Below are 138,975 nucleotides of genomic sequence, written 5' to 3' on the forward strand. Positions count from 1 at the left end.
TGCTGATTCGACTGACCCACTGAATTTTCCCTTTGTTCTATCGTTATGCGGAGTGTTGGAACTCAGCCATGATAGCTAGCATCTGCTCATAGAAGCTAGTTTCCCTTGTAACAAGAAGTCGCCACAGCATGTAGCTCTGCAGGTTAGACGTGGCAGATTTTTATGCCAGATTCCCATCCTGATGTAACCCCAAAGGTATTTGTGCTTTCCGCTGGAAATGCACCAACAACCTTTCGCTTGTTAAGCAAATGTGTAAACCACTACATATAACACCTGCTTATATCGTGCTGAATAGCTTTGCTAAATCCACAAAGAGCTGTAGCACTGCTCAGCTGATCACAACCTATATACAAAATGTGCTTCTGCTCAAAATTATTGTGACTTATTTATGTGATTGTTTTCCTCACGGTGCCAAATCCCATTTTAACCCTATACTATTTTTCTGCTTAGGTACGGAGGTAATATTAGGTTATAGGTTTTTTAAATGAATATTATGTTATTACTATATTAATATGACATTAGTTTCGGTCTGCTAGTTTGCAGCTGGTAGCAATGTCCTCCAAAGAGCTGTTTTTTACTTTTACACCTTAAGTGCATTTCAGAGCCAGTACTTTTTCAGTTTTACTTAAGTAAAAGTAGACTATTTTTTTAAATACACGTACTGTGTACTTCCATTTAAGTGGTACATTATTTGGGCACCTCCTTATATTACTTAGAACTATTTGCCAGGTACCTGTTTGTGTAGCTAGGTTAGCTTGCTAGCGTTGAAAGCTAATGCTATTGTGCTGCTCATGAAAGGTATCAGCTAATAGGTTAGCTGATAGCTTAGCACTCCAGCTTCATGTATGTCCATATATGGTTATAAGTCTTTAAAATTAGACTTCACAAAACATCACTATGGCCATCTTTTATATAAAGTATATGGCTGCTTTATCTGGACTTATTCTGTATCTGTAAAATGCACTGTTTCCCCTTGTCTTATCCAAACTTTTCTACTTCCATTTGCTGAAAAGTAAATCTTAACTAACTTACATTTAATGACTACTGCAGCATTCATTTCTTTAAATTCCTGACTTCTTCCTTAAAACTTTGAATTCCCTTTGGCTCAACTGTCACCTATTTTGAGCGCAGAATATTTTTTATCTGCTTCTGTGTCATAAACATGCGGTCAGTCTTGAAACCACATCTCAGTGTGTGTCCTCTGAAGTCTTTTCAAATTTCACTAAACCCTTATTCATAAAAAGCCAAAATAATGAAGTGCATATAACAAGAAGGAATAGCCCAACAATTCACAAACTTGGATAATTTGAAGTTGTGATGTTTTGAAGCAACCAGTGCGACCAACAGTATCTTTGTGTCCTCCTGCATGTCCTTTACCTCTGATCTCATTTATTTTTCCCTGATAAATGATAAAGCAGAAAGCCATATGGTCTGGGTTTGTTATCAAGGGCTATCAGGACCTTACAAACAGTATCTAGAGCCTCATCAAGGTCAGACTTCAGTTCATCCAACAACTCTTCAGGCACACAACTGTATTTCAGATGGGACACTGTCATCTTGGAATCAGCATGGACACACAGTCATAACATTTGGGTTGGAGTCTTCCAACAGACATAATTCAGCACAGCTTTAAAAGCAAAAGCTGATAATATCCAAAATGGCTGTTGTCATCATACTTGAGAGAGTGAGTACCCTGGCTTGGGGCCATCCAGCTCACTGCTCTATATTTGGTCATTTCTCCTGAGTTTCAGTGACTTCACCAATGCAGTTTTAGTCCAGGCACATGTGTTGTTTCAGTCTCATTTTCAGTAAACTCTGTGATCACCTTGCCTTTGCGTTCCACAGGCCTTTCACTGGGAGCACAAAGAGAGAAAGGGGCATTAGTCTACGAGAAAAGCCCAGCTTTGGCTTCTTAAAGAAAGCAGAGGTTTAGCTCTTTCACTTCCACTGCATTGTTATGCTAAGGCCCAGCTTGGGAATAGTGGACTATTAGCATCTGAAGAAGAGCCAACATCTGAGGGAAACATGTCTTTAAGGCCCCAAAGAAAAGAATCCATGCTGTCTCTCCTTCTCATTTTCTCATTCTCCATCTCACTCACTTGCTCCTTGACTCAACTCTCTTTCCTCGCCTTTCGGAGGCCCATTCTCTTTTCTTTCACTTTCTCCTGCTGGCACTTTTGGCGCGAAGAGGGATAAAAACATGTGTGTGTGGGTGGGTAGAGAGGGGGATTAAGAAGTAAAAACTTTCATGAAACAATACAAATGGCTTCTTAGAGATACCACATATCAAATGCTACCTGTCAGCGCTCATGTTACAAGCAAACAAGCATTTAATTGATGATAGTCCGGAATCTATTTGCTAGATAAAAATAAGCTATCATCCTCCAAACTGATGTATCAGTGACAAGCAGCTTTACGTAGAGATTATACCAGAAACCTTTATTTTCTTAGGTAAATAGAAAGATTAAGTAAAATAGAAATGTTCAAATAAATGGGCAAAGTAAACAATAAAGAGATGACAAATGCTACTCGTCAACACTCGTGTATTAAGCAAACAGATATTTGATACCCAGCGGTCATGCTTTCACAGGTTACTATCTGAGAAGCATTTGATAAATTCTCTGTATTTGTACTTTCCATGATGTCACCTTATATTTCCCCTAAAACTATTACATTACAGCATTTCCAGTAAATCAGGAGTTCAGTGTATGATTGAGGGCTGCACAAAAACAATGTTGTGGCATACTGGAGTTGTGGCGTTTTTTTGTACGTAATTGTTAGAGGCAGTATTCTTGACACTAGCTGCGTTTTGGTAATATTAGGTAATGTTAGGAAGGATTAGTCTCCTATGACGACTATTGTTATATAAGTTACAAAGAAATTCACCCTTCTGAACTGCAATGTCACAGTAATTCTGTCTCACACAAAATGCAACACGACAAGTCACCAAGGGCCACCACTGGCCTTAGGCTAATGTTCATGCATACTGGCATGCCACGAATACCTCAACCATGACCTTGGTTCATTTTTACATGACAGATAAAATGCCCCTGAAGTGGCCAGCAAGTTGTGCAATCCCACAATATCTCATAGTGAACAGTCACTGAGGATAGTAAGGTTAACAAGCTATCGTTAACAATAATAGCTCTATCATTAGCATTGTTTGCAATGAGCAAATAGCATTCCTTCTCCATCCCACAGCACCTTTCTTAGCTGTTTTTGTCTTTTCAAATCTGAAAATATTCGGTATCTGTAAGCCATTTTGGGGTTTGAGCCCGTCAAGAATTTTAATAGATGATGGTTTGGAGTGGATGTTGTTTGTGTTCCCACATGCACAGCTTATCCACACTTGAGGCAGTTTTCTGTATATCTGTCAGGTAGTTTGGCCAAACAGAGCAGATTCTCTATTAAAGATGCTCATGCTTTTCTGAAACCACATGCGGGAGTGTTCCCTTTGCAAAGCACTCTAAGGGTCACCGTGTTCTTTGATATAATGCTTTTGATTAGGACGATACTGAGAGGAATTTGGAACTTTCCCGTGTTGGCAGGATGCTGATGTTCCTCAGTTATGTGCCTGCTAAAGAACAGCACTGGATGTGCAGTTTGTGACCGGCTGTGGTGAAATAAATGTAACTGAGAGCAAGAACAGGGCTCTATAATGACACTGACAAATGACTTCCATTTAATTTTTACTTATGTAATGCTTGATACCAGATGAGCTTCAGTGTCAGCACCATGGCCAATTTGGTGCACTCAATCACGGCATCCCTGCTGTGTTTGTACTGTGTAAACAAACTTATTAGCCTTTAGCGCTAAATCTGGCTTCTTAAAAGTTTTTTTTCTTTTTATTAATATGCACTCAAATGTAAAGAAACAAGGATTTCATTTTTAAAATAATATAATTTAAAAAGAAAAACTTAATTAATGGCTAACCAGAGGACTGTTCATCAAATATATTTGAGGCCCTGGGCTCAAGCGCATTACCATGCAGTGACATCAAAGTTCTGACAAAATCAAGCCACGCAGAATCCAAGTCTCACGTGAGCGCAGCCTTAATCTGTGCGGAACAATCATGTTACCTGGATAACTGAACATGGTATTATCGCAAATTCCAAGTGTGAAAGCAGCTTTGCTTTTTCCACTGCTATGAACTCGAGTTTGTTGTAAACAGCAGTCTGAACATTGGCTGTTTTGCTCATGCAGAGCTGGAGCAGGTCAGGGGGGCAGCTGTGGGATGAATCACAGCCCCAGCACACACGTCATCCTGGGTGGGAGTCCACAGACGTTTCCCTGGATCGCAACTGGACATGGATCGAATCCTAGTATAAGTGAGAGCACTAGTGCAAAGATAAACATGTAACGCGAACAAAAAGCAGGAAGTGAAACCTAGAAACGCTGAGTAACTCTGGTGTCACAAGGTGAGAAATCGCTGCTAGCACCTGGCTGTTGACACCTCAAGGCAGCAGAGGTAAGCTGAGTGAATAACAGCAACACTATCACACTGTGAAGCTCACTGTAAGATAAACACATGACTCTGAAAGACGTTTTTATGTCGAACCGTTCTAGCTGACTCAAGCCTGAGTGAAATACGGAGCCATTCGGGGAAGAGAAGAGTGACTAAGACATGCACCTGCCTCTGTGTCAGGACAACACCGCCAGCAAACTGACAGGAGAGAAGGGGGCGAGAAGGCTCCGTGGAAAAAAAAAGAAGAAGAAGGAATTTCCAAGGACATGGAAGATGTTGTGAAATCATATTGAACATGTGGCCCGCACAGCTGCAGAGGGAGTGAATCGCTTCATGTGTAACAGCATGAATCACCAATAGAGTTCCTCAGAAGTCAGATCACACTTTCAGCTCTCTCTCTCTCTCCCTCTGTTTTCCATACCTTGCCTTCTTCATCGCAGGTGCAAGGGGTGAAGTAAGCTGCCTAGATTGTCCACATGTGCTATATAAGATCATCTAAGCTCACACATGTGTACAAACACACACACAAAGAGATATATAAATACCCCCCCCCCCCCCCCCCCCACACACACACACACACATCAGTGATCACAATGAACAATGCCGGAGCCATCCACAGTCTCTTCATCAGCATGAGATCATGTGGCACGTATAACACATTGCTCACACACTTCCTCCTCCCAGCTCTCCTGCCCCCACTACACTATAACACAGGTGGCCATCTGCGGGAGCCGGATCAGCATTCCTGCTCTGTTGTTAAGTGACATCTCCTCTAAAGAAGAGTCCTCATCCTCATCCAGGAAAATCAGATGACTCACGAGGCTATTTAACTCGGATGGATCGCACTGGGGGTTTTCTCGCACTGCTAATTTAAATCGAATTCTTATGGGAGATTGTTTGGGACTCCCACTGCACATTAATGCAGCTCTATCGGTAGTAGTAATGCTCGGATACATGATTAGGAGCATGTTGACCGCTACAGCTCGCTAAAGGCCTGGTTGCGGCAGAGTTTCAGACAAATTATTCATGTAAATGAACTTATCGGGCCATCTTGCCGTTGGAGAGCTGCGCCCGGCTTGCTCCATAAACCTCTCATTTTAATCCACTGTTCAACAGAAATCATAGCTATGAGACAAAAGAAATAATATGAATATATATTTTTGGAAAAAATCTGTTTAAAATAACCCACCAGCCTTAAAGGGGATTTTATGATTTTTACAAAACGTCAAATCTTTTGCCAATCATCAAATAATGAAACTTTATGAAATGTTTTGTGTGTGAGAAGAAAATGAGAAGAAAAGAGGGAAAAATTGTCAACCCAGATTGGCACGTTGTAGATGACAAACAGCCTTAATAGTGATCGCTCAGAGGCAAACTCCCCTGTAAGCTTGAATGATAAGCGGTGGGTGTCTGATTAGGAGCCCCCTCCAAAAAGTGAAGAGGCTGCCGACATCTCTATCAGTCAAAGCGCTGGCTTCTGATGCTAAATTGACAGCTTTAGAATGTGTCTTTAATGCTAATTCAGTGGCTAAATACACCCAGATCTGGGCTAGCTGTAATGCTCCGTGGGGCAGTAGTGTCATCCAGGGTCCCGGAGGACTGCCCAGTGCTGCTCTGTGTGGTCCTGCCCCCCCCTCCCCAGAAGAAAGTAGAGGCTGAGGCCTCTGGGCCTCTCTCTTCTCCTTGTCCTCCCTTGATATCAGAAGTGCTGGAATGGAGGAGTAGTTTTGGGAGTGGAGGGATGTGTGTGTGTATGTGTGTGGGGGACTGGGTCTCCCTAGTTGCCAAGCGAACACCATATGGGCAGCTCACTGGTGTTACTGGGGGCCCGGGGCAGTTCCCAGAATTCACATGATAATGAAGCCCAGGGCCATTCAGAGTGCTGGCCTAAAGCTGGGGCTAAGAGCTTTTGATAGCCCCCAGCAGCCTGCAGGCCTGCCCACCCCAGGCCCAGCCAGCTTTCCTGCCAGGCACAAACCACCTGTTTGATTTTCCCAGGGCCCTGCCACAGCGGATGGAGAGAAGAGAAAGAGGGAGAGCAGGGAAGAGGAGGGGAGGGGCAGCAAAGGAATGTCTCCCTCTTATTTTGCCACTGAGTGTGTACTTCCCATTCACTTCCTCTTTATAATCCTCCGGCCCTCCCCTCTCACGTGCACACGCACACATACATACACGCCGCTGCATAAACACAGGCGTGCACGCGACTATAACCTAGATGCACATATGCACACACCCCTGCTGACCCCCGCACACAGACTCTTTCCTCTTTTGTTAAACTCTCTGAAACAATCCCAGGGAGAAGAATGAGGTTTAAAAGTAGGGCACCTTCTGCTGCATCAAAGATTCTCACAAGCAAATTCCTGGACCAGGGCCCCGGGTGAAAAGCAGGGCGCTTGTCTTAGCTGCGTGGTTTTCAGCGCTACGTGGGAACCAGAGGAGGATCTTCACCGGGCAGCCGGTGGGGACGGGATGACTGGCAGTGGAAGCACCCAACAGAGCCAGGGGTGGATGAGGGGGGGATAAGTGGGTGATGCACACACGGGTACATGAGGGGACACTCGATGAGAGGATGGGAACTGGGAAAGAGGAATGACGCTTATGTCACTTGGGGGTGGGGGTTCGATGTATGTTTAAAGATGGCTGCATTCCTTTATCATGAGAATTGCTGGCCAGTGCGTGGCAATAACACCAGGACAGACATGGCAGATGGCGTTGGCCTCTGTTGCTGAAGCTACAGCACATGCAAAGAGTGACTCTAGCCTTATCAGCCTCAGTCAAAGAGGCTGATTTTTAGGTCAGTTTAATTTGGCTATGGGGCTAACAAATGACATTTGCATATAACATGCTGAATGCATGCTTTCTTCTCTGGCCAACTCCAAAGTCGGAACACTTCCTGTTGAGAAATCATGTGATGCAATCGCAGTAGCAAAACACAGGCATGTACTAGGAGCACAGGTGTGCAGGTGTGACGCTGTGTACTCTGCGGCCACTTCTTGTTCACGGTGTGAAGGCGGGGCAGCGTTCCTACAGTTTAACCTGAAATGCTGGCTTGCTGGGGGCTAAACACCTGCGTTCACAGGGTGCCAGAGAAGGTGGGGGGTAGAGGAGGAGGAGGTGGAGGAGGAAGAGGCACACCCGAGCAGCTTGCATTCACCCTTACCTAACAGGGTCTCTGGTTACTGTAGTCCCCTGGCTGAGCTTTTTCTTTTAACACATTATTCAGGTCATGTGCACAAGGGACATCTGCATAGAAAACACTACAATGACCCCACACTGTGGCTCCACTGTGACAAGAAAACACACACCTACACCTGTTGCACCTGCGCTGCCTTCTGGAGGTTGCATGAAAAGATTCCCACACCCAAAGAAATTGACTTCCTCCCACTAGTGCTCCTTCTATACAGCTTTGATAAATAGAAACAACAAACAGGAGGGGAAACTCGAGCAGGCTCAAATCACATATGAGCCAGGGGAGACTGCTAAGGTGGGACTTTGGTGTCAAGAGCGTCAGGGAGCAAGAAACAAAAACTCCCCGAGGCCCAAATAACTTGATTATAACCGCTCCACAATCAAAACAAAAGTGGCAGGCCCAATCTGTTCACTGTCAATGGCGGCTCTCATTTGTCAAGCCCATCCAAGAGGTTGGTTCTCAGGCGACTCGCACAATGCTCAGTGACAAATAGGAGGGCTCTCCTTTTAGCCCTGCCTGCCACAGGGAAGCCCATCTGAAGTATTAATCTTTTGGTGGAAGAGTGGAGGAGAGAGCTCAGCCTGGCCCAGCCATTGTCCCCAGGTCTGGGCCCTCTGAATGGGGCTTTGTCAGCTCCCCAGCTGCCACTGTCCATGCTCCATCGTTGGGCTTTGGCTCCCATGTCCCCTGGCCGTGCTGACTGGACGCCTCTGTGCAGCTGTGGGGATGTGCACGTTTGTGTGTCTGTGTGTGTGTGTGTGTGTGGGATGAAGAGAGAGGTCAGGTGACGAGCCATTTGTCTCACAACACACAGAGACACACACACAAATATGTGGCTTAACATAAGGCCTTGCTTGTCATTTCAAAGGGATGCATTCAGTTACCATGGAATCTTAAAAACAACAGAATGAGTTCCCATCTTCTCTTGAGTTCAGGAGCAGCTTGTGTTCTCACATGGCAAAAATACATACTTTGCAAACTACAACAAATGCATCACTTTTGATTTCACTCTAAGGGTAAATTATGCATTTGCAGACAATATGCATTTCAACAGGGATGTCCCAGGTAAAATTAGGTAACGCTGGACATGTGAGCGCAGGCAGAAACTCTTATTTATTGTTCTCCATCTCCTGCCTGCAGCAGGGGGCAGCTAGCCAGCAGCAATCAGGCCTGTCCCCCATAGGCATCTTGTGGCAACCAGCTGAGAACAGCTGGCTTCCCCTTCTGCTACTAGCGGACCTGGACTCTGCTGGAAGTCCTGGAAAGGAGAGGGGCTTGTAAGAGCTGACAAAAAGCCAGTATTCACACACAGACAGGTTGTGCTAATGAAGAGGCCTCATTAGGCTGCATTTACAGTGTCTATAGAGGTGCGTTTGCTGTTCAGTCCAAGAAGGCAGAATCTCTTCAGGCTGTGTTTAGAGTTTTACTACAGCCTCAATATAAAGTTTGTGTTAAAACATCCAAAATGGCACCTGTGTGATGTCAAACCGAAAGAAGTAGGGGGAGGGCTGAGGGGAAATACTTGCTAGGCGGACGGAGGGTTGGTGGGTGATGGGGATGACCACTGAACGGAAAAGGGACTCTGGTGTTATTAGATTTGCAACAAGCTGTAACACTGTCTCTCATTGTGTATCCCTCCACCCCGGCCCTCCCCCGAACCCCTAGCCGTAGAGAAGACTCCCAGTCCCCCCACCCGACCTCTGAACACCCACTCCTCCCCACAACACACGCACTCCCAGCTAAAGCTCGCTCTCCAGGCAATTGCCACTGGAGTGGAAAGTATTCCAGAGCACAATGCCTATGCTCTCAATGGGTGCTTTAGCATGCCACCAGTGCGCTGTCACCAGCAGATGGGGAGCTAATTAGAAACCATTAAAGGGCTTTGATAGTGTGTGTGGGAACCAGGCGGAGGGAGATGGCCACAGGGGTGTAAAAGGAGGGGGTGAGCTTTGGGTCCGGTGAACGCACACATACACATGAACACAACTGAGAGAAACAGATATAGAGGGACCAAGCTGTCCCAATGATTCCTCTCAGGCCAAGGACGCTGAGCAGAGGACACCTGGGTGGGGGGAACTTCAAGGATCTCCACAAGGTTCAGCTGCACACCAACTATCAGATGGAGATAGCATTCCTGTAACCTGCCCCTGCCTTTCAGGGAAGGGCGTCCATCCACCCACCCAGTCTGCTCCCTGCACACAGGAAAAACACCCAACAGGCGGTGAGGCTCCAGCCGGTCTGCACTTTTTGATGACACATCTGTGAACTGGGACTCCCACAGGAAGTGAGTCCTAACCACTGGTCCTCAGTCATTACACAGGCTGGGCTTGCCAGGGAGGTGCCAGGCCACGCCGGGGCACACGAGGATGTAAGGAAACACACCCACAGAAGGTGTGACGTACTATGTTTAAAAAACACAACTAAAAATCTCACACAGATCAGCACAAACTTTCTTCATTCTTGTGTTGAATGTGAGGAACTTGAGGTGCCATGGGTCATCAATCAATCATCCGAGGATAGACGTGACATTGTGGTGCGGTACCACAAGTTTTATACCTGACACCACACTTCCCCCCAACCCCGCTTCTCCCTGTCCCATATGAGCCTCTCCACACACCTGCACACAGGTGTGATCATTATCAAGCAAACAGGAAGAGCCTGACTGGGAACTGGAAACTAATCCCACAGCTGCGAGGAGTGGCATGTGCATTTGTGTGTGTATTTGTGTGTGCTTGTATATGTTAGTGAAAATTGTTGAAAACTTAAAAAGTGACACTCGCTTTTCATAATCAAATTCCACCCTGTTTCTTTTCGACAGCGTATTTGGAGAATCATACCAAAGTTAAAATCCTCTGTCCAAGAAAGCATAATTGTGCTTTGGTCACTTTCATGTTTCAGGAAGTAGTACGAGGGCTACTTATTGTCCTTGCAGCAATAATAACAGCAGCAAAAGTGTCAAAGCATTACTGGAATGTCCTATTTCCTCCCAGTGAATTCCTGCACCAACTTTTGTCCCCCACCCACCCATGCGGCTTCCTGCAGTGTGCTTTTATAGATCTGTTTGCCGTAGCGATAAAGAGGGCGTATTAGCTAATATGTTTCCCCTCCACCGAATGGAACAACTTATCTAGGAAAAAAAAGCTACCAGAAAAGTGTTTGTGTGCTGGCATAAATGCTGCAAAGATACACCGTGTCCTTGAAAGAAAAATACCAGCGCTTCTTTTTGCCGTTTGATGACGTGCGATGTTGCAAGAGCACTGACACAAACAGTAGCCTGTCAAAAATAAAAAGTTAAAACACAGAGCCATAATCAGCTCACATATAAAGAGTCCACGGGGAAATGAATTCTGTGTCAGTGATGAAGGAGGGAAGGGGAGCGGGGAGAGAAAGAGAGGGCACTGCCATTCTGTCAGTTAAAATCAGGAGCTGTTTCACTTTTCTTTCCCCTCCTCTGCCTCTTCTCTCTGTCTTCTCTCTCTCGCTCCCCTCGCCTTGATGTGCTGTAAACAGGCTAAAAAGGGCCCAGCTGTGTGGAGTTATTGTTGGTGTCAGTAGGAAGTGCTGATAGCTTTTGCAGCTGAACAAAAGCTGGATGAGGGGAGTGGAGGGGCGCTCCAGACACTGTGGCTCCAGCCTAGATTCTCTCCCACAATCCCTGCACCGCACTCCCATTGTTCTGCCCACCCGGCCTTCCCTCCACCCTGTCAGCTGCGACCTAGGACAGAGGGCAAGAAAAAAAAAAGGGAAAAGAAAAGACAAGAAAGTAAAGAAGAAAAAAGTTTTTACAGGCTACTGCAACAGCTAGAAGAAACAGCCGGTGGTAGTTAAGTTTGTTATACTGGCGTTATCTCTGGTATGGCACAACATCTGTGCAGATATAAGCAGCGGCTATAAATGGCATTTATATTAAAATGTGAAGAGAGCAAGCTATTTATAATTTCTTCCTCCTGCAAAAGGAATGATGCAAAGCTAAGAGTTCAGTCAGTCAGCGCAAATATCAAAATATACATTATTATTTTTATGCATATGCATTAAAACAACAATTACTGCAATTGCAAACATGGGCAGTGAAAGTTGTTGTTAGAAATATATTGCACGGTATTATACAGATACTTGTGCAACTTTACTGCTTACTGTTCACTTTATTCGTGCATTACATTAATGCGTTAGCTAGTTTTAATACCCATGCACAGCACTTTCTCTTAAGTTTTTCTTTTTCTTTTTTTACATATTCTACACATTCCTGCACTGGACTGTAAAACTTTTCACAAAGGGAAACCATTTATATAATGTTTTCATTATGCATCTGTTTCTACTCCTACATATTTCTTGCAGTACTTGCTTTTACTTTCTGTTTCACGGGGATTGTTATGCAAATACCAAGGCAAATTATTTCCACTTTAAAACTTAGTTGAAAAAAAAAACTGGTTTGGATTGTTTCAGAACTTTACCTGACGTGCTCAGTTTTCACACCAGCTAAACTTAAAACTTTATGCCTCATGTATTAAACACTGTATAAAACGTATTATTCCATTAATAAATCAACAGTAAGATATTATGTAACAATATGACGCTTAGAGCGGCCATTCTATTTGCTTAATGGCACAAATTTCCCTTTATCAGCTTTTTTTATTTCAGATTTTCTGCATTATTTGCACGACAATAGCAGACAGGGAAAAGAAATGCGTTTGATGCATGATGCATTCATACCGGTTCTCACTAACACGGTGGTCACCGGAATTCCTGCACATGTAATAAAATGCATGCATTTTTTAAAAATAGTAACGTAGTGAATGTCGGTCGTTTCAAGGAATGCTACAGCTAGTTTGTGTCCTAACTCCTTTGTAGCTCCGGCTGACAGCAGCTGCTCTGCAGGTGCGCGGGGCGGTAATCTCATCCCGCTGCTTTAAGGTGATAAATGAACGACAAAAGCTCCGGAGCCGGTTTGTTCTCAGGGATCCGCGCGCCACGCAGGTGAATGGAGGAGTGCCGGAGTGCGCGCTCTCTTGTTTAACGTCTCCATGGAGACCGCCCGAGCGGCGCCAGGCTGACAGGCGTCAAGGCTCGGATGAATGGGTGACGTCACCGCAGTGGCGCCTGCCAGTCTGCTCGGGCTTGTTTGGACAATCTGGGGGGAAGATTCGGAACAGAGCGATGCGATCTGAGTGCGCGCGCGCACACACACCCAGATACACGCACACAAGGCTGAGCGCACACTGCAGAAACATGTGAAGGAATCCGTGAAGCCGATGCTCACACTGGTCTTCCTTCAACGCTGAGAGCCTGGAAAAAGAGACCGTGCTCGTCCAAAGAAGTGCCGTTTGTGAGTATAAAGAAAGCTTTGAGTGAAGAGAGCGAGGATTTTAGGAGCGTGTTTTTCCCCAAATCGGTCAACACTGTGACATCGAATAGTAATAAGCAAATGATCGAGAAAATTGAATAAACCGCTTAACTGTTCAGACGCTGCATTCCACGCAAATCACGTAAATCTAAAAGAAAAAATGAAACCCTAATACACTTTTAGAAAAGGTTACTCCTTCCCAGAACTCCTTCCCAAATAAGTTCTTTAAACTTTTACTGTACTATTGTCATCCACATCTGCAGTGGCATCAACAATTGTGAAAAGGCACTGTGGTAGCCCAATTATCATTAGCCATTCATTCCATTCATCCCGTCCCACACGCATTCTCACAGCGCATACCCAACCATTCACCACCCTTTGACTGTCCCCAGGCAATCTACACCTGCAGAGTCCCCAAGCCGTGGACAGCTGGATTCCCACATATTACCCATAAAAGACACACATTTGTTTCCATTTGTAACGCCATCCCTCAAACAGATTGTAAATCCCGATAACCAGCCGAGCGCTGTCACTGGCTGAGAGAGAAGTTTTGAACCGCCCCCATCAATACAAACGCAGCTGTCCCATTGGCCGTCCTCCTTCAAACCGGACGATTCGGCTCCGCCCCTGGCGTCTACTTTCTTATAAGGCCGGGGAGGTTTGCCCATGTGGATGTTGCGAACTGTCAACATTGCGTTGCTATCAGTCCTGAAAAAGGAGACCAACCCAATAACTCTTCTTTCTCTTCATTTTTGGAAGCTACACTAATCAAGATGAAGGTTGTCGGATCTACCTGTGCCCTGAAGAGCAAAGGCGAGGACGTGGTGCGCTGCCTGTCCGATCAGAGTCTGACCATCTCCAAGTGCAAGATCCCGCTGCTGGACGAGCAGATGAGCGTATTCCTCCAGGACATGAACAGCTGCTACAGCAAACTGAAGGAGCTCGTGCCCACTCTGCCCACAAACAAGAAGGCTAGCAAAGTGGAGATCTTGCAGCACGTCATTGACTACATCTGGGACCTGCAGGTCGAACTGGACGAGCCGGAGAAGAGCCGCCAGCACACCGTCAGCAGCGTGCCCCGCACGCCGCTTACCACCCTGAACGCGGAGCTCGCCAGCATCTCAGTGGAGGTAAATTTCTCGCCACTCATACTGAATGAATCAGGGAATGGGCAATAGTCCAAACAGAGCTGCATGCATTCAGATAAAAACATGTATATAAGTGTCGGTGCGCGTGCGTAAAGTTTGCAAGCCCGTGCGTAAAAACTCAATTTGCGCATGGATAACAACTCGTGTGCTTTGCTAAAAAAATATATATTTATGTATATATACCTGCGTTGTACTAATCAACCTACTTTCTTCTTCCAGCAGAACGGATGCTCAGATGACAGGATCATGTGTCGTTAAGAGCTCTTGGAGCATCGCCCCATCACATCACATCAACCACAGCGAGGGGATGAACAAGGCTACTTAATGTGACTTCTCGAACCGCATCAAGAATTACAACCGTGAACTGTGTATGGACGTTTCGTACTCCCAGTGTTAGATAACAAGTTGTGTGGACATTCTGCGGCGACGAGCCTCTCTTTTGTCGCTTAACGGTTCTCGATTTATAAGAGGGTCACGGGACGAGAGGAAGATGAACAGAGAGTGTCCAGATATAGACTGGGTTAGCCAGGGGACCAAGAGAAGTTCAGCGCAACCGGCATCGCCCGTTGCTTGCAGAGTTTCTAAAGAAAGCTAACGTTTCTGTTACTGCTCTTTGTATTTTGTGTAAACCATGTAGAGGATTCAACATTTTTTGTAAAAGATTTAAAAAGAAAAAAAAGTTAATTTCTCAGATTCCTGAGCGACAAACTGTATTGTATATTACAATGCCACAATATGTGAAGATATTGTTTTCTTACAATGTACATTATTTGGTGTTTTTATTAAAACAAGATCATTATTTTTGAACAAGATCCCTCTGTGTCACTGTGTCTGTGTGCGGGAGTGAGAAGGTATCTGACTCACGTGCTATACCTGGGGAGGTTTCGTTGCTGGGAGCTGTAACTGTGAAAAATAACACTGCATGGTGATTACGCTATGATGACCTTTAAAGCCTTATTAGGATTCCAATAAATCACACAAGTACACTCATATATTCTTATTTAGGAGAGCGTAAACTATTTGTCACAGAAAAGTGCTACACCTACTTTCAAGTAAAGTTAAAAACCAAAGCTGGTGGTAAACCTACTGGTTCACAGCCAGTTTAATTGGTAATTTGACTCACTAAAAGCCATTAAAGTATCACATTACAAGAGGAAGTCACACGTTAAATCTACACATTTAAATATCCTTACAGATACGGTCTTGACATAAACTTTAAATTAAAACCACGCATTAGTGACACATGTTCTGTCGAAGGTTTTCATTTATTCCCCCAACATCTGTCGAATTCTGTGGCAAAGATAAGCCCATTGATCAGCAAATAAAATCAAATAAAAACAAAAGGCTTTTCTTCACTACATAAAACATCCATTTAAATATGGTGTTTCAATATGTTCTCGTGTAAATCAGCAGTCGAAAAAATAAAAATCTGCCGGCACCGAAGGAGTTAAATGGCTTTGGCGAGGCGATTCGTTATAAGATTTATTCTGTCTCCCTGGTGCAATGTTTTTCCCATTTCCCTGCGGTGCGATGCGCACAGCTGCAGCCCCGGCGTGGCCAGTGTGTGATTGTGTTTGTGTGATAGCTTTGTGCCAAGGGCAGGGGAGGGCGGCGGGGCCCAGACTGAGCGGCGCCTCGGCACACCTGGGGAAGTTCAGGTTAAATAGCTCCACATTCCTCAACACACAGCTGATTGAAACATTAACAAACAGTAATCCACAGGCCAGGCCGCAGATGGGCCGGGAAACACGCCAACACCGAGAGAGAGAGAGAGAGAGAGAGAGAGGGAGAGACAGAGAGTTTGTCGGATAGAGATTCCCACAGTACAGTCGTATGCCATAAGTTTGCTATATATACTTAAAAGAGGAAAGAAAACAAGGGGGAAAAACAACTACACTGTTTTAGTTCTAGGAGAAGCTTCCACGAGTGGACTTATTTAACACTTTTTTCATCATTTATGATATTACTGAGCAGTTAAACTGTTAAACATATGTAACATTATCTCTGGGCCGGGCAGCCTCTATAAGAAGTTTGTACTTTTTTTTTTAATTACAGTTAAATCCAGTCGGGACTGTGTCGAGGATTTTGGCCTCAGTCTTAATAACAATGATCATTTTAATCCCAGAGTCAATAAACATAAATCATCATCAAACCCCTGCCTCCAACTCCCCCACTCTATTGTCCTCTGGCGAGCATGAAAAACATTGCAAGTCTTGATTATCCGCTGTGTACGTGTGTCAAGGATGATAGAGGAAGACAACAGCGCCATCGTGTGGCAATCTTAACACATATCACATTTACACAGTATGGCGTGTTTTTAGAGACGAAGGAGCTTACTGTACTGCGATAAATGAACTTTACTCGATTGTTGCCCTTTTCCATTATACCTTTGCTTTTGACTTACTGCTCAACTGATTCCACACCTGTGATCTTTAATTGAAAACATGTAAACATGACTAATTATAGAATCAAAAACAAAGGATCACCAAGTCTTGCAAGAATCAGTAATAAAATATAAGGATGCAGATCAGAACTACTCACTCTTACTTTGTTTATGAACATATTACAGTGCATTAGCAGAAATGAAACGTTTTGCTCAGTTACTGCAGATAAGGCGAAATTACAGGCCGTTTTCCACTTACACTCCAGTTACTGGTTTCTTTTCAGTAATACTTTAAATATAGCAGTATTTTCCTGTGGCTTAGTGTCTTAATGTTTCAGTTGTGGACAAGATGATAACAATTTAACCAAAGAGTCATCTCCCATCTAAACCTCCCAGGTGTTTTGATTCAAAAACAACTTTTAGACCCAAAGAAAAAGCAGGCATTTCATTTCTACATATATATATATATATATATATATATATAACTAAATAATAAATAATTATGACTAAATAATTTTTTGCCCCACTGTATATATATATATATATATATACAGTGGGGCAAAAAATTATTTAGTCAGCCACCGATTGTGCAAGTTCCCCCACTTAAAATGATGACAGAGGTCAGTAATTTGCACCAGAGGTACACTTCAACTGTGAGAGACAGAATGTGAAAAAAAAATCCATGAATCCACATGGTAGGATTTGTAAAGAATTTATTCGTAAATCAGGGTGGAAAATAAGTATTTGGTCACCTCAAACAAGGAAAATCTCTGGCTCTCACAGACCTGTAACGTCTTCTGTAAGAAGCTTTTCTGTCCCCCACTCGTTACCTGTATGAATGGCACCTGTTTGAACTCATCATCTGTATAAAAGACACCTGTCCACAGCCTCAAACAGTCAGACTCCAAACTCCGCCATGGCCAAGACCAAAGAGCTTTCGAAGGACACCAGGAAAAGTATTGTAGACCTGCACCAGACTGGGAAGAGTGAATCTACAATAGGCAAGCAGCTTGGTGTGAAAAAATCAACTGTGGGAGCAATCATCAGAAAATGGAAGACATACAAGACCACTGATAATCTCCCTCGATCTGGGGCTCCACGCAAGATCTCATCCCGTGGGGTCAAACTGATCATGAGAACGGTGAGCAAAGATCCCAGAACCACACGGGGGGACCTGGTGAATGACCTGCAGAGAGCTGGGACCAAAGTAACAAAGGTCACCATCAGTAACACACTACAACGGCAGGGAATCAAATCCCGCAGTGCCAGACGTGTTCTGCTGCTGAAGCCAGTGCATGTCCAGGCCCGTCTGAAGTTTGCCAGAGAGCACATGGATGATACAGCAGAGGATTGGGAGAATGTCATGTGGTCAGATGAAACCAAAGTAGAACTTTTTGGTATAAACTCAACTCGTCGTGTTTGGAGGAAGAAGAATACTGAGTTGCATCCCAAGAACACCATACCTACTGTGAAGCATGGGGGTGGAAACATCATGCTATGGGGCTGTTTTTCTGCCAAGGGGACAGGACGACTGATCCGTGTTAAGGACAGAATGAATGGGGCCATGTATCGTGAGATTTTGAGCCAAAACCTCCTTCCATCAGTGAGAACTTTGAAGATGAAACGAGGCTGGGTCTTCCAACATGACAATGATCCAAAACACACCGCCCGGGCAACAAAGGAGTGGCTCCGTAAGAAGCATTTGAAAGTCCTGGAGTGGCCTAGCCAGTCCCCAGACCTCAACCCCATAGAAAATCTGTGGCGGGAGTTGAAAGTCCGTGTTGCTCGGCGACAGCCCCAAAACATCACTGCTCTCGAGAAGATCTGCATGGAGGAATGGGCCAAAATACCAGCTACTGTGTGTGCAAACCTGGTAAAGACCTATAGTAAACGTTTGACCTCTGTTATTGCCAACAAAGGTTATGTTACAAAGTATTGAGTTGTATTTTTGTTATTGACCAAATACTTATTTTCCACCCTGATTTACGAATAAATTCTTTACAAATCCTACCATGTGGATTCATGGAATTTTTTTTTTTCACATTCTGTCTCTCACAGTTGAAGTGTACCTCTGGTGCAAATTACTGACCTCTGTCATCATTTTAGGTGGGGCAACTTGCACAATCGGTGGCTGACTAAATACTTTTTTGCCCCTGTGTGTGTGTGTGTGTGTGTGTGTGTGTGTGTGTGTGTGTGTATATATATATATATATATATATATATATATATATATATAGCTAGCATGTGCACACTTTACAAACTCCGTATGCACTTCTGCAGCAGAGCTTTGTTGTTTCTTCTTGTCAGACTGATCAGTGTCAATCATTTGTGTACTTATTTTACTTTCTTTGTTTGGACTTTGATTTCAGATTAGTTTTGACCCCATTAACTCCTTTCTTTGGTCACATTTCTCTTTGTTTTGTCGAGTTACACATGATTGTACTTATTTACACCCTTTGATAAACAAAATTTAATTTAACTTGCTGTAACAAAGGAACTTTGGGATGCATTATTTTAAACAGCAGAATTCAGCGAGCAAAGCAGGGAGTGCGATTTCATATGTAAATATCACTGTTTCCACACTTCCTGTCCGGTCAGAAGTACTTGACAAAGTTGTGATGACCTACTCGACCATCCAGAGATCGATCAGCTCCTTCAACCAAAACCATTCTCTTTTACACCAAAGCATTTCACAGAAACTACAAACTGATACTTTGTTATAAACATTAAGTATTTTTGCTTTATGCAGATTGCACATTAATAACTGAATGTTGATAAATTTGCAAAGAGTCAGTCTATACGAGTCACGAGTTTAACATTTTGCGTTAGAACTATGTTAAACTGCATCGTTCTTTTAAAAAGATTGATTTTCTTTACAGAAGCCCTCTCAGTGTAAAATATTTTGCTGTGCAATGCAATACTTATTCAGGAATCCATTTACTTTCATTGTCTCATTTCTAAAATATGGTATTGTTTTGTAATTGGAAGTTTTCTTTTATCATTATTGTTCTTCTTTATGTCACATAGCTTAAGTATTTAAGAAAGAAAATAAGCCCACAAACTTTATTTCTTTATGCCCTGAAAGTGGAAACCGTTTCCAGGTTGACTAGAGTGTGATACTGAAAATACAAGAAAAGCCTAACAGAACACCAAATCCTTCACGTCTTATTTTCAGTAACTTGACAGCAGAAGCGCCCCTCCTCCTCGCATCCATTTTGTACGATCAAACTAATCATTCTGACAACGCAGCGCACCCGCTGATATTTACTGACGTGTAGAGAACTGCACACAGGCATCACAGCTTATGAACAGTAAATAATTGGAGAGCCAGAGCCAGGAGTGTTTAAATAGAAATTTGTATTTTATATCAATATCAACATCAGAGAAAAAAAAAAAAAAATCTGTAATATACATCCTGTAAAATAACAGCTTATCTTACCTCCAAAGAAAGAAAAACAAACCAAATGATCTCCTGCCTCTTTTTTGCACTTCATTCAAACTTCAAGATATTTTTTTTATTTTTTATTTCTTTTTCTCCTGAAGTAACAAAGTCTGGACATAAGATGAAGTTGTTTCCTGAAAAATAGATGAGATATTGATATGTCTTAAAGTGGATGTTTTTTTTTGTTTTGTTTTTTTTCTACATCACAACAAAACATGCGTGTTTTTTTTTTTTCCAGTCCTCTCCCCACTGCACCTCACTTTCCCACTGTGGAACAATCCATCTCATGTCCATAACCACCCAAAGCTTTTACAGATCCAATGATATGTACCCATTTACCATCAGAATAATATAACACAATGTAAAAAATGTACACCAGAAACCTCAGAAACTATACATGTGGAAAAACATCTTTGGATTGCGCATGTTGAAAAGGTAGATTCAGCAAGCTGATAACAGTCGAAACAGAACATCGTGTGAATAATAATAATAATAATAAAAAATAAAAAAAAGCTGGACTGACAGAGCTGCTGCTGCTCCTGGGAGGGGGGAACACTGCTGATGACGTCAAAGCTCAAACCTTCAACGCATCAGATACTCGTCGCAAGTTAAAAAGTGCCTAAAAAACGTAATACATAACCTTATTGTTTTGTTTCCAAAATTAAAAAGCATTCTGTAAATGAAAACAAAAAAAAACAAAAAAAAAAAAGGAAATCAGATCAGCATTGACCTATGGGACACAAAAATACAACCAGGTCTCATACTTTGTGCAAGAACGGGCCTTTAAAAAGCATGTTTGATAATATATTGTAGAATATTTACAATTCATATTCACAGAGAACATTTGAGACATCTAATACTGCAGTACCATTTGTTTGCTTATAACAGGGATTATGATGCTCAGGTACAGTCTAAAGCATAAAGGCAAGAGTTATTGCTCCAATCTGCATAACATAGTAAACTGTGTGCTTATAGCTTCCAATGACTTTAGAATGAGGCGCATCCAAAGGATAAGGAAGAAAAAAAAACAAAACATTGTTGTGAAGGCATTGAATCTCTAGTAAGGCTGTAATGAAGAAATATTGCATCAATCTCTCACCCCCCGAAACAGAAGCCTTGTGGTAAAGTGCAGCCACAGCCAGTTGTACCGTAGTCCTGTTCTGCAGTCTGGCTGTGACGCTGAATACTGCCTGACAGCTTCAGGTCACACACAAACGCACGTGCAAACACACAGCCGTATCGGATTTCTGTATACATGTGTGCGGATGAAACCTAGCACAAATCATTTGTCCTTTCAGCCCACACCCTCTAGGGCGAGCAGCATGTTGTGCTGAGTTCTTTGTGTCAAAATTTATGCTGGGGGAACTCTACTGTGTGTGTGGTGAATATGTGTGTGCGTCTGCGTCCAGTTCCTCTCCTTGTTCAGCTAAATCTGCCACAGCTGAAAGGTCCAGATTCTGTCATGAGCCACAGGTCCTCAGCAATACTTCTGCAAAAAACACACAAAGCAGACAGACAGTTACAAACGGAAATCCTCCGAGCAGCAGCTGAAACACATGTAAGACCCTAAAATTATCCACCTGGTCAGGTCCCATTGGCATTCGGCCCATCCCCATGGAGTTCATTCCCATTTGACCCTGCATCTGTCCTGGCATTTGAGCCATCTGTCCTGCACCAGCCCCGCTGACCGACCCGGGTCCCCCCATAGAGTTGTTAATCATCATGGGTCCAAACTGGCCCTGATTGCCCTGCTGGGGGAACTGTTGAGGATAGGACCTAGACAAGGAGAAAAATGAAAAGTAAATTACCTCTGTAACTTGATTTTGAGAAGTGCTTAGGAACGTTTCTGTTAAGTAACACTTAAACAACTGATGACTAAAGGAAGCATGATGCAGCATACATGTTACGTGGCATTCCACCCTGCGGCCATCCTTTCAAGTCTCCAGATGGGTACGAGTGCCCTCCCTGTGGATTTCCCTGCATTCCTGGCATCATTGCATTCTGTGGTGGGCCTCCCATTCTTCCTGGCATTATATTTCCTGGTGGGCTGCAACCTGGAGTCATGAAGGCTGGGTCCCCCTGCTGGTTCATCCCTGCAAATAGTGCAACAGTTGTTGAGTGTGAAACTTCAGGAGGATATGACAAAGGATACTGACAGCTGGCTCTATCTCAGCCAACTCACCGTAGTTGCCTCCATAGTTGAAAGCCTGCTGTCCAGGCTGGTTCATGGGGGGGGGGCCCATTGGATTATCCATGCCTGTTGGTGCTGTGACATTAGGAGGAGGGCTGAAGGTACCTGCTGCCCCCTGACCTTGCTGCTGCTGCTGCATCATCATCATCATCCGCTGCCTTCTTAACTGCAACTCTCTGCGCTGAGCTAACACCTGGGCACTCAGGAAACCCGGCTGCAGAGAACAACAATGCTCAGTGTTAAATAGGTAAGTTGGAGCTTTGCTGCCGTGTCGAGTGAACGCACGCTACATTACAGATGAAGTACTGTCTACATACCTGTCCACCCATGCCAGGTTGCATGCCTGTGCGTATGACAGGGTTTCCTCCAGGGGTACTTTCCATCTTTACAGCTTGTCGTGCCTGGTTCATAAACTGCCGGGTGAGATGAGATAAATACACCTTGTTATTCCTTTATACTATTTTTTCACATCCATATTTAACAAACATACAAGAAGACAGATTTCAAAGAAACAAGTTGGAAGCCTGGAAGACTACCTTTAAAAAAGTGTGTCATAGAGAGATTACCTGTTGTCCTTGTAGTCTCTGCTGTAGTTGAAGTCTCAGAGGCTTGTTGGCAGTCATCATGCGAGGTCTTGGCATGTTTGCGCGGGGGTTGCCTATACCCCCCATGCCAGGAAAACCCCCTGGCTGCCCCATCTGATTCATCATGGGACTGAAGGTTCCAGGAGACTGGCCTTGCATTGCATTGCCACCATATCCAGGCTGCATGCCCATCGAGGGGGGGCCTGGGTAGCCTTGGCCATACATGGGTTTTTGGTCCATGCCTAAGGAGGTATCAGGCCCTGGGAATGGCCCCGATGGTGGTGGGCATGGACCCTGGCTTTGATCTTGGCTGTGCTGAAGGCCATCAGGTCCCTGGGCCTGGCGTACAGAGATGTTGGTTTGTTAGTGGACTAAACTTTACTAGAATTCCTGTGCATGTTAAGCCAAAAGTGGTTCTAACAATGGCACTAGTGAAGTTATGACTTAAGTGTGTCTCCTACCTGGCCTACGATTTCAGGGATGCCTAGAGCTCGGTCTATCTCCTGAAGAGTACTGACATCAGCAGCCTTGAGCAGAGAGTCCAACTGGTCTACAAGTTCATCACTTGGCCCTTCACTATTGGGCAGAGGCCCCAACAGTTCTTCCAGGGGGTGTGCAAATGGGTCCCTAAACACCAAACCAAAAAAACCATAACGAACAAGTTTTCAAAATGTCACCTTCAGAGTCTAATAATGTTAGCTGCTGAGTTCAGCTCGACATCTAATACAAGAGAAGATAAATGTGGGATTGGTGCTGAAGGTTCACCTGTTTATGTTATTCTGTGGTCTCTCCATTCCCATGGCAGAGTCAGGCCAGGAGGGCGACTGAGGTGGGGGACCGTGTCCAGAAAAAGGTCTCATGCCTACATTAGCATCACTGTTACCTAGAGACATGATAGAAATGCATGTATGGTTCACAATGCACTTAACAGAAAGCTTTTAAATAGTCATGTTAGTATGTTGCACACAAATTAAGGGCATTTTTTTTTTAGGTTCAGTCTACAACAGAGACATGTGACATACCCATATCCATGAGCTGCTGCTGCAGCATAGATCTGGTGTTTCCCGGTGCACTGATGGAGCGGTTTATTAAGGGTCCTCCCAGTGGACCAGAGCGACCCATGCCAGGGTGTCCTGGTCCAGCTACAGGGCTGCCGCTGGATCTCTGCATCCCCCATTCCCCTGGCCCTGCCATGGGAGGGCGCTGAGGAATACCCATGCCTCTGCCCATGCCTCCTGAATAACAGGAAAATATACAGAGTGTTTCATTACTGGGTGTTGTCAGTCAAGGGAGTAGCTTCTGTGTGCTAAAGGTGGTGGCTGTAACTAAAAATGTTAAAGTAAGTAAAACTCAAAAAAAATTTCTCATGCAGTTTATTCTGTTGAACAGGTATAAAGAGAAAACTTGGAGATATTAGATATTTTACGAAGTAAGTGCTTAAGTTACTTGTAGGATTGCCTCTTGGTGGACACACACTCATGCCTGCAGGATAGCCATTAGGCACAGCTCCTCGGATTGGAGCGTCCATGTTCTCTTGTTTGACCACTGTGGAAGAGGAAATATTTCTTCTTGTAGCCAGACTGCCTCCCATTCCTCCCTCTCCACTCATGGGTTTGGAATCCAAGGACAAGGCTCTTTGATAGGCAACACGCGGACTTGGAAGAATGGGGGCTCTCTCTCCATCTGAAACAAATACAAAACCAGGTTTAAGGTCCCTTCACACTCTTCTGTGTATTACTGCTCAGCACTTGAGTCAAATCACATGATGCACTTGATTATACTGACTGACGTACCATGTAAACTGTCTGGAATATTTCCCTGTTTGTTTCCAGTTTCCTTCCCAGCTCTGGGATCTGAGTCAGGGAAGAAGCCGGGGTTGTTCCTGGGAACACCTAGAATGGTCTCCAGGGTCTGAACCATGAAAAAAAACAAAAAAACAAAACAAAACAAAACAGGAAGGATCAGAAACGATGTCTGAGAAGATGATGTATTTGAGAACATGCATGCAAGAGAGATTTTGAGCCTACCTCATCAGCTGGCTCTAACTTGACCTTGCTTTCTATGCTATGGTGATCAGAGCTGGTGACCCCTGGCCCCTGAGCACCTTTCCCATCCAGATCCTTTGGTTTTATCTCCCCCACTTCTTTAGAGTCATCCTTATTGAGGAGGTAGTGAAGGAGGGCATTGGGCTTCTCCTTCTTAGGGCTCTGCTGCTCCTGCTTTGATTCTGACCCCCTAACCACTCCACTGGTGGCAGGCCCTGGCTCTGGTGCCCCAGAATCCAAGCTGCTTTTTCCTGTGGCCTCAGCTGTGATGCGAGCCACTTCATCAGGAGTATTCCCATTCTGCAGGAGCTTGTGGAGAATCTTGTGTTTTTCCTGCAGTGACTGGTTATTTACATTTCCTGTGCTACCAGAGGAGGAAACAGCAGCATGATTGCCGCTTGTAGAGGATGACACTCCCGTAGAGGAGGGGGGACTGGTGACACCAGCTGTTGCATCTTTACTCTCAGGTGTGGAGCTGGGCCCGGAGCTTGCTGTGTGGAGCTCATCTGTAGGAGAGGTGAGGAGCTGCAAAAGCTTCTGGTGGCACTTTGTGTCGGGAACCCGTCTGTTGGTTTCTCCCACACCCAGACTTGCCTCTCTGCTGGCCTGACTGTCTGGCTTGTCAGGAGGGCCCTCACTGGTGGGGGTGTGTGGGTGCTGCTGAGATTGCTGCTCTCCACCAGTCCCCAGTGAGCTTCCTGGGCTCCTGGAGTCCGAGTAGGCTGGGAGGGAAGTTTTACAGGGTCCCCCTGCTGCTTGATTGGTAGAGTTGATGCTTGGGGAGCTGTCGGGCTTGTGAGGAGGAGGAGAAGTGAGTGGGGAAGGCATTGGATTGCCCACTCCCTCACTAATGGCTTGAAGGGCATTCAATGAGTTGCTGGAGAAGGTGGTAGCTCCTCCTCCACCTCCTGAGTTACCGGCATGAGTGGAGCTCATGGGAGAGTTCATACCTACAAAGGACACAACCAGAGTAAATCTACTGAACACACACCAAATAAAAAAGAAAGTTTTAACTATTTATAACTAAAGTACAGTTAACAAGCCGATTTCTTCTTTCCTGGCCCTATATGAAAAACGAAGTAAACCTAAAAACCGAAGCAAGTGAGGCCTACAGTTCATGGTGTGTTGCTTTTTGCAATCTTTTAGCCTGTTTCACTTTGTTAGGCACATTCTATATAAGCAACTTCTTGACTCAACAGGTCTGGCAGTAATCAGGCCTGGGTGTGGCTGGTGAAACTGAACACAGCTTTCCAAAAAATGTGGTTTATCGCCGTTAATTCATGATTTATGGAGAATATTACTTTTCACATGGGGCTAGGAAGGGTTGGGTCAATTTTACTGAATTTTAATGAATGAAATCATTATTTAAAAACTGCATTTTGTATTTAGTGTTGTTATCCTTGTCTGATTTTTCAATTTTACTTTTAAATAATTAATTTAAAACATGCAAGTGTGAGAAATATACAAAAAACAAAACAACAACAACAAAAATATTTTTTCATACCACTATATTCAATTTTGTTTTAAATTCGGCCGTTTCAGAATAGTTGGCTCATACCTCCGGGAGAGAAGGGGCTACCTCGGACTCTGGGGGAACCCACGACGTTGTGCGGAGGACAATTTATCCCTGGACTGGCTTGGGGAGGGCTTGTCATTCCCATCCCATACCCTGCACCTGCAGGTCCACCTCCAGGTCCATGGAACGGGGCCATCTGCTGATGCTGGTGCTGCTGTTGTTGCTGCTGATGCATACCATGATGGCCCATCTGATTCATGGACCCCATTTGGTTCATTGAGTTCATGGGGGAATTTATTGGATGTATGGAGTTCATCTGATTCATATGACCCATGTTGTTCATCTGATGCATGGAATTGATTTGATGCATAGAATGATGCATGGGACTCATTTGATTCATCGGATTCATCCGGTTGCCCCCAGCGTACGGCGGCACTCCTCTTTGTGGCACGTTGCCCTGCTCAGTCATACCGTAGCCCCTGTTCATGGCCATCCCACCTCCTGGACCCATGTTCATCTGTTGGTTGGGGTTGTTCATACCCATGGTCTGAGGCCTCATGCCACCACCACGGTTCCCCCGATAACCATTATGCTCCCTACAAAAATACAAATGAAAACAGAACAACGATTAAGCTGTAGAAAGGAATGAAACATGATGAAATCATATTGTTCATTAGACAATTTGCACCTTTGCAGCAGGTGTGTGGAGAGGAAAGAGTGTGGTTCATTTGTGCTGGGATTCCTGCAGAGGTCACTTCTTGTTTGAGCTGTGACAGGGGTTCCATCTGAGAGTGAGAACCGGTAAAGAGGTGTCTCCGCATGGCCATTATGGAAAGCTGGAGCAAGAAAAAAGAAGAGAGAAAATAATGTCACTCCTCCAAAATAGCTGACAAAAAAAACTAAACATACTACGAATATTAAAACATCCATAGGTAATAAACCAGCTGCCATACAGTCCCCTCTTCAGCAAGACCTTTAATATTATAAAGTCAGCATAGAGATCATTCACTGTTTACTATAACCAAGGCACCCTGCATGGTCAATAACTATACACCCCAGAAAGTTTAGCTACATAGCTCATGTCTTTTGCTAGAGTAAGATTGTTATTAGTGTTGTTACCCTCTTATTTATGTACAAGGAGCCTTAACCTACAAAACAAAGATTGTAATAAGATGACATGCCTAAGAGCAACCAAACAAAAGATGTTACTGCACACATATATAGTAATGGAGAATCAGAAATGCATACCATCTTGGTAGTGGCGTTTGAAGGACCACGGCTGTCCCTCACTTCGATGGATGAACATCTGCAAGCAGCGTCTAACCAGGTCTTCCCACCCTGGGCGCATGGTCGTGTGAAGAGAGTTCTGCTGTTCAATTTCAATCAGTTTACCTACAACAGAAAATCCCAAGTGAGCTGGTGGTGTTGAGGAGAAAGAAGCTTTCGGTTTAGTCCATGTGTATATAATACAGACATTTCTAAATAACACTGCCTAACTGTTCATATTTGTGACATGGGTGGATTTATTCTGTAGCACCACCTACATAATTTATAATATTCATTAAATTTAAAATAATTGTGTTATGCACAGCTGCTGTGCTTAACAAAACACGGACACTGTATTGTACAGCTAAACAGCCAGTCACAATGAACTCATTGCATTGTCCATGTAAACTCGTTAGACATTTGGATATGGTCAAAACAACTTGCTGAAGTTCAAACCAAGCATCAGAATGGAGAAGAAAGGTCGATTGAGTGACTCTGAATGCAACATGGTTGTGGGTGCTAGATGGCCTGGTCTGAGTAATTTAGAAACTGATGTTTTACTGGGATTTTCCCACACAACTATCTCTAGAGTTTACAGAGAATGGCCTGAAATAGTCTATCCTTTTATGACCACAGCGTACCCCTATTCTGATGGCTGCTTCCAGCATGTGCCATGTCACAAAGTTCAAATCATCCCAAAGTGGTTTCTTGAACATGACAAGAAGGTCACTGTACTCATATGGCCTTCACAGTCCCCAGATCTCAGCCCAACGGAGCATCTTTGGGATGTGGTGAAACAGGAGAGTCACAACATTGATGTGCAGCTGACACATCTGCAGCAACTGTTTGTTGCTATCAAATCCAAGGAAATCCAAATCCATGGATGTTTCTAGCACCGTAAAGCTTGAACTGACCAATTCTTCACGTGCCTTATATTGCCAGAAATCATGAAAGAATAGTGCATGACACACACACACAAAAACTTTTGTAATTCCTGTTTGCTGTAGAGCTTCAATATACTTCTATTTTAAAAAAATGAAACAACACAAAAGCAACAAAAAAACAGAACCCAAACCAAAAAACATTAAATAAGATGTCATCAGATCACAATCACTTTGATGTCAACTAACTGAAGCAGTAGAGTGTGTGTCTGTTTTACGGCTGTGACAGTCTCCTGTTGACTAAATCTGTCCACAGACAGACATATTCAGAGATTGTGGTAATTCCTGCTGCAGTCTGGGTCTCCAAAGCCAAATTTAGCCAAAATTACACTCGCACAGAGACAGACTCACTATGTGAAAAACAATAACAACTATGCTTTATTTTTAGCTACACACAAGCTTTGCGAGTATACCGTGCGTGACTGCAATGCTATTGCACAAACAAGAGCTGCAAAAGTGTCCGAGCGGGCTTTGTGTTACGTCTTGCTCCAGTATGTGTTCCACGATGACACACAGACAAACACAGAGAAACTCACAGTATGAAAAATAATATAAGCCTTGTCGCTGTAGCTGGTTAAAATGCATTTTTCCCCCAAATGTACTTAATTTTTATTATTATTATTTTTTAAATTCTCAGGTGTCTCCATTACATGTCATACAGCAAACACTTACCAGACAGTTCATGACGAGTGCTAAACCTCTCTGTCCGCTCTACTGCAGTGATGCGTCGTGCCACACATATCATACATGACTGCAAATCTGAGGAAAGAGACAGCGCCATGTTAAATCCTCATGTAACTACAGTGGAGGCAGAACGGGACAGTTACTATTTTGTTTATGGATACAGAACTATTTGGAATATTTAAGAGGAAGCCAAATAAGGCAAAAGGTAATGAAAGTACATCTGGTTTTAAACCACAAATTTTAAATATAAAAGTATGGTACGAATGAGTATAAACATAAGGATGTTAAAGATGGTGCAGAAAGCTGCATGTGGTCAGAAGGGAAAAAGAATAACCCACACAAACTTGACATGTCTGGCAGTAGACAGATGGAAAGATACCGATGGTTACACCCTTGTGCAATAAGACACAATAAGAGAGCTGATCAAATAGTTTCACTAACTCATCTACACAATGCAATTTGTAGAGAGTATAGGAGCTGTGGCAATTGTTTGGCTTGAAATAACAACTGTACTCTTCAAATTTCGACTTTTTACCAAAATGATAATTCGAGTATAAGCTCGAAATTTTGACTTTAGTCTAAAAATGGACACTAATTATTATTTATTTTCTTAATGTGGCTCTAACACTAAAAAAAACAAAACAAGCTTATAAACAATGACTTGCCATCTCCCTCCTCCATCATGGCCCGGGGCTGGGTGAGAGCAAAACACTGCATAGTCTCATAGCGTTGGCCTCCCGCTCTTTCTTCTGGCAGTCCATGAGTCTGACTGTGAACATAGCTGACCAGCATGCGACAGTTGAACGTGTGGCTCTTCTGACGAGGTGCCTCTCCACCCCACGATGCTCCATTGGGTGCTGTGATGCAAAAAAAAAAAAAAAAAAAAAAAAAAAAGATGCAGACTCTTTAACCACGTGTGCAAGTGATCCACCATTTATGTGTGTGTTGTTATGTTTTATGCATCTTAAATGTGTTTGCACAAACATAATAAACACTCGTGTCTCACCATTAGACTTGGGGAGATTCTTGTGAAACTCCTCTCGGTCCTCGTCATGGATGATATTGTACACGCTGGTGTTGATCAGCTCCTCCTGCTTGTACTGCAGGTACTGGGTCACATTGTCCGATACAAATACAATGCTGCCCTCCCGGTTAACCACAAAGAGAAAGCCGTCCAAGGCCTAAAAGAGCAAGGGCAGAAGAAAGGAGAGCCAAATGGAGTGAAGGCCCGTCAATGCAAATAGCATTAGTTTTTTTTTTTTAATTATTACTGCTTTGTCCGTCTAAAAAGAAACCAGCTGAGACATTTTTATCAGCTACATGTCAGCAATGTCACCAAAACACAGATCCAACATATGGAGGGGGAGCTAATTGGTGTTACTCTTTTGCCCCCGAGTGATTGTCCCCAAACTGACCTGTAGGAGCAGTGGCCCCAGATGGTCCTTGTCAATGACCCCTTGACCAGTGGAGGAAACATCCGCCTTCTGAACATCGTCATCACTGCAAGAACTCTTTCCTGAAAACAAATGAGGCACACTGCACTGTTGGTAACGATAATAATGTTACAGTTCTGTTGAAAATAACTTCCACTGTGTAAATCAACAAGATTAGTTTGAATTCTTGGGACAACTTGGTGCATGACCTGTATATTTTCCCCAACTTTTACTTTGTTTTTGTACATAATACTGAGGCATAATCTAAAATTACAAAAGACAAAACAACAACAACAACAACAACAACAACAACAACAACAAAACAAACCCCAACTTAAAACATATCAGTCTGTATAATTACCCACAGTATAATAAATATGTTTTCTGGCCACCAGATGGCAGCACAAGTCATGACTGCATGGTTGGCATGCCTTTCTATTTTTAAAATCAGCATGTGTCTGAGGCTTTGTTAGATACCACTCTATATAGCTGGGTCACTTGGAACACAAGCAAGATGTGAAACTGTATGCCACTGGATTTAATGCTATTTCAAACTTTCAGTAGCTGTACAAGAAGAGATGAGACAGCAGTTGCTGACCTAAATGAAAAAGAAAACATAACAAAACAAGGAAACTGACCCTAAAGACGAAGACATGTAAACAAGGGTTGGGGTGGGGAAAGGTGTGTTAAATAAACAACAGTCAGAAAAGAGAAGAAAAACGGAGAGGCCCCTCCATCATTCTTATCCTGTATCTATGGTAACCTGGCTGCACAACGCCAGGACCCACAGTAGCCAGCTGTGACCCTCTGGGTACATTCCAATATGATTGCTCGCTTTCTTCTTTACCCACTTATCCTAACAGATGTAATCGCAACCAGGCTAAAAACATTTGGAGGAAGTTATTCACTTCTGTGTATTTAATTGTGTAAAATCTGCAAAAATGGTTAAAAAAAAAAAAAAAAAAAAAAAAAAAAAAAAAAAGCTTTGAGATAGGAGTGGCTCTCTATAAGGTCTGATTTCTGAGTCTCCAGTAGCATTAGTCTCCCAGAGAGAAACAGGGTTTGGCACTAACAGATACACACTGTCACTTACAGCCTTGAGCCATGACCACCAAGGATTGGTCTCAATTACTGGTGCTCATTTACCCCTAGCGATACAAACAGCCAAACTGGCTGTCAGTCTGAAGTGGCCTGGCCATGAACCAAACACACTACTTTATCACTGGCATCATCTGTCCTGCAGCAGCGTACTTGACAATCCTTACTTTCTCCACGGTTTACTTTCCATACACAAATTCAAAAATAAAATGATCCTTTGTTTTAATCACAAAGATGTAATCTGAACATGGAGGTGGTACCTTGCTCCTTGATTTGTCTGATCTGCCTCACTGTCTCCTTCAGGATGGCACATTTGTCAGGCTTGACGTTGAAGCTGTCAATGTTGGAGAGGTTGGCAGAGATGAGCTCAGCCAGCTCCTCGATGTACTTGCTCTCCTGTTCCCTCCGACGCTTGTCACACCTGCTGAGGCACCAAAGGGATTAGATATGTTGCCATGACAACCTCACCTCCCCATGCCCCATCCGTATGCAGGCCATACGGCCATACAGGGCTCAGATGCTTCAGATATTCAGTTAGCAGCAACATATGCTTGAACCAGGGATGTGGTCAGGAGGAAGACAGCGACATCACACACACTCATGCATCATGCTGGCATTTAAATAAAAACAGCGACGGACAAAGTGGACTGATGCATTAAATATACTCAGCACAAGTTAGAGCACTTACCCTAAGCTTGGAGTGTCACAGGTGGACAGTTTACGCTTACGGTCGGAGCACAGGGGATCCAACGAGTTGTCTCCGACGCCACTCATCTTCAGCACACATCAGCACCTGAAAGCGCAAATCGGTGCATTGCATATATACATAACGTGGTATGATCAGACAGAATGACCTGAGAGTGGTATGTGTTGCAATCTAAAAGACCATTAAAATGTTTTGTGTTTTTTTGCAAAGTCCACTCAGAAGTGAGTGCAGATGAAGAGACTTCTGGGGGAACAGAAGAATTTAGATCAGTATAGATTTATAAGGGCAGACTATCCAGTTATCTGAGCAGCCTTGGTTTCTGCACTGTGTTTGATGGGAGTGAAATCTCATCTGTTCCACTGCAAGGAGCAACTGATGATGATGTAGTGATTTGGAGCCTCAGGGGAGATGGGTCATCCCGCGTTCAGCCAGCCTGCCCGCTAGAATGATACCCTTCTGCTAGCAGCGGCAACACAAGTATACTATACAAACCATTTCCAGTGCACTTGCATGCTCAGGCATGTCGGGGCACAGTGTTTAAGAGTGCTAGAAGCTACTGTCCCAGAAAGGCGCATATTCACCAGCTCGTCTATTTGTTTAACTGCCTGGGGCTGCACAAGCCAAAAAAAGAAAAAAGAAAAATATTGCACACTGTTCAGGCTTGTGGAGCCTTGAAACAATCCAGGCGAGGCTCTGCAACTTTTAGTCATTTGAATACGCTGTATTCTCTTTACTGTGCACGGTTAATGCTAAGCTATATCCGTTCTTTCTTCCAATAGATTTTACGTTCAGTCCCCCCTGTATCATCCTAAGACAACACCTCCCTTGTATTTTTCCCTTTCGGTAGTTGTGCCGAGCAAGGGATCGTGTCCTTGTTTTCTTGCTCTGGCACTAGCCTCTGTCTGACCTCTCAGAGTTCATGAGAGGAAACCCCTGTAGCCAACATCTAAGGTCACTGCTCCTTCCTATTCCCACCCAAAAACTTCTGAGCTGCACTACCAGACTGTTCGACTACAACCCTATCCTGGACTTTGTGTCTGCTTCTGTGCGCACGCACACGCACACACACAAACTCATTCCAAAGAAGAAAAGTGTAAAACGGATGGGAGTCATTATGCAACTCCTGCTCTGCAACTGCAGGCTAGGACATGCAGCCCAGTCACCCACCACCACTATTACTACTAGAAGAGCACCAGGTCTCAGACACACACTTTGTGCAGTAAATCTGCATCGCATGCTTCTTGTCTGTCTACCTTTCAGCACCCCTCTCTAAATCTGCCTGTCGTGCTCCGGCTGTGACTCTTGCTCCCCTCCCTCCTCTCTTTCTTCCTTCCTTTCTGATTTCTGTCCTAAGGCTCACCTCTGCAGCAGCATAGAAAGATGACATCAGCCCTCAGTCAGCCTCACATCCTGACCGGACAAACAGCAGAGCTGTAGGCTGCTGGAAGTCTTTTGGAGGACAGGGTATGAATACCAGGACTGTACTACAGGGAAACCTTACTGAAAACCAGAGTAAACGTAAACACGTTCCAACATGGTAATGCAAAAAAAAGAAAAGAAAGAAGAAGAAAAAAAAAAAAGAAAGGTAATATGATCTTACACAAAACAAGAATGCTCTCATTTGATTTTGACAACTGTAACTCAAATTTACTGTTGTTTTTAAGTTTGTGTGTTTTTGACATTTAAACCAGCTAAACGTTTAACATGACTGAAAACAGACACAAGTTGAGTAGATGGCAGCAGAGCAGTAAAAGAGAAACTTTTAGCAGCAGCCCACCAAAACCACAGATGTCTCTCAACAGGCCTGGCAGTGTGCCACTGACCTGAATCAGCTTCATCTAACAGTGTGAAAGTTGCTCAGGAACAAGATGAGATGTTGCACCTACCATCAGGTACATGGGCACAGTAAATAATAAAAACATTTTATATTTCAAAGTAAAATGGTCCTAATTGTTATTTGATGGAGTGAATGCATTTCTGTGTTTTGTTACTGCATGCTCACCTTAGCCAGTACAAGCCCCAGTCAAAATCCATTCAGGGTCTAGTGTCACTTTAATGTCTCAACATCTCCTGAAAACAGAAAGAGAAAGGTCATGAACTACAGCGCTCTATAAATGTCTGGAAGTCTCAACATGACTAGTACTTTTGTGCACGCTAAAACATGTGCTTTATATATGTTTTTCGTTCATAGAATTTCATGGGAAAGACTCAATTCTAAAAATGCACAGGAAGTCACAGCAGTTTGCATCCTGTTTGCCCCCTCCCCCTCGGCCTGTTCCACTGCGTCATCACTTCCCTTTCCAGGAAACGTGGCCACTTATCCACCATATTTACATATTCTGTTCGTCAGTTCCCTGTCGTCCTGGTTTTTACTCACATTTTGTCTGATTGTTGTCTGGCATCCGAGGGTTTCCAAAACGAATCTAATTGAGCATTAGGAGAAAACACAGCATGGAAATCCTTCTTCTATATCTGACAAAAGGTCAGAAAATTCCAGCTGCATTTACTAAAATGCTTAAAGACCTTTACCATCTATGGCAGCCAGTAAAGTTATCTCAGTCAGTGTGGTGTTTTTTTGGTTTTCTTATTAAGGAAACTCTGCAGAAATGAATCTCGTGATCTTTCTAGTCACCAACTTAATAGTTTTTCCCATAGAGCAATTACAATATCAGATTCAGATATGTTATCTTTTTATTTTCTTTTTTTGCTAATCAAGTATCCTTCTGGTCACAAGGGATCTGTCAGATTCCCAATCCTAATATTTAGAGTGCCTTGTGTTCAGCAAGTGTACAAGCTCCTGCCTAAATCACTGCATCATCCTCTGTCAAAGAAAAGCCTGTGAGATAGTGTTTTTCCCATGCTGAAATCTAAGAATAGCCACACAGAGTAAACACAAATTCTTCCTGTGATAAAGTTTGATATAAAAAAAAAAAAATCTAAGGTCAAAATAAAAATAAATCCATTTTATTAGTTACCATGTTCAACTGCTCATTTATACAAAGTTATACTGAGCCAATCACTTGTAAGTGTGTGCATGCATGGGCAAGAAGACCTGCTGTAGCTCAAACTCAGCATGATGGCAAACAAAGGCGATTTAACAGATTTTGAACGTGGTGTTGTTGCTGCCAGATGGGTTGGTCTGAATATTTCAGAAACTCCTAATATACTGGGATATTTTTTTTCCTTTCACAACCATCTCTAAAGCTTACAGAGAAAATCTGAAACAAACACTATGAGTGAGTGGCAGAGAAAATGCCTTGTTGACACCAGAGGTAAGAGGGGAATAATCAGACAGCTTCAAATGGACAAGGCGGCACGGTAACAAAGGTAACCAATTCTTGTAATCAAGGTAATCAGAAGAGCATCTCCGAACAAACAAAACACTGAACCTGGAAGCAGATGGACTACAGCAGAAGAAGAGCACATCGGGTGACACTCTTAGCAGCTAAGGACAAGAAACTGGTTCAACAGCTCAGGTTGGTAGTAGGGCTGCTCGATTATAGCAAAAATGATAATCACGATTATTTTCACTGAAATTGAGATCGCGATTATTTGACGATATTTATTTAACCCTTTAAGACCTACCATAGAACCAAGTCCGCCAGAGCTTATATTATTTTTTTACATGTTGTAGTGCCATTTGTGGGAGCATTTCAAGTTGCTAAATAACTGTTATAGCCCATATTTTAATAATATGTATGCATTAAGTCCATAGTAACTACATTAATTGCAAAAAAGTGCAATAAACTACAAAAAAATTGAAAATCGCTTTTGTTTTGTTTTTTTTACATACATTTCTACTTGGAGAAATTTAAGAGGTTTATCCCTCAAAACTTTAAATACAAAAAAGTTGCAAAAAATAGTTTACAACAACAGGAAATTTATTTTGAGTGTCTTCATAGTTTTATTTTGGAGATACACCAATTTTTATATACTGCAGGAAAAACAAAAAAAAACAAAAAAACAATCCCATGATGCAAATTTGCAAAGAAAACAGCATGTGCATCAAAATAAACTATTTCCAGCAGTGCAAGCATCCCAGAAACTATTCAGAAAAGTCAAACATGACCAGTAGAGGTTTTTAAGGCCTACAAGTAAAAAAAACTACATTTCCGCAAAAATGACGTCACTTCAGGTTTCCGCCTGGAAATGGCGGACATGTGACAGTTCGCGCTGACGTCTGTTTCACTGTGGGAAGTGTTATGAACAGCTGATCGGATCGGCAAAGCGTGTTTCTGGAATATTATGTTTTTGTTCCTGCAAGGCTTTTTATGCAATTTTTGCAAAGCTTTATGTGGAAGGAAACCGTGACCGAGGACAAGCTGATGGCATAAGATGTAAGTACAACTCCTCTGGTTTCATATGCAAAACAAATTATTGCGCTAGCTTACGCGGTTCAGATTCTACAGGGATTTAAAAATAGTTACACAAAACGGAGCGTGCTGCTCTGACCGGATCTAAAGGGTTAACAATGACTTTAAAAAAATAATATAAAATAGTGTGCAACACCACTGAAGTTTTTTTTACCTCTCTTTTCAACCAACGGCAGTCACTCTCCTCTCCAAATAACTTCTGCTTAGCTTTCCGAGCTTCCCTCGGGTCCTCTTAATCAGCGGTCTCCAACCTTTTTTGCGCCACGGACGGTTTATGCCCGACAATATTTTCACGGACCGGCCTTTAAGGTGTCGCGGATAAATGAGGGAGGGGCTAATAATCGGCTCAGTCATTTTTAATGATCGTTGAAAGCCCAGATCGTAATCGTGATTAAAATTCGATTAATTGAGCAGCCCTAGTTGGTAGTGATGTAATGTAAACGTATTATTGTTTAAAAGCAACAGCCTAAATTAGTATTGTTCCCAACCATGAGGATTGGTCCATAAACACAGACGAGCACCATGTTAAAAAGTGAAAAATTAATTCAGTTAAAAAGTCAAAAGGTTTGTGTAACAGCAAGGTGCACCTAACGAAATGGCAGGTGAGAGTATATTAAAAACACACATAAAACATTAAACATGCTAATAAAAATATATCATTACACAGTTGTCCAACTCATAATCATCACTGCCACACACAGGAAGTGTGTGAACTGTGACTCTGAGTCCAGAGTGTGTGCCTATGAGATACTCCAACACAGGACACTGATTACATTAGTCCCAAAAACAGAGCTGCAACTCATCTAATGCTGCAGCTCAATAATTAAACACAGACAAAGAGATAAAACCAGCCCTCTTTTCTCTGTCTGTCAACTGTCCAAATACAGGTTAATTATTATGAGGAACCTGTTTACACACACAACCAACAGAACAACAATGTAGAGACATAATGAACCCGTTTAGTTTTAACACTACACACTTCATCACACACAAGTCTTTGCTAAGCATTAATCCCTTTGTTTTTGCTCTAGTTCATTGACGGTACAATTGTAGACCTGATCCTTAGGTAGGACGAGTAACAAAAGGTAACAGAAAAAAGTTTATTTAAAAAAAAAAAAAAAAAAAAAAAAAAGCACTGAAAAGTAGGGCTGGGCCATATTATACCATTCACGGTAATGCCGGTATAATGTTAGGCAACGATAGGAAAATGAAATATCGCGATAGAATATGAGTAAAACGCGCATGCGCAGTGCCTTTGTTTTCATACGCACATGGCCGATTGTTGAGTGAAACAGATAAACCAGAATTGGTTTGTAAAAATGGTGCAACTTCAGTGATGTGGAACTGGTTTGGTGTTGGTCCGTCAGATACACGACAAAGCACATTTTTTTGCAGAACATGCAAGCGGCCGTCGTTATTGTCGTATTTGTCGAACTAAGATGCTCTTAAATCTGGGAGTAATCTGGGTCCTAAACTCCATAATCTTCAGGTCAAACGAACACTGCAGCATCACTGAGAGTTAAAAAACTGTCTCAATTCTTTCATCTTTAATAAAACGATCAGCATTGCTGCTTTACCAGGTGTAACTATGAAGTTTAACTTCCAGGCATCCATGAAAACAAAATGTATTACATTTAATGGAGTTAGAAGTTAGCAGGAAGCTAGCGGAAGTTAGCTCGCTAGTTACCTAAGCATGATATTGCATGTTCTGACTGAGATTTCTGAAAAGATTCAAACGTACAGCTCTGCTATCACGTCCAACATAAATGAAGACGGGAAACTAAACAGCAGTGACGTTTGTAGGGTTACTGAAGTTGGGCTAGCTGGTATATAATGATGTGCTACCTGATCGCTAGCGACACAGCTATGTTAGCATAACATAAACAGTGAAGCTGGAGGACGAACACTAACACTTTTCCATTTATAAAAGTTAACGTTAAGGTTCCTGATAGTTAGAGACAAATGAAATCGCATGGCAGGATGCTGTAAACGGACCAAACTTCAGTCAGGAGAACAACTGAGAAAATCCATCCACAATACGAGGTTAGTCATTAATATACTGCAACAACAATAGAGCAGCTGCCAGAGAATTCAACATTAATGAATCAATGGTACAGAAGTGGAGGAAGCAAGAAGAATGAGTTTAATAAAGTTTGATTTATCTGACTGCTTTGTTTCGCTTAATGTGCCTTATAATCCCGTGCACCTTATGGTCCGAAAAATACGTACTGCACACTGCAGTTTAATGTTGCAAAGCACCTCTTTTTAACTTCAGTGGATATTATACATGGTTATGCTCAGGATATGTCAGCCCATTTCTACTGGAAATGCCTTTTGGTTAAACTTTCAGCAAGGAATTTGCATTTGCACTGTTACATTTTTATAAAGCTTTAATGTACATAAAAACCAGCTTCCTGTTTAAGTGAAAATAAATGGAAGGTTGTCTTTTTGCGCTAGTAATGTTGTGGAGTTGTATTTTGTCTCGCATCAATTATATCGTTATCGCAAATTTTCAAATATATATCGTGATAAATATTTTTGGCCATATCGCCCTGCTCTACTGAGAAGTCTTAAGTTAATGCCAAAATTACACCGAAGTGGTACAAAACAGCAAGTTACGCAAGTCTCATACTGGAACCAGTATGTAAGGAAGGCTGCAGATAGCCATTTTCTACCAGGGTGTTTTTGGAGAAGCAACCAGAGAGAGTTGCGAGATGACTGGTGCAAGACTGAATCAACAAGTGGGATGCAAGAGTTTGGGCCCAACAAATTCTACTTTCTAAACTAAAACTAGCAGAATGACTCAACTACTAAACCTAACTATACCATTTCTACTTGAGGAACATCCAACTTTTTCTGTTGAGACTTGCATGTAGATGACTCCACCACAAATAGATTAGGTAAACATGATACAGATGACAGTTGAATGTCCAAATCAATGACAGGTACCAGCTCCATGAGCAGAATTTTGCATCCTCACATCTTCTAAACTACACAGCACCATTGCAAACACTCCCTGTTATGTGCTATAAAACAATTATTCAAACATCCTCTGTGTCATATTTTACCTGGCTAAAACTCTGGTACTGAGGTAAATACACATGATGAGAAGTCAGAATTGCTCCTGACCTTTGTGTGCTGGTCTTACAAACAAGTATCAGTTAAGTAACTTTAGCAACCTCAGTTACTAGAGTTATTGAAAAGTTACACAACTGTGCAGTCTAGCTAATGTTAAGAGGTGAGTTTATCAGGAACTTTATTGTTTTGTTGAAAGTGAATGGATTTTCTCACTTAGTTGTCTTTCATAAATCTGAAAGGGTATTGTGGTCCTAGAATGTTCATGTTTCTCTTCAGATTTAATGTTTAAATGAACTTTCTATGCAAATACTGCTTCACTAGCTGGTGGATATGTACAAGAGAGCCAAGAAAACTTCTATAAGAACATGTTTATCATTTTACAGGCTTAATGCCAATGACATTGTTTAGGTACACTTGGTGAATAACTTTACATTTTCAGGATTCTGCACATCACTTCAGTTACATCCATGATTTTGATTTACTGACATTTGGCTCAAGGCCAGAGCTGCAGCAGCGTCAGTCAGTCAGAACCAGAATAGTGAGAAGGACATTCCTGCTCAGCCTAAAATAAAGCCTGAAATCTGAGCTCCCCTAGACAAAGAGCAGCAGGCCCAACAATAACCACAGACCCACCCTAAACAAAGATGACACATACTGGGGTACACATGCACAAAATTAAAGACCCCTGAAAAAATGGATCTAAGTGTAGCAGGAAGTATTTGTCTTAAAACAAAAAACAAAACACTGTAGTCAGTAAATTTTAAAGCATGATAGATCTGGGCTACAAGAACCGTTTAGCCTCATTACTTCATCTCTCACACACACACACACACACACACACACACACACACACACACACACACACACACACACACACACACAGGTAATAAAGTAACAAAAGGTGTCCACTAGAGTCTGGGGAATCAAGTGCAAAAAGGAAACAAAAGGACACAATGACTTCCTGTTTTTACTTCAAGGAATTTCTCCACCTCCTGCTGGCCATAAAAGCACCTATATACTGGGTTAAGTGCAACTGGACCTTGCACCAACACAAGCTCCCACACAGTTTCATTAATCCTGAAGCCTTATGTTGAATTTTAATATAAACCAAAACAAATTATATTCCAACTCGTAAAATTACACAGAAACAATCTTAGAAGTAGCCTGAATGTTTAAAGATATATTTTTATTTAATAGTCCTTGTGAGTTAGATAGATTGTTGTAAGGAGTGCAGAAGGTAAGCTCTCTGATGAAAACAAAAGTCATGGTTATGTTTCACATGCTCGTCCCCACCCACACGAAGTGCATTGTTGAAACAGCCCTGGGACTATTTATACTGATACTTGCAAGGTGCTCAGTTTCCTGTGGTGTACTCCTAAAAATAAATTACCGAATAAGAAAAATTTTATAAAAGGAAAAAAAATAGAGTTAAGATTGAAAAAGAAGACATTAAAACAGCAAACTAAGAGCTACCTCATCAGGCCAGGACTCTGCAGTCTATTTACACCTACAGGCCAGTGGACACTCTTTCAATGATGAGGATGTACACATCCTGGACAGGGAGGAACGCTGGTTTGAGCGCAGAGTCAAGGAGGCCATTTACGTGAAAAGAGAAAGACCATCTATGAATCGATGAGGGGGCCTAAGGGTACATCTTTCACCATCTTACAGTGCTGTGATTGGAGCCATTCCAACTCTCTGTGAATGGTACTCATGGCCATTGATTAGTGGGTTTTGGTCAGTGGTGGTTGATCAATGGTCATGAGAATTTGCATAATTACGATTAAGGAACTGACCTCCCAGCCCATTGTTCCTTAAGTGGGCTGGTTTCAGTCATTATGCAAATGTACTGTTAATAAGATTGGGGAAACCTGCAGTCAGCTGAGACTGAAGAAGTCACTTGGATGAGTGACGAAACGTTTTTCCCACAAAACGCTACATCCAGATGAACAGAATCAACTTTTGGAGATTTACTTTCCTGGATGATTGAGAATGCATCAAGACGAAGCAAACTAAGTAATTTTTTTTTCCCTTTTTGAACTGTTGCTGCAATCTCCCTCTGTACAGTCAGGAATGTCTATGCCCCTGAGTTGATATATCATAGCAAAGGATGCAGAAAGCAATCCAGTCACTCAGCGGGGTCACTAGTCTGCAGGTGCAGGACACAAGAGGGGTAATATCATTTCTTGACACTTCCTACCAATTGTAAGGACAACAACAGAGTTTGTGCATATAAAATAAACTCTGGCATCCACCAAAGAGGTTTAGACTTCTCACCAAAGACAAATTACCATGACCTTTTGTCCCGTTCTTTTTTTTTTTTTTTTTTTTTTTTTAAAACAACAAAAGAGGTCAATTAAATGAGGCCAATCATAAGATACATTTTGCCTAGAAAATGTTAGGCCACCTTTGTGTGCTGGTCTTGCAAATATGATCAGATATCAATAAGAGGAAAATGTACAGTCTTCTGTTAAGATCACTGCCTGCGTGAACTTTATGTAGACCAATCATGGTTACGTGTGTATTCATAACTAAAAGCCTGTTCTGAGTCAACAAAAACATTGCCAAGAGCAAGGACAAATGGCCTGTGAAGGGGGAGCTACCTTCAGTGTCGTTTGGTGTGTAAATTGATGAGGAATTATCTTCTTAATCACCTCATAGTAACATTTGTAACTGAATAAATCGAAATAATTCACCATCTTATTATGATGGTTTAATTATTCCATATTATAATAAATTACAGTTAAGAGAAACATAAAGTAGTGCATTCTTTTGCTTTGAAAACAGAACTGTAGGCTATGAGGTGCCACAACCCAACTCTAATGAAATGACAACGGAATCAAATAATTCCTAGATATTCATTGTTACCTACAGTATTAGCAGCTTGGTGTACAGCTGACAAAAGTTGCTGTCAAACATATAATTTAACCCTAACTGTAACCCTATGGAGGTACATGTGGGAAGAAAAATGTCAAATACAGTCAGAGCAGACGTCAAATGGATTTTAATCTGCCAAGCACACAGTATAAAGTTCATGTGAAATCCAGTTTAATCAACATGAGAATAGTGCAGGCAACAGACTGATAAATTTGCAGCTGGCAAGTGGCCACCCTGTTTCCTTCTACCTGCACGAACTACCCAAGAGTATAATGGAACCAATGGAACCAGACAGCAAATGCCTTATGGGTTTAAAAGAAACAGAAGGGGGGGGAAAAAACCCAAAACAACCAACTATTAACAGAGCAGTTTTACACTGCAATGGAAGAAAAATAAGACAAGGACAACAGATTACATGTTTGGGCTACACATTCTGAAGTTTCAATGTTAGCATGTCACCATGTTGTTTTTTTGGATCACACGCTACCTTATAGGAATGAAAGGTTGAAGTGCAGATTTATCAGCAAAGACTAACAAGCTTTGTTAACTTGTTGCTTTCATAAACTGTACGGGTTTAACAACTGTTAAAAACTGAAGCAAACATTTCGACAGTCTGCACCAAACAGAAAGGCATAATATTAAACAGCTGGGGAAAAATAAATAAAATCACATCAGGTCTAGCAGACCCCAATATGCTCCAGTTTCCATTATTGAGACACTTGCTTAGCCTTCTTGACCCCTAGCTCAATTATACAGATTGATGAGTTGTTAAAAATAAATAAATAAAAATGAATCCCACACAGAATAGTTATAAAGGAGGGAAATGACCCCAGAACCAAAAGCCTTTTGTTGCATTAGGCTGTAAATATTATTTTTAATGGTGCAAATTTAGGCATTTCAACATGGGAATCTAAATCCCTCTTGGATTCACAGACAGTATAATATATGCCCCTTGATCAGGAAAGAAAGTCAAACCTATGTCTGTGTTGTCTGTGATGCTTTTTACACGACTAAATTTCACTTTGTTTAGTAGCCATCTCTCATGTTGACATTTTAGGAATTTCCCTCTTAATTGTATTTGGAAAATGACATCCAGAAATATTTGTCAGAGTTGAATGCACTTGTGAATTTTCCTTATTAGCCATTTCCCTGCCAACATTTTCATTCCACTATTACACATGATTTCAATGAAACCTGAGCTAATGGGGCTTAACTGGAGCCAAAGGTTTTGATGGCAAAAGAGGAGAGTGTTGCCATGCAATGAGATTTGAGAAAGGGGACGAGAAAGACATATGTGAAGCATATGTGAAGTGAGGATTTATTAAAAAACAAAGCTGTAAATTGCTAAGAGAAAAAGGGGAAAGAAAGGAAAAAAAGAAACGCAGATGAAAACAACGCAAAAAAAAGACTGGTTGGCTGGGGAGTGTCTAGAGGTGTGATTCAACACTGCCAATAATTTAACAAAACACATTTCTGCTTTACTAAATTTAAAAAAAAGAAAAAAAAAAAAAAAAGAAGAAAGAAGCCTTTGTCTTTAAGGTAAAAACAATGTCACAAATGCCAAATTCGATTTTATTGACAAGCGAAGAAATAAAATGTGTGAAAAAGTCAAGTGTCAAACACATTTTGCACATATGACGGATATTGTAAAACCCATTCTAACCATCTGCACTCTTTTCAATAAAGAAATACAAGATGTCCATAGATGAATGTGGTGAGTAAGACTGTAGCTCATAGCAGAGGGAAAACTGTGTTCATAGGATTGCCTATTTCTCTAGAAGAAAAAAAGAAAAAGAAAACATCCCCCACCCTTTTCCAATGCACACAACACACATGAGAGCTTGGACAGGCTGTGTGTGCGCATCTCCCCATTTTTTCCCACACAAACTGCAACGTGGAGAAAAACCAGGGAAAATAAATGAAGGTGAAAACAAAGACATGGCAGATTCCACTGTGTGTGTGCGTCACACTTGCATCTCCTGCAACTATCCATCATCAACAGGAACAAAGAATAGAAAGGAAGAGGATAGGACATACGCCGGCATAGATTCAAGCAACTAACTTGTCACATTGCACAACTGTTAATTCTACGTCCCCAATAACCCCTTCATTTTCAATAGGCTTCATGTGCTGGTGCAAAAACTGAGGTGATAAGCGCAGCATCGTCCAGAGGAGACCACAGACCAAACAGAATGCAGTCAGCTGTGATCACACAAGGCTAATATTATGGAAATGAGTTCATTAATCAATAGCTAAACAGCCTTTTATCTGGGGAGCCAGAACACCAGTGCCTGATCAACCTCGATGCTGCCCAGCCTGATAACACATATCCACTTGCAACTGATGCAATGAGCGGGCAAATCTCCTGTAGAAGTTAAATCAGTGAGACGATATCTTAACCACTGTAATTATTGTTTGTGATATTTGTAAATTTGGCGATGTCAACAGAAAACACTGAGTTTGATTTGGCAGTTTTGATTTTCGCTTTGCTGTTGAGACAGAGGGTCTTTCTGTTTTTAACGTTTCAACTGTGTCTCTCTCTCAGCTTTCGCTTTTTCCTTTCTCCCTCGTTCTTGCTCGTGTCTTTCCCTCCTCCCTATCTGCTCCCTCCCTGCCCCCTCCTCTTTCCTCCTCTTCTCCCCACCGTCACTGTTGGATTGGTGGAGTAAACACAGGAAGAGAGCGGGCTCTGTTCCACTACGCCAGAGCTGAGCCTGGGCGTTCCTGCAGCGCTCCTGCGCCGGGGTCAAAAGTTTACTGTGGTTTTCATTTCACCTTTCCACAGCCAATCAGAGCACCACACTGCAGTCTCTGAACTCTGACCCCTGCAAAGAATTCCAGTCAAAAGACGGTCTGACGCCAGTTTCCCAACTTTGAACCCTCCTCTATCCTAGTATTCCTCTTACTACTTCTTTCTTTTAAATGGTCAGCTTCATGTGGTGACGGAGCCTAGGTATAAGAAAGAAAAAAAAAAAAAAAAAAAAAAAGGATTTTACTAACAGGAGTAACAGCAGAAGGAACTATCAATACGTGCCTTGTTTGATCTCCCAGGGTGATGCTGACCTTGGTTAAGAATACATGAGGATTTTACAGCCCGTCAGTAAAGTTTCTTTTAGTTTGCTTTTCACCCAGTGCAAAAAAAAAAAAAAAAAAAAATTAAAACAGAAGAGATAACAGACTTTATCATCTCAAGCTATATAACATGCCCTGTTTTATAGTTTTTAATTCATTGTGTTATTTCATGCTTTAGACAAAATAACTGATAAGGACAGCAACGACCAATTGTTTAACGGGAGAGACAAAAAGAAACATGGCTCTCTGCTGGGATTCAGCACAACACCTGGGAGTGTGTTTAGGAGTCAAGTCAAAGCTGCTCAGTCCAAGAGGACAGAGACACACAGCCAGCCATAATCCAACTGTGGGTTTGTTTTTGCCTTGGTGACACTGCACTCTGTCCCATCTGCTGAGTGATTAAGCCTGCACTGCTAATCAAGTCTTTCGCTCTTCAAGGGGGCAAGCAAAGGACAACACAGGCTGACTGAGCGGACACACACCACTATGCATATTTACAGTCTGGTTTATGTTTATTTGAAGTATAAAGCAACAAAAGTTGCATTTGCTGTTTCTGCTGGTAGAAAAATGAAATATTGTTGATTTTTCCTCAAGGCAAAAAAAATGCTTATGAAGTATGAGTACAATGCATCATTTCAGGGTTTTTGTTTTGTTTGTTTTACTTGAAGCAAAGTGTGAAAATAAAGCTGTCTCTTAAAGAAGTCTCCTTTTCCCACAAATTACAAGTCCTCTTAAAGCCCAAATAATTCATTCTGTACCAATACTAGGACTGTACCTCATAGTCAATAACTATAATGTTGGGTTTTTAAGACTATTGATATTTGTTTTATTTTTGTTTGTTTTTCTTAGAATATAGTAATGTACGCTACCTCAGCTCCTCCATCTCACTCACAGGTTTGATATCACCACCGTTCAGATCATTCAGATTAACACTTTGCATAGCCCTTTGGTAACTTTTAAAATAAAGAACACAGACATAATATCTACAGACAGTACTGCTTCACGGAGAAAAAAAAAAAAAAAGGTCTTTCTTCTCCTGCTGCAAGCACACCTCTCACTCTCTCCCCTCCTACTCAGTTACGTGAGTGAGAGAGCAACGCAGCTTCACTGAATGACAAAGAAGAGCAGTACAACAAGTGAAAGGAGGAAAAAACGAAGACATGATGCCGCTTCCAATTTCCTCCCTCAGTGTTTATTTTACTTGAACAGTGTGATTGCGTTAGGCCTGAAACACTGAAACAAACCTAGAGATCAGTCAGTGACCTCCTTGCAACCTTCGGCCACTTGGGAAAAACCTGCATTCCCTAAGTATTTGGAGACTGACTGCTGGTTGTTGGTAGGTGAAATCTATCCCAAAGTGGGTGCTGCACCCAAAACCTCCTTGTGATTGCTTTGGTCACTAGCAGATTACTGCAGTTGCCTCTAGTCTGAAAAAAAAAGGTCGACATGTCTGCAAACTAGTCTTGCTAACTAACCACCAAGTGGCAGTGAAACTAGGTGTGACGCAAACCGGAATCAGAAACTTTTAAAACTCTTACTTCAAAGTGAAGGCCTTACTCATTTCTACTGCACATCCTACAGTTATCTGTTGATGTCTTTAGGCCTTGTCTTTAGGGCTGTGTAAATGGGGGCTCAGATTATGTCATTATTAAAATCTAAAACCACTCCCATTTGGATATTAAAAATGAATTTCTTGATTATAGATGAAGCTTGTGCCCTGCCACACTAAGTTTGGTTTTGACCTTCACATTGCCTTAAAACCAAAGTCATTAACTGCTTTAAATAATATTGGAATTCTATTTCAAGGGTGGCCACCATGTCCAGAGGATTTGACTAGGACACATTGGTGGAGCTAATTGAACAGGGACCTTTATTTCCATTTTTAATCATACCATAGTCACACATAACCAATTCTCCCAATATGGCAAGAGCAATATATATCTATCTATATAAAACAGGGCAAATAGAAACATAGTAATTACTTGCAAAAGTAAAGCCACTTCTATATAAAATAAAGAATCAAATTTCAGCTCAACTTTTTCGAAGCGTTGCTTGATATTTAAACCAAGACTTCACTGCACAGCTTGATGTGATGTGGCAACATCAGGAGGCAAGTGTTAGCTCTGCTATTCTAGGGACAGCAGTAAGCTTCAGAGCAACCTTTTGATTAGAGTGTTGCCTTAACGACAAGCCACGTAAACAGGACTGACGTCAGTAGGCAGAAAAGAACAGTAATAGTGAAAAGAACACTTTTCTCTTCCCGTGAGGAGAAGAGGAGGAAAAAGAAGAAAAAAAAAAGAAGGGAAAGAGCACATATAAGAAACAAGTGTAGTAAATTATCTGACACATGCCTTGCCAGTGTTGACATGCTGTAGTAAGTCTGGAGCCTTTAACGATGGCGTGGAAGTAAGTCATTCATGACTTTTCTTTGAACTCAGGGCTATAATAAAATAACATTTATTACAGGCCAATGGAAAAATGAAAAAAAAAAAAGTGTTAAGCTCAGTGCTGTGTGCAAAAAAATGCACACACTCATTGCAATCTGTGCTAATTTACTAAATGAAAGAAGATTTTGAATTTCAGATGAACTACAAAGACAGTACCCGTACAGTCCCTGCTTGCATGGTCAGATATCCTCTTACAACTTGGGACTGCAGTGCCATGCATGCCAACAGCTGGTTCCCAGTTCAGACAGACCTAGAAACTAGGGCTGGGCAATATGAACCAAAAACCATCTCTCGGTGTTTTTAGACTCTGTGGTAATAGAAAATCTCTCTCACACATTGTTTTTTTATTAATACAATCAAAGCAAACTGAATGTTAAATTGGTGTAAGCTGAAAACACATTTTTATTAAAACACACTGAAAAAAGTAAAGTGCAAAAGGAGTGATTGTCAATCTACAGTAAATGTTTAATTTTGATGCTAAAAAAAATGCCAGTTTCACTGGGTAAACTGATTTTACTCAGTTTAGAGATCATTTGGCTTCTTTGAAGTGGGTTTGTCTGAGGTACTTATTCATTGCCAGTGTGTTTTAAGTCAGTGGCCAATGGTATACCACCAAGTAGACAGGGGAATTGACACTGAAGGTGAGCAATGTACAAACAGAAACAAAATGTCTTTTAGCCACCTAAAAAAAATGCTAACCTTAAAATAAAACACATTAAAAAAATAGCAAGGAACTCAATTTAATTAGTCAGGATATTGTGGGGGCACCACAATCAGTTGTTTTGCATTAAAGAACACACGAGTAGCTGTCTACTAGCACCTTAATTAACATGTTACCGTATGCTTTAGAAGCAATTTCCATGTAAAATGACTGTTCTGTTCACTTATGCCAGAGGACAAATGGACAAATACTGTCTCAAGCTGTTTTCACACACAAACAGCTTATACTCACTGACTGTGTTGACTACAGACTTTTGCAACCAAGTGCAACACAGCTAGGCTGGTAGCACGAGTGTGTCTCCTCGGGCATTTCTATGATATTTCAATGAGTAGTACAGGGATGTGCAATTGGAGACTAGCACAAAAAATTTGAAACAATGTTTCACATATAAATCTGGAAAAAAAAAAAAAATCTTAGCAGTCACTCTGTTTCCTGTCTGAACTCCCTGTATTCCCATTTCAGCAGTGATTTGGGACACATATCATTCAGGATATGACTATAGCGATTGAAGCATGCCTCAAGTGTGAGTATAAATTGTTATGGGGCCGTGTTGACACTACAGTTCAGGCGAGCGATGACTAATGTGACCTTATAACCAAGGCTATGAACTCCTGAAAATGTCAGGAGAATTAGGTGGAGACCTTCTCTAAAGCTGCCCTTTATCATATAGACTGCAGTTAAGGTGTGTGTGGAGAAGGCAGGACACCTGCTAGCTGCCACTGTAAGGTGAAAACACAAGAAGGAAGGAAGGGCCCGGTGCTAGGTGGTTAGCAGCAACTGAACTCTAAATAAGAATGAGAGGATTGTCCAATCAAAGATGCCATCATTTTCTCAGAGAAAGAAAATAAATTTAGTCACCTGTTTTCACCAAATACACCTGGGCAGCCCACTTGAGTAAAGTGTTTGTGTGGGGAAACGCTGACATAACTTGTAGACACTCCCCAGGCCTCCTAGAAACCACAACCCACTGCCACAGAAAGTCAACATAAAACTGTTTCATTTTCGATGTGTACACAAAACAATCTTTAAAAAACCAAAAACAACAACAAAAACAACTATAACCCCCCCCCCCCCAAAAAAAAACAACAACCAAAAAAAAAAAAAAAAAAAAAAACAACACTAAACTACTAATATTAAGGCCAGTAAAGACAAGCTTTGTGAAAAGTTAGGCCAGAGAACCTTGAAAACTCTGCAGAGAAAAAAGCCCTTTGTTGTTTTGATAGCAAACCAATTCCACAACACTCAAGCATTTGACCCAAATTGGAGCTATTCCTGAGACTCTCACTAATGACTAGGGCTGCCACAAACGATTATTTTGATAGTCGACTAGTCACCGATTATTTTTGCGATTAGTCGACTAATCAGATCATCATCCATTGGACATACAGCTTATTGCACCAGCAGCATCTGCTCTTATATAACTATCATTAGCTTACAGCTTTAAGTGTTTAAGGTATGTGCTAACTAAAAATAAAGACAAGATGATAGTTTATTAAATTTTAATGAAATCTGCAGATTGTTGTGGTTTAATAAACTCCTTGCTATCTAAAATATAACAGGACACCGGAGTAAATTCTTGAGCATCTCACACTTCTGATAATCAGCTGTCTGCTTGACGTTTATTCAGCTGTGTAAAAACTTTAATCCCAGCCAAACCGATTTACTCAGGAACAAATAAAATACTAAAAAAAGCCAAACAATAACATTTTGAAGTTATCTAAGTGACTTATATATATATTTAACCTGAGTAGCGAAAGACGGCGGTCGGTTTGAAAACGATTTGCCGGGAGTCCGGTGTTCTCACGGCTCTAGTTAGCCTAGCCTAGCCTCCGGCTAGCTATCGAGCTAGTGGGTAACAGACGTCTCTGAAAACGTCGGAGCACTTTTGAAAATATGTGGTGTCTTGATAAACTGAGCAGATATTTGAGGTTTACACAGCTACATTCTCGCCTGAAAATATGTTAAACATTTATTTTGTGACCCAGAAAGAATAATAAGAGTAAAACCAACTAGCTGCCACCATTGTTGGAAACTGAGCTGGGCCGCGCTATGAATTCTGGGACACAGCTTCTTCTTCTTCGGGGTTTAACGGCAGTTGGCATCCTTGTACATGCAGTGCTGCCATCTTCTGTTTCAGTCTGTTATTACACTCTTAAATCCTGCTACTTATTCCTGCGTCTTTCAGGATCTTACAAAGCTTCAAACGACACGTCGACTATTAAATCAGTCGTCGACGATTTTGATAGTCGACGTAATCGTGACTAGTCGACTAATCGTGGCAGCCCTACTAATGACATAAACATAACACATATTTACAAAGAATAGATTTCTCAAAAAAAAGTTACATTAGAGCCTTTATGGGTCTAATGGTCACTATGTGTAGAAGTTGTACCACTTTTAAAAATGATTTTGTCTTTAATAAAAGGGGGGAGGGGTACTGATGGGAAAAGAAAAGTGAGGACTGAATTAAGACTGTTGCATGGATAGTTCATTTAAAGTTCATTCAGAAATGACACTCTCCTATTCTCTTCTCTTCTGCAGCCTCTCTTTCTAATTCTTCTTATGCTGAATAAAAAGACAGAGAGAGCATCTGGTAGCAGTTATCTCACAAACCAAACTTTTTTTCACCCGTGCTGCTTCTCCCCAGAGCAGTTTTATAAAAGGGGGCCCTAAACAAAACACAAACAACGTCTTGCTAACTTTTTACAATAGTAACAAAACTAGAGCAGGGTCCTACCCTCCCACTGGCTTGTTCAGGTGAACTCTTTTTACGAGCATTCTTGAGCTCGGGGAGCGAAAGTTAAAGGGGGAGTTGAAGTTAAAGAGGAAGGGCAAGGAGGGGAGGGGGACAAAGCTCTTGGCACACCCTTCCCTAATAAACTCTATCCTCCATCCAATCAATGAGGACTAGAGCGAGAGCTGTTCCAAATCCACGCTGGTTATAAACTAGAATTGGGTGCAATGATTGCTTCAGGCTGCCTGTATGGCTTTTAGAAGTGTGCATGGCTCACATATGGCTCAGCTAACCTAACACTTGGGTCTTACCTCAGAGAGGAAGAAGAGGACAACGAGGGCATGAATGACATGTGACTTCAAACAGAACGAAAGTGCAAACTGCACCATTTGACTTGGGTCTCAGTGAGGTGGCGATCTGGCCTTCCCTGGTTGATCTGGTTTCGGCAGCTCTCATTTCATACTCTCGCTCTCACTTGTTTGAGCAAAGTAACTAAATATTTCAGCAGTGGAAACATGACTGTCTTGTTTAACAGATTTCTATATTTAGCTCTACAGAGGTAGGCAGAAAAAGCAAACCTACCTGTTGAGTTCTGCCAGTGTGTATGTGCCCTTTTAACAAACAAATCCAGATCACTGTCACTGCATGAGTGACCTTGAGATGTGGGAATTAAACAGGATGTTATGCACAGCTTGAGCTGACCGCAGGAAGCTTCTGAATTCTTAAACTTGGTTGTAAAACAGCCTTGAACGACCAGTCAAAGTGAGGGAAACAAATACTCAAACTTGACTTGAAAACAGACCTGGGTAAAGATAACGTCAAATACAAAAACAGTTGCTAAAAATATAAAGATCCTCCTTTTCTCTAAATGATAAGAACTGGTTACAAGTTACATATGAAGGAACAACCGCTTTCCTTGACTAACCCTGCACTCCCCATACAGCTGTAAGAAGACCAAGGAGTCATATTTCAATTAGGGGAAACAATCAGGCTGTTCTTTCAGCTCTGTGTCATCAAGAGTACTCTCAAAGCTACTGCTCATCCACACAACTATTAATCATAAAATAAACACATACCACATGACCGATTGGCAGTTTCTCGAAACTAAGCTTATTATCTCTGTCTCTCTGTCTCTCTTAAGGCAGGGAGACTGACGAAACAGTCAAAGAATGCCATCTATTCAGACATTAATGACACAAAAATGCCGCTCAACAAAGACAGATTAGGCAGTCATCAGAGTTGCAAGCTCACCACCACTGTATTTAGAAGTCTTAGACAACTCAAATATGGCAGTCCTATGCAAAATGCAGCATTGCATAACGAGGTGAAAGCAGTAAAAATATTTTTAAAATCCTGCACTTTTTGATATTATTTAAAAATTAGGTTTTTAACCATTTCATTCATAAATACGTTTGTTTTGAATGCGCTGTGCTTACCCCGAGAATTGCAGTTTGAACTTGTTGTGGTCAATATATTTCAGGCTTCAAGCAGGAAGCAGGCACTCATGTGTTCCCCAATTTACTCATGTCACTAAATAAGTTTGTAGCCATAGCCGCCATAGCCACTCCTCAGAAATTCACATTTTTATTATTTTAGGGACAGGATACAATACTTTGTTTCACAAGTAACCTCTATAAGAATGACCCAAATATCAGCAATGCCTCCAAATGTTATGCTCATTTTAATAGGGTGAGCGTTAGGGTGCTGAATCCATGGGACATGTGACCGATTAGCCTTCTCCCATGCCCATGAGAAAAAGTGATAAGTTAATGAATTATTGAGAGCCCATGCGGGGGCCAACAGACAAAGAGCGAAAGCCATGCAATGCAGTCACTTCTGCACCCCATCTGCAGTCAAAGAATCCCCCCAAAGATTGATTCATTGTTAACACAGCCTGACACCCTGTGTGAGGGAGAAAGAGAGTGGTAGATAAAGGGACAGAGAATGGGGGGAAACAGGGGGCTCCGTTTGCCAAGAATATGAGCAGAAGTAGCTCATTGGACAGGTTCCCACAGTGGTCATTCTGCCCACTTAGAAAAATACCACATACATGGACTTGAGTAATGGCATTCTATGAGACAAGTTAGCCCACCTGACAGCTAAAGACTGCTAATAGAACCATCCTTACTCATTCTTTCCCAGCTACCAACCATCTAATGTCCACATTACTGAGATATCACAGTCTACTTAATCCCATGTGTGAAATCGCTGAAAGTGAGAAAACTCCACAGTAGGCAACAACAACAAAAAAGAAAGAAAGAAAAAATATATATATATACCTGAATGATCCCAGAAACTCTTGCATTGAGATGTAAATGCCTGCAAGTATCGGCAGGGATGGCCCCGGGCAAACAGAGCGACAGCACACCTAGTCCTCAAGCATTTCAGAGAAATGACTAACCTACCCCCTCACTGTTGCCTACACTTGAGCACGCTCTCCAAGAATTTCCTCTTACAACCTTAAAAAACAAAAAACAAACAAACAAAAAAAAACCCGAGTGCTCAGCATACACCTTGTCAAGCACAAGCACAGGGAGGCGAACCCAAACCGGAACCCTGCGAGTATTTATCATCCTCTGCACTGAAACACATCCATCTGCCTCCACAACCAGTCCGTCTGTCTCTCACGCTCACGTATGCACCTACATGTGATTTACCAGCAGTGAACGCCAACATTTAATCACGTAGAGAGATAGTCCCAGTTATACCAACCACTACAAACACGCGAGCGCTATTTCGCTACAGTCATGCAAATAAATACCACATGCTGGGGATTGTTCAGAGCAGCCACGCTGAGCCAGTCAGTTCAAGTTGGGTTGCAAGCAGCAAGCGAGCAGCATAGTGTAGGCTACTGGAAAATACTGCGTGGTTGCCCACGACCCTGCAGCTGGCCAACTTTACTAATGTAACAACCACTTAGAGAAAACCCGTCCCATTTTAAAATGAAAAAACATTTTGTCATTTTTCCTACACTGTTTTTTTTTTAATGGGTGTTACTTAGATGCTCCAAGTCTCTATGTCAAAGTATAAGGAGGGAGCTCTGTTTAACAAAACCCAAGTAGATACACCGTAATTAAGAGTGCTAATCTCCACCACATTCACCGTGGAAGCTAGTCACTAGTCCAGAAGGTCATTCAATATTGTTATTTAGATTTCCCCACTAATGAAAACTTCCGCGGTGTACCGTCACACATTAGCTGTGAACACAGACGACTCCAGCAGCATATGAACCGAAACTGTAAAGCAAGGCGGGCTGTCAGGTAGAAAATATAGTCCCCAAAGCAATTCAGCTGTGTGTGTTGACAATGAACACATGCTAACAGCGGCACAAACTTCACGTAAACGTTTCCAAACACAAAAGAGTTCACTCGTGAGCAGAGCTGAGTGTTAACAGCTAGGGTATTGCACCCCAGCGAATCAGAGCCTTGGTCTCGTAAACTTTGTAGCTAGTGGATAAAGGAAACGCCAAAAAATACAAAAACCAACAAGAATGGATAGTTATCAAGCCAAGCTCGACGTTCATTGTGATACCACTTATAGGTTAGGAGCTAATAATATTACAGCAAATATCCCATAAACAGACACTGGTAAGGTGGTTCGTTTTATCACGGTAGCGTAAAAAAGCACAGCCTGCTCGGAAAGCGAAGCTACACCAACTGCCTCTGTAACGGCCGTGTGCTTTCAAACAAACACCAGAGCCAGTGTTCAAAACTTGCGTATAACTGAATCATAAACCAACTGCAGAAAACTCACCGGCTTCGACGCTTTCATTGAGTACACCAGTTTGTTTTACGCCTCTAGAAACTCTCCGCCATCTTCGGCAAGACCGTGTTTGTTTAAATGGGAAGCACTCCCAGATCGGAGGGAGCCAGCTTGTAGCAGGTCGACTGGACTTCTGGGTAATGTAGTTTTCCCCATTTATAGGTCGCATCAAAGTGTTTGGCGCGTCCTGAAAATGAACTACACGTTCCTTTAATACCCTTAGGTAATATGAGCAGCAGACACAGATATTATTAGTGGATGTAAATTTTCAATTATACACTACATGTAGTGTTAATGGCATAAAGCAGCTTCATACAAACTACTTAGCCCTCCATATCTATAGAGTATCCGTTTTTAATGTTGCTCATTTCTTATTCCTCTTAATTAATCAACATAACACTGATAGCCATTTTGAATTTATTTAAGTTAGGAATTATATATTACTAATAATACAATGTCAGTAAAATTCAGCATAATTGCATGCAATAGGGCCTGAATTATAAACATCAACTAACTAACTGTAAATATTAATCTGAGTTTTTATATACTATGTACTGTGAAATCTTATCTAACACCATTCATTGCAGCACACATCTAGTATCTTGTAGTTATATCAGTTGCAAAGTGACTGTCAGTCATATCGATAGCATGTACAGCCTGGTATCACACAGACTAATGGCATACTGTCATTTTTTTTTTTAAATAACCATGGAATCTCTGTGGCCCTTAAGCTGTACCACAGATGATAAAAAATTAAATAAATAATCTCCTCAGTGTTCTCTCCGGCACACCAGTTCAGAATTTTTACAAGTTAAGAAGGGGCGTGGGTAAAAGATGGAGAGAAAACAGCAGGATGAGGGCGAGGGGAGCGAACAAGCAAAAGTATTAAATATGCAGTTAGATCCTTACTTGATCTTTCCTGTCGGAACACTTTACTTTTGGATGTAACAAAAAAAAAGTGAAAGGCTGGTCACATATTATCTTTACAGCTAATTGCTTAGATGACACAAACTGCTGCAGCACTTGCAGCCACCCCTGCACTCTGATTTATCTATTTGCTGTGAAGACGGTAAGTATTGCCTGAGGGGTGTCATACATGATCATGAGGCCATTTTGACCCATGATGCACCACAGAGTGCCACAGGAAGTCATTCCTGTCTGTCAGACTTTACAACTCCTGCTCATGTCTCCAGGACTTTTTTCACAAGTAATATCTTGTTTATCTTGTACACATGTACAGTATATTTTTATATATACTATATACTATAATATAGAGAGTTTACATTTTATTTGTTACATATTTATATTTTAATTGAGTGTCTGCAACATTTTAATGTCCCCCCTGGGATGAATAAAGTATCATTGTAACATGAGCATATAAAGACTTATGGATTGAACCACACCCATGAGTGCTTTTCATGGAGAGAAAAAAAGTGCCTTTTTGTTGTTCGTTTCTTTTGGTTTGTTTGTTGGCCTATAGAGAGCCTCAGTTGCATTCCATGAAGAGCCAAAGAGGGGCCCAGTGGCCCTCTGTCTGTACCCCTTCCCCCACTAAACATGGAAAACTGACCGCTGCCCCCAGTACAAGACACTTTATCCCCTCCCCCTCCCCTTACCACTTTGAAAGGACAGGAGATAGCAGTTTGAAAGGACAGGAGATAGCCCCACAATCATTAATGTATTCAGACCGGTTTACCTGCAAACAGCTAACCACATGCCTTTCTTTGCCCCGCACCCATTCCCATCCCCCCATTCTCAACACTGCGTATGACCACAAAGGACAAAAACACGATCACTGCACATTCCACGTTTCTGTGTTTGAAAGAACGATTTTAAGTTATACCGTTTATTAAAGCTGTAGTGTGATTTTTAGTGCAAAGATGCAGGGGAAAAAAGAGACTTTACTTTTGGTTTGCTGCATTTCAGCCATTAGACAAATCAAATTATCAGTTAAACGTGAAAACATCTACATTTAGACACATGAATAAGATATTAATAAAATTAAATATATTTAAGTCACCCGGGCATTGTCAGGAATTTTTCTGAGGTAGGCTAATCACTTCTTTGGGTAAGCAGTGGGTAAAGCAAAATTATTAGAAGGGCAATTCACGTAAATGTCTTCCTGAAAAACAAGAAATGAACCTGGTAAAACAAAACAAAACATGCGCAGTGACAGGGAGATTTATTTTACCCGCAGAACTGATGTGCTGAGAGAGGAAAATAAATCTAAATCAGGAGCACCGGAAAAATCTAACTAGGGCGCCATCTTGGGGCCTGCCAGGCTAGTTACTAGCTCTCCAGCTCCACTCAAATACGAAGGTCACAGGGCGGAGTCTACAGTGTGGACACCTAACCGTACGGCTTGAATAGACAAGTATGGCACAAGTATATTAAAGTTTATATGTCAGACTTTTCCGACTTCTTTTCCGACCATAAAATGGTTGGAAATGAGTTATGCGGTAACAACTATAGCTAACTATCAAGCTAATCATTGAGCTGTTTTTATTTGGCTAGAGAGGTGTCGTGGGAACAGTTCCCTTATCATTTGATATTAGGAAACATGATATTTATTTTTCTTCATATACCCGACACACAGTTTTTTATTAACATGAATTAGAAACGTTTGGTAGGTAGCAACCAACAGGCTACATACACGAAAGGAGTCTTAATTTTCAATTTTCTCATTATCATACCTAAAACCTTTATTATATGTTGAGACAGTTTCGCAGAAGGACCTCTAAAGTCTGATTCTACACAGTTATATGTGTAGTCATAGTTTATTTTACAGGTTTCTATGTCAACTTCCTATTTAATCATGTATCATAGATTACATACACCCGGTACTTTTCTAGCTAGCAGTTACTGGTTTAAGGGGTATTTAGTGATTTGAGATACAGACGAAGAGAAGAATTTGGGCAGTTTTTTTTCCTTGTTTTTCTTCTTTTGACCCCCAGAGTCTTTAGCACGCTCTTCTGGCAATGTTTAACTTTTTTCAGTAAGTTTACATCGTTATTTTCCGAGTTCATCTCGCGAAGGTAATAAATAACAACTACAATATCATTGCCATTATTATACACCGTGCACCATCTAACATTCATTTCCTTCATTTGGCAGCATATGTGTCTGAATCAACAGAAAAAAGCTATCATTTGGACTAGAAGATTAATTCAGATAAATTTGTTAATTTTTGACGTCCAGTGAATTTATGGGCTACTGAGTGGCATGCTGTGATAACGTTTTACCACTAGAGGTCAGTGTTGTCTTACTTCCTGTAGAAGAGAGGCCACAAACGTCTGAGGAAATGAGCCAGGTGGTGCTCAAAAGACAAACCTTTTACGTTTTCAGAAATATACAACAGTAATTGCACTCTGGCTTTTTTGAATAATCATTTCCTCACAGAGGAACAATAATGAGCTTTCCTTTCTTTAGCATATTACTCCATGCCAAGATGTATGCCTGGAATTTAGAATAGAAAACAGGAGCGGTGGGTAGTTTATTATCTGCAGTTTATTGTTCTGTAGATGGCTTTGCGTCACCAATGCCAATTTTATTTTGGCAGTGAGCACTGAGCTATGAGTCTATATATCTTTGCTAAACAAGCCAGCTCCGTGGGCTCTTTGTTTGAAGAATATTAATGACTCAGTTATAAAGAGTAAAGTGTTTTCATGAATGAGAAAGTTAAGGGTGTAAATTTCAGATAATACCTCTGTGGTCCATCGCACTGCATTTTATTTATTTTCAAAGAGACAAACACGTAGTTTTCACAGGAAGAGGTACTCCCTTGCTCTTTCTATAGGAATTAAGAGGATAAGTAGCCGTCACATACTGCTAATCAAATGGACTTGATTAACTGATGAGGTGTGACTACCTCTGTGAAAGCTGTTTTTTTTTTTTGCAGTTTGCTGGTCTGGGGCATTCAGGTGTGTGTTAACACAGTGCTAAGGAAGAAAGACATCAGCAGTGATCTTAGAGAAGTAATTGCTGCTCCTCATTTCCATTTCCGAACAACATGAAGTCAGTCATTCTACAGTGAGACAGATTATTCAACAGTGGAAAACATTAAAGACAGCTGCCAATCTTCCCAGCAAGCTCACCCCAAGGTCAGCCTATACAATGCTCAGAGAAACTGCAAAAAAGCCAGGAGCTACAATTTGGACTACAGACATGTAGGGTAGCTTTACAGTTAGCATGTTAAATGTTTATAACGTCAAATTTTCATAACACTACAATTAGAGAAAGAAAATAGAAAACGACAAGTATGGCTTATTTGGAAGAGTTGCCAGGAGAAAACCTCTTCACTCAAAAAGAACATTTACAGGGCCGCTTAGCTTTGCAAAGCAGCATCAGAGTAAATTACAAGACCTCTGGAACAATGTCCTTTGATCAGATGAGATCAAAGTGGAGATGTTTGACCAAAACCAAACACAGGATATCAGCACAAACACCCCCATACCAACTGTCAAGCATGGTCATGGAGGGGTAATTATTTGAGCTTGCTTTGCCATAGTGAAAGCTTTCATGAAACTGCATCATGCAGCTGAACAATGATCCTAAACACACAAATCCACAACAGAATGCCTGAAAAAGAAAAGAATTGAGGTGTTCTTGTGGTTCAACCAGACATCAGCCTGACTGAAACACTGTGCCAGGGCCTAAGAGAGCTGTGCATAAAGAAATACTCGCAAACCTCAATGAACTTATGCAGGATTATAAAGAAGAGTGGTTCAAAATCGCTCCTCAGTGACAGGAAAGACTGAAAAAAGGTTATACAGAAAATTGGTCAAAATTAGGCAACTTTAAATTTTTGCTTTATAGGTTTCACTTAATGCTAGAAGTGAAAATAAAGCTTAATGTAAAAAAGAAACACGTGTGAACCCTTTACAATGAAATATAAAGTAACATACAGATTCTTATACTCTTATTGAATTATACTGCATGGTTGAAAGTGATAACAGAAACTGAACCACTGCAACCACATTGTTAACAACAAACAACAGCAGTTCAAAGGCCCAGGTATGACTGAAACACATGACTGTAATTTGGTGTTCAGACTGAACCTTTACAGGTCAAACACACAGAGTGCATTTCATGTCGTGTCTGCCTACCCACTGGCTTTTATTTACATAGCAGTTTCTTTATCTTTCCCATGATGTCAGCTTACTTTGAGGGTGGAAACTTGTGAGACAAATTCCTTTCTAACACCACACGGGCCTGTTTATTATGCATGTGACTGCTGACTGCTGTTCGTAGCTGTACTGAAGAGCTCCTTTATAGCAAGTTGTCTGCAGGCTTCTTGTTATGTGTGGGTTGTCAGTGGCTGATTATTTTGATCTGGGCCTAGAGATTCCTGCTAGCTCTGAGTACTGCGTTTCAGCTTGCCTGTGCTAAACAAAAGACAAGCAGCCAGGAAATACACCAGCCAATCAGCAGCTGCCTTATATGCTGACAGCACATGGAGCCAGTCCTAGCGTAGCTTTTATCTGAACAGTTGAGTCGGACAGCTTGGAGAGCCGTGGCTGTGCTCTGAGCAGGGTGAGGGCTGACAGGGCTGTCCTCCATGTTTTAATAAGCATTGACATATCACACAGAGTATTTAGCCATGCATCCACAGAGGTAAGCCTTATTTTCATCTTTTTCCACATATACTACTTTGTCTATGAGGCACCAGATCTGTGCCTGAGTAATAATATAGGTTTGTCTGACAGAATGGGGGAGGGGAAGCATATTTGTCACTCACAGCACAGGAGTGGAGCCTGGAAGGAGAGCAATGCATGGTATAGTATAACAGACAGCCTCTGCTAGCTGGTTGGCTCTGTGAATATGCATAGTAGAGGGCCATAGGTCACATCCAAGGTCATTGTATGGTCTGACTAAGAAAACCTGCTTCCTTTTGTAAAGTTCAAAAGAGAAGTGACGTTCTGTGACTGTCCCTGGCCTTTGACAGGCCCAGTGAGAGAAACCAGGCAGGATGGGAGAGCAGTTCAGAGAGGAGATCCCAGAGGAATTAACAGATGGTAAACTGACAGCACAGCAAGTTTAATTTAGACCTCGAACAAGAATGAGAGCAAGGCAGCAGGGTACTCTTGTTAATTGTTTGCCAGACTAACACGGCAGGGAAGAACAGACTGTAAATGATAAAACTGTATTTTCATCCGGAACCCAGTTCACCCCAGAAAGGGGAATGCAACCTCCCCCAAAAAACAAACAAACATGCTGTTAAAAAGCCTGTGAGCTGATCATCATTATTATAAAAATACAAATTATTTATTGAGTAAATATGCTGTAGCTGCTTATTTATCACGAGCTTGGAAAAACTGCCTGAGCTTAATGGTGTGCACTGCCTCCCAGTGTTGTTCTCTGCTGCTGAGTGTCAGCCATTTTAGAGAGCTTCCCCTTTCTGTCCCTCTGCTCCAAGCACACTGAGTATTTGTATGTAAGACAGAAGGAAAGAAGGGAAGGACTTCCTCTCAAAAGGCTCTGCACAGAAACCTCATCTCATCCAGAGAAGCTTTTGCAGCCTTTTTGAAGTCGACCAGGTTAGATTGAATTCTGTTTATGCATAATGGTGTTGGTGTTTTGTGTGCATGGAGAAGATACACATTTTAAATTCAGTCAATGATTGTGTCATTTTTCTGTCGGTTTAGCAACATTATTTATATACCATGTAATATTATTGACAATGATTATAATGGACAGAGCAAGTCAAATGTAACCAGTGGGGTTATGGCCTGGATATAATATGGTGTTTATAAATGTGCTTGACCAGGGTTCAGGAACGATTTGTAAGGACTGAAACAACAAAGTCAACACTCAGTTTGCTGTGAATGGTGTCTGGTAATGTGTTTAATCCCCCCCAATTCCACTACGCTTTTTTTCAGGATTTGTACAGTTACACTCACACCTACACATACAGCCTTTTTAGTTTGGTTTGTGCCTTTACAGAGTCCTTCCTCGCATGTTTAAATAGATATAACATGTTTTAAGGTATGGTTTTCCCACAGAAAACTGGTCATTTGCTTAGTAATTCTTAGTGACTTCTGTGCCTCGCTCATCACGCTTTCCTTTTTTACCAGGAGTATCCAAGAACGGTTTCCTAGTGTCAAACGTTTAAGCGTGTATCTGTTTTATCTCGTAGTCTGTATTTATGTTTTATGAGAACTGTGTTTGAATTGTGTATGCTATTTGTATCCATGTCTTTGAGGTACTTGATGTAAGGAAATAAATATATTTGGCTTAAAAAAATGAATACCTCTGCTTTAACGGTCAGCTTACGTCACACTGTGTGCTCAGATTTTCAGGCTGACAGTAGATGGAGGAAGGAGGCTATGCAGTCCATAGTGTGTAAAAGGCCTGTGACATTTTTCAGCCTCATCTTTGTGTCCACCTTTAGGGCCCTTGCTATATATCAGCATGCCGGGGCACATCATAAGCTGCATGTGGTCCTGTGCAGCAGATCTGACTGGTGCCGTGTGTACGTGCTATGTGTGCAGTGTGCACATTGGCCAAAGAGAGAGAGCGTGAGGAAAAAAGAGAGAGAGAGAGAGAGAGTCTTCAAAATGGACGCCATACACATATACTGGCTGAGAGCACAGAGAGAAGGAATCTGATCCCCTCCTTGTCAAGCCCGTAGGGCTGCATCTTACATGTCTGATAAAAGGAACAGAGCCAGAGTATGACTGGATGGAGTTTTAAGGCAGTGAGGGACTTGGTTTTCACGACTGTTTTTGTGACAGCGAGGATCAGTCCTCTCTGCATTGCAGCATTGTGGTTGAGGAGAGCGGGGAGAAGAGAGCCTGTGTGGCACACCGAGCTGAGCACCCAATCAGGCACCTCCGTGTGGTGCTTGAGCCAATCGGCAGCTCGCAGCCGAGGTTAAAGATTGTCAATTGCAGGAGAGAGCAGCAGGGAGAGAAGGCCTTCTGGGAAACCTGGACCCATCTTTTCCCTCATCCCCCAACGTCCTCAATTGATAAAGATAAAGATTAAAGAATAGGCTGAAGAATCTGTATGTGAGTAAGGAAAAAAGGTATGCCGTTCATTTCCTACATTGAGGCATGATTGTTATGGCAGTAGTGGGTGTGGAAGGGGATGTGTCAGAAGGTTACAGGGTTACAATGTGCTGAACTGAACGTGCTGTGGTCTCTGATTTATAAAGGGATTTTGTCAGGATAGACAGCAGTGAGTTCCCTCCTGTCTCTCTTTCCCTTTGTGTGTTGTTGTATTTCCTGGCCTGGACAGGACATGATGGTGCAGGGGTAAACTGTCTAAGGCTGTCCAGAAAGGCTGGATGAGGAGGCCAGTAAAGCAGTTTCACTGCACTCTTATTTTTGTCTGTAGATGTGCTGTATTTCTGGATGTCATTTCATCTTACTGTAGGGATTGAGGAGGTTGAAGGGTGTGGGGGTTGGGGAACAAGATAATCGAAATGGAAGCAGTATTCTAGCTGGATGAAAACAATACATTTAAAAGGTGTTTTTGTGAAGTGTAAGGGAAATAAATATGGAAAAAACCTGGTTCATCTGAGCACAGAGGCCACTGCATCTGCTGTGGCGTCAGAGAAAACCGTAATAACAAAAGAAACGACAACAGAGCACCTGTAAACCAAGGTGACTCAGATGAGAAAAAACCTGTTGGTTTGAGAGCACATTTTGGATTGCATTTGAATGTTCTTTTTCTCCAACAGAACTGTGGATGTGATTGTGCTTTCCACTACGATGCGCTGGCTGGTATTGGCTCGATTAATGAATATGACTTTTTGTTTAGACTATTTACATGCTGTTAACTTGTTGGATGTCAGAAAACGCAGACATTTCTTTCCTGTGTTTTCATATTTACTATTTATTAGGTCAGTAGAGAAAAGTGTCTAATACTAATAAATGGAGAATGGCAGCACACATTGTACTCATGTTGTCTCAGTATTGGTTAATTTTAACTTTCCTTGAGATCAAGATGTGGCCTTTGTTCTGAGCTGCTGGTATATTGGTTTGCTCTCTCATTTTGAGTCTTCTAGCTGCAAAACATTCACATAAATTGTTAGGACTATTACCAGTGGAGCATTTGTTTTCAGGTTTTGTAGTGTTGTGCTGTTGAAGTTTTGCTTACTCTGTCTTTTAAAGTCAATCTCACCTTTTTTACCTTTGAAAATCAAAGGAATTATTTCTTGACATGACATAGACTTACTGCTGGATATCATTCACATCAAGTCTTTGAAACCTGCAATACTTTAGCTCAGCTCCTTTCTTGAAATACTGAGACACTTCTTCTCGCCTATGTGACCCAACTCTCACCAGAAACCTGTTGTCATTTTTTCTCTAAAAGAACTTTTCTTCACATGATAGGAGGTGATCCAGAAAGTTATAGAATAAGGTTAAGAAAACCTGACCACTTGCATACCTACTAATGAACCTCACAACTGGAAGTCATTAATAAGAGAGGTTATTTTGTATTCAGCAGTGAGCTTTATTAATTCTGGTCCTTTTTCTTACGTGCAATTTGGTTCAATCGTAATTACACTAAGAAAGTAACGTTCCTCATACACCGTGTCTTTTCCCCTTTTCCGAAACATTTAGAAAAATAACAATATGACACATTTTCAGCTGACTGTTACATTTGACTGCACTACACATTTGAATACCTGTGGCAATGTTATTTTCAGTTTGGAAGAAGAAGAAGAGGGAAAAACAGAAGAACAGGCTGTAACAGAAGAAATGGAGATCTCAACACGGTCCAAAGGTAAAAATAAAGTATGCAAGGTATTCAGATGGTAAGGCTCTCTTTCTCCACCTGCAGCGTTTCTAAACTTTTTATGTGTAAAGTGATTTTGGTTTGGTTTATTACTATGAATTAGACGAGCTAACTCACAGTTCACCTGTGGCAACCCCTTGCAAGTAAGATTACATCTGAAAGAAGCTATTTTAGTGGCGCCACTCAGTTGTGTGAGTTCAAGAAAAGATGGTTGTCATTTCTGATACTTTTTCCTGCTTTTAGAATCAATATGTCTGTTTGATCTCTGATTATTGTCTGCAGTTTCAGAGGCTGGTTCAACAGAAAGGGTGGCACCAAAAAGAAAGATGCCCAGTCCTTCTCAGTCATCCAACGGTCACTCCTCTGCTGAGACCTCACCGTGCCCAGTGAAAAAGAAGAAGAAACCAGGTGCTGTTAGCAGCAGCAAAGACCAGGTACCAGTCAGTTCACAGCTGAGGATTTTTTTTTTTTTATAAATAAACTATATTTATAATAATAACACAGCAACAACTAGTTGATCATATTTTATGGCTGCACGATTTTGCATAAAATGAGAATCACGATTTTTTGGCTTAGAATTGAGATCACGATTCTCTCACGATTTTCTTTTCCAGTATAAATATTTATTGCACTTATTAACTGCACATCAACTTCGTAACAGTTGAGACTGAACATAAAAACAATAAATAAACATAAAAACAACAAATGTCTCACGTTTTGTTGTTGCCGCAAAATGTTGTACTGCTTGAAATTCCGTCTCCACCGTTGCTCGACGCTGCGTGTATAGAGCAGGTAGTGCAACAATAGAAAAATAGTTGCGGGACGGCACTGTGTAGCGTTTGTCTAGGGTGTTGATCATTTTCCTAAATCCCTCGTTTTGCACAGTGTTGATGGGAGCCATATCTTTGGTCAGGTGATAAGTGATAGCCTCCGTAATTTCTTTGTGCCTGCGGGAGTTCGACGTGTATAGGGAAGCGCTGTATAAGGTTCCCGTTATTGATGTTTGGGTGGTTGACCGGAACGGATTTTCTCCTGTCACTTTCTCGTCATCCCTGTCGTGCTCTCCGTTGTTTTTTCCCTGCCAATTTTAGCTTCACACGGCACAGCTTCTGTATCACGTGGTATAAGGCTCCGCCCTTGTCATATGTTGAGCAGGAAAAGTGAGCGCTTGTTTTCATGCAGAGTACGTCCCGGATCAAAATGCGGTACAATCGTCGTCTTTTTTTTTTTTTTTTAAATCGTTGTCATTTGGAAATGAGATCGCACATAAGTATGAATCGAGATCGCGATTTTCTAACGATTAATCGTGCAGCCCTAAGTAAAATTGATAAAAAATATCAACAGTCCAAACTTTTTAAAGATACATTTATATAGTTAAAAGAAAATATATTTTGCTCTTATGTATTATCTTAATTAAAGGCTCATTTTTCACAGATAATTACAAAAATATTTTGTTTCTTATCTAGTGGCACTGATAATGTAAAAGGGTTTTAGGGGGTTTTGTTCAAATTTGTAATAATAGATGATCCAAAATATTTAGGAGAGAATCACATGTTACTAGAAAATATCAGCACTTCACTCTTTTGAATTTTTGCTTTTCAATATATGGGATTAAATATCCTGCACTAGCCTATATAGATATTGTATCATTACCAATCACTGGTGATTTTGCCAAAAGGTGTATTCAAGATGCCAGATTTATTTACTGCAAAGAGCAGTGGATATTGTCCCTTCTGAATGTGAAAGGCATGGACAAATCAGGCTACAGTATTCATGAAGTTTAAGTCAACTCAGACTTCAATAAGTTACACAATTTTAATAGCACAAGATAATTCTTTTGTGATGTATTGTATCGTTGGGAAGTTTCTGATAGGGCTTATATAAGATTTAGAGGCCATGTCCAATATTTTTTATGTTTGTCTGTTAGTTTTGACCTGATTAATACTGTTAATGCCTGAGTATTATGTGAAAATGAAGTCTGTGCAGCTGTAATTTTAACAAATGCTTTTATAGTTGCCAGTATTTCAGTAAAATTCCCTACAATCTGTACTATAATAATTACATGATTACTTGTGGCTTATGATTTAGCTTGCATTGCCATGTGAACGCTTTGCTTGCTTTCTGCTCAAAGCAAATCACAAATTTACATTAAGATAAGATAAGATAAGATAAGACTTTATTGATCCCACAACGGGGAAGTTTTTGTGTCACCTCAGCTCAGGTACAGATATGGTAAATGGTAAATGGCCTGTATTTGTATAGCGCTTTTCTAGTCCCTAAGGACCCCAAAGCGCTTTACACAACCTGTCATCCACCCATTCACACACACATTCACACACTGATATCAGATATCAGAAGGAAATACAAAAATACAAATAAGTACAATCAGTGAAAAAAAGTAAGATAATACACTATATACAATGGCAGCATACACAGTATGTGATTATGGATATGGTTGGAAATATGGAAGACATAAACTATATAGCTTGACATAACTATTGTACCACTACTATTCCTATTTATAGACATGTACACACACACATGTACACACTAAATATACATATGTATACATATATACCTGCACATGTCCATACACATGGAAGGTCCATTATGCATGAAGTGGTGACCGTGGATGTTCACAGTGTCCAGTGACTTATGACATCGTGATTGAGGAGTTATAGAGTCTAACTGCTGTTGGGATGAATGATCTGCGAAAGCGCTCCTTCCTGCAGTGAGGGTGTTTCAATCTCTGACTAAAGGAGCTGCTCAACCCACTCACATACTCATGCAGTGGGTGATGTGGGTTGTTCATGATGGATGTCAGCTTTACTAACATCCTCCTCTTGCCAACCACCTCTACAGACTCCAGGGGACATCCCAGCACGGAGCTAGACCTCCGCACCAGTTTGTCAATCCTGTTCCTGTCCCTGTCCGTGCATCCACTCCCCCAGCAGGCCACTGCATAGGAAAGGGCAGATGCTACCACAGTGTCATAGAATGTCCTTAACAGAGTCCTGCAGACTCCGAAGGACCTCAGTCTCCTCAGCAGGTGGAGTCGACTCTGACCCTTCTTATACAGGACGTCTGTATTTGTAGTCCAGTCCAGTTTATTGTTGAGGTGAACACCCAGGTACTTATAAGAGTCCACTATCTCAATGTCTTTCCCTTGGATGTTCACCGGTGTTGTAGGGGGTGACTTCCTCCTGAAGTCTATGATCATCTCCTTTGTCTTGCCGGTGTTGATTTGGAGTACATTGGTCTCAGACCAGCCAACAAAGTCACTGACGACCCCCCTGTATTCCTGATCATTCCCGTCTGATACGCATCCAATGATGGCTGTATCATCTGAGAACTTCTGTATATGGCAATCGTCCGAATTATAACAGAAGTCTGAAGTGTAAAGGCTGAACAGGAAAGGTGAGAGAACCGTGCCCTGTGGTGCCCCCGTGCTGCCGATTACCACCTCGGACACACAGTCATGGAGCCTCACATACTGTTGTCTGTTGGTAAGGTAGTCGATGGTCCATGTAGTGAGCTGTTTGCCTACTCCGGCTCCCTCCAGCTTTCCTCTCAGTAGTGCAGGTTGGATGGTGTTGAAAGCACTGGAGAAGTCAAAAAACATGATCCTCACAGTGCTCCCCGCCTGCTCTAGGTGAGAGAGGGATCGGTGTAACAGGTAGATGACAGCGTTATCCACCCCAATTCCAGAACGGTAGGCGAACATCACTGAGCCCACCAGTGGCCGAAGGTGGTGCAGGATGAGCCTTTCCATGGTCTTCATCAGATGAGAAGTCAAGGCAACAGGCCTGAAGTGGTTGGGCTCCCTGGGTTGTGCGATTTTTGGCACAGGAACCACACAGGAAGTCTTTCACAGTTCAGGAACCCTCTCCAAGCTCATGCTCAGGTTGAAGATGTACAGGGCCACCTGACAGAGCTGGTCTGCACAGTCCCTGAGCAGTCTGGAGCAGATTCCATCCGGACCTGCTGCCTTCCTTGCCTTCGTCCTCTTGAGCTGATTTCTCAGCTGTGAAGTAGATGTGAGGCTGGGCTGGAATGGAGGGTGGGGCTGGCTCTGTTGTGGGTAGATGTGTGGATAGGGTTGAAGCAGGGTTGTGGTGAGAGGAGAGCTCAGGTGACAATGGCATTGCACCCGGGGGGCGGCAACTGGACGAGGGTTAATGGAACCTGGGGGGTGGGAGAGGTGATAAGTGGGCCATTGTCAAATCTGTTAAAAACAGATTCAAGTTGTTAGCCCACCCCCGGCCAGCAGACACTGTGGCTCCTCCATTGTCCTGGAAGTGGCCAGAGATTTGTTTCATGTTCCTCCAGACTTCTCTGATGTTTTTCTGTTGGAGTTGGTTTTCCGTCTTCCTCCTGAAGCACTCCTTGCCTTCTCGGATCTTGTATTTAAGATCCTTTTGGACTTTCTTAAGTCCCTCCTTGTCTCCCGACCAGAAAGCCCTCTTCTTCTTGTTCAGCAGGGCCTTCAGTTGTGGGGAGACCCACGGTTTATTGTTTGAGAAACACTGTATTTTCTTGGTAAGGCACAGTGTTCTCAACACAGAAATTAAAGTAGTCCGTGATGCAGTGGGTGAGGGCGTCGATGTCCTCACCGTGAGGCTTGCAGAGTTCCTGCCAGTCTGTGCATTCAAAACAGTCTCTTAGGGCCTCAGTGCGTTCCTCAGACCACACCCTTATCACTTTCTTCGTGGGGGAGTTCCTCTTCACCATAGGAGTGTAAGTGGGGTGGAGAAGGACCAGGTTGTGGTCTGAGTGGCCAAGCAGGATGAGGGGTGATGCACTGTTAGCCTGCTTTGTGTTGGCAAACAATAGATCCAGGGTTTTGCTGTCCCTTGTATGGCAGTCAACATACTGGGAGAAGTTAGGGAGAGTGACAGATAGTGAGGCATGATTGAAGTCCCCAGAGTGCCCAGAGATAATATGATTGCATTAGATAAATGATTGGTGGTAAATCACATTGCCCATTATGTTGTCCTTTGTAAATAATTAGTTATCCCCTCAACCTTGATTCCCATCAAGATTGTCCACACTGTTTTCCCCTTTTATGTTATAAAACACAGACTGAAATCACGGAATGAAGCTACATTACCTAGAATAACTGGACTTGTAATTCTTTTATGGTAGATTCATAAAACAGCAGTCAGTGTGTAAGAGAGTCAGTCTGTGTTTTGGATGGTAACTTCTGTGTGCTTTTTGTCAATGCTTTGCATGTCTGCTTGGCTTCTCTAATCTCTGGCCTGATTTTGATCTCCCCCAACTTTGTGTTTCTTTTGCCTGCATTCCAGTCAGAACTAAGACATGGTCCCTTTTACTATGTGAAGCAGCCAGCACTCACCACAGACCCTGTTGATGTTGTACCGCAGGACGGCAGGAATGACTTCTACTGCTGGTTGTGCCACCGCGAGGGCCAGGTGCTCTGCTGTGAGCTCTGCCCCAGGGTGTACCACGCCAAGTGTCTCAAACTACCAGCCGAGCCCGAGGGCGACTGGTTCTGTCCGGAGTGTGAGGTACTCACTCAGGAATGTGAAAAATATATTAGTGTTGTAAAGCGTAGGTTAATCCTGTACTTATATTGGCTTAATAAAATAAGACCAACCAGTAAGTATGGATTGTAGATGACAAAGATAGGTTGTCAGGCTTTCGTATGCTCAGTGCAGATATAACAAAAGTGTTTGTTTTCTCCTGGTGTCTTTTAGAAAATAACAGTTGCCGAGTGTATAGAGACTCAAAGCAAAGCCATGATGATGCTTACTATAGATCAGCTGTCTTACCTGCTAAAGTTTGCCCTGCAGAAGATGAAACAACCAGGTGTAAGTATTCTGTTACCCCTGTGTTTCCAGAAATTCGTGCTGCTAAAAAGTTTGAAGGCACAAATTTCTTTTTCATGTGTATGTTCACATGCAGTATATCACTGGGATTTTGGCATCTCCTCTTTGCTGACCAGTGGTGATTTTTAGACACCTTTTGCAGCCAAACGATAACTGTACTACCATCTGTCATATCAGATAATCTGCACATCCTGAGGTGCAACCTCCTCACAAACAGTCCAGCATGGTATAATATTGATTTGCATGTGCTAATAATTTCTAATAACACAACTAACAATCATTTGATAATGATGGGCCTGACATGGCTGGAAACCATGAAAGTAAATATCCTAGCTGGTGGTGAGGATACAGCTGCCCCTCTCACTCTCTTTCAGGATCATCCCCGCTTGTCATCTCGCTCCCCCCATGCAGCTTCCACGCAGAGAAAGACTTATAATTGGGTAATCAATTACACCACTAACAAGACCCCGTCATGATTTCTTCCTCCACTAGTATTCCTCCTTCTGTTTGAAGCGGCTTTTAGAACTTTTAGTAGTAGCATGGTGGTAGCATGTTGGTTTGTGGCAGAGGGGACAGGTGTTGAAAAATAAGATTTAGGTTAAGGTGTAATAAATATTGAAAAAAAGCTAAGGTTTAGTTGAGTTTATTTAGCTTCACTCTCTTCTCTGTTTACATAATCCTAGACTGAACCATTCCAGAAACCCGTGTCTCTTGAACAGCATCCTGATTATGCAGAGTATATATTTCATCCTATGGATCTCTGCACACTTGAGAAGGTAATACGTTGAGCAGTCGCGACGATTGGATAGTGTAAATGTGGAAAAGTTGAATCATTTGACATTTGAACATCATTTCTTTTTGTCACCACAGAATGTCAAAAAGAAAATGTATGGCTGCACAGAGGCCTTTTTGGCGGATGCAAAATGGATCTTGCACAATTGTATTATATACAACGGAGGTATGCTCCTCGATGTGTGAGCTGTATTACACTTATCTACAGTTATGGTATAATGAGTATAGTAATGCACACGATGCATGACTGTGTTAATAGCAGATAATTACACTTTCCTCAGATTAGCTGATATTAATGTGTTATTAGAGTGCATTTCCAGATGAGGACAATTAACAGTAATTCTGTCTTATATAAAATAACCGTATAACTAAAAGATTTAAAAGTTTTTACCTAATTGCATGTCCTTATTTCAGGCAACCACAAACTTACAACTACAGCTAAGGTGATAGTAAAAATCTGTGAACATGAGGTAAATATTACTTTACTTTTCATTATGGGTAACACTATGACATCTGAAACTTAATTTAGCCATCTTTAAATGCACATTTATTTGTTTCATTTTGTTTTCAGATGAATGAGATTGAAGTTTGCCCTGAGTGTTATTTATCTGCGTGCCAAAAGAGAGACAACTGGTTCTGTGAGCCTTGTGTAAGCTGAGTTACCTGAAGTTTCTGCTGATCATGCTATCAGAACCTTCTCAAATGTACAAATCTTTAGAGTACAACTCTGTAGTTCCAGTGTTTTACTGTATGTCTGCAGAGTAACCCGCACCCTCTAGTGTGGGCCAAACTGAAAGGGTTTCCATTCTGGCCTGCTAAAGCTCTGCGGGACAAAGATGGGCAGGTGGATGCTCGCTTCTTTGGGCAGCACGACAGGTATCAGTGCTTTGCTCTTCAGTTTCTTGGGCTTGGTGGCATATTACAGTCTTTGTGTTAAAACGAGAGACATATTATTGATCTTCTTCTTTCAGGGCCTGGGTTCCTTTAAACAATTGTTACCTCATGTCCAAGGAAATTCCTTTTTCTGTAAAGAAGACCAAAAGCATTTTCAACAGTGCCATGCAAGAGATGGAGGTCTATGTGGAGAATATGAGAAAGAAGTTTGGAGTGTTTAATTACGCCCCCTTCAGGACGCCGTACACGCCGGACAATAATTTTCAGATGCTCCTGGATCCTTCTAACCCCTCGTCAGGTCCCATCAAACCTGAGAAGCAAGAAAAGATCAAGCTGAGTTTTGATATGACCGCATCGCCTAAAATTGCATTGACCAGGACCTTGTTACCTGGGGCTGGGGTGGGAGGAAGCGCAGCAGGACGCCGGCTCCCTCTCACTGACATGCCTCGCTCACCCATGAGCACCAACTCCTCTGCTCATACAGGTTCAGATGGGGAACAAGAAACAACCGACAAGTCCCAGACAAAAGCATCAAACAGCCAGTTCAGTACAGGAGAGGAGTCCATGGACTGCACAGGTGTGTGAGTGCCACTCCAAGTCCTCCCCTGTATCAACTATGAGCAGTATGTTGCTAGCAGATGTGGTTATTCATATATTTATCAACTACTAAACCTGTAGTCACCTTTAAAATGAAATCAGTATATCTGCTGATATAAAGCAACTGTGATAACATCATTTAAAAACATATATATGTAATAAGCATTGCATATATCTGTCTGCTTATATCTGCATTGTGTAGACAGTAGACCTTGTTTCAAAACAAATATCTATCGACAGTCTCACCAGCTCATCCTCGACCTGGTGGTGCAGGTGGTTCCTTGGACAGCCCCAAATCATTACCCTCTCAAGCTCCTGGCATCCCCAAGCAGGAGAAGACACCACAGACAGGAAGTATTCTGAACCTTAATCTAGGTGAATCCTTTATGTCTTTGTAACAAAAACTACAACACACAATAATGTGTTTAAAAATGTCTCCCTCTATTTTAAAAGCCACTTCTACTGCACACACTATGACTGTCAAATCATAAAACCTTTCCTTATTGCTCATGTACATATGCACATTCTCTAGATCGAAGTAAAGCAGATATGGACCTAAAGGAGCTGAGTGAAACAGTTCAGCAGAAACAAGGAGCCACACCTGTCCTCACATCTCCAAAAAGACAAATCAAGAGCCGTTTCCAGCTGAACTTAGACAAAACCATTGAGAGTTGCAAGGCTCAGTTGGGTTAGTAGAGATACTACTGAGGCCAGTTTTGTAATTCCTTTGTGTTGATAATTTGTTACCAGTGCCATAATTGAAATATTAATTGGGTTTTGTTTGTTTTTGTCATTTTGGGACCTTCTTCATAGATATGTCCCAGGACACAGTTTATTGTGATGTGACAGCCTCTTTCATTGCTTTGTAGGTATTGGTGAGATCTCTGTGGATGTGTACAAAGGTGTTGAACACAGTGACTCAGAAGAGACTGATAAATCTGACTCCAGTGACAGTGAGTATGGCAGCGATGAGGAGCAGAAGACCAAGAATGAACAAGACACAGCACCCAGTGAGGAGCCCCAGAAGGAACCCACCAAAACTAATGTCAAAGACCAACCTTCCCCCAGCAATGAAGAGGAGGGTAGAGCTGATTTACTTGTAGCAACTGAATCAGCAGCTGGCGAAGCCAGTGTGACGGTGTCTGACGCTCAAACTAAAGAGAAAACGAGCAGTGAAGTAGAAAAAGAGAGCCCAGAGAAAAGCAAAGCACCTCAAGAATCACCTGTTCCCAGAGAAAAGTCTCAGGTGAAACAAGAGACAAAGCAGACTGTGCCAGTGGAGGACTCTGACTCAGAGAGGGAACTGGTTATTGATCTTGGAGAGGAGCAAGGTGGCAAGGAAAGGAAAAGGAGAAGAAAAGACAGCGCTACTGTTAAAGATTCAACTACTGGTAAAGTTGAAGGTGACAGTTATACTTTCTCTGTGTGTCTGACTAGAAATCGTCTAACACTTCATGTTATAGTCCTTATTTTGTTTAAACCTTATCAACTTTGTATGGGCAAAATTGGCAAATAAGATATGATTTTTCCTGTAGGTAAAGCTTCTGTAACGTCAACGCCCCCATCTCAAAACAGCACGGCACCTTCCACACCCTCTAGTGTTTCCATGCAGTCCCCTGTGGCCATTCCTGTCACTGTGGTCTCCTTCACTGCTCCTTCTCCTGCAACCATCAGCCTCGCGTCTGCATCCAGTGCAACACCCCCCCCTTCCACTTCCACCTCGACCACACCGGCTTTGAAGAAACAGCGCCCTCTGCTGCCTAGAGAGACAGTGCCAGTGGTACAGAGGGCTGTAGTGTGGAATCCCACAGCTAAATTTCAGACCTCCTCTCAGAAATGGCACATGCAGAAGGTGCAACGTCAGCAGCAAAACCAGCAACCTGTGGCAACCACACAAATGCAGGCGTCATCTCCCAGGCAAGGCCAGACGCAAGTGCTAACCCAGACCCAGGCAGCTGCAAACGGCTCTACAGCAGTCTCCTCCTCTTCACAAAGCACACGCTATCAGACCAGACAGGCGGTGAAAGGTAAAAAACAAGCTTCACGGTATGCTAAACTAAGTATGACCTAAAACTGTGTGACTCAATACAAGTCAAGATTCCTTCATGTAAGAGTGGTTAGACAACGTACAGACCTAAAGAGCAAAATGAATTAGAATATTACAATTTCATGGCTACAGTGAAAATGTTCTACTTGCATGTTTCACCATGTGAATAATAGTGTTTCTTATTCCAGCTGTTCAACAAAAAGACACCCTACTCAGCACGTCCACTTCAGCTGTCACGCTGGTTTCCAGTAGCCCAGCTTCCGTTGCCATGATGGCAGCGTCGAGTTTAGGCACGGCTGCTGCACCTTCACCAGTGGCAACAGACCTGTATATCCCAACTGCCTCGGCAGATGTGGCGGCAGACATTGCCAAGTACACAAATAAAGTTAGTGCATATTTTCTTAGACAAGCAATTTGTTTTATGTTTTCACTGGAAACACTGCTGGTGTAGTAAAAATACACAAGATACATTAGCACTGGGTAACTTTAAAACTACATATTAGTGACAGAACAACCTTTGTGTTATTAGTCTGGGTGAGAGGCAAAGTATATCATTTTTAATGACACATCCTCATAAAATTGTCTTCTTTCTTTCAGATAATGGATGCAATTAAAGGTACAATGAGTGAAATCTACAACGACCTTTCAAAAAATCCTTCAGGGAATACAGTAGCAGAGGTAGGTGGTTGCTCTCGGTTGCATATAGACTGAAAACGATTCAGCTCATTTCCTTATCCTCGTATGCCTTTATCTTTTTCTTTTTTTTTTTTTACAGATAAGAAGACTGAGGATTGAAATAGAGAAATTACAGTGGTTGCATCAGCAAGAGTTGTCCGAAATGAAGCACAATCTTGGTGTGAACTTTATCAGTCAACGTAACCGTGCAGTCTTTTTTTTCCCCTCACACTGTACAATTAGTTCTACCCGTGTTTGGTCACGCTTGTGTTCTTCAATGTAGAGCTTACGATGGCAGAGATGCGGCAAAGTCTGGAGCAGGAGAGGGAGAGGTTGGTGAGCGAGGTGAAGAAACAGATGGAGCTGGAGAAGCAGCAAGCAGTGGATGAGACAAAGAAGAAACAGTGGTGTGCTAACTGCAGGAAAGAGGCAATCTTCTACTGCTGCTGGAATACCAGCTACTGTGATTACCCCTGTCAGCAAGCCCACTGGCCAGAACACATGAAGTCTTGCACTCAGTCAGGTAACAGCGCATGTCGTCACTAACATGCTGAGGATCATATTGACAAAAACAAAGACTGTATTTTCTTATGCTCTCCATTTGCATGCCTGTATAACCACCATTCATTTCTTACGGTAGTTGTAATTAGTTTGGGCTGTTTTTTGTTTTATTTGTAGCCACGGCTCCACAGCAGGAACCTGAGGCCGAGCCTACAGCAGACCTCCCAAATAAAGGTTTAGGGCAGACTAGCGGTGGCCCAAACCCTCTCAGAGACACACCAGCCTCTGCGTCATCCTCGGACAAAGACTGTGACATGGAAAAGAGCACTGACAGTGTTGCCGTCACTTTGTCATAACCACGCTTACCATACTTGAAAATGTAAATGTAAATTTTTTTCCTCCCACTACAATAATATGTCCATGTAATTCTGTTCAACAGCCTTTTCCAAATTGAAAGTGAAAAAAAATCAATTTATTTTTTATTTATATTATTTGTTTGCCTTTCGGGCGTCACATGGTTCCCCCACTGCAGAGTGGTGTAAAACACGACTGGCAGCAGAGTGCGGCAGTTTAAAAAATAGCTTACAGTGTATGTTCTTGCACTCTCTTGCTGGTCTTTATAGGCAGCTGCCAGTATAAAGAGCTTAAGAGCATGCTTGAGTGTCATAAAACATATCAGTGGTATATTGGACAACAGTTAAACCATTTATGACTACAGAAATGTAACCCGTGTTAATGAACCACCTCAGTTGTAGATTAGAGGACTGCTGACAGAAGTGTCTGTAAATGACTTATTTTGTATTTTGTGTTAATTTATTTGTTATTCTATTGTTGTCTGTTGTATACTGCAAAGAAAGTAACAAATACACATTTTAAACAAGCTGTTTTATATGATTACAAAAACAGTCTTACATTTGATCTTTTAGTTGTCTCTAAAGTTGAGGGGAACCTTAGGGTTTGGTTGAATGTAAATGTTATAAGACTGTACTAACAATGAAACAGCTGCGGCACATTTTAAGATTTGAACATTTCCATAATCTGCATCAAATGCCCCCAAGTAGACGTTTATGGGCCTATCAAAAACAGATTTTTGAGAGGTCGGAATTGTACATTTCTGTGTAAATTGTGACAAAAACAGTAAAGTAAAAAAGTAACATAGAAAGAGTTGTGACTGAAGTAAATTTTAAATATCAGCTCATAATAATAAGAGCTCATTTGGCAAACATTCACATGTTGGGACAAATATCAAGTAAATAGCTGAATTAGACTTATTTAAATCCACTAAGTTTAGGACAAATCACATTTTGTTAAAAAAAAAACAACAACCCCAAAACAATTACACCCTTTCCCGCCGTTTGAAAGTGATTACGTATTGACGGAACGTCGACCTCTGCTTCTACTTAGTTTCCCTCCTGGCCAATGGGGGCGCTGTAGACACAAAGCGTTTTGTGTAAACCGTCAGCCATCTGCTGCAGTCAGTTAGCTCCAAAGGGAATGGAAAATGGAGGACTGACCCACGAAAGAGCGAGGGGACATTATCCGTATTTATAACGCATGGGTGGGTAAAATGCAGCAACTTAATTTATTTTAGTTCCGTTATATTTATTTTTGGAGTGTGTTCGTGCTTTTGTGTTTTGTTGCTACCAAACATGTCTAGGGCGAAGGTATCGGATGCGAGGACGTTGAACACGATTCGCTTGACGATAGCTTGAGTACAGTTACGCTTTTAAATTCGACTTCAGTTGTATACATTGGTTAAAATTTGAGTTTGCTACAAAATACTTGTCCCACGTAGTTTGTTTGTACTATATGTTGGCTTTTTAACGGTTACCTAAATGCTAATGATTTTAAGTTGAATTTGCCGCTAGCTTACCCACGCTCGCTGTGGCCAACAGCGCTAGCTAAGCTTACTGGCTACAAGTGCACGTTTTGCAACACGCAGTTTCGCATTGTGAAACAAAACAAAAACGACTAGAATAACCTAATAATACAAATGTAGTTTCAGTGTTATAGAAAGGGTTGCGTACCGTTTCCCACTGAATATTTCTTCGCCGCTTGTGGCACCCCGTTTGTAGTTTACATGAGCTAATGGTAAATAGCTAAGCGGTTGGCGGAATGTTGAATGTTTTGCGGCCGTCACTGGAGATGTAGGAGTGAAGAACGGGTCTGCTCTTATAGTATGCGGATTTTCCAATATCGTTTTGCTAGCTTGATTGTCTGCACATTGGGTTTTTTTGTTCTGTTTTTAAATAGTATCATGTGACAGTGTGGTATGCCGTATTGCAATGAAGAAATTAGATTATATCATGCGTCCTAAGGCCGTGTGCAGTCTACCTTTTAAATGTCGCGCAGCAAGTACTGGACACGAGTATGGCTCTTCCGATGACTGCCGTCAGGCAGCATCCTGATGTAAACCTTTAGCAAATGTGTTAAAGTTGTTTTTTTTCTGTATAAGTATATACACAATATTATATAATATGAAATTTTATTTTCGTCATGGCCCCTCCCACCTTCCTCGGTTATAGCGGTCCTCCCATTCACGTGGCGAGTTGTCGTGACCACAGACATACCATTGGACAAAATCCCGTTCAATCACACTCGCAGTCTTTGGGTGGATACCCCCCTCCAATCCATCGATGGCGGTGCAGTATGCAAGGCTTTATAAAAACGCTAATTTCAGGAAACTCAGGCGTCCATTGCGTAAGAATATTCATGCTAGAAGGCTTTACACAATTGCCAAAGGTTTCTGACTTGGTCTAACTTGTCTGAAAATGGCAAACTTGAACTTGCGTATTTGTAAAGTGATGGGTTGGCCTACTTATGCTTTCAGATTAGATTATTTCATCCATTTGCCCATGCTCTTAAAATGCAGCAGTCACTTTTTAAAAATATAAAAATATAATTTAAAAATTATAATTTGTTATTTTTGTCATCATACCATTGTGCTGCATGTCTGTTTTCTGTGAAGCCTGAAATAAATGTGTCCTAACTTGTGCTTCCTTGTGTCTTTCAGGTTCTCTAACCTCATACCAATTCTGATGATTTGGGATTTATGGAAGCTTTTTTGTTTGAAGAACTGCTTTGTTAGACATCTGCTGAACTGCAGGTATGGATATTGGTTTTCCCTGTCATTATTTTTCCTTAAATTAGAACAGCAGTTCTGGCTTTAGAGAATATAAAGGAAACATCATCTTAATTCTTGTAACTCAAACTGCCAAGAAGAACAGAAAAACAAAACTGGAATTTTATCAGACCACCAGGAACTTTGTCTAGGCTTGTGAATAGCTATAGTTAATTATGAGTGTTAAGTCTAAGATTATAAAGTGTTGTCATATTCTTAAAGTCATAATTTATTAACCTTTAGTTAAAGTGTATTTAAAAGTAAAGTATGTGGTTACGGTTTAAAAAAAAAAAAAGGTTATTTCAACCATGGCAACATTAGAGTTTTAGAGGATGTGCATCACTGCCTTTAAACAGCGGGATGGTTACTGATTTTTATTTATTTTTTGTAGTATTTTGTGGTTTTGCCCTTTAAAAAAGGGTTTGTGATTTTTGTCTGTATTAAATATGGCATAACAGTACTGGAAAGATCGCAAAGCACAGACTCTGTAGAATGATTCTCTTTATCCTGTTTGCCTAAATGATATTAAGATGTTTGTGCTATCGCGCCCATTTCCATGGGTGCTGTACATGGTGCTCTACACCCACAGGGTTCCCTATGCATGATAGCATTAGTGTCATAACATACCCTCTGAAGAGCTGCACTTAAAAAAAAGAAAAAAAAGAAGGAAAAATATTTTTTTAGTATTATTATTTGCGAGTGTAAGTACAAAAGAATATAACAAGTATGTCTAAGAATGATGACGTTATTAAGCATTCTTAGTGCTACCTTAAAGCTGGCACCCCTCAGTAATTTTCATTTTGTAAAGTGAAAAGAGTGACTCATAGTCGGTCTCTTGTTCTTTTCTCTGAACTGTAGACGTTAATTTTGAAAATAGTGACTCCATCATCTATGGATGGGAATGTGAGCCCTGAGCTCTCTCTAGCCCCTGAGCCAGAGCAGAGCTGGGACCGCATGGATAGCTGCTCTCAAGGTATCTTGAATGAGCTTTTTTTTTTCCCCCTTCACAATACCTTGTCTTAAAAAGTAAAAGTGGGTACAATTATGGTGTCAGGGACTTTTATTTTAAATGTGGTTAGACATACGGTAAGTATGGGCGATATAAGAATTGAGCAGTAATTTTTGTGTTTTGGTTTGTTTTGCCTTACATATGCATGCTTGCAAAACATTCTCCCTTTCTTCCAATGTTATGCTGATTTGATATCAATAATGGTTGTTCACAGGCGTTGGAGAAGGACGGAGTGAGAAGGAGGAACAGTTTCACCTTGAAAGTGAGAATGTGCCAAAACAGTTGGTAGGGGAGCAAGATAAATCTTCAAAGGCCAAGAGTGAGCTAAAGAAGACTTGGGGTTTCCGTCGGTCCACCATTGCAAAGAGAGAGATGCCAGTGGAAGCGGTAACCGACAGCCCTGAAACCCGCTGTCCTGTGCGCCGTAGTGGCCGACAGCCTAAACGTACTGACAAACTAGAGGAATTCCTCTTGAATGCCAAAAGAGCGTCAAGAAAGAGCGCACCTCCCAGTGTGGAAAGTGGAGATCCTCCTTCACAAACCCCAACTGATGCAGAGACGGCCTCAGAGGCCAGCTTTGATGGTAATGCTGATTCCAAGGCCGTTGAGGAAAAAGCAGAGACTCCTGAGAGAAGGACAAGGAGTGGTGCAAGGAAGCAGACTCAAAAGAAAGGTCGAGGTAGTGGCAGGCAGACCAGAGGTGGTGGAGCGACGGTGAAAGATGAGGGAAGCTCTGAGAATGAAGAAGACAGTAAAGATGCTGTCAAGAATACACAGGATGACAGTGAGGAGAAAAAAGAAGAAAAGAGTGATCTCACTTCTGAAGCTGTAGGGAGTGTCAGTGCAGCACAGACTCAGCCAGAGGAGGACTCTGAGAAGAAGGAGTTTGCTGAGGAGAAGAATGACGATAAAAATGATGAACTTGAGAAGACTGGCGAGGATGAGGCAGACAAGGCTGCAGCAGTGCAGGGAAAACGTGGACCAATACGGACATATGTCAATAAAAAGAAGGCAGCTAATCAGAACATTACACCTGTTAAAGCTTCTGACAACAAGAACAATGCTCTTGTAAAGAAGGAAGCAAAGCCTAAAGCTACCCAGAGTGGTGTAAAAACACGGAAACCCCAGACACAGGAGGAGGAGGAAGAGGGGGAGGAGGAGGAAGAAGAAGAAGATGATGATGATGATGAAGATGATGAGGATGAGAATGACTTATCCACATCGTCATCTTCAGTGGAGTCTGATGATGGAGGCTATGACCCCAATGCACTTTACTGCATCTGTCGTCAAAAACATAACAAAAGGTTTGTTTTGGCCTCTCTTTATCCTGTAGTGCATAAACTTGTTTTTGTTTCTCTCTACTGTCTCTTAGTTGCCTTTTGTAGGAATCATTTCATACACAAGTAAAAAAATGTTTTAATTACTATTATTTGAGAATGTCTTGATATTCACTGCTCACCAGGTTTATGATCTGCTGTGACCGCTGTGAAGAGTGGTTTCATGGGGACTGTGTGGGAATCACTGAGGCCCGTGGACGGCTGATGGAGAGAAATGGGGAAGACTACATCTGCCCAAACTGCACCGCTAAGAAAAACCAGGTGGTCAGGCCTGCAACTTCTATTCTTTCTACAAATATGGAAATTGGGAAGCCCAAAACTGATTTTGCTTCGCCGACCAATGCTTCCACTCCTCCTGTTACCTCGTCTACAAGTGCTGTTAAAGGTAATAATGCCGGAGGGGACTCCAGTCCGTCAGCTGTTCGAGCAGCAGCTTCATCTGCACAAACTACTGGTACTGATGAGAAAGCAACAGAGGACCTGGGTATCAAAGGAAGGATAGAGAAGGCTACTAATCCAACGGGAAAAAAGAAGATAAAAATCTTTCAGCCGGTAGGTCTTTGCAGCTGATATGAACGTAAAAAATGTTTTAGCCTCCAAATTATTTTTTGCACATCTTTATTATTAAATATTTAACAGTGGGTTTTAAGTGCGGTCCTTAATTTGATGCCATGCTTAATGACTTAATTTCTCATTTGATGCCATATACCAGTTACATTACTACTGCTTTTTGAGTGCATAAATGTTGGGTTTTTTTAAAGGGAAAATTATGTGCTTTTTATTTTTTTGTCATATACTACCATGGTGCATGCTGTGATTTTTAAAATAATAAGGCCAGTATATGTAGATGTAATATCTGTGTGCTAAAAGTTCAAGCTTCAGACTGCTGTAAATGCTCTGTGTGTGTTTTTTCTACTGTTGGATCTGTCTGATGTCATAAAGAGGGCATATTCTCAGGGTCCATTGTGGTTTAGTTGCAGGCCCGCCCTTTTCAGACCTTCCATTTACAAATTCCAGCCAGCTAGAAGGGGGAGGGCTGCACCAAGTGTCAATTTAGGATAAATTTTAAATGTTAATATATAAATCACACAAAGCTGCACTAAATCCTAATAGAGCTCAGGAATCAAATATATATAGCTTAATTATGTAGCTGAAAATGAGCACAGTAATCATTATTTTCAAGAATGTCAGTTAGGTTGTAATAATTGGTGGCAGGTAGGGCTCTCTGCCCAGTTTTCTGCTGAGAGATGTAGGTGTTTTTCACATGTAAGTTTACAGATAAAAATTGAAAGCATGGCAAAAAGAAGCCTACCTAAAGCAGCTTGAAGCTCAAAATTCTTTAAATGCTATTACGATCACAATTAATAAGATGATTCTTAAATTGTTTGAACTGACAATCGTACAGCGAAATGCAGAATATCAGTAGCTGTTAATTTTATTTTGTACTGGCTTGAAGCAGGCAGTACAGCAACCAGCTGAACCAAAGGCAGAGAAGGCCACACCACCTGTTGAGAAGAAGGCAACAGAAGGCACACCAGAAGTCAAAGCCCCACCAGACACAGTACAGAAAGTCGCATCACACGTGGAGGTGAAAACGACCCCAACATTGGCGGTTCCCGAGGACAAGGCTGAGCGAAAGGCTGATGAGGAGTCTTCCCTCTCGAGATGTATTGGACCTGGCTGTGAAAATGATGCCCAACCTGATTCTGTGTACTGTGGAAACGACTGTATCCTGAGACATGCTGCTGCTGCCATGAAGTCCATCACTGATGTCAAAGAGCCCAAGCAAAAGGATAAGGCCAAGGCTCAGAAAAAGTCCACACTAAAGGTAACTTGGATGGCCTAAAATGATGACGTTTGCCTGGTTTTAAAGCAGGAATGTTAATTCCCTTTGACAATTAAAAAGTTATTAGGTAGTCACCAACACTTGAGTCTGTTGTTTCACAGATAGACTGAACTATCTAAACTGAATCACTCCTTATATTTCATAGTCATTCATTGAGTTTTCATCATGTCTTGACACATTTGAGATATTATATCAGCATTGTTTGCTGAAGTTAATATAGTCAGATGTCATTACTGTCTTGTTTGGGAAGAAAAATTCACCAATTTAGTTTCATCATTTGTCTTGGCAATATCAAGTTTCCTTGTTTTTGATTACACTCTGTGCATGTCAGTGTCAGTACACAAGGCATAAATATAATTGAATGGTCTACTCTTAATTCTAACATTTAAACAAATGATTTCAGCATAATTTGTTGTTTAAGTGCTGGCCTAAATAAGCAAACGTATTGGGCTTTTTCCAGTATGAAACGTGCATTTATTTCATGTGAAGTGGCAGAAACATGCATACTACTGGCCAATCGGGGCATAAAATGGATGTATTTGTAATAGTGTAATTTGCAGAAAATGGATCAACAGACAGTTAATCCATTGTCAGATAGATGATGCTATCTGATCTTTGAACACTCTTTGAGTTCTCAAAGAGAATAATTCCTCAGCATTCTACTGTGTCATGACACAAAGAAATGTGCTGCATACAGATTAGGGTTTTTAAGACAACCAGCATGTATTAACTTTACAAGCCAATATAAATGATCCATTATAATTTTCAGTTCATAAAGACTACTGATGTTCCCTCGCCCTGGTGAATATGGGGTGACTTTATGCAGGAACAATGATGAAGCACTGACAGTCATGGCTGTAGTTTGTATACACTATCACAGGTTACATTTTTAATATATTGGGCAAAATCTAAAGACTTAAAAAGTGCAGACTCATCTGTCTTATAAATGGTCTATATTCTTGTTTGTGCTCTTTTTTTTTTTTTTTTGTGTATAGATTAAAATTTGTGGTTACATTTGCTACGTGTGTTTTAGCTCAGTATTAATGTATTTTTTTCTCATTGACAAGAAAAGCAGTCAGTAGTCTCACATATGTTGCTTCTGAAGTGATTGTTTGCAAACTTTGTCTTGTGGGGAAAAAAAACTGGGGGAGAAAGGCCTTCTCCAGGAACTCAAAAGGACTTTCGTATTAAAGCTTCAGCAGCTTGGAGAGGAAGTGAGCAGTGATGCACACTAAAGTGGCTTAACTCAATCCCTGAGTTTAACAACTCCTTCAGACATTGGGTGTCTTTATAAATGTAGGTCTTGTCATGCTAACGTCTTTTAAAACTGGTCCAGAGGTTTAGGAAAGACCATGAACTCACCTGTATAGCAGATTATGTAATCATTTACTTGGTTTTGTGAAGTTTAAATCCATGGTCATAATTTAAACTGGAGAGCATATGCAGGAAGCCTGACAATTTTGGTATGCTAGGCCCAAACACTAATGTTAATGTTCCGGATTTAGATAATTTTCAATTTCAAAAAAAGAAGTTCAGTACACAGTACAATAATCATAGAAATGTGTCCAGGTTTAGACTTGGATACATGCAAAGCAGTGTAAGAGACCTCCAGCTCCAGCATTGGAGTACACAGAAATGTCATTAATATGTTTTAAATTATTAACTGCACACTATTTGTATGCTTAAAGAGGAGAGTAGACTGAAAAGGCTATTGATTTTGTTTACCTGTTTTGTTTGGAGAGAGAAAAATCTGTTCTTAAAACAACACAAGTAAACACGTTTTAAACATCTTCATTTGTTGTTAAAGGAACAGTTCACCACCTCCTAAATAAAAGTGATGTGTGTGTTTCCTGCCCCGTTGTGCTGTTTTTTCCATCTTGATTTTGATGGTATCAGTTGACCAGTTAGAGATTTTGGCCGGGGAAATGTTCTTTATTAGAGTGGAGCGAGATGGTACTTGCCTTATTGTGCTCAGAGTGCCTATAAATGCATTTTTTAAAACTCAGCTTGAGTGTCTTTAAAACTACAAAATAAATAAATCCACAAACCTTGATCTGAGCAGGTTCATTTGGAACTATTTTCTTTCTACTCTATAAACAAATAAAACTTGTAGCTAGCAGTCCCTACAGCTCAGCTAAGGAGGGCTGCCATAGGTGTTTAAAAGCTGCACAGATCACAGTGGGTAGGTGGATGTTTTCTTTGCATAGTCATTTGATTCATGAGTATAGGCAATATGAATAAAAATGTACTGTAGGCCTGGATAAAAAGATTTGAATTTGGTTTTGGGCTGAACTGTCACTTTAAATCAATCTGAGTGGCTAAAACGTCTGAATGTGTTTCTTCTCGTCTATTCAGGGGACCGGTGCCGGTGGGAAGAAGGTGCAGAAGAAGACCCAGGAGGAGTCGGATAGCGAAGACCACAGTCCTGATCCAGAGGATGATGACGACGAAGATGAGCATGCTGAGGAACACCCACCTCCGCCAGCCACTGCATCCTGGTCCAGCGACCATAATTACATTGCAGTAACACCAGAAAAGACTACACCCATATCACCAACAGTGTTAAACAAAAAGTGTATGTATCTCTTTGAAGGTCTTGATCTGTTGTTGAAACCATACTGTTGCTCTTCCATTATAAATGTGCTCCTGTCATGCTAACATCCTTTAAAACTGGTCCAAACGTTTGGGAAAGAACATGAACTCATCTGTATAGCAGACTACTTTATCATTTACAAGGTTTTGTGATGTTTAATGTAAGGATTTTGTTGTCTAATGAAAACTTGGCAGCTGTGAACAGGTAAGTGTCCCGTGTGATTTTGGTAAGTATTTCTGATCCAGCAGATAGTTATTTGGAAACGGGTCCTTCACTCCATTGGTTGCACTCTTTTAAGATTACTTAATTAAGTTGGACAATGTGTTCCTTGGCTCTAGAGGAGCTTTCTGAAGCATGAAACAACTTGCATCGCTCTTATCTTGGCTTTGAATTGGAGCCTTTTAATTTCTTACAGAAAGCCTGTGCTGTAAATCAAAATCATCATTTTGGAAGTTGCAGACATTTACATTGAGGCCGATGTGTTATGAGAAAAAAAATTTTTTTTCAGAGCAATGCCTCTGCTGCATTGATTTTAATCCCTTAGTTTCAGGAATGCCTCCCGGGAGTCCCTGGTCTTTTGGAAATGCAGCACTGGTTTGTTGGAGTACCCCTTTTATAGGTTTCCCACATATGTGCCTGCAACCTAAGAGATTATAAAGGCCAGTGTGGTAGAAACAAAAAGGAGGGCAATATCTTAAATTTAGTGATTGATTGATATGACGTGTGTGTTTTCAAATTACCTGGTTGGTTTGACCGTACATGTCTCTTCACATCCTGGGTTCATCTCCTCAGCTGTTGGTCTCAAATAAGGCCCTTCCCTCCCATCCTCCAGCAGGTAGGTGTCTGAGCTGTCCCCTGTGATAATGTCAGCCTATGAAGTTGGGTCATATTGAGCTGATTAAAAATCCAACCTTGTGTTTTTTGCCCTTCATTTTATGAGTAATGGGCTATTTTTTTCAAAGTTTTTCATGCATGTTGAATATGATTCATCACTGCTCGTGGGAAACTGGTTTTAAAATAAAAGGTGTTAAACTGATTTTTGGATGCCTCGATTGATTATGTGAGCGTTGTTGGCTTGCCGTAGGATATCCTGACCAGTTAAGCTTAATTAGACATGTGCAACTGTTTAAGTCTACACACACTATGAAGACTTTGAAGCTTGAGAGCCTCTCAGATGGTGAACAGCTGGATATGACAGAACCTCTATCAGACTGGAGCACCTGTGGAGATGCAGTGAAGTTCAGGAATGCTACACCTGAAGATGAAATCTGAAGACCTGGGCTGAGCACAAAGGGCTAAAAGAAGTGCCATCTTGATTTTTTTTTTAAACATATTTTTTGCACCTGATTTTAAATGTAATGAGGGAACAATATGAAATGTGGACAGTTTCATTTTCTGTCTGGCTGCCTCTATAAAAAGCCTGGAGAAATAGTGAGGATTTTACCTGATGGGACAGCAAAGAGTAATTGGGTATAAATGCATTCCTAATGTTCAAGAAGGCCATATAGCCACTGATGGTTCTTCAACAGGGGGAAGTTAGAGCTCAGTGATTTGATCATCCATATCCCTTTTGCTGAATGATGATTTTGGCTTGTTTGACAACTTATGATCTATAGAAAAGAGCTGATTTTAGTTGCTCTGGTTGTATATATTGTATCATTGCACAAAGGCATAGTGTAAACATTTGGTGGCTGTATAGTATGTCAAGTTAGCTCAAAGCTAATGCAGTTCTGCCGCACGTTTGAGATGACGGAAGGACAAACATCTGCACATGACAGTTTGAAAGTGTTTACCAGGTAGCAGATCTATTGGCTTACTGGTTGCCCCCCCCCCCCCCCCCCCCCCGCCCCCCATATCAAATTAGGAAATATTCTATGTGATATTTATTGCGACTGAAGCTTTTGATCAAATGGATTACTACTGTCTCCACAATTTGAAAGAGGAGAAGAATTTGGCTTTGGTGTTTCTGGGGTCAGAGTTCAACTATCAACTTGATGGTGCATATAGGTGATCTTGTCATATTAACTAATTATATTTACAGTGTTATGGTTAGACTAAATTACATTTTGATATTTAGGGTGTGTGACACCTGTGGCACATGGTTATAACCAGTGGATACCTGGTTGTGGTTGCTTGGAGCTGGTAGTTGTAGATCTTTTTAGATTTAATGCTATTTAGTTCATTCTGCTTGGCTGGCACATGATTTATAGTACTTGAACCTGCTCATCTTCTATGTGAATATATCAAAATGATTGGAGAACAATACTAATTTTGTCGTTGAGGATCATCACTTGCATATTTCTATAATAGTTGGGAAGAAGGTATCGCCCCCACTACTGTGCTGTCACTACTACAAAATAAAAAGGGACTTCATCTGCTCTGTTGTCAACTTTGTTTTTTTTGACAGTGTTCTCTCTCTCTCTCTCTCTCTCTCTCTCTCTCTCTCTCTCTCTCTCTCTCTCTCTCTCTCTCTCATGATTTGCATTTTTACTAGTTTTTTGGGGGATTCAGTTTATTTGAAATACATTTTAAAACTGCTTGACTTCGACTTAGCAATATAGTCTGATTTGTGCAATTGACTGCCTGTAATTTAGCAAAATATGTTGCCACATTGCACATTACAACTGAACATTATCACATATTTTAAAATATTGGATCTTGTTCTTGTTTTCCAGCCCCAACTAAAGAAGAGAAGCACAGTGAGAAGGACCATAAGGAAAAGGAACCAGCCCCAGCTCCTGAGAAATCCTCTTCAGCATCTGCGGCAGCTGGAAAAGGAAACAAGAAGTCCACAGCAACAAAACCAACCAAGGTTTCCCCAAAGGGAAAGAAACCTCCAGTTCAAGCTGCCAGTTCAAAGGGATCCAAGAAGCCTGTAACACCCCCAGCTAAAACTGCAACAAAGTCCAAAAAGGCCGGCCAGCCACCCGTCCACTCCCCATCTCCCTTTCCTTCAGGCCCGATCCACGTCACAGGAGCACTGAGAGTCACCAAGTCTAACTTCACCATTCCCAAGAAGCAACCTCAGCAAAAGGACACTAGTCCCCACAGACAGTCGTCCTCATCCCCTAGAGTCCCATCATCTCCCGTTTCCTCCTCTCCCTCCAGCCACTCTTCATCCTCCAGACCTACACATTCAGCTGTTTCAGCACCACCTGTTTCAGCACCACCTGTTTCCCCTATGCCGCTTCCACCTAACAACCAGATGAGACAGAACATCCGGCGGTCTTTGACAGACATCCTTTATAAAAGGTGAGTGACCTGCAAGTCCCAGTTTGATTTTTTTTTTTTTTTCCAAATTCTTTCTTCTTTTGGTTCCAAAAACATTACCCGAGGTCTGCAGATTTAAACATACATTCTTTTGTTCATTTCCACCAGGGTGTGCGACAGTGATGATCTGAAAATGACAGAGAGCGAGGTGGGGCGACTGGCATTTGCTATTGAAAAGGAGATGTTTAACCTCTGTCTTAGCACCGACAGCAAATACAAAAACAAATACAGGTCCCTCATGTTCAATCTGAAGGACCCTAAAAACAAAGTGAGTCAACATTAACGTGCATGCTGTTTTCAGTAAAGTACATATCTTGTGTTTATGCAGCTGTGAATGGAAGGACACCAATTATAGCTTGAAAAACATATTCTCATGTTTGCGCTGTATGGCATGTTTGTCTCAGGGCTTGTTCTACCGAGTGGTGGGAGGTGAGGTCAGTCCCTTTAGACTGGTCAGACTAAGTGCTGAAGAGCTGCTTTCAAAGGAGATATCTGAGTGGAGGAAGCCTGAGGCTCCTGAGGTAAATGGCACTGCCTTTTAATTCAAACATCAGGTGTAGGGCAGCTTAAGACTCATAAATTTTCCTGTTAGGATTTGCAGTTTTGAAAAACCTGTCTGCATAAATTTACACCATTGTAAAGTTTTTTTCCCCTTTTCCTTTTCTTTAGCCTCAGTCTCCTAGTGCAAAAGCCCATTCAGGGCAGTCCAAACCAGGCAACAGGCATGATGGTGGCTCCCATAGCGCCGATGTGGAGGATGCTCCACCAACATCTGATGCAGATGTATGTATCTCTGCCACCACTTCATCTTCTCGCATGGCTTCTTCTACAGTAAGTGGTGGCAAGCTGCTGCTCTCACCCTCTTTTTTTCATGCATGAGGTTCTTGGCACACAGTGCAAACTATCAAAGAATGTTCACCAGCTTACAAGTTATCGCCTCTTGTCCTGTCAGTTTCTTTCCTAAGCTTTATCTGCCTCTCACAAAATGCATGGGTGTGTGAACCACTGAGAATTGTAGTTGTTACATGAGTGCCTGCGATTCCAGTTCATCTGAAGTTTGACTGATCTTCTTTGGTATATCCTCAGGATCAGGAGGAATCTGGTTCCACCCCTTCAGCTTCAGCTCAGGCATCTGCTGCTGAGGGGAACAGTGGCAGCAGCATGCCAGACATTTTTAGTAGCATGCTCAAAGACACTACTTCTGAACACAGGGCCCATCTGTTTGACCTCAACTGCAAAATATGTACAGGTAAATAAGAGGCTAAGAAGAAGTGCTATCATTTTTCAGCAGAATTGATTATTATATGGATGATTTATTTCTTTATTTTTGTAATAATCTTGCCTTGTAGGCCAAAAGACAGAAGATGAGCCTGCTGCTAAAAAAGCCAGACTCACCAAGAAGCCTGAAACAAAGCCACCTAGACAAGAGTCATTCTCATCCAGATCAGGGGATGTCTCACCTGTCAGCCAGCCACAGGCCAGCATGGCCACCTACCAAGATCCTTCATTGTACCAACACCCGGCCTCTTCATCCTACCAGTCCACCGTAGAGCCAGCAGTTCCAGAATCACAGCCACAGCTCTATCAGGAGGATATCACCACGATGGCACCTGTAGCACAGGCCCCTGTACCCATCTCCTCTGTCAGTATCACCCGCAGGGACCCTCGCATGGCCAGGCACAGCACCGGGGTGAGCGTCACTTACATGGCCCCAGAAAAGCCTGCCAGCAATGCAGCAGACCCACTCCCAGCTCCTGTTACTGCTCCATTGGAGGTTTTACCTAAGGCACCACTACCGATGCCCCCTGCGCCGCCACCTTCAGTTGCTGCGCCCAAACTGTCAAAAACAAGGTGCTACATCTCACCAAAGTTCTTAAAAATACCAGAGAGCTCTCTTTTTAATAAGCTTTAGTATTTTGCACAGATATTTTACGTTTTAGCTAAAAGTATACCAGAGTAAAGTAACAGCAGCTGTAGTGCTGGTGATACTGAGGGACTTTGTTGTTGATGAGATGCTTTGAGATACTGTTTTGTGTAGTATGTTATAGTAAGAGACTGCATGTAGCCTGTCTAAAAGGAAGATGCTTTTGTTTTTACAGTGGATCTGAGCCGCCTCCTGAGGGGGAAACTGCAATATTTCTCCATGGTCAAGAGAAGATTTGGAAAGGATTTATCAACATGCAGTCAGTAGCAAAGTTTGTAACCAAGGCTTACCTGGTCTCGGGATCATTTGAACACCTGAAAGAGGTACATTTTCTAAAGCAAGAATATTTTCGTTATCATTAATGATTCATAGAAATGACATTTATGGTATTAGTTTTCTTTGTAAATGCCTTATGCTTTTTCTTATTTAAACATTTTGGTCTTCAGTTAGAAGAAAGTAGAATGCAAAAAGGCCCTAAAATGAAAAAGGATAGTCCAAGAATAAAAAATATCTGGTTGTAAAGGAGTATAATAGGTCCACTTTAATATCAGACCCTGTAATCTTTGAATTTCAAACTGTTTGACATACATACAGGCCAAAAAAATAACTGGTTTTGTTGTTGTTGTGCAGGATTTGCCAGACACCATTCATGTTGGAGGTCGGATTTCTCCAACCACAGTTTGGGACTATGTTGGGAAACTAAAAACCTCCCTCTCCAAGGTTTGTTAGTACAAAAACTAACTTGTTAAAAGGCTGTTTTAACTTTAAAGCCTTGCATGAAACTGTACTGTTTTTTTTCAAATCACAGGAGCTGTGCCTGATCCGTTTCCATCCAGCCACAGAGGAGGAAGAGGTGGCATACGTCTCTCTTTTCTCTTACTTTAGCAGCAGAAAAAGATTTGGTGTGGTAGCTAACAACAACCGCCGCATCAAAGACCTCTATCTCATCCCCCTGGGCTCAAAGGACCCATTACCCTCCAAACTGTTGCCATTTGACGGGCCAGGTAAGCATGTAAAGAGATAGATGTATACATCTTTGTGGGTATTTGTGTGTAAATCTGTAAATATTATTGTTTTTATGGTAAAACTTTCTTTCTATTCCTTGTGTGTTTGGAGTATGTTAAATCCATTTTTTCCTGAGGTTGGAAAAGAGAGTTGGTTTAATTGATGGGTTTGTACTGTAGAGGGTGCTCACGCTCCTTGTTGATACCCTGTAAATATCTCTGCATGTAACAGTTACTGTGTCTCTTCTGTGTATTTGACTTAATAAAGAAAGTTTGCATCGCAGGTTGTCATGTTAGTCTCAGCTTGTTGTTTCTTCTGAGCTGGATCAGTGAAAACAATATTGGATAGATGTTACCAGTACACTTCTATGAGCTATGTTTTCAGTCACATTACAAATAGGTTTTGCTCATTCTTTCACATGCTGCACCACTGAAACAAAGTCACTGTTTTTATTGCATTTAGTCTTAAACAACAGCTGAGAAGTTACGGCAACATAAAGTCAGCTGTCCATTTGGGAATCTCAGGGCTATTTTTTTCTGCATATTTTGCAACTATTAGCTGTTGATGATTCTTTTTATATTAAAGGAGTGAAATGAAATGTCAGTGTGGAAATCATTGGCCCTGACTGTAGGGTACTGATGATAACAAAGCATCAAAGTTATTATATTCACACAGTTTTATTGGGTTTTGTTTTTTTGTTTTTGCCACTGTCAGTAGATTATCTGGAAATTCATCATCAGCACATATCACAACTGACAGATATCAGCAAATTTAACAATTAGTCTTCTATGAATTTTGGTTTTATGTCTTTTAAAACCACGTACAGTACATTTTGTTTCAGTTTGGACCATGAAAACATTTCTTTAGCTTTGCACGTTCAGCTTATTTTTTGGTCTTTTTATTTCACAGGTCTTGAACCAGCTCGTCCCAACCTGCTCCTTGGCCTGCTGATCTGCCAGAAGGATAGAAAACGTCCTGGTGCTCCGTTAGAAAGTGAAGAGAAACGGTCCAAGACTCAAACCAAAGATGCAGAGGAAACCAGCCTTCCAAAGCCACCTCCTGCAGTCAAAGCAGAAAAGAACACACGGCAAAGTCTTGAAATCCCCTTCAGCACAACTCCTCCAGGATCACCTCCATCTAGCTCCTCCGAGGCTTCCACCACCTCTGTTCTGTCCCTGTTATCTTCCATCAAGGCTCCATCCACATCCGCTACCACTGACAAGGACTCCGTTTCTTCATCCAACTCTGTTTCTTCATCCGCAGCAGCTGCCACTCCTCTTGAGACCATTCTCAAGACTCTTTTTGGCAAGAAAAAACATGACTCTGAAGCTTCCAACTCACCGTCTGATCAGGGTGGGGAATTTGCTGCCCCAACAGGTACAATGTTAGATCCTATAGTTCAGAAGTTTGCACAGATTTCTAAAGAAAAAACAGTAGAGGAGGATGAAGATGACCGACCTTATGACCCAGAAGAAGAATATGACCCCAGTAGATCCTACAATGTGCCGAAGAAGCCTATGGAGGTGGTAAGCAAACCTGAAGTCACTAAGCAACCTAAGGTGGAAACAAGTGAAGCTGATGATGTTGCATATGACCCAGAGGATGACTCTATTTTCGAAGAGGTTGAAACTTTAGTTCCAGGTCAAGCTAAGCCTGCAACTGAGTCTGCAGCCGATCCCCAAAAGATTGAGAGCCTTAAACACATTGGTGATCAAGCATTGCAGAAACAAGGAGAACAGCAAATGTCCTCTACAAGCACTCCTATTGCCTCAGTGACACTTGCAAGCACACTCTTAACTCAACCTGCAAAATCTCTTTTGGCCAATTGTCAGTTGCTACAGCTTGGCAAAAAGGTTGAGGAGCTTGTGAAATCTTCATCTGTTGCTCCTTTAATCAATCAGAGGAGAGATCCCAGACAAAGCAGGGATCCTCGCCAGTCTACAGGCAGCAGAAAACTGTCTGATGAACCCGAGGACAAAGAGGAGACACCTGCTCCAGTGACCGATCCTGTTCCTCCAGCCTCACAGCCTGAGGTGCAAGAGCTGCAGTCGCCTAAAACAGGCGAACCTGCAGACTCGTCACAAGATTCAGACCCCTCACTGCATCAAGAGGAAGTGAAAAGTGAGGCGCTAGTTTTCATGGAATCGGACAAGGCAGAGGTTTCAATTCCTTTATTAGGCGAAAAGGTGGACCCTGATATGGAAGTCAGCTACACAGATGAGAAAGAAGAGAAAAAAGAGGAAAGCGAGCCAGTTAAGTCTGAAACAAAGATGGACAAGTTCAGTATGTGGCCAAATGCAGCCAGTATTTTAAAAGCTGAGGATTCAGAGTATGAGGAGAATAGCCAAGAGACATCTACAGCAAGATATTACAGTGAGCCTGCAAAAACATCCAAAATAACTTCAACAATCCCAGTACTCACTCAGAGCACAGCAGCAGCTGACACTCAGTCACATCACATGCTGCATCACATGACAGGGTCAGACTTCGACAGTGAGTACAAACCTCCAGCTGACATTCCTCCACAACCCAACTTCTCCCTTCCCCGTTCCATGCAGGGCCAAAATCTAATAATGAGGCCGCCTCCAGTGCCTGTGCTACCACCCATGCAGGCCATGCAAGGTCCTCCAATGTCAGCCCCCCCTCCTATTCAGGGACCCCCTCCTCCAATCCATGTTCCTCCCCCTGTGCACAGTCATCCCCCAATGCAAGGTGACAGCAGTCAGCAGTATGGCCCACCACCATCTTCATACCCTCCCTATCAAAACCAGTGGTCAAGCACGCAGCCACCACCTCAACAGCCACCACCTGGCCCACCACCTCAGAATATCATGCCACCCAGAGGCCCACCACTACCACCATTCCCTCCAGTAACCCAGAGGGGCCCACCTCCTCAGATATTTGATCCCTCCATTCCCCCTCAGCACATTGGACAACCAGGTCCCCCTCCAGGACTTCCCCTTCCCCCCACCTTCGATGGACAGAACAGCTTAGCTCCGCCCAGATTCACTAGTCCTCCCCCACCACCTTTTAATTTCCCTGGAAACAGAGGTCCTCCTCTGCCTTTCACCGCTCTGCCACCTGGTCACTTTGATAACAGGCTTCCTCTTCCAAATCTCTTTCCAGGGCATAGGGGTCCCCCACCACCTCAGTATGGTGACCATGGGGCTCAACCAACAATAGTAGACCAGGCTCGAGGATCTGCAGAACAGTATAACAAAGATGCTGTTAATAATCCCAATCAGGGCCCTCCACCAGGTCCAAGCTACCGGGGACCTCCACATAACCAGTATGAGGACAGACGAGGTCAGCCTCCCAGTGGGGAGCACTTCAATCCACAAATCCAGTATGGGGGCTCCAGACCTCCATCTTCACCACCACACCGAGGATTTTTTGATGAGCACAGAGGTCCTCCATCTCAGGAGACCAGACCTCCGCCTTTTGCAGGCTCTGACCGGTACCGCTTTGACAGGTACTCTGATGAGGCGAGACCTGTTCGCCACAGCGGGCCACTGCTGCCAACTCCTCCGGAGGCTCCACTAGGTCCGCCAGACCTACACCGGGACGATCACTGGCGCCGCCATTCTCCTGAAATGAGGAGGAGGAGCAGCACCACCCGTGAGGACTCAGAGCCTCGCAGTGGAGATCGCTTCAGCCGCTTTGAAGGACATAGAGAACTCATTCATGGTTCCTCACAGGCCCCTGATGAGAGGCCGAGGGATCTGTCTGAGGACCGCCGGAGAGAGAAAGAGAGAGATGTCCCTCATGCTGGCAGGCCCTCATGGGACAAGGGGCAGGGAAAGCGGTGGAGCCGAGAAAGAGAGTGGGACAGAGGCAGAGAAAGGGACCGGGATAACGAGCGTAGCCGAGAAAGAGACCGCAGCAGAGGGAGGGAGGGTGAGAGGCACAGGGATGCAGAGGGAGAACGACACAGGGATCAAGATTCAGACAAGAGGCGAGACCGAGATAGGGACAGGGAAAGAGACAGAGACAGAGTTAGGGAATCTGACAGGAAAGACTTGGACCGAGATAGGGGAAGAAACCGTGACAGAGAGCGAGAACGAGAGCGTGAGAGAGACAGGAAGCGGGACCGATCCAGAAGCAGAGAGAGAGACCGTGACAGGGATCGTGGGAAAGATCGGGGTAGAGACAGGGACAGAGACAGAGATCGAGATAGGGACAGAGAGAGGGAGAGAGAGAGAGAAAAGGAGAGGGACCGTGACAGAGGCAGAGATCGTCGGGAAAGAAGCAGAAGCCGAGATAAGAAAGAAGAGAAAAAGGACAGTAAACACGATACGTCCAAGGACAGTGATAAAACCACAGAAAATAGCAAGAACGTTTCCTAGTCTCTGTTTTATGGACATTACGGTTCCAAGACTTTTACATCTTTAATCACTGTAAAAACAGAAGAGCAGTATTTCATCAGATTTCCACGGTTGTGTTCCTACCAGACAAAAACATTTAAATATGTTTGTATTCTCTTTGTCACCTAAAGGTTTCTAAGTTTGTTTTATTACATTTGAAAAGCAAAAAACTGAATGCAAGCTAAACTGCTTGTGGTACAAGACGTATTAATGTAGGCTGCACAGTCCTATTACATGTACCTTTTTTTTGTCAAAGCATTTTTCTTTTTAGAAAACAATAATGTAACTGATTCACACCATTTGCAATATGTAAATATGAATGTATTTGTGTATATAAGGATGTTTTTAATCATACTTTTCTAAGTAGAGAAAATAAAAGCCATATATCTGAGATGGACAATGTGAAGGCTAAAGATACACTGAGACATAAATGTGTTAATATGTTCAACAGATTTGAAATAAAATGACATCAGCCTTACAGTATACACCACAAAAATGGTTGTTTATGAACTGTCACTTTTTTTTTGTTTCAGCTCTACTAATAAACCTGTTTGATGGCATTTGTTTTGGATGTAAACAGTTTTTCTTTCAAATATAAATGAAACGATTATTCATCTTAAAAGTGGTGTGGGGTTTTTTGTGTTCACACTGTTGTTTTAGCTACACATACTGATTATTAGCTTATTGAGTCAGATGATAAAGTGAGCAGTTTCAGTTGTTAAAGATCAGAAATCAAAGCTTTTCTTTTTCAGTAATAAAACACGTATTAATCTCGATAATTAACTTTCAATTTAGGAGCTTATTTTTTCAGTCCATATAGAACCACCATATAATATTTTGGCCATGGCCTGTACTAATATGAATATATATATAATTGTGAAGAAATTCAAGCTTCAGCAACACCGACTACAATACAGAACCTCTTTAATGTTTGACCCATGCTGCAGTAGAAAAACAAAGCAAACAAAAAACCATACATCCACATCTCCTGATGAGGCGCCGACTAGACAGTCCAATAGAAAACTTTTACGCCACCATAAGCCAGATAGATCCACCTGTGGGGGTGGTTAAGTGTTATCCCACCCAGCGTCAAGCAATTTAAAACAGTTTAAAATGAAACTGAAAAATAACCCGAAAGCTTACAAGAAAAAAAAATTCCTTCGAATTGTTTTGGGTTGTTTTTTTTTTTGTTGTTTTTTTTACATCTGCAAGGAAAATAAAAAGCAATGAAAAAATAACGATATGAGGGGTAAAAACTTCAAGTACCTGAATGGTTTTAAAACCATAAGGAGGAAAAACAGGCTTAGTGTATCAGCAAGCCTCTTCAAGGCCACTTCAAATTGTAACCTGCATAAACAATATAACATTATCCAACCTTTATGCAACCAAAGAAGGTGTGGGGTTTATCACCTGTAAGACTGAGAATGAATTTATATGATACAATATCCATGTAACGTGATATATATTAATGAAACCGACAGTTTCCTTAAAAAACACATAACTGAAGACAGAAATTTAGCTGACCGAAAAAAACAACCAGTAATGTTGCCTGGCATTTCAGTAAAAACATCACATTTCATCCTTTTTTATTACAGACAGAGGTGCTTGAATCTAACCACAGATGGGTTGATGTCAGTTGTTTCAGGAAAAGGAAGGATTGTGGCTTTTCTAGTTTAAAAGTTTATTTCCAGGGGGGCGTGAACAATTTTGTAGTTATGATGTTTAAGTAGTGTTTCATAAATTTTGTCCACATGGTATAGTGGTTTAGACATTTACCTAACATTTAACATCAATCTTCAATACCAGAAGGAGACGCATATCCCTCTGAGGTTGTGTCAGGAAGGAGAGCAGCATAAAAATCACTGTTAAGATTCAGAGTCTCCTTCTGTGCTTGGGCATCCCTGACCACAACGTTTTGGATTTTCCTTTGGAACCACACAAACCCATCGTTAGGTTTATAGTTCAAATATGCAAAGCTGATGAATACTGAAGTAAGCAAACATTTCCATAAAGAATCAGGCCTTTTGACTAACTACACTGCTGAACTAAATCACTGGATCTGCATACACTCCATACACAGTATAATTTATCAGTATTATTCAGCATAAGATGAATAAGCTTTTCATTGTCATCAATCAATCTTCATTATGGCTGAAAGTTTCTTCACCCTCATGAGACTCATACTCTGCATTGTTACACGACTCATCTTCAGACAGGTTTTCCTCTTCTTGTGCTTCACTGTCAGAAATCACAGTGTCCTCCTGCGACTCCAGAGAGTCAGCGGCCTCTTCCTTTGCTGCCTTGGGCTGCATTGACCACAATTTTTGGATTTTCTTTGGGCACCACACAAACTCATCTTTAGGCTCATAGTTCAAATATGCATACTTGATGAGACGTCTGCGCTTTTTCTTATCAAGTACAGCAAACATAAAGTAGCTGAGGACGCTGTCCCTGATGTTTGGAAGTTGTCCGTTGACCAGAGTCTCCTCCAGGAAGAAGCGGACCAGAGGGGCTTGGTAGATACGGTAACCCAGGTTTCCCAGACACTTCAGGATGCGAGTGATGCGCAGGCTGTTGTGTGTGTGACTGTCAGACAGTGATCAGTCCCAAAATTAGATCATTTACAGCTTTTTGTCACTTTTACTGCACACAGATTTTTTTTAAATTCAGAGGTAGTTTTACCTGTTAAGGTTGTCAAATCTTTCTTCCCAGTGCTTTGCTCTCCTGACTTCTCCAGTTTTTTCATCACACAACACGATACCATAAAAGTCCAACATGAGCTTGTACGACTTCAGCAGGTTTTCCTGTGCAATGCTGTGATTAAGAAAATCCTGAAGGAAACATCGAACCTCTATCAGTGTATAAGACATGTTTTCTTTTTAAATCATAACTTGGTAACTTTCACAGGTTTACCGTAATTTCTTCCTTTGTCAGTGTACTGGCCTCATAGTTCACTCCTGGTTCTTGCAGTGGGAACAACCTTTGAGAGAAAATGTCGTTACAAACTGGAACTGAACTTTTTACATCATATTTGTGACTATAGAGTAACTTACCACTGATTATAGGTTTGCACGTGCTCAAGGCTTTCATAGTCTCCATACCACTGTTCATGGAACTCAGTTATGCTGACACCTGGTAACAAATACAAGTCACAGCAAATAAATCTGTTTGTAAAAGAAGCTGCACAGATTACGATTTATCCAGTGATCACTGAGGTGGTTCAAACTGATATTTCTGTACTATAAAATATCTTTTTCTGACTCCATGTCCTTGTGTGAAATGGTATTCTTCTTCAGGTCTCTGAAGTTATTCCAATGTCATGAAGATATTTTGAATACTTGAAAAAGATGAGATGAATAACAAAACAGATCTACTAAACTCTTCTTCTTGAATGAAAACACATGTATGTTATGTTCAGTTTAAGGACATTTGGGTGCTGGTAAAAGGCCTACCATCTGGCACCGATCGTTTCTTTCCAAGGTAGAAATTCAGATTAGACTTGTCGTCCTACACAAGAGAAAAGAATTTGATTCAAACCATTTATTTTGTTCTTCTTTGAAATAAATCTAAAAACAAACGTTTACATACATTTGTGTTCTTCTTCCTGTGCTGTGTCTTGATTTGGCTCTGCAGGGACACATAAAAGAACAACATGTGCTTGGCTCGTGCTTAAACATGAGAGTGTGTGTTTACAGTGTGTGTGTGTGAGACTTACAGGGTAGTCATGTCTGTAGTTCTGCATGTCTCTCGCAGCACGTTCAAATCTGCTGAAGTTGTACTGGAACACAGAAGACAAATGAAGTTCAGGGGTAACACTGCACAGCTAAAGGAGACATTCAGTAACCCAAAGATCATCCTTGGAGATCCTCCATCTTTATTTACAATAAATGGGTTTCTGTCTTTGTGCATATGTCATTCTGTGGCTCTTTGTATTCATTTGTTGATCTCATATTGATTATTTCAGAGATATATTTCACAACACAAAATGTAGTCACCACTCTAAAAATGTTTCTGGTTATCTTCTTCTTTGTTCACCATTGTTATTTATGTCCATTTTATCTTTCCCACTGATTTTAATCTCTTTTGGGAAATTTTAAATGTCTTTCTTTGGCTTTTTGTTGTTTTTTTGAGCCATCTTTGTGATTTTTTTCTTGCAGGAAAAATCAAGAAATGTGAACAGAGCTATCACCTCAATAAAGTTCTCTGGAGGGGCCATCTAACACCTTGGGCCTGTGGGCCTGTGACAGGTGGCTCCTTTTATGCCTGCAGTAAATGATTTGTGAGCAGACGTGGAAAATCAAAGTACTTGTGACAGGCACTGGCTTACTTACATAGTTTGTTGACCGTCTGATCCTGCTGGGTGGGCTCTCCTCATTCGGGTCGGTCTCCCAGGTTGAATCATAGTCGCAGTAGAATTCATCCGTAGTGTGAACTCGATACTCTGTGCTGTCAAACTCTTCCTCTTCTTCTTCCGGCCCTGTCAGCTTCTTCCCTTCGTCAACTGCATTTTCCGTGCGCATTTCAGACTCATTTGGGTGTACCATAGAAACCTAAAAGGAATAAAGTAAAGAGCAAACCACGGCATTGTGCCATGTTTGTATCTCCAAGTTGCCTGTTATACAGTCGATCAATTCTTTTTCACGTTTTACATTCACAGAATACGAACTTAAAACGTTTGGTGAGAAACCTGCATGATCACCTTACTGTAAATGTTCATTTCTTTACTCACATTTTCATCAACGGTCTCAACTCGATCATTTTGAAAGTTATCTTGGTTAGACCTTGTCCACTTGGTCTCGGGCTCCTCACCATTATCTGAGGACCTCTTTAGTTCGGGACTAATAACCCTCTCTGCATCGTCAGGTGAATTCTTGAGTGCACGTGTGTTGTCATCGCTTGTTTCAGACTCATTTCTGTCTTTCTTTGAATAAGTTAAAAATCTAAACAGTGGAACCAGTGGAAAAAGCAAGAACAGTAAAGGATTCCTGTGGCGCACTATCCAATCCCGAAGCGAGCGAAACCCACTGTATCCAACCGTGGTGCCAGCTCCATGCTCTCTGCTGTCAAACTCTTCTTCTTCTGGCCCTGGCAGCTTCCTCCCGGACTCCCGGCCTTCGTCAGCCTCATGTTGACCCTCACTGACATCCCCCTCTGCGTCTTCAGATAAACTTCTGAATGAATCTTCGTTTTCTGTGCTTGTTTTAGACTCATTTCTGTCTACTTTCCTGTCCAAAGTTGAGTACGGTGAAGCAGAGCTCTTGTTTCTAAACCACGCCATTATGTTTATATCTCATAGTCTGTTTCACTTTCACTTTTCCCGTCCAAAGACAACTTTGCAGACAGAATACAGATATCATGTTCCCTTATAATTATATAAAAGGAGCACAGAAAAGAACATGCTAACTTTCTTTCTTCTTCTTCTTCTTATGCTTATATAGGCAGGATATACATGATTAATATTATAGCGTAACTATTATGTATTTGTCTGCAGATCAAAGGGAGACTAGTGTTTAGCACCGCCCACTGATGCAGGTCAGGGGCGTTTCCAGGATTTGTAAAATAAGGTGACACAGGGGTGAACAGAGCAGGGTGGCCACTGGCAGTGTTGGGGAGTAACGGAATACATGTACCGCCGTTACGTATTTAAAATACAAAATATGAGTGACTGTATTCTGTTACAGTTACTGTTTAAAAAGGTGGTATTCAGAATACAGTTACTTTGTTGAAATGAATGGATTACACGGGGGTCTTTTCCTGTTTCATATGTTAGGCTGTCCCCTCTCTCTTGTTGGTAATTCCACGCCGGTGGAAACCCTAACAAAGCACGCATTAAGAGCCTCTAATGCCTGTGTCTCAATCTAGCGGCCCATGTCACCCCTACTTGTGGCCACATAATGACGTGAAGAAATATTTTTAAAAAATGATTCTTCAAAAAATGTTTTAATATGAAAGCAATAGTCAAAGTGTTACAAGCATTGCCCTAAAGAATGTAGCCTCACGGGCAGTGTAGCCCAGTTGTAAGTAAGCTATTAAGACTCGACTGTACACTGTGTTCGTGTTTTCAGTAATTTCCATTGGAGAAGCCTTTCAACGCCTCTCTCTGTCTCTCGCTAGCAAAGTTGACCCGGACAACAAAGTAAAGCTAGTTTTCGGCTACGACCCGACATGGAACCCGACATATTAGCCAGAGGTCCCTTTATGGTTTTACGCCTTTACAGTTCGGAGCCACAGACCTGTTTTATATACACGCGGTATAGTTTTATATACGAGATTGCTGCAAAAAGTGCAGCCTTACCTAATGTCCACCTACTGTTACTCACTTTATATTAAGATTTAAAATAAAAATAGGTCTTCAATCTGGACTTAAAGACCTGCACTGATAACGCTTGTCTAATATGGAGGGGAAGGTTATTCCAAAGCATCGGACCTGCAATTGAGAACGCTCGCTCTCCTCTGCCTTTCAGCATGGAGTACAAAGTCTAATCTTTGCATTATAAACACAGTGGAGTAAAAGCAGAAAGTGGCATAGAAATACCTAAATAAGGTAAAAGTACATTAAAGCTTTACTTCAGCAATATTCTCAGTTACATTCCTGCTGTTCCCATCCATGCTGTCGATTTAGGTGATTTTTCTTTTTAAAAAAAGAAAGAAATCTAAATGCTCTCCCTTTGTCTCTGTGGAGCCTGCAAAAGATGGTGCTCACAGTCTGGTGGGAACACAAGCTATTTTTGTTTCAGCTCAACTGTTTGAACCCATTTGATGAAATTTGCCTCAGTTTTAAAAACCCTTTTCTTTCAAATATTAACGGAGCAAGTATTCAACTTTAAAGTTGTGTGTAATTTCTTTGCCTTCACATTGTTGTTTAGCTGTGATGATTGCTGGTGTAAGGAGTCAGGTGACAGAATTAGAAAGTGAACAGTTGAGGCTGTTAACCTTTGATGGGCAGCAATATTTGGGAGTCTGTCAGAGATTTTTATGTCCTTTTGTAAAGTGACCAACTGTAGTAGTACATGAATTGGCTTTGTAACTGACTGTAACATTTTTTATCTTGCCACCCTCTAATTTTATTTTGGCCACAACCTTTACTAACCTGCGATTTGAATATGCAACTCTGAAAGGAAATTAAGACAGATATAAAACAACAAGATGTGAACTTTCTGAATGAGAATGTTTTAATTCTAGACACAAGAACGCAAAAACATTTAGTAATTGATCCCACATAGTCACACAATAACATTAACCCTTGAATTTTGTGTAAAACATGCATCCATTTCAGAACGCTTCATTATTTATGTTCAGAAAAAGAATTAATTGCGAATAAAAATCCAAACTTTAAGTTGTAAATATTGAAGTAAACAAAGATTTCTATAAAGAATCAAGCCCTTTGACTCAGTGTGTAAAGCACAATAACCTGCTAGTAATCTAAGATCTACAGTGTTGAACTAAATCACTCCATACTTCAGTGCAATTTATCAGTATTATTCATAAGCTTTCCATTGTCATCAATCAATCTTCATTATGGCTGAAAGTTTCTTCACCCTCATGAGACTCATACTCTGCATTGTTACACGACTCATCTGCAGACAGGTTTTCCTCTTCTTGTGCTTCACTGTCAGAAATCACAGTGTCCTCCTGCGACTCCAGAGAGTCAGCGGCCTCTTCCTTTGCTGCCTTGGGCTGCTTTGACCACAATTTTTGGATTTTCTTTGGGCACCACACAAACTCATCTTTAGGCTCATAGTGCAAATATGCATACTTGATGAGACGTCTGCGCTTTTTCTTATCAAGTACAGCAAACATAAAGTAGCTGAGGACGCTGTCCCTGATGTTTGGAAGTTGTCCATTGACCAGAGTCTCCTCCAGGAAGAAGTGGACCAGAGGGGCTTGGTAGTGACGGTAACCCAGGTTTCCCAGACACTTCAGGATGCGAGTGATGCGCAGGCTGTTGTGTGTGTGACTGTCAGACAGTGATCAGTCCCAAAATTAGATCATTTACAGCTTTTTGTCACTTTTACTGCACACAGATTTTTTTTAAATTCAGAGGTAGTTTTACCTGTTAAGGTTGTCAAATCTTTCTTCCCAGTGCTTTGCTCTCCTGACTTCTCCAGTTTTTTCATCACACAACACGATACCATAAAAGTCCAACATGAGCTTGTACGACTTCAGCAGGTTTTCCTGTGCAAGGCTGTGATTACAAAAATCCTGAAGGAAACATCGAACCTCTATCAGTGTATAAGACATGTTTTCTTTTTAAATCATAACTTGGTAACTTTCACAGGTTTACCGTAATTTCTTCCTTTGTCAGTGTACTGGCCTCATAGTTCACTCCTGGTTCTTGCAGTGGGAACAACCTTTGAGAGAAAATGTCGTTACAAACTGGAACTGAACTTTTTACATCATATTTGTGACTATAGAGTAACTTACCACTGAATATATGTGTGCACGTACTCAAGGCTTTCATAGTCTCCATACCATTGTTCATGGAACTCAGTTATGCTGACACCTGGTAACAAATACAAGTCACAGCAAATAAATCTGTTTGTAAAAGAAGCTGCACAGATTACGATTTATCCAGTGATCACTGAGGTGGCTCAAACTGATGTCAGTATCAAAAAATATCTTTTTTTTTGACATCTCATGATTATAGCATTCTTGTGTAATATCAGTAACGTTTAAGGCCACTTAAGGTTCTGATGACATGGAAATATTGAGAGGATTAGTTGAATAAAATAATGAATTTTATAAGCTCTCATTCTTGAACAAATAAATTACAGAAAAACATTTATTTCACTTCCACTTTATGGACATACTTGACTCTATACTTTGTTCTACTAAAAAGGCCTACCATCTGGCACCGATCGTTTCTTTCCAAGGTAGAAATTCAGATTAGACTTGTCGTCCTACACAAGAGAAAAGAATTTGATTCAAACCATTTATTTTGTTCTTCTTTGAAATAAATCTAAAAACAAACGTTTACATACATTTGTGTTCTTCTTCCTGTGCTGTGTCTTGATTTGGCTCTGCAGGGACACATAAAAGAACAACATGTGCTTGGCTCGTGCTTAAACATGAGAGTGTGTGTTTACAGTGTGTGTGTGTGAGACTTACAGGGTAGTCATGTCTGTAGTTCTGCATGTCTCTCGCAGCACGTTCAAATCTGCTGAAGTTGTACTGGAACACAGAAGACAAATGAAGTTCAGGGGTAACACTGCACAGCTAAAGGAGACATTCAGTAACCCAAAGATCATCCTTGGAGATCCTCCATCTTTATTTACAATAAATGGGTTTCTGTCTTTGTGCATATGTCATTCTGTGGCTCTTTGTATTCATTTGTTGATCTCATATTGATTATTTCAGAGATATATTTCACAACACAAAATGTAGTCACCACTCTAAAAATGTTTCTGGTTATCTACTTCTTTGTTCACCATTGTTATTTATGTCCATTTTATCTTTCCCACTGATTTTAATCTCTTTTGGGAAATTTTAAATGTCTTTCTTTGGCTTTTTGTTGTTTTTTTGAGCCATCTTTGTGATTTTTTTCTTGCAGGAAAAATCAAGAAATGTGAACAGAGCTATCACCTCAATAAAGTTCTCTGGAGGGGCCATCTAACACCTTGGGCCTGTGGGCCTGTGACAGGTGGCTCCTTTTATGCCTGCAGTAAATGATTTGTGAGCAGACGTGGAAAATCAAAGTACTTGTGACAGGCACTGGCTTACTTACATAGTTGGAGTTTGTTGACCGTCTGATCTTGCTGGGTGGGCTCTCCTCATTCGGGTCGGTCTCCCAGGTTGAATCATAGTCGCAGTAGAATTCATCCGTAGTGTGAACTCGATACTCTGTGCTGTCAAACTCTTCCTCTTCTTCTTCCGGCCCTGTCAGCTTCTTCCCTTCGTCAACTGCATTTTCCGTGCGCATTTCAGACTCATTTGGGTGTACCATAGAAACCTAAAAGGAATAAAGTAAAGAGCAAACCACGGCATTGTGCCATGTTTGTATCTCCAAGTTGCCTGTTATACAGTTGATCAATTCTTGTTTTTACATTCACTGAATACGAACGTAAAACGTTTGGTGAGAAACCTGCATGATCACCTGTTACTGTAAATGTTCATTTCTTTACTCACATTTTTATCAGCGGTCTCAACTCGATCATTTTGAAAGTTATCTTGGTTAGACTTTGCTCGCTTGCTCACGGGCACCCCATCTTCGTCTGAGGTCCTCTTCTGTCCGGCACTAATAGCCTTCTCTTCATCGTCAAGTGAATTCCTGAGTAGACGTGTGTTGTCGTCGCTTGTTTCAGGCTCATTTCCGTCTTTCTTTGAATAAGTTAAAAATCTAAACAGTGGAACCAGTGGAAAAAGCAAGAACAGTAAAGGATTCCTGTGGCGCACTATCCAGTGCCAAAGCGAGCGAATCCCATTGTATCCAAACCAATGCATTATTACTTTACAGCAGCGACACAGCACCGACATAACCCTCATGCGTGAAGATAATCGGTCAGTCTGTTTCGCTTTCCCTTACGCACTTCACAGAAAACCGAAACTAAACTTTGCGGCGACAAACAACATGTTACCGACCGCCGGCATCATGTTACCGACTATTTACACGCTGCTGCAAATCAAAAGTAGACTAGACTTTAGTTTGGGAAAACTTGGTTGACGTGTAAAAGTTAATTTTCTTTTAAAAGTAAACCATGTCAGAAATCCAAATACCTTCACTTGGGCTAGTGTTATTTCACTGTTATGATATTGTAATGTGACTTGGCTGTATATCTAATTAATAAACCAATTTTTTAAATATATTTCTATATTTATTAATCTTATTAATGATCACGGTTTAAGTGTATGGGACACATCCCTTAAATTAAACCTAAACATTGCACCAGTGAAGGGGCTCAACACCTTAGATTTCCAGGACTTGGTTTAAAACCCTATTTTTAGCTTAAAAAGCTACAAAGTTTACCTGTAATTGCATAAACAGTCAGGAATCCCCTTTGCACAGATAACCCATAATTTAGTCACACCTTCACCCCAATAGTGAGGTACACTCAGTAAATATTATTCCCTCCCAGGGCAGCCAAAGCTCGAGTAAAACCTGCCTTTTTTATATATGAAATCACAGAAGTTTTCCAACTTCCCTTTGCGCTTGAGTCACATTAAATTCATCATTTCAATATGATTAATAGTAAATATTACAATTTGCAGGTGTTTAAAAATGAGATTTTTTCTGCATTTGATAAATTAGAATAAATTCAAGTTAAATTAGAAGAGTACTTTCTCTAGTCAGAGTCATCTTCACTGCAGGTGTTTTGATTAGGAGCCCTTTCTGACGTACATGACTTACAGACCATGTCCATGCCCTTTTGGCTAAAAGGCTCAAAGGACTGTTGAGATTAGCTGCAAAGTTCAAGCCTGTTTCCCTCTGTGACACTGTAGCCTTGTCACTAAAGACATGTTTGTCTGCAAATATGTGTGAAGCCTCTACTTATTTTTTTTAAAAAGAGTTAGAATTTTTATATTTATGATAAAAATGCTCCGGATTTTTATACTATATTATCATCGTATCCACTGCCCGTATTCCCACTGTGGCTGTTATCAATGCAAAGATAGCATCATGTTTGCAGTATATTTCCATGGCTCATTTTCTACGAGAATGGCACTTGGACAGATAAGTGTCTGGACCTGAGTCGGTGGACATCCTGCTCTTAATGTCTTCCCATGAGAGATAACAGGTTGTATGAATTGTCCTGCTGAACAGAGAGATATGGGATGAGTACATCAGATAATGCAGTGCCATTATTTCATGAATGGAGTTTTCAAACCAGCACAGACGCCCTTATTATAAACTCAGTTGCTTTTTGGGTTTATGGCACGCTACAATGAGCTATATATTTATGACTATATAACACTGCTTTGGTAATATTTGTTTCCTATGACGTGAAGTTTGCAAAAGGAATTGATCTGTACTTGTTTAAGCACTGTGTGCATTCACTTAGTGCTCCATGATGAGGCTGTTATCTCTCATACTCATTTCAACAGGACTGTTCTTTCTGCCATTAGAGGAAATAAAGACTTGTCAGAATGCTACATCGCTAACCTCTGCATGGCAGTCGATTCATTCGTGCTTACCAGAGCAGCTAAGGTCCTGTATTGGCTGTAGAAGATGAAAACACAGCATAGTGATAGTCATATGTTCTGCGGGGAATGGAGGCAGTAACTGTGGATTTTAATGACAGATCTTAGGCTCTTTATGGCTCACTTCAGTGCAAGAATAGTTTCCACAAATTGGATTGCCCTCCTAAAATAGATGGGAACTTTGTGAAAGTGAAATAAGTTGCAGCATGGAGCTAAGGTAGTTGGCCTGTTTTCTGATCGCGCTGCCGTGAACCCGATTAGCACGTGCGAAAATCCAACAGATGCCACAAGAAATCTCAGTGAAGGCCCCTCAGACGAGGGCCCTGCACAGTTGCACTGATACGTACACACAAACCACCTCTACAGACGGCCTCACTCGGCAAGCGCGCAGAATGTAGTTAATGACCACAGCTAGGGTGGTAGTTGGCTCAGCAGCTATGTACGCTTGATAAAGGTCAACGCTGCCACCAGCTAATGCCTCACTGCTGAGAGTAATACTATAGTTGCGGGTAGTGTGATTACTCCAGACAGGAGTATTTCATAGGGCAAAATAACACATGGACGAGAGTCCAGAAAGGGTAGCTGGTGATGCTGGGTTTCTTTAAAAGGCTGCCACGTATGTGAGGTACAGAATACACAACTTTACATTTAATTAGTGTGGATGCTGATTAAGCTTCCGTATTTGTTTGTAGCAAATACTACTTGAACGTACAGGTGGTACGTGTATAAATGGTCTGGCATGTATAAATCCTGGCAATCCTCCTGGCACTTAACAGCGTACACTATGTTACTCTGTTTGTGTCTGGTGACACGATCCTTGGGGTGGACCAATTTTTGGCTCAGCGTGTTTTGGGGTTTAAAAGCCATAGAGACACGGTGTTTAGAAAAACTTCGTCTCAACTGTTCCCATACTCCTGACACATACGGGATCACTACAGGTTTTCCCAGCTTTGACAAAAGTCCAGCTGGGACTTTTTTCAGGTGCCAAAAGAAAGCTCCAGCTGATCCAGGAGAGAAGGACAACCGCTGCCTAAGCGGAAAACCTGTTTGTTTTGAGGCATCTCTCAAAACAAACAGATACAAACTTTTAATATTCATTCAGAAGTTTCCTGACTTTAAATTTTCTTTTGTCATTACTCAGCTTTTTCAAATGCACATTTTAAACATGCTCAGCTACTTTTCAACCTCTTCTTCTGTGTGAACTTCAGCTTTCAACATTTCTGCACTTTTTTTCAGATGAAAAATTCTGTATTTTTCAGCTCATTTAACATTTTTAGCTTAACTTTAGCAATCATTTCAATTCTGCTCAAAACATTCAGCGATCAGCATTCACACTGCAGTTTCTTCAAAAAATGCATTTTCTACTTGTTACTTGCTATTAATCTCTCGTTCTCTTCCACAGTGCATCCTTCATCCTGTCTCTGCCCTCTCCCGCAACCAGTCGTTGCAGATGATTTCCACTCCCTGAGCTTGGGTCTACCAGATGTTTCCTTCCTGTCAAAATGGACTTTTTCCTTCCAACTGTTGCCAAGTGCTTGCTCATAGGGAGTCATGTGATTGTTGGGGTTTACTCTGTATTATTGTAGGGTCTTTACCTTAAAATATAAAGGACCTCAAGGTGTCTATTGTTTAATTTTAGGTCTTCTTTGATACAGTGTGATAACCATTTTCACAAATCAGTCAAATGCAGTTTAAGTAAAATGGAGGTTAAAGCAGGATGTGCTTTAAGACATCACTGACATGGAGCTTCTGCAGGAATATTCAGAACCATCCCTCCTGATGACCACCGGTTTAAGGAAAAAAGACGAAAGATAGCCAATATGCTCAAATTCGCTAGAGAAAAGGTGTTAGCAACTACAGTCATATTTTATACACAGTGATGCACATGTATTACATTAGTAGAACATTTAATGATTTTTATTGTGCTTTTCCCATAGAAAAGGTTTAATATAGTCCTGCTCTAATTTAGACATATTGTATCATGCGTGAGTTTCTAACTTCCAGTCTGTCTTATAACTGAATTTAAAGTAAGAAATGAAATGTATACTCTAGCACAAAACGTGAAACAAACTAAACACCCTATGCTGAAATCTTGCAACATCAAAGCGAATATAACTGTAACTGTTTCAAGAAACCGAACTGAGCACATTAGCACTTGTTAAAAGTCCTCATAGTCCTCTTAAAGTTCAGTAAACGAGGTTATGTGAGCATGCTTCACCTGACCACACGCTAATACTATAGGCTACACTTTCAAGCCATTTAGACCTATGCTGTACTCCTAACAGGCCCATGGCCTCTTTACACCGTGAAGACCAGCGAAACCCATGTGCAGGATGGCTCTGATCCTGTGCATCTGTGCCTCTGAGCAGCAGCAGCAGGAGCAGCAGCACCCTCCCCGCCTCCTCCGGGCACTCTGGATTTGAGGATGAGGACGCAGAACATCAGGACCCTCTCTCTCATCCTCTCAATTATTTTCTACCTGCTTGTAGGAGCCGCAGTTTTTGACGCACTAGAGTCAGAAAGCGAGAGTTCAAGAAAAAAAGGCGCTGGAGCAGAAGCTGAGCGAGCTGAAGAAAAAGTACGAGGATGATTTCAACCAGATCTAGTGAGTGGTCCATCAGACAGAGCCGCATCGCGCTGGGAGGCAGTGGAAGTTCGTCGGCTCTTTTTACTTTGGCATCACCGTTATCACTACAATTGGCAAGTATATAATGTTGTGGCCTGACTTCACGGTATTGTGTGATTTTTGCAGTAATTTTTTTGACAGTTTTTCTTTTTTTGGACCCTGAACAGTAACTCATTGAAGATAGACACATAAACTAGGCCTACCTAAATGATTTTTTGATTGTGAATTATTACTCCTTGTAATGCTGGGATGTAGCTAAAGTTTTGTTTTGTTTTAAATTAGCCCATTTACAGAAAGCAAAGCTGTCCAGAAACACCTGCTGTTGTTGTTCTAGGTCCAAATTCTTGGAATAAGATAGATGTAGTTTGGCCTTTTCAGCAAAATATCAGTAAAGTGATTATGTAGGCAGCTGCATATGTAGTAAAGAAGTGTGCAAAGTTTTTGAAAGTTTTTATTTTTTATTTTTTAATGGTAAAAAACCCCCCAACCCTTTCTTAAAATACCTAAACCACCTCTATGTGACAAAGAAAGTACAGATCAGAAGCCTTAATCTCTTATAGCCACCTTGGGGCCTATCCCAGTTGGCAGTAGGCAAGAGGTGAGTACACCCTGGATAGGTGAGCAGTCAAAGGTTGGCCTGAACAGACCTAAAGCAATGAAACAATAACACTTTTCAGTTACAATTTCTCACGTGCTGTCTTATTGGTCTGATATAAGCTCCAGCCTTCCTGTCCAACCTCAGACTGCGGAACAAAGGACTGAGTGAAACCACCTTTGTAAGAGTGCACGCCCTGTAATGTTAAGAAGCTAAAGTGTCACTATGTTTTCTTACAGCTTGGTAGCTTCATATCTTATGTAGAAACAGTTGCCTTTTGTTAATCACCTATGTCCTTACCATTTCCCAAAAAGCTGAACTAATTGCAGAAATATAAACAGGTTAAAAAGCTGATCAGGCTTAAAGTGAGAAAACCTGCTGTTAATGTCCAGTAAACACTTTTTATCTTACGTTGTGGTGTGCAGGATTGAAAAATATTGGTATCGAAAAATATTGGTATCAAGCCAATACCATGTAAATACAGGGCCAGTATTGGTGATACCAATACTGATACAGATACTTTTAACGATAAAGATGGCTTATGTCGGAGAGGGCAGTGAGAAGAATGAGATTAATGGAATGTAAATGTGCTTATCGCTAAAGGACTTTCAGTCAGCTTCTGTTGTTTCAATGGGCTAGAGGCTATAAATAAAATTATGTGACAGTCAACATAAAAAAAGTTCCGATATTTTTCATAGCCCGTGTTTGACTTGTATTTTTTCATTTCTATTATACTTATTTATTTAACACAATTCCATGGACATACTGAACATAGAGGATAGAAACAAAGTATCAATACTGAGGCGCTAGTACTGATCTGATACCAATACCAGCATTGGTATCGATATTTAGATCAATCCGCCCGCCTCTAGCATTCCCAAATAAACAGTGTTCACTTATCACTGTGTGTTCAGCCTGCTCTGTCACCAACCTTCTCTTTAGTTGCACCTCCCAAGTTTCTCAGTTTGCTATTAAGTGCTGTGGAGGTGGCGGACACTGGTATTAACAGAGCTTTTACACATGTACACCGCTAGCAGCTGCTTCTGGAAATGAGGTTAATGAGGACAGCATGATTGGACCAAACCAGTTAAGCTGCAGTTATAGAGAGATAGCCAAATGTTTCCTGGCACAGCATCAGCAAGCAGTTTTAGTGAGACTTATCTGTGGTTTAACCATGTTTGCTCACATTAGTTTAAAGACTTGACTTTAACCTGCACTGAGTTATGTGTGAGTATCCCTGCCTTGCAGTGTTTACAGCAGCAATATACTAGTTTGATGTCTATGGAGCTTGATGACTATGAAACAGTAGTACTCAACCTTTGACCTGTATTATTCTTTGACTTTGCAGGTTATGGCCATGCTGTTCCGTGCACCAATGCTGGAAAGGCCTTCTGTATGTTTTATGCGCTCTTGGACATCCCTCTGACGCTGGTCATGTTCCAGTGCCTGGGCGAGAGGATCAACACTTTTGTGAGATACCTCCTGAGCAGAGTCAAGCAGGGCCTGGGCTTACAGAAGACAGAGGTGTCAATGGGAAACATGGTCCTGGTGGGTTTACTGTCTTGGGTAAGCACTTTGTTTGTAGGAGCTGCAGCCTTTTCCTATTTTGAGGGCTGGAGCTTTTTTTAATGCCTCTTACTACTGCTTTGTCACACTTATTACCATTGGGTTTGGAGATTTTGTAGCCTTGCAGACAAAAGATGCCCTCTAGAAGCAACCTACCTACGTGGCATTTAGCTTCATGTACATTCTAGTTGGGCTGACGGTCATCGGAGCATTTCTTAACCTGGTGGTGTTGAGGTTTCTCACTGTAAGCTCAGGTGAGCTTGATGGGAGCTCCACAGCAGGGGAAGAAGAGCAGGAGTACAGGAAGATCGTGGACACTGGAGAAGGAACTGCTGAGGACCTATGTAAGGATGATGAAGATGAACTTTGCAGGCTTACCTTTCCCATGGAGGGTTGCAACAGCTTTGTCAGCCTCCTCTCTTCTCCTGCAGAGGAGCACAGACCTATTATACCCAAGAATGCAAACCTGCCTGAACCCAGCAGACTCCAGGCTTTGTTCCTTTGCATGTGCTGTTGCATGGACGTTTACAACAGCGCCTCTCAGTCCCACTGTGACCAGACAAGTGGCCATAGCAACCCTGTCTTCTACAGTACCATCTCCTACAGAGTGGACCAGGCCCTTTGCAGCTTCTACACCATGTCATCACAAGCCTCCCCCAGCAGCGTGGCACTCTGTCTGGGCAAGAACAATTCTCACAGCAGGCGGAAATCACTCTGACTGAGATCTTTGAAGACTTGAAGTTGAAATAGCCTTTGTTTTGTTTTGGATCTTTGTACGCACAGAGCCCATAAAACCATCTGATTTTCTGTTTGGTGGAATAAACTGCCTCATGCTTTCTTTGTTATGAAGCTTGTCTGATAAAATGTAACATATTAAAACTAAATATGCAGTTTATATTGTATTTACACTGAACATTACCAATGATCTAACATTTGTGGTATATCAATAAAGTATAGTTTATGCAACTTTATGGTTTTCCTTCACTATATCACCTGCAAAAAACAAACCAGCAAATTAAAAAACAAAAGAAACAAACAAAAATAAAGCACCCACACAACTTGAGTATGAATACGTTGTCTTCTCGCTGCAGCACTGTCTCATGTGACCTTTTTTCTGACCGTTATTTCCAGTCAGTAAACTTTGCTGTTTCCTGTCAGTAGTGTTCACTTCATTGCTCTGGCTAGTTCCCCAGGTAAAAATGTTCATCTTTATTGCTCAGTTTTGGGGGACCTGGAGACGGACACATGGTAAAAGATGACTGAATGACGGCAGTAGCCAGGTAAAAACCAATCATATCATCTCTGTCAAAGAACAGAAAATGAGCCGTGGCACAGAAGTGGCCTCCAAGTACAAGCTATTGTCTCAGATGTGTGGTTGAATGACACATTGCAGATTAGATTTTTAATACAAACCACCGATACTTACATACTATGTTATGTAATGTCTTCAGTGGATCTGAATGAGCTTTCCACCCTGAGAAAAACCCACTGATGTCAGGCTGTGACGGAGGTGGACAAAGGTGGGCATGTATCTTAAAGAAGGGGTTAAGCAACACGGTGCTATTAGTTGGATTATAGGTAGGGGTAGAATACACAGGTACATTTAATGAAATACTGTACAAATAAAGAATATATGTATATGTACAGGGAGTGCAGAATTATTAGGCAAGCTGTATTTTTGAGGAATAATTTTATTATTGAACAACAACCATGTTCTCAATGAACCCAAAAAACTCATTAATATCAAAGCTGAATGTTTTTGGAGGTAGTTTTTAGTTTGTTTTTAGTTTTAGCTATTTTAGGGGGATATCTGTGTGTGCAGGTGACTATTACTGTGCATAATTATTAGGCAACTTAACAAAAAACAAATATATACCCATTTCAATTATTTATTTTTACCAGTGAAACCAATATAACATCTCCACATTCACAAATATACATTTCTGACATTCAAAAACAAAACAAAAACAAATCAGCGACCAATATAGCCACCTTTCTTTGCAAGGACACTCAAAAGCCTGCCATCCATGGATTCTGTCAGTGTTTTGATCTGTTCACCATCAACATTGCGTGCAGCAGCAACCACAGCCTCCCAGACACTGTTCAGAGAGGTGTACTGTTTTCCCTCCTTGTAAATCTCACATTTGATGATGGACCACAGGTTCTCAATGGGGTTCAGATCAGGTGAACAAGGAGGCCATGTCATTAGTTTTTCTTCTTTTATACCCTTTCTTGCCAGCCACGCTGTGGAGTACTTGGACGCGTGTGATGGAGCATTGTCCTGCATGAAAATCATGTTTTTCTTGAAGGATGCAGACTTCTTCCTGTACCACTGCTTGAAGAAGGTGTCTTCCAGAAACTGGCAGTAGGACTGGGAGTTGAGCTTGACTCCATCCTCAACCCGAAAAGGCCCCACAAGCTCATCTTTGATGATACCAGCCCAAACCAGTACTCCACCTCCACCTTGCTGGCGTCTGAGTCGGACTGGAGCTCTCTGCCTTTACCAATCCAGCCACGGGCCCATCCATCTGGCCCATCAAGACTCACTCTCATTTCATCAGTCCATAAAACCTTAGAAAAACCAGTCTTGAGATATTTCTTGGCCCAGTCTTGACGTTTCAGCTTGTGTGTCTTGTTCAGTGGTGGTCGTCTTTCAGCCTTTCTTACCTTGGCCATGTCTCTGAGTATTGCACACCTTGTGCTTTTGGGCACTCCAGTGATGTTGGAGCTCTGAAATATGGCCAAACTGGTGGCAAGTGGCATCTTGGCAGCTGCACGCTTGACTTTTCTCAGTTCATGGGCAGTTATTTTGCACCTTGGTGTTTCCACACGCTTCTTGCGACCCTGTTGACTATTTTGAATGAAACGCTTGATTGTTCGATGATCACGCTTCAGAAGCTTTGCAATTTTGAGACTGCTGCATCCCTCTGCAAGATATCTCACTATTTTTGACTTTTCTGGGCCTGTCAAGTCCTTCTTTTGACCCATTTTGCCAAAGGAAAGGATGTTGCCTAATAATTATGCACACCTGATATAGGGTGTTGATGTCATTAGACCACACCCCTTCTCATTACAGAGATGCACATCACCTCATATGCTTAATTGGTAGTAGGCTTTCGAGCCTATACAGCTTGGAGTAAGACAACATGCATGAAGAGGATGATGTGGACAAAATACTCATTTGCCTAATAATTCTGCACTCCCTCTATATGTATATATATATATGTATATATATATATATATATATGTATATATATACATATATATATATACATAAAGGAACAGAGCCTTGTTACTGGAAAGTCAGAGGTGTCGGAGATTAATTTCAGTAGTTTATGTAACAAATAGAAGAACTGTTAACCAACATAAAGTCCATAGAATTAGATAAATTAGTTTATTATAATAATATTTCTGTTACCACGGTATTGCCACTAAACTTACAAATCATTGCAACTAACTTTGGCCACTTGGAGAGGCAATCTACGCTAAAGAGCACCTCCAACTACTCACTAAGTGTGTCTCATTGCAACAAAATCAAAAATAAAACAAAAACTTATTAATAACTCTAAAGAGTTTTTATTAAAATAAAACAACAACAACACATGGTTAATACATTAGATTAGACAATCAAGCTGAAATACAATGAAAAGACATAAATAAAACAGCAGCAGGAGAAATTTATAAAGAGAGAAAAATGTTTATCATCCAGTGTTCATACTACTGTAGTCCAGTCTAGAGACTCACCACTGCCAGGGCAGCCAGACGCATTCACCAAAGGAAAAAACCAATTCAGACTACATCCGAAAGACAGCCAGTAAATGTGTTCGAACAGTTAGTAGAAACATGTTAAATCCATTTTCCACATACCCGTAACCACAATCTGCAAAACAGAAGCTCTGATTGGAGAGCTGGGCGTTTCCTGAACACGACAGTGAGCTCACTGTACTAAAATGGCCTCAGCAGTCACATGATCTCAATCCAGCAGAGCATATTTGGATATGAAAAATCTCTGAGGAGTGTTTCCAACGCCTTGTTGAACCCATGGTAAGGTGTACCTAACTGAGTGGCTGGTGAACATGTGGGATCCATACCAATGATGGCAAACATCTGTCTTGTTAAATAAGCCTGAAAAAAGACACTGAGGCCCACATGCTGCCTTGTAGCTGATTTTTGAATCAGTACGGTGTCATTTTAAATCACTAATCTGTAACTGCCCTTGCTTCAGACTACAAGGCACATTTTAAGCATGTAATTTAGAACAAATAAATCAGTCTAAAGTGCACGTGTTTGGCCTGTGGCACCCACTAAGGCACAGGGAAACCTTGTCAACTCCTTACAGACTTTTAGGCTGCCTGACAAGAGCCCATTCACAAGGGCCCACCAGCAGTAACTTGCATTTAATCCACACACGGCATATTTCTTTTCCTTGTTGCCATTACCTACACTAGAGAGCAGCATTGGTCTACGTATAACAAAGGCTGAGTCCTCACAGCTCTCCAACACTGATAGTTCTGTTTGCTCAGATGGTTACATATAAACATTTTATTTTATAAATTGTGAGTCCAACAACGACACTGCTTGCTGTTAAAACCATCTTGTCTGTGTTACACCTTCCAGCGAGTAAAACAGCTCAGAAACAAAACACTACTTCTGCGTGCTATCACCATTTTATAGGGAATTAAAGCATGACAGCAGAGATTTGTTTTCATCTGCCAGCATGAACTATGACACAGATTGCTGTTGTGGGAATAGACGCTCGGGCTCTTGATAAGTGAGCACAGGCTTTTCGGTCAAGCGGGCAGACATGTATCAGCAGCCAGCAGTATCACCTCAGATTTAGAAAGATATTTGTGAACCAGCAGAAAGGAGAAGCCTGAACAACGGGCTTTGTGGCAGAAAGCTCACCATGTCGTGAGGGATGAAAACTGGTATCTAATTTGCATAATTAGTCCATTAATGTCGCAAATGGTGTTTCACTTTATTCCTGTTACGATGCATCTATGGCTGGCCCAACAATTAGAACCTGAAAGTGCTCAAAAGTGTCCACGCAGACAAGAGAAAAAAGAAAAAAAAGAGGCAAATGACGGCACGCAATGACTCAGACACACAGAATAAGAAGCTTCTTTCAAAAACAGCAGTATGACGATTTCCGGCTTTTATGTTACCTCGTGCGTGACTGCATAACAACACAATAGAGTTGTGGGTAGAGTTAGATTTTTTTCCTAGTCTCCTTTTGTGGTTCAGTTGAGCTGTTTGTATATGGCACTGCTAAGAAATATGATGTTGCTCCTTATGTATGCATAATGGGTTTTACAAATAGTGAGCTGAAGGTGGTGGTAGTGATCCTTTTAAAAGACCCTTTTTTTTGTGAGTCCAGTTTCAATGTACATTCAAGCATGCTTGCCCATATGCTGTTTACATTTATAATGGAGTTCTGTAGGAAGTCCAGTCATTTGGGTTTTATGCTTTGTGTAATGACAGCGATTCTCCTATGAGCTCTGCCTATATCTGAAGTGTTTGCACAGTAATACTAAAGTTTATTAAAAAAAAACTTCTGTCACAAAAGGGTATTAACTTCCTATTAACATCACCATCGATTGACTACAGTTTTGAATTCCACCATCAAAGCTGTACTCGGTCGTACTGTTTTGGCTCGGGCCTGATTGAGTGGGTGAATTATTCATTAGATTGTTAGATATTTAAGTCATTTCTGTATCATGCTGTAAGGTCTTTCATGTGTAGTTGCATGGTAGGAGATACAAGATTAAATCAGAAACGAGCCGTCGGTTCAAGCAGAGTGCAAGCCGACCTTTTCAAAAGGGTAAATATGGCTTTAATATGGCAGAAATATTGGCTGTAGGTTCATAATAGAAGCAATATGCAAATAAAGTATTTATGAATATACAAATAGACCGAACCAATAGTGGCTGCTGCGCCCCACATTCACAGTCTTTCAGGAGGAGCTGGGAGATTATGAGTTATTTTCTCGGATGTGCATCTGAATGGAAAATGTATTCTCTCTGCATTCTCACAGTGAGCACAATGAAAGATTAAGGAAGTAAAGACAAGTGTCATATTTATTCAGATTAATTAAATAAGTAGAAATTGGGATTCAGTTGGAGAGCGCTGAGAAAACAGACATAATAAAAGTTCATTGGTAGGGTAATTGCTCATTAGTTTTAATTTCCAGCCAATTTACTGCTTGTGTCAAACAGGGTGAAAAGGCTGTTTTTACTCAGTGGTTGTCTCCTCCAATCAGATGCTATGTTTGACACACTGTGTCTCTTTGACATTTTGTGTCAAAGGGATCACACTGCTTGATTAATTGCAGTTTAATTTAGGCCTTAAAGGAGAGTTTGAGTCACCCCTTAATTATCAGGGATGAATATCTGCAATAATGGGATCTAAATTCATGAATTCATAGGAAGGAAGTTGAATTGAAGAGCATCAGTCTGTGTTTGCCGTGCGAAGGCTAAACGGCCATTATAAGTAGCCACATTGTTGCATTGTGAGTGTTTCACTTGTGAGGCAACAAGCTGTCAAGCTCTTCTTCCTGCTTTGACGTAAAGTGGGCCCCGTCCTTGTGTGCCACTGCAAGAGAAACCATAACATTGTCACAGATACAGTGGGGCAAAAAAGTATTTAGTCAGCTACCGATTGTGCAAGTTCCCCCACCTAAAATGATGACAGAGGTCAGTAATTTGCACCAGAGGTACACTTCAACTGTGAGAGACAGAATGTGAAAAAAAAATCCAAGAATCCACATGGTAGGATTTGTAAAGAATTTATTCGTAAATCAGGGTGGAAAATAAGTATTTGGTCAATAACAAAAATACAACTCAATACTTTGTAACATAACCTTTGTTGGCAATAACAGAGGTCAAACGTTTACTATAGGTCTTTACCAGGTTTGCACACACAGTAGCTGGTATTTTGGCCCATTCCTCCATGCAGATCTTCTCGAGAGCAGTGATGTTTTGGGGCTGTCGCCGAGCAACACGGACTTTCAACTCCCGCCACAGATTTTCTATGGGGTTGAGGTCTGGAGACTGGCTAGGCCACTCCAGGACTTTCAAATGCTTCTTACGGAGCCACTCCTTTGTTGCCCGGGCGGTGTGTTTTGGATCATTGTCATGTTGGAAGACCCAGCCTCGTTTCATCTTCAAAGTTCTCACTGATGGAAGGAGGTTTTGGCTCAAAATCTCACGATACATGGCCCCATTCATTCTGTCCTTAACACGGATCAGTCGTCCTGTCCCCTTGGCAGAAAAACAGCCCCATAGCATGATGTTTCCACCCCCATGCTTCACAGTAGGTATGGTGTTCTTGGGATGCAACTCAGTATTCTTCTTCCTCCAAACACGACGAGTTGAGTTTATACCAAAAAGTTCTACTTTGGTTTCATCTGACCACATGACATTCTCCCAATCCTCTGCTGTATCATCCATGTGCTCTCTGGCAAACTTCAGACGGGCCTGGACATGCACTGGCTTCAGCAGCGGAACACGTCTGGCACTGCGGGATTTGATTCCCTGCCGTTGTAGTGTGTTACTGATGGTGACCTTTGTTACTTTGGTCCCAGCTCTCTGCAGGTCATTCACCAGGTCCCCCCGTGTGGTTCTGGGATCTTTGCTCACCGTTCTCATGATCATTTTGACCCCACGGGATGAGATCTTGCGTGGAGCCCCAGATCGAGGGAGATTATCAGTGGTCTTGTATGTCTTCCATTTTCTGATGATTGCTCCCACAGTTGATTTTTTCACACCAAGCTGCTTGCCTATTGTAGATTCACTCTTCCCAGTCTGGTGCAGGTCTACAATACTTTTCCTGGTGTACTTCGAAAGCTCTTTGGTCTTGGCCATGGCGGAGTTTGGAGTCTGACTGTTTGAGGCTGTGGACAGGTGTCTTTGATACAGATGATGAGTTCAAACAGGTGCCATTCATACAGGTAACGAGTGGGGGACAGAAAAGCTTCTTACAGAAGACGTTACAGGTCTGTGAGAGCCAGAGATTTTCCTTGTTTGAGGTGACCAAATACTTATTTTCCACCCTGATTTACGAATAAATTCTTTACAAATCCTACCATGTGAATTCATGGATTTTTTTTTCACATTCTGTCTCTCACAGTTGAAGTGTTTCTCTGGTGCAAATTACTGACCTCTGTCATCATTTTAAGTGGGGGAACTTGCACAATCGGTGGCTGACTAAATACTTTTTTGCCCCACTGTACGTGTGTCAAACCTTGGTGAGTCAAAAGCAGTGACCACTCTCGCTAACCTCTTATGATAATCCAGTCATTGTGGTATATGAGCAGGCCTGAAACATGACAGCTCAGAAAAGAGATTCGAAGGTTACTTTCAAGTGGTAAAGAGTTAAGGTTCCAAGACTTTGATTATCCAACTTTAAGTCCTGTGCCATGACCATCATCGGCCTTCATCAGCAAATACCTAGCATTTAGCTCAAAGCACCATCAGGGCTTTAGAGCACATCTGTAGACTCTGAGGTTTGTTTCTAACATAACTTGTGTAATGGTTATTGTATAAGAGGCCTGACAACAGAAAATGAGACTTGCTCATTCTGTGTTGGCAGTAAAAGAAAATTCCAGTGATTCACTCTTTTGTTTGAAGAACAGGATGTAAAATTATCAAGGTTGGCCGTTATCCATTTCCTGCTCACTCGTACCATTTAACAAGACAACATCTTCTCTGAGCACGAGGCTTCCTGCCTAAACAGTGGCTTGGAGAGAGATGGGAGATAGAGAAAGTAATAGATGGTAAAGAGGAGCTCTTATTCTTCTTGGACAATACGTCTGCAGCCATAAAACAAGGCTCTGGCCACTGGCAGATTAATGCCTACATATAAGCATCTTCACTATGTTTGAGTGCTCTTCTGCTGGAGGACGGCTTATAGAAGTGAATACGTCAGACGTGAATTCAAAAGCATCTCATAAAGGGAGTGAGAGACTCTCAGCAGTTTATAACAACATAGCTGCTCTGGTACAAGGACGTTTGTCTGTTCTACGAAAATCTATGGATGGTGGTCTCTCTGTATTGTGCGGGTCACACTTATCTCCTGTCCAGCAGGGCTGTGTTATTCTCATTACGTGCAGCTCTACATAAAACTTGCACAAATGTGCTCCCTCCTGTAACTAAGACTGATTCAGAAGTTGCAGTCGGAGCAGAATTTGAATGAACGAGATAAGGCAACAGAGGAAAATGCAACACAATGGCCCTCAGTGCCGTTAGATAACAAATGTATCCCTTTTTAATTTTAATTTTATTTTTAGTCACACTGTGGAGGGAGAGGAAGGAAAACAGGTCCCTCATAAAGAATAGTTCCCAGTGGAGATATGAAAGCCAATTTATTCATAGTTCTTTAGTTCAGCAGATTGACAACAGAGTGATTTGCCACATCTGTTAATCTTCCTAAATGAGCAAGTTGTCAGATCTTTGCTACGGCCCCTGCACTAAATAATTTACAACACTGCACTTCAGCTTTATTCCATTTTCCTCTTCTTTTCCTACTGTCAGCTGTGAGAAGCCCATATCACTGTTACTGTATCAGGAGACACTTCTGTATTTTCCATCATATAGAGAAATGCTCATTAAAAAAGTGGCAGTTTGGGGGGGGATGAAGAAAACAAAACAAAACAGCAAAACAAATAGAAACAATAAGAAAAAGGAAGTTTTGTTTTGCCATTTAGGCCATTGTCTAAATGGTGCATTAAAAGTAATGCATTTAGCAGTAATAGCAACCAGTGCAGTATAGCACACATTCATTCTTCTTTTAAGACCTTTTTTGAGCCTCTTAGCCAATTAAAGTCATCATCTAACTCTGCGGGCCATTTCATTGTCCATCATACAGGCAGTTTACCTGCTCTGGGAATGTGAGTGATGACGACAGCAGCAGCCGTCAGGTGAAATGGTTTCTTTTGAACTATCGCTGCTGTTTATCGCAACACTATTTCCTGCTTCCAATGCTCGCATTTTTTTTCCATTCCCAGATATAATGATTTTAATATTCCATTGACTGTGTCTTTGCTGGTCTGCTGAGCAGGAAGCAGACGTTTCCATCAGCAGAGCTGCGCCTGGCATTCATCATCAAAGGTCTGCCCAGGAAAAAGACAGCTCTATACTCATCTGCATCTGCTTGGTATGCCAACCGGGTGAACATCCACATCATCCTACCCACACTGTTATTTCTGATTAGCATATAATGCATCAATTACTTCACTTTCACTAAACAGAAAGGCTACGACAAGTTTTGTTTCCAAGGCAACTATGAAAAGTGCTGGCGGCAGGAGTAAATTAGTTTGGCAGCAGAAGTTGTATTGCGACGGCACGAGCCAAATATGGGCCAGCAATTGTTGTCCGTCACAGCTGATCCAAACATATGGAATGTGATAAGGGCGTGCACTCAGGACAGAGCAGTTTAGCTTAACAAAATAAGGCAGGCAAACGCACATAAAGACAAACACAGGGGGATTTCACTGCTTCACCAGCTATCGAGGAAATAACATAATGTCTTCAATAAACATCCCCACTTACTTACATCCGTACTTAAGACGGATTATATGACTTTACAGCATCCTGCTATAACAGCTTAACACTTGACACTAAACGGCTTTTTACTGCAGTTGTCTTCACATATGGACATGTTGTGTTCATAGAATAAAATCTAGCTTCTGAGGCAGACAAACAGAGCCGGGGTGGAAGTGATTTAAACCTGCAGTCTATCCGAAGGCCACCAGATGGCGATAGCTGAGGTTGCATAAAGACTTCCGGTTGTTGAAAAGCGTATGGGAAAATGACTTTCTGTCTTCACCCCTGTAATCACTTTCATGATGAGTTCATGTCACTCATTTAGGGTCATGTTGAAAAAATATAGGGTTCATTTTTAAAACCTCCGTCATACCATGTTTTAAATGGAGCATGGTCTGTGTTATGAAACCACACACTCATTGGGCAATGGCTTATGACTGATAAGTTTATGTCTAATGAAAGTGCTTTTTAATTGGCTAACAGCCCTTCCCTTTATTGTCACATCTGTTTTTTTTTCTTTCTTGTTTTGTTTTGCAACCATGATGGTGACAGCTGAAACTCTCACTAGGCTTCAAAATGAGACTTCAGACACCAGTGGGTGATGCCACGATAGCTGTGTCCATCTGTTTATTGTGTGTAATTACTGTGCGTATCATATGAAAGTCAGAGAGCGGTGTATAAAGTGTATAAGAAATGTAAGGTTTTTCCACAGAATACAAATACAAGAATAGAGAAGGGTTGATATGGAGACTGCACAAAGAAAAGAGCACTAAAAAAAGAGAATTACATTTAATCAAAAGCCTTTCGCAATATCAGTGATAACCAAGCTGTCTGTGGGGAAAGTAGAGTGCAAGAAAATACCAATCAGCCGCAAACAGCAATTAAAGCAGGTAGGCTGGTGTTTCTAAAATCCTAAAATCCATTTCCAAAATATTTTACTATTGATTTGCTTGCAAATTGCTTGCAGGTGATTGCCAATGGTGAAATAGATATGATTTGTAATCTGATGAAACCAGAAATGCAACAGGCGAGCACATCAGTACTAAATGACACTGATTTAGTACTGACATGTGTTGCAAATGCTCTTCCTTTGCCTTTGATTCTCAGAGGTGAGCTCTCTCTGGGGTAGCATGGCTACTGCTGCGCGTTCAGTTAATTCAAGCACCTGTAGTCTCATTCTCTTCATACCGCTCCTTACTCTTCCCTCTATCCTCTCCGGGATGCAGTCGTTCTCACTGTTTATATAAGGGGGGAATACCAGATGACAGCCTTACTTGTTTGTAACTTCTCAAAAACTGTCCTTGAGCAAGACATTGAATTTCTATGAGCTACAGAGGCGGCGCTCATGGCATGAAAAAATGCAAGAAAACAAAGCTTATAGTTGCAGCCCTGTACTGCTTTATCCTAACAGCATTTATAATGATTACAATGTAAATATAAAGGTTTTTCTTAAAGGCCTGCACACATTCAGTAATGGGAATAATGCTCTGTTAGCAGGATATTTCTAATAAATGTTCAAAGTACTCGGGAGATGATTTTTTTGTGGGTTAAATAACCCCTTTTTTTCTCAAGCACCAATAATTCAATATCATTCATGTTTGTCCCTGCAGTACAAGGACAAGCATGTGTTTCCCTGACCTTTATATTGTACCGAGGACAGCAGCAAGTTTTAATAATACGTGCATTACTCTCTAAGTTGTTATTTTACCCTAAAAGCTCTCCTGAGACACATGCTTGCTTTGTTTTATGGAGGTGTTAAGAGGAGGGTAAGAGCTTAATGTCAGGTGCCTAAAAATTCCTTCATATTAATACCACTAACTTCTACCCTTCATTACACACCTCTTTAACCATGGATGCTATTTTTATACAGGTATGATGCTGTGCTTTGGCTGATTGATTTTATTTGCACATTTTCAACTAAGTAGAGTGTCGTGTAAAATCAAGGTGGGCTTTTATCAGGATATGAGCGCTGTACTTAAAAAAAGACACTTTTTGTTACATTTTCTCAAGCTGACAGGAAAAAAATGCATTTCCACCAAAGAAGTACTGGCTGTCTCATCAGAAGCTCTAATATGATGTGTTAACTATAGTTTTTTTGGCCAACTCTTTAAAGGTGATAGAGTGCACTGAAGAAGAGTGTTAGCCAGGGCCCACAGTTCATTATCACCCTTGGCCCCAACGTGGAACTTTCCTGCTATGTTTGAATCAATATTGAATACATCCTTCAAACTATTTTTAAATATTGATTTCAGACGCAATATCTGTAAATATCTCAGCAATAATTCAGTGCATAAAATGACAGCAATGGCTATGATTAATGTGTAAAATGAGGCAGTCCAATCAATAGATATGTCATGACATATGAACTGCAAATCTACTGCTTGTTTTCTTGCATCACGTCTGAGGCGTGTGACTCACGCTGGCTGTGCACGCCTCCCACTCGAGCATCAATCTCAAATCCGAAGTCTCTTGTTTTCTCTCGATCGGAGAAGAATGAGGCATCTGAATTAAAGATGGGCTTAAGACACACCATCTCTCATCATCCTTAAACAGCTTTGCCACCTGCAGAGACACTCTAACTCGTTCACTCTACCTGACAAAAATATGGACGAACACACAGGAAGCGCAAGACAGGAGTTCTGGCAATTGCAGCAGAGGAGTGCTGACTTGGTGTTTTTTTTTTTTTTTTTTAAAGATTTGTGGTTATGTGACTAGAATTTAATAGTTAATCATGCAGTCTACTGTAGAAGGTCAGTGTTAGAATAAAAACTTGATCTTGAGCACAGTGGTGAGAGCGCACATGTCAGGGGAACACAGTAAACAAACCTTGACAGGGATGGGAAAATCCCAATTATAAAATTCCTCCTTTGACATAATAACTGTTTTAATTGTTCACCAGGAGCAGCTTATTAGTGATATCCCATGTTGTACGCATAGTTTCTTATAAGACTGTGGACTCATGAGAAAACATACCTATGAGCCATGCAAATCTTTTCAGCCTTATACGTCCACTTTATTAGGTATGCCTTGCTAGTATCGAGTGGGCCTCCTTTTGCCTTTGGAACTGAATGTATCATGCAATGTTTTTTCTCCAAATTCTAACCTACCATCTGTATATCATCAGGCCAGATATCATTTTTGCATTATTCCATTATCCAATATTGGTGAGCCCGTGTGAACTGTAGGCACAGTTTCCTGTTCTTGACAGGACAGGCTGACAGGAGTGGCATCCAGTGTGGTCTTCTGCTCCTCAGTGTTTGGCGTGTTGTGCTTTCAGTGATTCCTTGGCGGTAATGAGTGATTATTTGTGTTAATTCCCATCAGTTTAAAGAAGTCTGCTCATTCTTTTCTGACCTCTGGCATCACAAAGGCATTTCTGAAAAATAGTCTTGCCAGACTAATTTTGTTGTTTTTGTTGTCACTGATCAGCATTTTCTGAAATCCTCAGACCAGTCCATCTGGCACCAACAACTATGCCATGTTCAAAGTCACTTTTTTTTATCAGTTCTGATGGTTGGTTGTATATTGATTTCTACACTTGGAAACAACAACTACAAAAAGTTAATTTTGGGAGTGTAACAGTACAGTCAATTGTATTGTTGACCACTGTGTCATTTCTTTAACATGTTTCCTTCTACATATCGAGATGACATCAGCCGTGTATAGCTGCTAGTGTACCAAAGCTCCTGTGGAATCACAGCTGTGCGTTAATAGGGAGCATTACAAGTATTGGCTATGTGACTTTTATTAGCCTCCCATAGTAATGTGACATCAGTAGAGGCTTGGCATACATTTTACAGTAAACGTAAATGGACAGAGATAAATCATATTTACAGTGAGTAATCGGTCTCCAATGTTACCGCCTCAACTTGGGATCAAATTATATTGTGATGGCTTTTGTTCAGCCAATAAACACATAACTGTTTAAAACTCTAGCACTGGGTTAAACAACATTTTGCGTTGCCAGTACGTTTGGTTTATCATGCAGTAGTCTTATAAGACTTTCACTATAATTTGTAGTAATCAATTCCACAATTACAGAAAGGCACTTGGAACATAGCACAGGTACACCAAATCTGTGAAAGACAACGTACAAATCAAAAGTAAACTGAGTTTGTTTCTGCAGTTGCTTTGTTTGTGTGAGTATGTGTGCATGTGTGTGATGTCAGTAGCCAACCTGACTCAGAGCAGTGTATCCCTTGGAGAGGTGATTAAACAAAGAGCTGAGAGCCAGAGGTCTCCCTCTTTTAGAATCCACCAGTATACGTATGTCACTGTTGTGATTAATATCAGCCACACATCCTACATGCAGGCTCACTTTGTGTGCTAAAATACCATGTTCATTAGCAGCAGCACAAATATAATTGGCTCCATCTCAGAAGAGGGCCGCTCGTACTTATATTCCATTCTGCTTAGAGCAGGGGTCTGCAACCTTTAACACCCAAAGAGCCACTTGGACCCGGTTTCCACGCAAAAGAAAACACTGGGAGCCGCAAATACTTTTTGAAATCTAAAATGAAGATAACACTGTATATATTGTTTTTTTTTACCTTTATGCTTTGTGTGAACAACTAAAGTAAGTAAGTAAAGTTTATTTATTAAGCGCTTTTCACAGACAGGCAGTCACAAAGCGCTGTACACAAATATTAAAATAAATAATACAATCAATAGGCATTATACACAATGTAAAAGATCAAATGTAAATAATGTAAAGAATATAAAATACGTAGATCAACAAAAGGCTTGTTTGAACAGAAAAGTTTTTAACTGCTTTTTAAAAGAATCCACAGAGCAACTAAGGTGTGTTGCTTATGAAATCCATGAAGTGCTACAGAGAAAATTACATTTTATTTATGTAATTAACACATTTTGAACTCTTAAAGAAGTATAACAAAAGGAAAGACACCCAGCTGAACTAAAAGGATCCATGTAGCAAACAAAAACTGTTGTGAGCCGCCAACCTTATATTGCCTTTGGGCTTTTGGAGCCTTGACCTGACTTTTAAAAAACAACTGGGAAAAAAAGCACTATGCTGCTAAAAAAATAGATATTTGCAAAATTCTGCCTAAATATGTATTTTACCTGGTTAATGTGTGTTGTGTTTACATACACTGCTAAGATGGTGAAGGGTTGCTTACAAGGGGGACTGAATATGAACATATACTCAGTTACCAGTAGGGGGCTCTGTGACTAAGAATGATGGAAGGAGAGAAGAAGTGAAGTGTATGGTGAGATGTAAAATGGCGAGCTACTGCTGAATATATACGTTCCATTACAAACCAAGCCGTCTCCGTTCTTCTGTCGAAACACCTCAAATTGGCGACGAGGATGAGTGCATCAGTTCCGAGTCCACCATCTTTTCTTCCACATGTGGGTGAGCCGCCGATTCCATTTACTACATGGCGGAAAATATTCGACAATTACATGCTAGTAATCAATGCCACGGGAGACGCATGGCCGGATGCTAGGAAACGCGCTGTTTTGCTACACTGCTTGGGCCCGGAGGGACAGCGGTTATTCTACACGTTACCGGAGCAAGGTGATACATATGCTGACGCCATGAGCGCACTGGAGAAGCACTTTGTGCCGAAAGTGAATGTCGTGGCGTGCCGTCATACATTCAGACAGCGTATTCAACGAGCGGATGAGACTGTTTCTCAGTATGTGGTGGCTCTGAGAGCGTTAGCTTCATCTTGTAACTTTGGACAAATGGAAAGTGAAATGATAAGAGATCAGTTGATCTCCAATGCTCATCTCAGCGTTGTGAAAGACAAACTGTTACTGGAGGATGAACTCACACTGGATAAGGCTCTAACTATTGCGAGCCAGGTAGAAGCAGCAGTCAAAAACGCTACTCTACTCTCCACACCCGGCTCGTGTCCGACCGCGCCTGTTCAGACAGTCGACGCGGCAAATTCCCACTCTCACCAGAGGAGAGGACCTCGCCCCGCTAAAGGCTGCACTCCAGACCAACGCAAACGGGGAGGTTCAAAGCAGCAGCAGCGGAAGTGCTTCAGGTGTGGTTCTCACAAGCACTTAGCTAATGATAAAAACTGCCCGGCTGCTTCTTCAAAATGCAATAACTGCGGGAAAAAGGGACATTTTGCCAAGGTATGTAAGTCGTCAGTCAGTGAAGTGAGAGAAGTAGTGGTTCCAGAATTGGCAGTACTGTGCGTGCAAGATGCTAAAATGATGGCAGCTATTCAAGATAAGCTTACCTGCACTGTCGACATTGAAACTGTACAAGGTGGCTCTAAGACAGTAGAGCTGATAGTAGACACTGGAGCTTCTGTGTCTATTCTGCCAGAAACTATCTACAGACAGTATTTTGCAGACTGTTCACTGGTGCGACCTAAAGTCAAACTAGTTACTTATGCTAAAGATGAGTTGGCTGTGATGGGTTGTCTGCCTGCATCAGTTGCACTGCATGCACAGAATGAAAAAGTTCCTGCTTCCTTCTACATTGTCAAAGCTGGTTCCCCGCTATTAGGCCTCGACCTCATTAGAGCACTGAACGTCTGCATCGTCGGAGGCAAAGTGGACCGCATTCAGGATGAAACTGCAGATGATCCGGATTCGTCTAACCAGAAGTCTGCTGTGTACAATGTTGATCCTATTCCACCAGCTCAACTTGGATGTGTTAAAGGGTTCATCCATAAAGTACAGGTAAACAACAATGTGCGGCCTGTACGCCAAAAGCTGAGACGCCTGCCATTAAGTGTACGTACAGAGGTGTCAGCAGAACTCTCTCGCTTACTCAAAGCTGGCATAATTGAAAGGATCGATGCAGCTGAGTGGGTGAGTCCTTTGGTCGTGGCCAGAAAGCGAAAAAAGGAGTTGAGACTGTGTGTTGACCTTCGTGAACCCAATAAGAGCATTATTGCTGACTGCCATCCTCTTCCTCATATGGAGGATCTGTTTTCTGACTTGGCAGGTGCCACTCACTACAGCCAGATTGACCTCAGCTCAGCATACCACCAATTACCTTTGCATCCGGAGAGCCGCAAGCTGACTGCTTTCATCACTCATGAGGGACTGTTCCAGTTCACACGTGTCCCATTTGGCCTAGCATCAGCACCTTCGGCGTTCCAGAAAATGATGCAAACGGTCCTGAAAGATCTGCCTGGTGTTCGCAACTACTTGGATGACATCATCGTCTACGGAACATCAAAGGAGGTGCATGATACACGCCTGCAAGCTGTTCTCCAACGTCTCAGAGATGTCGGCCTGCAGATTAATGCTGGGAAAAGTTCCTTCTGCCAGTCACACATCACATTCCTGGGCCATGTAATCTCAAAGGAAGGCCTACGTCCAAGCCAACATCACCTTACTGCTATTGCCGAGGCTCCTGCTCCAAAGGATATGGCTGCATTGCGCTCGTTCCTGGGTTTGTCATCCTGGTTCAGTAAATTTATTCCAGATTATGCTACACTGGTGGAACCACTGCGACAGTTGCTGAAAACAGACATGAAAGTTGAACTCCAGTGGAACGAGGCAGCGCGTGAGAGCTTCAGTGACCTGAAAAAACTCCTGGAAAGTCCCGCACTTGCCGTCTATGACCCTGACTTACCTGCTTTTATCACCACAGACGCATCAGACTATGGGCTAGGCGCTGTGTTGACACAGTTACACCCAGATCAAGTGGAGCGGGTTGTGGCGTTCGCCTCCCGAACACTGTCTCCTGCTGAAAGAAAGTACTCCACCACAGAAAAGGAGGCGTTAGCCTGTGTCTGGGCGGTGGAAAGGTAGCGTACATATGTATGGGGCCGCAGATTCACGCTTCGTACTGACCACCAAGCTCTTACTACCCTTCTCAGCACCAAAGGTATGAACAGAGCGGGCATGAGAATCGCACGATGGTCTGCAAGGCTGATGTGTTTTCAGTATGATGTGCAGTACCGTCCTGGTGTTCAGAATGTCATCGCACACTGCCTCTCACGGGTTCCCCTGACGTACTCCAGCACTGACATTGATGCTGAAAAAGACCTTCTCTTGGAGATAGCTGAAGTTTCTCCTCTCTTGACAGCGACACCGTTGACGGATTTTAAAGCTGAATGTGAGGACTGCCCTGACCTTTCTCTGCTGCGACAGGTTATCCGCTCAGGCTGGCCTAAGGTGAAAAGGTCTCTCCCACCTGAGATACAGCCGTATTTCCTGGTGCGACATGAACTTGCTGTGGAATCACCGTTGGTTTTCCGGGGGACACGTCTGGTGGTCCCAAGGTCCCTGCGGGAAAAGGTGATATGTCTTGCACACGAAGGTCACCAGGGCATAGTTCGCACAAAGCAGCGGCTCAGAGAGCTTTACTGGTGGCCATGCATGGATACTCAAGTCCATGCGATTCTGTCATCGTGCTCAGTCTGTCAATTGTGTGACAAAACGGCCAAAACTGCTCCTACTCCCTTACAGCCGGTTCAGTTTCCAGATGGTCCCTTTCAGCATGTGGCCGTTGACATTGTTGGACCTTTTGACCGCGGGTCGCAGGACTGCAGGTTTGCCATCACACTGGTCGATTACTTCAGCAAATGGCCAGAAGTAGCCTTTACTTCATCAGCTACTACAGACACTGTGATTAGGTTCTTGTCTTCAGTTTTTGAACGGGAGGGAAACCCTTGTGAGCTTACCACAGATAATGGACCACAATTCACTTCATCTGCCTTTGCTGATTTCCTGAAGGAAAGGGGCATCAAGCACATCAGAACAAGTGTGTATCACCCTCAAGCGAACGGGTGTGTTGAAAGATTCAACAGAGTGCTGAAGGACTGTGTTCAGGCTGCACAGGTGTCCCAGAAGCTGTGGAAGCCCGCCGTGACAGAGATGCTACAGAATTACCGTGCTACAGCTCATGCAACGACTGGAGCAGCTCCGTTCCAGCTTCTCAGAGGGAGACCCATGAGAACAAAGCTAAATGTCCTGCCGTTTCCCAAAGACACAGGACAGTATGACCGATGCAGGGCCAGAGTCTCTCACCAGCAACGTAAGAGTAAACGCTACACTGATGCAAAGAGGGGGGCAAAACCTCCCCAGCTTGTGGTCGGTGACAGGGTGCGGATACGTAAACCTTTCCGAGTGGGGAAGGGAGAGAGACAGTTCACTGATCCACTGTCAGTGCAGCAACAGACTGGACTGAGCACCTTCATCTTGAGTGATGGAAAGAGATGGAATGCAGCCCGTCTCTCACTCTGCCGCGCAGAGAATGCTGAGCCGTTGCAGGCTGGTGACGAGGTTGAAAATAACACAAGAGAAACTCCTAAAAGACCTTCTGTTCCTAACAGACCGAGACAGTTACCAGCTTGGACCAAGGATTATGTTATGAAATGAGTTTAAAAAAAAAAAAAATGAAAAGAAAAAAAAGTGAAAAAAAAAACACGCTTGAGCTGTTGGGTGCTAATGTTAAGTTCCATACTGCTAGTTCTGAGGTCCAAGTATAATAGAGGATTGATTTACTGTGATTTATTTGGGAGTTTTGTGACTTAAGGTTGTTAAGTTACTACAGTAACCTTAACGGTACAAGTATTCATTATAAAGGACGATTTAGGCACCATAACAAGATTGTATGTTAAGATCACGGGTATAGTTCAAACAGTAATGTTATAAGTGAAATAAGTATTGAAAATGCTGTCTGGTTGCAAAGTTTACTACTGATAATGTTCTGTGCAAATAGTAATGTTGCCATGCTAAGTAAGTAATACTGAGGTAGTAGAATTCTGTGAGAATGAGGAGAGATGTTGTGTTTACATACACTGCTAAGATGGTGAAGGGTTGCTTACAAGGGGGACTGAATATGAACATATACTCAGTTACCAGTAGGGGGCTCTGTGACTAAGAATGATGAAAGGAGAGAAGAAGTGAAGTGAGATGTAAAATGGCGAGCTACTGCTGAATATATACGTTCCATTACAAACCAAGCCGTCTCCGTTCTTCTGTCGAAACACCACAATGTGTGTGGCAGGGCGTGGCCTGCAGTGCCGCTGCAGGGGAGTCGGATAAGATAAGATAAGATAAGATAACCTTTATTAGTCCCACACGTGGGAAATTTGTATTGTCACAGCAGGAAGTGGACAGTGCAAAAGTTATGAGGCAAAAATTAGAATACAATAAGAATAAATACAGTACACAACTGTACAGAATAGAATAAAATAAAATACTATATACAGTAGAATAAAATAAAATAAATATACAATAAGATAAAAATAGAATACAAATACTATATACAACTGAGTAAAAATACAACGATGACAGAAAGGATTATTGCACTTAGTATTATTGCATATGTATGGATGTGTGTGCTTGATCAGTTAAAGTCTTTATTATGGAGTCTGACAGCAGTGGGGAGGAAAGACCTGCGAAATCTCTCCGTCCCACACCGTGGGTGCCGCAGTCTCCCACTGAAGGAGCTGCTCAGTGCTGTCACAGTCTGCTGCATGGGGTGGGAGATGTTGTCCATCAGGGATGACAGCTTAGCCGCCGTTCTCCTGTCACTCACCACCTCCACTGGGTCCAGAGGGCATCCTAGAACAGAGCTGGCCCTTCGGATCACCCTGTTCAGTCTCTTCCTGTCCCCAGCAGAGATGCTGCCGCCCCAGCAGACCACGCCATAAAAGATAGCAGAAGCCACAACAGAGTCATAGAATTTCTTCAGGAGTGGGCCCTCCACTCCAAACGACCTGAGTCTCCGCAGCAGGATGCACCTGAGCGGCACCCGCAATCACCGCCTTAAAGTCTGTGCTCTCTATGCTGTTGTGTTGTTGGGCTGTGAGCTGAAAAGCTACACCCGGCTGTATGCGTACAGCAACCGTGTGTGAAAAGTGGTCAATAAAGAGATGCTGAAAAGCGTGATCATGCAAACATTGTCGGGTCTGCCGTGATATGTTTACAATAAGACTTATGGTCCCGAACCTCTGTGCACAGCGTCTGCAAATCGGGGCTGTACGAAGTCACTTTCATCTTTACGACTGTAAGCTGTCATCTGTGAGGCGTGAGCAGTGTTTTTTTTTTAACATAGTTCACGGTGGAGAACAGCTGCCGACATAATGTGGATGCGAATATCCATAACTGGCCCACCTGGGGTCGAAAGTCTCGATAAATGGACGGTGTTTCGGCGGGTATACCGGCTTCCGCGAGTGTGACGCTTATTTTGAGCGATGAAAAAATAATAAGATATAATTTTATTTTTATATTTCAAAATCACAATAATCTTCCAATTTAGAACTACAAGTTAAAAAAAGAACTAAACACAAATAAAATACACTTCAGCTAAATACTTCTAATTTATTTTCCCAAACCACCCGGAGCCGCAGTACAAGGACAAAAGAGCCGCAGGTTGCCGACCCCTGGCTTAGACTGTCGTACCATTTCACCTAGCTGTAAATTGGTTGATTTTTCGCATGCATTTGGGCCATTGGATGCCTTCGAACAGGACTTACAAATAAAAAAAGCCAATGTTCATAATAACAAAAATGCACAATGTTACAAAAAAACATTCCTAAAAAGTTTGTACGATGTGGGAAATGTAAATAAGACAGAATATAAAGATTTGCAAATCTCATAAACCCATGTTTTATTTACAGCTGAACATGTATCAAATGTTTAAAGAAAAAATTGTCCAAGAAAAGAAAATATTAACTCATTTTGAATTTGATGGCAGCAACACACCTCAAAAAAGTTGGGACAAGGTCAACCAAAGGCTGGAAAAGCGAGTAAGTAAAACTAAGACTAATAGCTGGAGGAACATTTTGCAACTAATTAGGTTAACTGGCAGCATCATGTCAGTTACTTCATTGGGTATATTAAGATCATGTTAGAGTTTCTCAGAAGTAAAGATGAGCAGAAGCTTTCATGACAAGCTTCTTCAAATATGCCACTATGACTTAATGAAGATGAAACGTGAAACACGGTGAAACAGCTTCAAAAAATTAAAGAAGAAACTCGAAGAAGTCTAGATGCTTTTTTCCCAAGCTCCTTAGACTACTGTGAACAAAAGACTCAGAAAATAAACCATAAATAATCCATACAAAACTGAAGATAAACAACACCTAAGAACACAAAGGAATAACAACAGCTACTATAGAATGGGCAAAATGATGTACTGACTGACACAGAAATCAATCAAAGACACAGAAATCCAAAGAAAACCTCAAATATAAGTAGACCACTGGAAAGCTTTAATAAATGCAAGTTATGAAGTTAATGTGAAAATTCAATAAGGAAGATTTGTCATCTGCCTGTTTTTCTGGGTGTTTGCTTGCTTTTCTGTTTTCATGTCTTCCGCTTTTCCATGATGTCAATCTCAATACTGACATCATTTCTCTTGTCCAATCAGTTTCTTGGTCGACTTCTTTAAGGTCCTGGTTATCATTTTAAAATTGGTACACATGTGACTCCTCCTTACATTATTGGCTTACTGCAATGCTTTACCTTACCAATACAGCACACACACACACACACACACACACACACACACACACACACACACACACACACACACACACACACACACTGCTAAGAGAGGCTTAAGTTCAGACTTAGGCTTATTCATAGCTTATTTCATTTGTGGTTGTTATAAGACTCACAGTTCTGTTACTTTATTTGTAATTTACCTTATACACTAATTGCTCATTCATTTACTCTGGTGAGGTGCTATATAAATATTTGTACATTTTAGAAAATGCTTGTCACAAGCACACAACTAGTTCCTGCTTGTGTTTTTGAGAGGCACTGTTCTGTGTAATTTAAGGGGACGTGGAGTGTCTGTATTTTCTTGTTTTTTTGGACAGCTGTCCGATGCTGGCCCTTTGAGTACTTGAACTTCTGACTAGATGTAATCAAATTTGAAGCTGTAGTAAATGAAATGCCATATGAAATGAAATTTTAAATGAAAATATGTTATAAAAGTTTTATCTGCAGCTCTTCACTACAGTTTGTCATTGAAATTGAATGTTAAGACATACAACCACTGATTACTTCTACTTATATGCATGTATTTATATATTAAGGGGAATTTCTTCTCTGGATTGCAGAAGAAAAAAACATTAATTTCAAGTAAATTATGGATATGTAAACATGGTACCAAATGATAGGCTACTGAATGGCCAAAAAATGACCTTTGAGACCTTGAGCTGGAATACCGTCCCTATCTGCAAGACTCCAGCTTTACCAGCACATTTATAACAATGTATTGCATACTTTTTATATTTTGGGTTAAATAAAACCAATGGCTTTCTTAAAATTAGACAGATAACTTGCATAAAAAGTTTTTTTTAAAGGGGGTTTAATGGCTCTTCTCCATTCTGGCTGTTTTTCATTAGGGATATATATCTGTGGGTTTTTTTCTGGACATCTGGATAAAAGGAGCCCTTTTAATGGAAAGAGATGCTAAAATCCACTTATGGCTTCTGATCAAATGTTTCCTGTGCGCCAGTGCCAGCTGAGCCCCGAGCTGAAGCCTTTAGAAAAACTGTCATTGGATTTTTTCTTATAGGTTTAGCAAAAGCAGGACAAAAGCAGGACAATTATTAATGCACATAATTATCTAAGCTATGACAACCATCAGTGCACTATTTGAGGTAATTAGAAAATTTTCATTTTCCACACAACATTTGGTCTTGTATGTAAAAATACGTATTGTATTATCTATTGAATATTAAAGAGTATCTCATGTCATGGCATGATACTTTTCTTTCTTTTACTTTATTCTGTTCATGCATGATCTGGCATATATAAAAGCTGAATGATGGACAAAGGAACAGAGTTCAAAAGATTTATTTACAAGAACAGAAGGAAACGTGAAATGATTTGTAAGAGAGCAATGATCAAGGAGGATTGTGGGGGATATGGGGGGAACTGGGGAGCGGAGCAGGCAGGTAAGTCTCTTGACAAATGAGGATTCTGAAGCACTAATACCCCTTTTTCCATGGACGCCAGTTTCCAATCTAGAGCCAGTTCCATGAATTTTTACCAGGTAAAACTGGCATAAGCATTGGAGAGACTTTTGAACGCAGTTCAGCAATCGTTTCATATGCTGTACACTGATTCTACCACTATGACTGTCTTTTTTACAGAAACAAAGCCTGTACTCACACCAGCTGAAATGTGGACTAATTGTCCAAAGGAATCCAGGCAGAACTGCATTTGAGGAAAAGTGGCGAAAGGAACTCGGTTGTAACACAGGAAATCACGACAAAACCTGAAACTAGAAGGAAATTTGAAAGTTTCTACCACAACAAGATCATACGGGCTGGTGACAAGATAATCAAGCTCACATGTGACAGTCAGATATCCACTGGAGACATGCGAATAGCCACACAAGAATATAGACACAGACAGTCACAGTCAGGTACATAGCAGGTCCTGGGTTTGAACCAGAGTCCTTCTGTCTAGAGTTTGCCTGTGTAGGCTTTCTCTCCAAACTGTGCATTATCTCATCAAAGATGAACGACATAAATGGC

At 41.6% G+C, this 138,975-nt stretch overlaps 6 protein-coding genes and 1 pseudogene across 18 annotated transcripts; 4 read left to right on the top strand and 3 right to left on the bottom strand.

Moving 5' to 3' along the window:
- The first annotated feature begins 13,654 nt into the window (after nucleotides 1-13,654).
- id1 (inhibitor of DNA binding 1, HLH protein) lies at nucleotides 13,655-14,956 on the top strand. Of its 2 annotated transcripts, none has more exons than XM_086291554.1 (2): nucleotides 13,655-14,126; nucleotides 14,364-14,956. In XM_086291554.1, the coding sequence occupies exons 1-2, from the start codon at nucleotides 13,770-13,772 to the stop codon at nucleotides 14,400-14,402; spliced, it is 396 nt and encodes a 131-aa protein (XP_086147680.1). In that variant the 5' UTR covers nucleotides 13,655-13,769; the 3' UTR covers nucleotides 14,403-14,956. The 2 variants fall into 2 exon arrangements, with proteins under 2 accessions (XP_086147680.1, XP_086147679.1); XM_086291553.1 differs by having other exon boundaries at nucleotides 13,715-14,126; nucleotides 14,367-14,956.
- Nucleotides 14,957-19,837: 4,881 nt separating this feature from the next.
- ncoa3 (nuclear receptor coactivator 3) lies at nucleotides 19,838-55,639 on the bottom strand. Its single transcript, XM_086291558.1, has 23 exons — nucleotides 55,489-55,639; nucleotides 34,436-34,503; nucleotides 32,416-32,520; nucleotides 31,988-32,148; nucleotides 30,612-30,712; nucleotides 30,203-30,377; nucleotides 29,862-30,053; nucleotides 29,185-29,271; nucleotides 27,554-27,697; nucleotides 26,994-27,141; nucleotides 26,348-26,901; nucleotides 24,772-25,739; nucleotides 24,538-24,655; nucleotides 24,191-24,427; nucleotides 23,767-23,979; nucleotides 23,510-23,627; nucleotides 23,206-23,371; nucleotides 22,727-23,083; nucleotides 22,478-22,573; nucleotides 22,152-22,374; nucleotides 21,870-22,062; nucleotides 21,550-21,745; nucleotides 19,838-21,458 (listed from the first exon to the last, which is right to left on the bottom strand). The coding sequence occupies exons 3-23, from the start codon at nucleotides 32,499-32,501 to the stop codon at nucleotides 21,447-21,449; spliced, it is 4,545 nt and encodes a 1,514-aa protein (XP_086147684.1). The 5' UTR covers nucleotides 32,502-32,520; nucleotides 34,436-34,503; nucleotides 55,489-55,639; the 3' UTR covers nucleotides 19,838-21,446.
- On the top strand, nucleotides 55,472-79,702 carry zmynd8 (zinc finger, MYND-type containing 8). 11 transcript variants are annotated; one of them, XM_086291560.1, is made up of 23 exons: nucleotides 61,082-61,110; nucleotides 61,203-61,271; nucleotides 65,153-65,229; nucleotides 65,524-65,675; nucleotides 70,548-70,769; nucleotides 70,959-71,072; nucleotides 71,465-71,530; nucleotides 71,774-71,866; nucleotides 71,961-72,048; nucleotides 72,297-72,352; nucleotides 72,454-72,531; nucleotides 72,643-72,758; nucleotides 72,854-73,353; nucleotides 73,614-73,748; nucleotides 73,906-74,061; nucleotides 74,243-74,776; nucleotides 74,909-75,400; nucleotides 75,609-75,805; nucleotides 76,018-76,098; nucleotides 76,196-76,274; nucleotides 76,379-76,618; nucleotides 76,774-76,975; nucleotides 79,610-79,702. In XM_086291560.1, exons 1-22 carry the CDS (start codon nucleotides 61,097-61,099, stop codon nucleotides 76,950-76,952), a joined length of 3,738 nt encoding a protein of 1,245 aa, XP_086147686.1. In that variant the 5' UTR covers nucleotides 61,082-61,096; the 3' UTR covers nucleotides 76,953-76,975; nucleotides 79,610-79,702. The 11 variants fall into 11 exon arrangements, with proteins under 11 accessions (XP_086147695.1, XP_086147696.1, XP_086147689.1 ...); XM_086291559.1 differs by lacking the exon at nucleotides 79,610-79,702 and having other exon boundaries at nucleotides 76,774-77,749; XM_086291561.1 differs by lacking the exon at nucleotides 79,610-79,702 and having other exon boundaries at nucleotides 74,243-74,764; nucleotides 76,774-77,749.
- Nucleotides 78,110-97,625, top strand: dido1 (death inducer-obliterator 1). 2 transcript variants are annotated; one of them, XM_086291555.1, is made up of 17 exons: nucleotides 78,110-78,154; nucleotides 79,610-79,702; nucleotides 80,576-80,690; nucleotides 80,941-82,030; nucleotides 82,189-82,615; nucleotides 83,520-83,891; nucleotides 86,265-86,484; nucleotides 89,178-89,754; nucleotides 89,881-90,040; nucleotides 90,177-90,293; nucleotides 90,442-90,603; nucleotides 90,859-91,021; nucleotides 91,122-91,623; nucleotides 91,872-92,019; nucleotides 92,327-92,416; nucleotides 92,505-92,700; nucleotides 93,611-97,625. In XM_086291555.1, exons 3-17 carry the CDS (start codon nucleotides 80,609-80,611, stop codon nucleotides 97,045-97,047), a joined length of 7,743 nt encoding a protein of 2,580 aa, XP_086147681.1. In that variant the 5' UTR covers nucleotides 78,110-78,154; nucleotides 79,610-79,702; nucleotides 80,576-80,608; the 3' UTR covers nucleotides 97,048-97,625. The 2 variants fall into 2 exon arrangements, with proteins under 2 accessions (XP_086147681.1, XP_086147682.1); XM_086291556.1 differs by having other exon boundaries at nucleotides 83,523-83,891.
- A 346-nt stretch (nucleotides 97,626-97,971) lies between these two features.
- On the bottom strand, nucleotides 97,972-102,427 carry LOC147330029 (uncharacterized). Its single transcript, XM_086294168.1, has 9 exons — nucleotides 101,795-102,427; nucleotides 101,397-101,615; nucleotides 100,781-100,843; nucleotides 100,654-100,692; nucleotides 100,518-100,572; nucleotides 100,119-100,197; nucleotides 99,979-100,045; nucleotides 99,748-99,896; nucleotides 97,972-99,651 (listed from the first exon to the last, which is right to left on the bottom strand). The coding sequence occupies exons 1-9, from the start codon at nucleotides 102,341-102,343 to the stop codon at nucleotides 99,201-99,203; spliced, it is 1,671 nt and encodes a 556-aa protein (XP_086150294.1). The 5' UTR covers nucleotides 102,344-102,427; the 3' UTR covers nucleotides 97,972-99,200.
- A 981-nt stretch (nucleotides 102,428-103,408) lies between these two features.
- On the bottom strand, nucleotides 103,409-107,584 carry LOC147330030 (uncharacterized). Its single transcript, XM_086294169.1, has 9 exons — nucleotides 107,191-107,584; nucleotides 106,790-107,014; nucleotides 106,174-106,236; nucleotides 106,047-106,085; nucleotides 105,911-105,965; nucleotides 105,490-105,568; nucleotides 105,350-105,416; nucleotides 105,119-105,267; nucleotides 103,409-105,022 (listed from the first exon to the last, which is right to left on the bottom strand). The coding sequence occupies exons 1-9, from the start codon at nucleotides 107,545-107,547 to the stop codon at nucleotides 104,572-104,574; spliced, it is 1,485 nt and encodes a 494-aa protein (XP_086150295.1). The 5' UTR covers nucleotides 107,548-107,584; the 3' UTR covers nucleotides 103,409-104,571.
- Nucleotides 107,585-111,625: 4,041 nt separating this feature from the next.
- LOC147330031 (potassium channel subfamily K member 3-like) lies at nucleotides 111,626-114,705 on the top strand (annotated as a pseudogene).
- Nucleotides 114,706-138,975: the final 24,270 nt, after the last annotated feature.

The sequence above is a fragment of the Aulonocara sp. 'chitande type north' Nkhata Bay genome, linkage group LG5 (genome assembly GCF_057382095.1).
Source record: "Aulonocara sp. 'chitande type north' Nkhata Bay isolate Kocher_YH1m ecotype deep benthic linkage group LG5, A_spYH_male_GT1.1, whole genome shotgun sequence".
Classification (NCBI taxonomy): domain Eukaryota; kingdom Metazoa; phylum Chordata; class Actinopteri; order Cichliformes; family Cichlidae; genus Aulonocara; species Aulonocara sp. 'chitande type north' Nkhata Bay.

Excerpts from the sequence above, each read along its gene's own strand:
- id1 (XM_086291554.1), top strand. The coding sequence starts at position 13,770 with ATGAAGGTTGTCGGATCTACCTGTGCCCTGAAGAGCAAAGGCGAGGAC. Across the intron at positions 14,127-14,363 it reads TCGCCAGCATCTCAGTGGAG|CAGAACGGATGCTCAGATGA; the intron begins GTAAATTTCTCG and ends TTCTTCTTCCAG.
- dido1 (XM_086291555.1), top strand. The coding sequence starts at position 80,609 with ATGGATGGGAATGTGAGCCCTGAGCTCTCTCTAGCCCCTGAGCCAGAG. Across the intron at positions 86,485-89,177 it reads AACAGTGTTAAACAAAAAGT|CCCCAACTAAAGAAGAGAAG; the intron begins GTATGTATCTCT and ends CTTGTTTTCCAG. Across the intron at positions 92,417-92,504 it reads TAAAAACCTCCCTCTCCAAG|GAGCTGTGCCTGATCCGTTT; the intron begins GTTTGTTAGTAC and ends TTCAAATCACAG.
- LOC147330029 (XM_086294168.1), bottom strand. The coding sequence starts at position 102,343 with ATGGCGTGGTTTAGAAACAAGAGCTCTGCTTCACCGTACTCAACTTTG. Across the intron at positions 101,616-101,794 it reads TTGAGACCGTTGATGAAAAT|GTTTCTATGGTACACCCAAA; the intron begins GTGAGTAAAGAA and ends TATTCCTTTTAG. Across the intron at positions 99,897-99,978 it reads TGACAAAGGAAGAAATTACG|GATTTTCTTAATCACAGCAT; the intron begins GTAAACCTGTGA and ends TGTTTCCTTCAG.
- ncoa3 (XM_086291558.1), bottom strand. The coding sequence starts at position 32,501 with ATGAGTGGCGTCGGAGACAACTCGTTGGATCCCCTGTGCTCCGACCGT. Across the intron at positions 30,054-30,202 it reads GAATCTCCCCAAGTCTAATG|CACCCAATGGAGCATCGTGG; the intron begins GTGAGACACGAG and ends TTTGCATCACAG. Across the intron at positions 27,142-27,553 it reads CAAACGCCACTACCAAGATG|CTTTCCATAATGGCCATGCG; the intron begins GTATGCATTTCT and ends TTCTTGCTCCAG.
- zmynd8 (XM_086291560.1), top strand. Across the intron at positions 70,770-70,958 it reads GGTTCTGTCCGGAGTGTGAG|AAAATAACAGTTGCCGAGTG; the intron begins GTACTCACTCAG and ends GGTGTCTTTTAG. Across the intron at positions 74,062-74,242 it reads GAGTTGCAAGGCTCAGTTGG|GTATTGGTGAGATCTCTGTG; the intron begins GTTAGTAGAGAT and ends ATTGCTTTGTAG.
- LOC147330030 (XM_086294169.1), bottom strand. The coding sequence starts at position 107,547 with ATGAGGGTTATGTCGGTGCTGTGTCGCTGCTGTAAAGTAATAATGCAT. Across the intron at positions 107,015-107,190 it reads TTGAGACCGCTGATAAAAAT|GTTTCTATGGTACACCCAAA; the intron begins GTGAGTAAAGAA and ends TATTCCTTTTAG. Across the intron at positions 106,086-106,173 it reads ACTACAGACATGACTACCCT|AGCCAAATCAAGACACAGCA; the intron begins GTAAGTCTCACA and ends GTGTCCCTGCAG.